Below are 144179 nucleotides of genomic sequence, written 5' to 3'. Positions count from 1 at the left end.
AAGCAAGTCACAAAGTGAATTTTGCAAAAACTAAAGCAGAAAAGACATTCTAATAAATAACACAAAAACACTGGAAATAGTAGAAGAATATATATATATATATATATATATATATATATATATATATATATATATATATATATATATATATATATATATATATATATATATATATATATATATATATATATATATATATATCAGGACAACTAATACACAGCTCGGGATCTTGGATCTTGACTACCAGAAATCAACAAAATAATTAAATTAGCATGGAGTACTTATGGAAGAAACTCAATCATATTCAAATCAAGAATGCCATTATATCTAAAGAAGAAAATAATATTGGAGGAAACCTGGACACTTAAAACGGACATTATAAGGAAACTGGAGGTCGCACAACGCTCAATGGAATAAAATATGCTGGGAATAACCAAGAAAGGCTGGAATAAAAGGATAGAGTGGATACTCCAACTGTCACCACACCAGTTTTAATAATCTGCTGATGATACTAACATGGTTAGGTAAACGCACGTCCAGTGCAAAAGTAGAAGTGTTTTGGTGTATTGCGGTAAATTAGTGTTTTATTTTGCTGTTTTAACCATGTTTTAACCAAAAGTTTAACCAGTTTAACTGTCAAAGTTTTTAACTGTCAAAGTTGATCTAATTTGACAGATATATTGAAGTAACGTCAAGCATATCACAGCCACCTAGATTTTATCAAATAATACAAAGATTTATTGACACTAAATCATATAAGTGAAAATATCTAGAAAAAATCTTTAATCTGAGCGGAAGGGAACCTCGATAGTGAAGATATGAATTTCTCCATTGAATATCGAAGTAATACTATATATAAGATATAAGGATGCTAACTTATATTGCTTTTAAAAGTGACCAATTTTCAATATTAATTTTGTCTCACCCCTGTATAATTTTGATTTGATTTAAAAGTACAATGGTTATTTTAACTAAATGTCAGACTATACACGATAAATTACGATACTAGTTTTGTACCTTTTGTTAACATTTTAATACGTTTTTTTCGTAATTAATTAGTATGATACACCATAGGCGTAGTCAAAACAATTATCAAAAAATATAAATATTGCTTCAAACAGCTAGGTTAAGAAAAATATGTGCCACGGCACTGTTTGGTGACATCGGCACAATTTGCTCTCGGGTGTTATTTGTCCTTGGATTCTTTAGTCATTGCTTCAAATAAATAATTATACAGGGTGGTTAGGTTAGGCGGAGACGCGGAGGAAAAACTAGATATTTATGTAAACGTATAATTATGTGACAACAATTAACAAAATAATATCAAATGCTCAAAATGCTTCTTTTCCCATTCACTGCATGAGTAAAAGACTGTCTTTTCAAAAGACCTTTTCACATTAAGAAGCATATTATGTGGAGTTATACTTCGAAAAGCAGCCACAATACTTTCTCGCGTATTGTCGACAGTAGTTGGTTGAGTTTTGTAAACACTGCCTTTAACATATCCTCATAAAAAAGTCCAGACTAGATAAATCAGGAGCAATTAATCATTCTATTAATTGATGATTGGACACTGCCATTCACCAATTAATAGAATCATAACCAATTTTCTGTGCTGTAGAATAAGTTTTCATTTTCGGCAAATTTCTGAGAATTATTTTTTTGGTTTTAACCATGTTTTAACCAAAAGTTTTAACCAGTTTAACTGTCAAGTTTTTTAACTGTCAAAGTTGATCTAATTTGACAGATATATTGAAGTAACGTCAAGCATATCACAGCCACCTAGATTTTATCAAATAATAAAGATTTATTGACACTAAATCATATAAGTGAAAATATCTAGAAAAATCTTTGTCTGAGCGGAAGGGAACCTCGATAGTGAAGAGAGATGAATTCTCCATTGAATATCGAAGTAATACTATATATAAGATATAAGAGTAACTTATATTGCTTTTAAAAGTGACCAATTTTCAATATTAATTTTGTCTCACCCTGTATAATTTTTGATTTGATTTAAAGTACAATGGTTATTTTAACTAAATGTCAGACTATACACGATAAATTACAATTTAGGTAGCTTTTATTGAAATTCAAAATTTTTTGTGTAACATTTTTGGGGACAGCCCGTAGTTTAACTCCATATATGTTTAAAAAATGCTCTAATTAACCTAGATAATATGATCACAAAATTTCATTTCAATACAAATAAGTTTCATTCTTCTTAGAGCCTCCGCGTCTTATGAGAGGCACCACCCTGTATAAAAATGTTAATGATGATACTTTAACACCGACTTTAGCAACAGCAAAAAATGATATAATAACCAATCTATCAGGGAATGAGAAACTTAAAAATGATATTACCAACCACTTTAGGACTTTAGGAAAATATGACATTACGGTATGGAAATTTGGAAAAGTATAAACGGGATTAAGCATTTTAGAACAAGCAAACATTTCTAAAAAGAATGCATTTTTCTCAAAATTTTATAATAAAATAGATTTTCCTGTTGTAAAAACGATTTGGAGACATACAGTATATAAAATAACGCCAAAATCAATTAACCAGAGAAAAGATTTAACAATAATAAACAATATTAACAGTACTTACCTCTGAAATAAAACTGCTGTAATTTTCAAAGTGACCCCAAAACCAATCCTAATACTACCGGTGACATGTTTTCAATCTAAGATTCTCTGTCGAAGAAAAAACTCAATTTTATGATATAAAACTCCCAAATTTGATTATTTTTTTTTTATCTGAGCTTAAACACGATATTAGAGTCGCGCCTAGAGCTCGAGAGCTCTAATAAACGCACTTTCAACCCAGCATCACTTATTTCAACTCTATCACTATTATTAGCCATGTTTAATAACTGTTTTTGTCGCTTAGTTATTAGGAAATGCTTATAAAAACGTTTTTTTACATCGCTTTCGAATTTAGCGAGCGTGTGGATATGAAAAGGGCTCTGGAAATCGCGCCGAATACAGTCTTAGAGAACAGATCGATATAAAGCGCTCTAATATCTCTATCGTTCAGCCGTTCTCTGTTTCTGGACCACTGTCATGCTTCGCGAAAGCATCTTTTCCGAGTGTGATTTTCGCGCATAGTCGGTGATAGCCAGGAAAATTTAAAAAGGAAATTTAAACCTGATTTCGTCTGGAAATAAGGGCGGTGTTATACAGGGTGGCGCCTCTTAGACAGGGTTGCCAGACGTCCGGGATTTAATTTATCCCGGATCCCGGAAAATAATTATACTATCCTGGAAAGCGTCAATCTAACTGTAACTGCATTTCTCGATTTAGCTTTGTTTATTTATACCGTATGATCAAGATAAAACGGCGTCCAGTTGGCTAGGATATGACGACCAATGACATCTCCCATATAAATTTACGTATAAAATGACAGCGATCTTCATTTCATAGCCATCGCTGACGCCGTTTTTTTTTCGATAGTAGGGTATACCGGGTGAGTCTCAAAAGCGGCTCACCCCTATAACTTTTTTATTTTTTGAGTTAAAAAAACGAAAAAGAACGAGTTTTGGTATGTTCGTATATGACAAAAATTAGGATTGATTGACGTATTCAATTGTTTTCGGTCACTTCCTGTTTCACCGGAAATTACTGCAACTTTTGATTTTTAGATGGCACCCCCGCTATTTATTTACTTTATTCGATAGAAAATAACACTCTGAATAGAATGTCATATCATATGTCAACTTTTGACATTTTCGCATATGGTTTATTTGACATTATAACTTGCGGCTCGTAATGACTGACTCGAAATATCACGTGTGTGGTATCAAATTATTCGTAAAAAAATGCTTTTTCCAAATATGCTAGTGAGCGACCCTCGATCCATTTGACAAAAAATTGAGATATGATTAAGAATACGATTTGAGCATTTTCTAACTGGCCAGAACAAGACACTAAAAACATTAGACGATCAAATCTATTTTTCCAAGGCTCCTTGATTAATTTTAAAATACAATTTTTTATTAAGCGAGAATGTCAAAAGTTGACATATGATATGTCATTCCATTCAGAATGTAATTTTCTATCGAATAAAGTAAAAAAATACTGAGGGTGCCATTTAAAAATCAAAAGTTGCAGTAATTTCCGGTGAAACAGGAAGTGACCAAAAACAATTGAATACGTCAATCAATCCTAATTTATGTCATATACTAACATACCAAATCTCGTTTTTATCTGAAAAATAAAAGTTATAGGGGTGAGCCACTTTTAAAACGCACCCGGTATGTACAGGGTGGCGCCTCTCATACGCCGCGGAAGCTCGAATTTGGTATGTTTTAGATACCAAATCTCGTTTTTTTTATCTGAAAAAATAAAAAAGTTATAGGGGTCAACCACTTTTGATATATCTGGATATATCAAAAATGATTTTGCATATCTGCATATCTTTTATTGCATATCTGAATAAAAATAATTATTACATATTTCTAAATGAAGCATGCATTTTTCTGCTTTTCTCTTGTGCGTTGTTTTAGGATAATTAGGGTACGCACTGACGTATAATTTTTACTCGGCCGACTATTTAGTTGCAAATGTGAAAACAATACATTCTTATGGAACCGATCGACCCAATATTTGATTATAATCGGCCGACTATTTAGTTGCATATTTGTAACCAAAATATATATCCTTATGGAGCTGCGCAATCAAATAGTCGGCCGATCGACCTCATAAGAATGTATTGTTTTCACTGTTGCAACTAAATAGTCGGCCGACTAAAAATTACAAGTAGGCTTATTGTATCGAATTTCCCTTCACAGTATCCATACTACTTAAAATTCAAAGTGTCTTTTGTTTTTCAAATTAATATTTTTTTTTTAAATATACGATAATTGTTCTTATCTTTTGCTCGCTCTTTTGCTTTCCCGGAATTTAACTATAAAAATCTGGCAATCCTAGTTAAGCCGCCTAGCTCTATACTTACACGGTTATTTTGATTATTACACGGTTTTTACTCAACGGACAAAACTGCTGTACAGGGTGGCCTATTTTCGTGTGTTTTACAGCATTTTTCATTTATAAGTGAAGCTACAAAGACGCGGTTTTCACATTACTGTGCTACTTTTTATAAAACCAAAGATGCTACACACAGATTCCTCTTAGTTCTTGAAATACAGGACTTTGAAATTGTTGCATTTTTCGACCCCTTTCGTATCTCAGTTACCCTATAAGTTATCCAAAAGGTGAAAACTAAGTCCCGTAAAGTATTTTACGTAGAAACTATTGGCGTATCTCGTTTTTCGCTGGGAGATTTCATTTTCGAGATATGACTCAAACTTATGTTTTTTTTAGATGGGACACTCTGTATTTTATTATTTTATTTTATTTGCCTTGTCATAAACTTTCTAAAACTATAATATATTCTATATTTATATAGTTTCATAAATAAGGTAAAAAATGCATTATTTAACTTTTTAACATAAATCAATCTAATTTAAAAGAGTATTATTATATAATTTAATTTAAATTAACCAAATAATTTTGCTTTCCATCGTGTTATCTTAATAAAATGCACTGAGAATATACTTGTGCAGATTTTAGATAATACGCACTTTCATCAGAATTATTGATATTTTTCAATAATTAGTAATTTCGAAACTAGCGTGGAATAGGCAGTAACAAAAATTTGAAGACATGGTAAATAATTCGATTAATTTGATTACCGAATTAGGTAAACCCCGAATTAAGTTAAATAATGCATTATAACTCAGTTATTTTGGACTCACCTTGTACCTTGCATAGCACTTCTGCATAGCACTGATAGCGGCCCTTTACTGACGTAAGCAACGTCGTTACCAATGCGATAATTTGACGCTATCGAACAGATCTAAAAAATACACAACCCTTGGTCTGATTCTACGTTCAATACTCTAATAATTCTGTGGTATTATAACCTAACTTGCTTTAAATTAGGGATGGGAGGTTATTGTAAAATAACCGGTTATCGGTTAACCGGTTAATTTACATAATAATTTAACCGGACCCAGTTAATTTATATTAAAATAACCGGTTATCGTAATAACCGGTTATTTTACCTATTTAATTTAGATTCGAATCCCGTGTAAAAAATAAAAGATACAGTTAATTGTAATATTTGTAATGAATTTATTAAAACCAATACAAATTCAAACACACCAAAAAGTGAAGGAAAAACACTACAAAATTATAAATATATAAAACATAAACACTCAATTAAATTGGTTATTATTTTAATAACAAAGTAATAACTTTCTTAAATCTGCCAGTACTTATTATCTAGAGCACCTAAAAAAACCAACTGGTTAGTGTGTTCTGGAGTCAAACGGCTTCGAAGGTCATTACAGACATAGTTTAGCCACGAAACAACTCGTTCTGAAGAGACGGAGGCTCCCAAAGTAGTTAGGTACTTTAAAGCTACTTTAGCAGTTCCAGGATAAGCATTTTTATTAGAGGCCCAAAACCGCAGTGGATCACTATTTCTGGGGATTGTCGGCTGTTCCAAATATAATTTGAGTTCGCTTGGGATCATTCCAGGGTTATCTATATCTGATGCAGACCAGAGACTAGCAGCAGCTTCTTCATGAATACCCCATATATCTTTGCTGGTAGTGGCAGTGCCAACATTATCTGGTTCAGTATCTCTGTCTTCTATCTCTGTACGTCGAGCGTTCTCTCGAACTTCAGTCTTCAACCGATTTATAATATTGGATACCATCAAAGGAGAGTTGAAGTGGATCTTTTTAAATCTTGGATCCAACATTGTTGCAACACCTAGCAAAATATTTTTTTCCTGAGGACGGAGTCTCCGTTCGATCTGTTGACTAAGTTCCTCTTTGAGTTTCTGCGAAAGGTCGTGAGAGACAATAATTCTTTGCAAAGACAAATTTAAACAATTTATAAGTGGGATTACTAAACTGCCAGATAAATATTTTTCTCCAGAAATAGTTTTGGTTGCTGATTCAAAGGGTGCGAGTAACTGAAGACACTCTTCAATTATTGACAGTTCAGTTGCAGTTAGCATAGGTGGTGCTTTTTTATGCGTCGTCATAAGTAAAATTTTTCCAATATGGCCTGATAATAAAATAAACCTTTCCAAGCAGTAATACGTAGAGTTCCATCTGGTAGGCACCTCTTGCTTTAAATATAGGAAAGTGCCATCTTTTTTCCCTTCTCGTCTTTGCTCACCTCTCAAATCATCTTGGGCTGTATTGCTGTGTTTAAAATATGCCACAATACGTTTGACTTTTTCAATTATAGCTACAACATCCTGAACAGCTCCAAGGGCTTTGGTTACAACTAAGTTAATATTATGAGCAAAGCATGAAACATGACCTTTATTCCCTAATAATAAATTAACTGCAGCAACTATGTTAGCTCCATTGTCTGTAGTAACTGAAATTATATTATCTTTTTTTATACCCCATGCATCAATCATTTCAGTGAGATCACTGCATATATTTTCTGCAGTGTGGTGAGGTATTAAATTTTTAACGCCCAAGCAAAATGATTCAAAAGTAGCATTCTCATCATCTAAAATTGAAAACATTTATATTAACAGAACAAAACACTACAGTTAATACAACTTGCCAATATAGTGAGCAGTTAGAACAATGAAGCTTCTAGTGGAATTCATAACTGTAGCTATATCAGTGGTGAGAGCAATTATTCCAATATTATTTAATTTCCTATGGATAATTGCCTGAAGTGAAATATATTTCTGCTCAATCATTAATGTAATCTAAAAAATTACATTATTTTAACCTATGTACCTAAAACATCATTTTTAGCGTAACTAATTTTGATATTTTTCTCTTTCCCTTCACCATTATATCAAGATATGTATGTGCATGCAACACTCTGCAGTGTGCGAATTATTGTATGTTCAGTTGGTGGCCAAACTTACCATTTTTCTGCTTGGAGGTTTGTATAAAGGGACTGTTGTATTTAAAAACTTTTTAAAACCTTCCTTTTCTGTGCAACTTAGGGGCAAATTATCCTTGCATATCATATATATTAAAGAATTTGTTATTATTGCTTCTCTGGTTCCCCCAGCTGAAACATAAATATATCCAAATTATTAAAAACAAAAACGAAATTAATAGTAGAACATAATAACAGCAGAACCATGGCAATTATTATAAAAACATTGTTATAGTTAATTTGTGGATTCACATAAAAATACAATTAAAATATGTCATTTTATAATGTCAATCCACAAGTTAACTATAACAATATAATATAATAATATCTGCCCTAATACCTACATTCATAACTCCGTTGGTCCTTAAATGCATTTTTGATGGTAGGCTGGAAATAACTGCGGCATTTTTTTTGCCTAAATGTATAAAATTGCTGTCCTGGGCAGTTTGAGCATTTAAAGAGTATTGTGCTTGTGCCCTACTCGCTAACTAAAAAGGATATCGTTTTAGTTTAACTAGTTTATAACAGTTTATTAGTAAAAAAAGGTATTTACCAAATCCAATTCCACATCCACACTACTACTCCTACTGTCCTCAACATCAACAAGTGCAACTGACGATATGTCAGACTCTGACTGGGCTGGCGTAAGTGGCCTTGATGTTGATACAGAAGCCGAAGACACTGACCTTTCAAATTCAGGTACATATTCTTCATCTGACAACAAAATATTATCGAAACTTGTTTCTGGTTTTTGTTTTTTATATGGAGCCGAAAAGAGATTTGCTGTAAGAGAAGTTTTTTTATCTGTGTCTTTGAGAGCGGAAGGATGCTTAAGTTTTAAATGATTCTTTAAATTTGTTGTGCCTCCACCAGTCTTATAAGTTTTATTACACAAATTGCACTTGCAAATGCCGTTACCTTTTCTGGAAAAAAAGGTCCAAACTTCACTTTTTTTTGAAGTGGAAGTGCCTGCTAGGTGTTGTTCTGAGCTGTCTGCCATGGTATTTAATTTTAAATAAAAAGCACTATCACTAAATACTGCAAAATAATATAAAGCAAAGCCCATTATACATACGTATGAGAACAAAATGAGAAGAGAACGATTTTTTTTTAATTTTAAGGTTAAGGAAGGATGCCAGTTTGACTTTGACATGACAGTATGATGACATTATTGACCACAGATTATTGATATTTCATATTTGAAGGAGTAGCTGGGAGTAGTAGAGTAGAAGTGTATAATAATAAAGGTATTATGCTCCGACTCTTTGTCTATGGCTCCGACAAATCTCGATAAATAAAGAAAAACTGTTCTGAAATATGTAAGATAAAAATACCGAACTTAGTTAAAATAGAAAATAACCGACCTCCGGTTATTGATCAAAGCTGAAGGTTATTAGGTTAAACTGACGTAGGAAATTAACCGGTTAATAACCGGTTACTAAGTGAAAAAAAACCGGTTATCGAAATAACCGGTTATTTTGGCACATCCCTACTTTAAATTTTAAAGTTAAAAAAGCAAAGGTGTTTTTTTGCATTTCCTAATCGGATCTCTGTAGTATTAATCATTTATTAAATAGAATACATTTATTTAAATAATTACGAGTCAACAATAATAATGTATACTAGTTTGTTGCTATGGTTTTCTCGCATAGAACAAGTTTAAGATTGTGTCAGACAAGAAGTATTTCAAATATATTTAGCGACTTTTTGTACAGTCATTATTTCTATAAAAACATATAGAACTAGTTTAAGGCACAGTTTCAGTACTTCAAAAACAGTATTTACTGACATTTTTCAACATTTCAGCATTTCTATAAACCCTAAAGTGTTCAATCAGTTACAAAACTAAGCAATATGTATAGAACACTAGTCTTATTGCAGTGTGCTGAATCTGCATCTTTTAAGGGTTCACAATTTTTTGGAAGATCCAGAGGAGTTTCAAATATATACAGTAAGTATTATACTATATCATTTTATGAACAATTCTAAGTGATCTGCCCTTTATTTCACGTTGCTTTAGTGTTTAGAGATTGTCAGTTACTGTTAGTTTAAAATTTGATTACTCAACAGATTATCGTTGCACTCACCAACAGGCAACTTTGCTCCAGTTTAAGCTATCTCTATCCGTTTCCGAGTATGTCAAAATGTTAATTGTTTGTTAAAATAGATGTATATATTTTTAGGATGTGCCAATAGCAAAATATCTCCAGAAATAGTGGTCCCTAGACGAAATTTATCAGATGATGGTGGAAAAAAGGTATGTGATGAAGGTCCCTCCATAACATCCCATCCCTCCCCAAATCCTGTAGAACTTAATAATGCTGGCCAGACATTGGAAGCTGTCAAATTGAAAGAGTGCCAACCGATAGAAATTAATCCTTTCAAAGCCAATCTTTATGTTGATAGGGTATGATATATACTATATACTAAAGTAAAGTACCATACGATCGAAAAAAGCCGCGTCAAAGTCGGCTGGGAATGACAATCGACGATAATTTTGGCGAGGTCAAGCCCTAGACATTATTTACTTGGCCTGTACTCTTCTTCATTTTCTAATGGCGCTTACTGCCAGTTGGCTTTAAGAAGGTTGTAATTTATTTTTATATTGAGTAAAAATGATTTTTAAATGGGGTAGTTTAAAATTCGAGTAAAAATAATTTTTTGGAAATAGATTTGTCTATCTGGAAAAGTTCTATCCGTTTTTAATCCACGTATAATAATTATGTTAATTTTTGACAAGGTTTATGTCAGTAATTTTTTTCATTTTTTTAATTAAAGCGATAGCTACAGCCTTACCTATTGGAGATAACCAGAAAGTGAAAATATAATAAACAAATTAATGTTGAAAAGAAATTAAGAAAAATTTATAACTTCGCTTTTTTTAACACCCTGTATATTTTAATTTTTTTAAAATCTTGTTTTTCAGATTTTAAATATACAGGGTGTTTCTTAAAGACGTTCTAATATTTAAGGGGGTGATTCTTGAATAAAAAAAACACTTCATATGAATGTATGTCCTAAACAGCTTAACTTTTGGGATATAGAAAAATGTAATTATGTTTTATTTATTTATATAAAAATAAACAAAAAAATTAAAAAAATAGATTTATAATAATAATAAAATAAAGTAATAAATTAAATTTATGTAATGGCTTATCGGAGGAGTTTCAAAGTGGAGAGATAGCCTGATCTAATCCAGTACTTTAAAAAATTCCATTAATAGTTTCTTATAAGATCAGTAGTGGATCAATAAACGACAAACTTTAAATTTATATGGTATTTCCTATAGATCATATCAAATAAACTTTTAGTCACGTGATTAAGCTTGACTGGCACAGCGTTGCCCACTTTTACATATTTTCTTTGAATCAAAATATTATAGGAAACCAAAATAAATTAATTATAAATATATAAACCGTTATTATTTACATCAACAAAACTCACCTCCTTAACAGCACTTAACGGACATAAAGGGCCATTACTACCACTTTTCCATTGAAAATATTCTATTAAAGTTGCGATTATTTTTTACGGCTATTAAGCTATCTTGTACTCTTCGCACTAAAAGAGGTTTTAAAAAGAAAAATGTTCGACTGCAAGATCTGCTAGTAAAAATGTTTCAGCTTAAAGTATCACAACACAATTCACTTAAACCAAAAAACTCGTAATACAAAACTAAAGTGTCAAAACGAATGACAATGTCAAGAAATGAATAAATAAATGTTGCAACTTGACATTTTTTACAGCAGAGCTACCACCTGAATCCCCAGCGGAAAATTTAAATTCCAGTTAGTCAGCCCGGCGACGAATATGTTGCCACGGTTGGCAATAATGAATTTAAAAATCTCGCCCTCGGTTAAATAATAATACCAAACCAAACCAAACCAAACCAAACTAAAAGTTTAATTGGTATCAAATATACCTGGTGTGTCTCAAAAGTGGCTCACCCCTATAACTCTTCTAATTTTTCAGATAAAAAAACTAGATTTGGTATATGACATAAATTAGGATTGATTCAATAGGTTTCGGTCACTTCCTGTTTTACAGGAAATGACTACAACTTTTGATTTTTAAACGTCACTCTCGATATTTTTTTACTTTATTCGTTAGAAAATGACACCCTGAATAGAATGACATCATATATCAACTTTTTTTTTTTAATTCTAATCTTTGACAAGTAATAAATAAAAGCTAAAATGCAAGAAAAATATATAATTTAGTTAATTTAAGTTTACGGTTAACGGTTTACTTCACGTATGTATATTATATAGTCACATACTAGCGAAAAGTTGTTCCATTATTTCACTCAATTTTTGCCGAGATCTACCGCACGCTATACAACAAACTATTTTAGAGTCTTTTTCGATAAATCGCGATAGTGTCACTGTTAATTTAAGTTCTGCCACAATTTCTATCTAGATTTACTATCTTTATACAACTATCAGTAGTAGAATAAATAATAAATAACATAAAATAAGCTCCGTAAAGACTGACAAATCCACAAAATTCAAATGTGTCAAATGAATCGTCAAACAGAACTGTCAAGAATCCCCACCCTAGAGTGCTTTTTCCGCCCACCATGCATGAATACATGGATAGCATTATGCTCCTTCCTTAGTCTTCTTATTCAAAGGTTTGGTACCACACACCAGGGTTCGGAAAACTACATGTTACTTTTAAAAACTACATAAACTACATTACATGTCGTTAATGTAGTTCTAGAGGGTGTAGTTTATGTAACCTATGTATGTAACTTTCAAAGATCAAAGGTTTGAGGTGAGGTTGTAATAAGTTGAAGCTTTAGAAAACACAATGTATTTAAGAAAACAGAAGAAATATGGCTTTAAATATAATATTCCCACATCATATTATTTAATTATTTAGACCCCTCATACAAAGCAAAATCTATACTAATATATAAAATCCTTAAGTGACTGACATACTGATTAATCACGATCCTGCTCAAACCACTCAACGTAAGGAGCTCAATTTTGGCATACAGGTTGATTCTAGGGTGTAGAGGTTCAATAAGAAGGGATTTTTCGAAGTTCCAGTTCCAAGAGGGTGAAACCACCCCTCAAATATTACAATATTTTTTATTTAAAAAACTGTCAAGTTTTCGAAAAAACGCTTAAACACGTATATTTTATTTTGTTTTTTACATATTTTAAGATTTTTTTAAAAATGTATACAGGGTGTTTCGAAAAATCTGGTCATTGATTAATCACGAGCCTGCTTAAAGCGCTTGACGTAAAATGCTGATTTTTGGAAAACAGATTAACTTTAGGGTGTAGAGGTTCTATAAGAAGGGATTTTTCGAAACTCGAATTCTAAGGGGGTGAAACTATCCCTCAAATATTAAAATATTTTTTATTTAAAAACCGGTGAGTTTTTCGGAAAAACTCTTAAACACGTATATTTTATTTTGTTGTTTTACATATTTTAAGATTTTCTATAAATTTATACAGGGTGTTTCATAAAATATGACCATTGAGTAATCACGATTCTGCTTAAACTGCTTGACGTTTAAAGCTGATTTTTGGTAAACGGATTGACTGTGGGGTGTAGAGGTTCGATAAGGAGGGGTTTCTCGAATGTCAAATTCCAAGAGGGTGAAAACGCCCCTCAAATATTACAATATTTGTTATTTAAAAAACGGTTAGTCTTTAGGGAAAACCCTTGGACAAGCATAATTTATTTGGTTTTTTTACATATTTTGAAATTTTTTAAAAAATCATACAGGGTGTTCCAAAAAGTTGGGTAATTTCTTAACCACGATTCTGCTTAAACTGCTTGACGTAAAAAGTTTATTTTTGGCAAACGGATTTTTTCAAAGTCAAATTCCAACGAGATGAAACTACCCCTCAAAGCCCCCAAATATTACCAAGTTATATAATAATATCGCCATATTGTTTTTTCTCATGCTGACATAAATGTGAGAAAATTTTATCCAGTTTGTATATTAATGGAAATTCTTGCTTTGCTTTATCATCACCATTACAAATGATTAATTCGACGCGAAGTCGTTATGAACCGCATGTTACAATTCCAAATAAACCGTATCCGAAAATGTTAAAAGTTGACATATGATATGTCATTCAATTCATTTTCTATCGGATAAAGTAAAAAATACCGAGGGTCTCATTTAAAAATCAAAAGTTGTAGTCATTTTCGGTGAAACAGGAAATGAGCGAAAACAATTGAATACGTCAATCAATCCAAATTTATGTCATATACTCCACTATACATACCTAATGTCGTTTATTTATTTGAAAAAATAAAAAAGTTATAGGGGTAAGCCACTTTTGAGACGCACCCGGTATATGTATGTCCGCATATATGAGCCTATGCATAACATTATATACTTTTTTAGAAAATGCCGTCTTTAACACAATGCGAACCTCCGAGCGAACTGAGTAAAATGCCACACCCCGAGGGACCATGGGAGGAAAACGAAAATAAATACAGAACCAGAGCAAGGCGGTACTTACTATTTGGTACTTTAGTAGCGATAACCTCGGTTGGTGTTGTAAGTCTTGCTAGATTATCGGAGATTGTGCATTTAAAAACTAGCTTCATTTTAGCTGTATTATGTTGGTTTAGGTAAAGAACCCACAGATGCCTCTACGAAGAAGAAAGTTGGTAAAAAATTAGTAGGTATAGTACACAACGTTGTGTGTATTTATTTGATTTTATCGACTGAAATAAAAATGGTTTTTAGGTAAGGAGAAGTTCAAGGATCCAAAGAGCGCTGAGGATATTCCGAAAGACGTACCTTACTTGCTTATCGGGGGTGGTACTGCGGCATTTTCAGCCTTTCGGGCGATCAAATCTTCGGATCCTACCGCAAAGGTACGTAAACCATTGTAAACTGGCCGCATCTAAAGAAAAAACCGTGCGCCTTAACAATCTCTTAAGGTGCGTCCAGATCTGACGAGACGAGAGCGAGACGAGCGCGAGACATTCCAAATTCGTTAAGTATGGACGAATCTCGTGAGAGCCTCGCGAGACAACCCACGGAGCCTCGTTGCTATCCGTCCTCTGTCGGTTTTGCGACGGCCGATTAAAGAAAGTTCGCGGCACAGTCTCGACGTGTTTTTGGTAGGCTGGCTCTTGAGTTCCGTTCACTATGACCCAACTCAATTGTCTTATGGCAGGCTTTCCTCAAAAAATGGATAGACGATGTGTCGCTCTCGTCACGTCAGATCTGGACGCACCTTTACCAGTGTCCTTACCACCTTTACCAGCTCCTCGGAATTAAGTGCGGTTTAGACTTGAATGCATGGCCACATTGGACCAACAAATCATAAATTGTAAACAGAGATCGATAATTTGCGCTGTTCAAAAGTTTGGAAAGGTTAATAAAGAGGCAAACAGAACTTATGTATGTAAGATACTCATTGCCATCTCTTCTTGTCTAGAAGAACTTTACTGGAGCCTAACCAAAATAGGAACAAAATTGCCATTAGATACAAAATAAAAACAACACATTGTAACATGCAAGGAAAATGTATCTAATCAAAACAGTCAACTTACCAACTTAGAGACTATGGATGTATAGAGTCCTCTACTCCAGTCCTCTATTAATTTTGTCCTCCGAAACACAGTCTGAAAGAATAAATAATACTTGAGATATGTTGATATAGAGAGATCATGGAACAATTATGTTTACATAAAAAAATCGCTAAAAGTATTGGCCGTTGTTTCTTAGCTTCAATCAACCGAGGTGTTCGTTGAGGAGAGAGTGTCCTGTTTTCTTCTTTAGATGCGGCAACTGTATGCAATATATTTAATACGACAATCTTTTATTTGATTTCTAGATATTAATAATTTCAAACGAAGAGCATTTTCCTTACATGAGGCCGCCATTGTCCAAAGAGATATGGTTTAATGACGATGAAACGGCTGTGAAAAACCTAACATTCAAACAATGGAATGGATCTGAAAGAAGGTATGGTTTTATTAATATCTTAATTATTAGATATTAATACCTCTGGTATTATGATATTCTGGTATTTCGTCGATTTTAAAATAAACTAACTGTTTCTATCTTATTTTTTTTTTTGTTAGAATGGGCATAATTAAGAGAGCTTCTGATACCGTGTTGTAAAAATAAGGTAATTAAGGGCTTATTTTTTGGTATTTATTATAATTTTGCTAATATCTTCGGTTTGAAAGAAGATATCAAAATGCGGTTTTCGCTGACTTTTTAAGCTTTTACTACTCTTTACTATCAGCTAAAATTACATATACTATTGCATTTAATTTTTTTGAAAAAACGCACAATGTTTGTTAAATTGTAAGACAACGCCCCCTAGCGTCTACGTTCAAAAGGTTAATATTATTGTTTATATGGTACAATATAGAGTAAGCAACGCTCTTTTAAACTAGCCCTTGCTTGCTGGATTCCGATCATCCAGTCCAGAGTTATGAATATTTAAATAAAAACAAATCTAACCTTCCCCCACTACTTTATTTTGGTAGATAGGGGAAAATGGCTCTAACAAAAAATATTCAAAATTTACTGAGGATTGTGAAGCTATTACTTATAGTACACCTTATCTAGGCAAAATTGTGTAAAAACTCCATTTTTATAATTTTTGTTGCAGTTGCGCCCCCTAGCGGTCGTTCTACAAACTTAAAAATAATTTCCAGCAATTTCTCATAGCCCCTTTAGTTATTAATATTTTTTTTTCGTAAACCCTACGGCTAATACTTTCCGAGATACAGCCGAGAGCTATTCTTAGTGGGACACCCGGTATATCTATGTATATGAATATGATATATTATATGTATCCTTATAGATACAGTAATTTCAACAAATGACATAAAAAACTAGCCTTTTTATATAAAAAAGGTTCTCTTCGTTTATTTCGAAACTGAGATTAATTTATTTTTAATTTCTTTACATTTTATCCTTTCACTAATACTGAAATCGATGCATCGTGACCTTTAAACCCAAATATCTTGAAAATCGGTCACCTAACCTAACCTAACTAAACGAAGAGTACCTTTTTTACTTAAAAAAGTCCTAGCTTTTTATGTCATTTGTTGAAATCACTTTATCTATAAGAATAAAAGAAGTACCATCAGTTGTACTCTCTATCCTAAGGTAGAGTACAGAATTCGGAATTTTACACTATCGCCATTCGCTTTGGCATTAAAATGTTTATAATATGAGTACCAAATTTCTAGAAAAACGGTTTACCAATATTCTTAAAAATAATCAAAATATATTGTTTTTATTTACCATTTCGACGGTATAAGAACTTTTTATTTTAGTTTTATCAGTAAAATCACCCACCGAAGTTAATTAGATACACTATTTTTTTGACACCCTATATATTTTTTAATAAACAAAGAATCGTGGGGACTGTAATAATAAAGAAAATTGAAATTATCGGCCGAAACCTACAGTAAGATTAGCCATGAAAATATGACTACCCGTAGACACTTAGAGAAACACTAAGTGTCAACAATTTACAGCCTGTGTTTTATATTTTTAACACCTTTAAGATAATTTTTAAAATATTTTTTTTCAGTTTATTTTACGAACCGGAAGATTTCTATATTAATTGTAAGCAACTAATGGACAGCGAGAATGGCGGTGTTGCCATAGCTCGAGGCTGGTCGATAGATCATATCGACGTTACCGAAAACGTAGCCTACTTAGAAAACGGCGAAGCAATTAAGTACAACAAATGCCTCATCGCAACGGGTATGTTATAATAGTCGTTTTATACAGGGTTTTTCAAAAAACATGTAGAAATCACCCCACGAGAGATGGCACATGTCTTTGAAACGCCTTGTATATTATCTAGTCGAGAGAGTTTAAGATGCACTCTTTTTTATTGCTCGCATTATGCGCTTAACAATTGATGGCGTCACTGTATTTTTAGGAGCTAAGCCTAGATTGACGCCCGTTTTTAAAGTAGCTGCCTCTGATGAAACCTTGAAGAAGCAAATCAAAGTATATCGAAACGTCGACGACTTTAGAGATATTTTATGCGATTTTAACAAATCTAAATCCGTGGCTATAATCGGAGGTGGGTTCCTAGGTAGTGAGCTGGCCTGTGCATTTGGCAGAAAAGGTAAGTTTTCATTTGTAATTGAAGGGTTTGATGCAAAAACTGATTAATTCCATTTTAATAAAAATTACGGTATCATAAAACTGTTATATACGGTGTCGCAATATTCACTGGACACAATTTACCTCTATACAAAAGTGCTTCGTTTGTCCGCTAGAGGGCGTCAAACTTTAACAAAATAAACACATTTTTTCAGATATATTTTAAGAACCGTTATTCCGATTTGAATGAGATTTTGGGTGTCTATGTTTTGCTAAGTGCTCTAACATTTGACTTCACAAAATTCAAGAAAAAGTACGGGAAGGGTGAAAACTACCTCCACCCCTACATAAATTTTAGTATAAATATTTACCAACTTAACCCACGACCGAATTTTATTTCACAACCATGGTTTTCCATTGCCACATCCCATAGTTTTTGAGAAAAAAAAATTTGGAGAAATTATTTTTCCAAAGTAAACCTATGTACGTAATACACAGTTTAAATAATATAATATTGATAAAAATTAATAATTTAAATAATATAATGATAACGTAAGTTTTGATGATGGAGTAATAAAGCAGACTGCGGAGGATGCATTTATGAAGGGGGTTTGTAAAGTCTTGGGAACAGAGCTTCATGCGAAGAATAAAATAGCTGCGATCAATGTGTGGGCAGCACCTGTAATTCTTAATACATTCGGAGTTCTAAAATGGTCACAAACCGACCTGGAGTCTCTCGATAGGAAAGTCAGAACATCAATGACAAGGCACCGAATGCACCAGCCCCATGCTTCAACCATGCCAAGGGACAAAGGTGGAAGAGGAATTATTAGTCTCATTGCTATGCATGAAAGGCACATCAGAAGTCTGCAGCATTACTTTGACCAATCAAATGACCCTCTCCTTTCAGCTTTTAAGACCGCCGACAGGAATTTCACACCTTTAAACTTAGCAGGTCAAAGCTTACCTGCAGGTACTAGGGGTGCTGAGGAACTAACCGAAGAGTGGAATCCATATCCATCCAACTTAGAATCCATATACATCCAAATAGATTTATTATAGCTATATAAGACCAGCAAATACCAACTAAAAATTTCCTAAAAATAATAGCCAAAAAGGACCTACCTAATGACAGATGCCGACTATGCAATGCCTTTCCGGAAACAATTCAACACATCTGCTCTGGATGTACCTATCTTGCACCGCAGCATTATCTGGACAGGCACAACCAGGTGGCTGGTATTTTACACCAAGAAATCTGCAAAAAAGAAAATATTTTAAATGAAATTACACCGTACTACCGATACTTACCTGAAAAAATAGTAGAAAACGAAAACGTAAAAGTATACTGGGATACTGACATCATCACAGATCGTACTGTGCAGCATAATAGACCTGATTTAGTAAGTCTTCTATAAAAAATAAAAACATGCTTACCTGCTGGACATCACAATACCACTAGACTAAAATATTAAAAATGCAAGAAAAGAGAAAATCACAAAATATGAAGCACTGGCGCAAGAACTAAAAACTATATGCGATTTGAGCAAGACTTTTATATTACCAATAATACCTACCTGTATTCTAGTAGACGCAGTAGACGTAAACCTTGTTCAAAGCCTTAAAAAACTCGAACTTCACAACCCGGAAAGAATCATCTCCACCATGCAGAAGTCCACAATTCTTTCTACCTGTTCTATCGTTCGCACTGTGTTGAACCGCGATTAGGTCGTTGATAAGAATTATCCCGACTTAGTCGCTAAAACCGGCTTTAAGCTGAGGAAAAAAACCAAACCAAACCAAAAACGTAAGTTTTAATATTCCGTGGGGATAGAACAACTACGTATTTTTTGAATCAAGATAAGTTAATTGCACATAAGTCCGTTAGAGGGCATCAATCAAAAATAAACCCGAACGTTTGGCAATTCAAAATTATTAATTTTAGTTTCCTAAAGTTCCCTAAGAAGGTTATTGTCAAATATAATTTGTTATACTAACATAAAATGCCATATTTTCACCAACCTGATTATTAAGAGCATAATAGATTTTATGCATCTCCATAGCTTGATGTGACGGAAACATTTTTTGAAAGTCAGCTTCGGAAAAATTTTTCTTTCCTAAAAAATAAGCACGATATCATTTTTTTACAAGAGACAAAAAGTGTAGTAAATACTAGAAGGGCCATTTTACGAAAAATAAAATCGGTGGTCGGTTGAGTTGGAAAATATTTTGAGAATTTCAAATCGGGCAATAATGGTTTAAAGGTAAGGTTTTTTTAAAGTTTGATGCCCTCTAGCGGACAAACGAAGCACTTTTGCATAGGACATGGAACTACTAGGTATTTTTGGAAACAAAGTAAATTCATATTTTTGGTATAAAATGGAAAAAAAATTGAAAAAGAAAGTTATCAATAAAGAAAAAATCACTAGAAAACATTTTTTATGAAAATATATGAAAGTATGGAACATTTTTTTTAAACGGAGCTGTCTGTTTTTTGACATAAAAGATATGAAACTGTAACAAAACTAATTGTATGACTAAAAATACGATTTATTTCATTACTAATTAAAAAAAAAAGTAAAAACATGGAACTGCCCCATTTTCATTTCAAATAATTTAGCGTCCCAAGCATATTTAAATTATAATTGAAAAAGTAATTTTTGATAGAACTGACCAGTTTTTTGCGCCAAACTCTTCAATTTCCACCGCATGATCGAAAAAATGGAGTCAAAAACAACTGGCTAATGACAGTCGATTATTATTTTGGCGAGGTAAATCTCTAGACCGGTCATTTAATAAAAATTGACATAAAACTTGTCAAAAATTAACACTAATTATAGAGAGATTAAACAAGGATAGCACTTTTCTAGACACACAAATCTATTTCCAAAAATGTATTTTTTCTTGAATAGCGTATTACACCGTTTAAAAATTATTTTTATTCAATATAAAGATAAATAACAGCCATCTTAAAGCCAACTGGTAGTAAGCGCCATTAAAAAATAGAGAAGAGTACGGTCCTCGCCAAAATTATCATCGAATGTCTTTCCCTAGCCGCCTTTGACGCCGTTTTTTTTTCGATCGAATGGTATTGGTAAGGTACAATATTGATTTGCCTGTAGATAAAAGGAAGTCGAAGGAAATATATCAAATATTTAGAGAGACCGGGAGTATGGGGAAAATTCTACCTGAATATCTCAGTTTTTGGACGACTGACAAAGTGAGAGCAGAAGGAGTCAATGTAAGTTTTAACATACTCTGATATATGTATACAGGGTGGTCTGAACTGTATTCTGGAAACTTCGGCAGCATATTCTGCAGATAAAAATAAGTAAAAAAGTTCGTATGTCCTAAAATACTTAGTTTTGGAAATACAGAGTGTAGAAGTTTCACTTTTATTTCGATTATCTTCAAATAATTTATAAAGTAACGTCAATATTTGAATGAAAATTGGTGTCTGGCAGTTTTTTTGACATGAGAAATTTGATTTTGATGTCAATATGACTCCTACTTGTAGAGAGCTACCTACATATTTTTTAATAATAAACCTGCTGAGTGAAAAAAATATACATTCACGACGTTTTTTACGTAAAAAAGGTCTCTTGTTAAAAATCGCTACGAGTAATGGTTCTCGAGATATTTTGAAACGAAATTATCAACAATTATCGCCATTGGCATAAATAAAACATGTTGACTAAATAGCTATGGGACTGAAATCATAAATTTGAAATATTTTTGTGTCAAAATTTCAACAGAAACTATTTTATCATCATTTTTTCGCAGAAAAATTTATGATTCATTTAAAAAACAAAATTTTTCCAAATTTATTATTTCAGTCAAATAACTATCTATACTCAACGTGTTTATTTTTTTCTCAATAATGACATGTATTGACTATTAGTAGCGATTTTTATCAAGAGACATTTTTTATGTAAAAAGACACGGGAATATATATTTTTTTACTCAGTAGTTTTATACAGGTACGGACGAAAAGTTATTACCCTTCAAAACAGTTAAAACACATGTAACTGGCGCATCCTACAAATAGGAGTTAGATTGACATTTTCACAAATTCAAAAAATTGTCCCAACATTTCTCATGTCAAAAAACTCCCAGACACCAATTTTCATCCAAATATTGACGTTACTTCAGAAATTATTTGGAAAAAATCGAAATAAAAGTGAAACTTCTACACCCTGTATCCCCGAAACTAAGCAAATTAAAACATACATTTATACGAACTTTTTTACTTATTTTTATCTGCAGAATATACTACCGAAGTTTCCGGAATACAGTTCGGACCACCCTGTATATTATAAAGGTGAAAGTTTATATGTATAGATGTTTGTTACTTTCAATGTGGTAGACAATGATTTAGTATTAAAACTAAAAGAATTTCGGACTTCTGTTATCTTATTTATTTTTGCTTAAACAACGTTTCGGTCAAAAATATCACAGACCGTTATCAGTGAATTAGTTGGTGCAGTCAAGCATGAGGTTCTCCATTAAGAATACCTGCATTGGAGCGTTTGCATTTTATGAGTGGTTGCCATATGGTTGAAATTTCCATACTTGGATTGCTAAAGATTTTATTATTGTTAGAAATGAATACGGCTTCTTTAAATTTGCACTTTTTCCAATGGGGTTCTTTCTGGACAACCCGGGCTTCCGACCATTTTATGTTGTGGTGCCTGGACCACACATGATCTGCAATGCCCGATTTCATTGTTTTACCTCTTTGCGTATTTTTTTTATGTTCGTCAAGTCGTAAAAAAGATAAAAAAGTTACTTTTTTTTAATACTGAACGCATTTTAGGTGATTCCCAATAGTGAAATTGTCAGTGTAAGATCGAAGGATGGTAAAGTAGAGCTTGGACTCTCCAGCGGAAAGTGCTTACAGGTCGATTTCGTGGTCGTTACTGCTGGAGTGGAGGCCAACACCCAAATTGCGGAGAAATCGGATCTGGAAGTAGACGCGGATCTCGGCGGTTTCCTAGTGAACACGGAATTGCAAGTAATTATTTTTAATAGTAAGATAACAGTAGTTTAACCTATATTTTAAAGTATTTTAATCCTAGATCATATATACTTACGTGGATAAATCAACGCCATAAGTTTAGCATTAAAAAATATGTCTCCAACATCACGACATGCCATTTTCAAACCTTCTTTATTGCACTTATGAAACGTTCAATAGGTTTGTCTTTCTCGAGGACCTTACTTGGCACGTGTAAAACTTTCAATTTAATTTTCTCACCCCATAGTTTGAGTTCGATAACCATTTATTTAACCACATTACTTAAATATGATTATTAAGTTCAACTCATTCATATTATTAAAACATTTAAAATACAAATATCTATTTTTAAAATTAATTGTAAGTTCATCTCATCTCTCTTAAAAATTGCTGCTTCTCAAAATTTTCCATTAAAAATAGACCATATACCATATAAAATTAAATAATTGAAAGATCGGGCTACAGAAAATCACAAAAATTTTCGGAAAAATGTTGACCACCTGCACACGCACACAATCGTCAATTAAAAAAACTACTATTTTAGTATTTTAAATATTTTAACAAACGCAAAAATAGCACAGTATTTATACGGCGAAGTTATAAAAATTTGGAAGAACTAATAATGCACTGACGCACACAAAAATCAAACGGATACTAAATTTTATTTATCAAAAGCATTCGATAGTCGTGGCTCAACGATAACCATTTAGTGGCACGGCGAGGTTGTCACGTATGCTTTAGTATACAAATGAATGAATGATTTTATTCGAATAAAACCATTCGATAGTTGAAATCATTCATTCAGTAACCATTCGATAGTCTAATTCATTCGATAGTTCCCATCGCTAGTCGAAATCTTACCTGAGAAAAAAAACAGAGTATATATATGATCTAGGGTTTTAATGTATTTTTCTGTCATTACTGTTTCAATAATCTGTCTGGGAGTCTGGTGTTGTTCATATACATATGTTGTTCATATACATACATTGGTGTCCCAATATTCCATGGATATAGTATAACCCACGAAATTCTAAAAGTTACTGGTTTGTGGAAGTATGCTTTGGAATTAAATAAGACAATAGAAAATTTCATTAATGACTTATATTTAATTAACAATTATAAACAATCAATGTAATTGGCTGTGACAGTCTCGATTATATGAGATTAGATATGCAACTGGAATACTTAAGTGTTTCTGCTTCGGTTGGTTGGGAGAAAGGCCTCACCCTCTTCGCTGCACTCGTCCGCTGGTGGGTAGCGTGATTGTCCGGCTAACGTTGGAGAGCTTGTGAGACTCCACCAGTCTCAGTGCGTGAGCTACTTATGGGGAGGGTCAATTCTCGTATCTTCCTAGAAGATAACAAACAGCAGTATTCTACTCAACACAATTGATAAGTACCCAGTTTTGTGGTGGTGTTCTTTTAACCACCACAAAACTGGATAATTCAAAGTTACAAGCTAATTAAATAATTAAATCAAATAATTAAATCATATTAGATAGTAAATGTTTAAAAAAATAAAACTAATAAATAATTTCCAAGTCGTACCTCGTGCCGGTGTCTGGAAAAAAAAACTAGGTGTTTAAGCAAAGAAGATCGAGATGAGAGAGAGTGATTTTCGGCAAAACAAGTCCCTTTATAGAATTCATTTAGACATGCGTTAAGTACCAAATGTCAATATAAAAATTTATAATTAATAGTAAAAATAATAAATACGATAAAATTTCCTACATACCTTCAAAAAAATGTGTGTAACAATTGCATCTTAATTATTTAACACTAAACAAAATATTAATAATAAACCTTCGTTTTCATTAAAAATAAACAAATTATTATCGGTAACCCATAGGCAACCAGAAAATATATAAAATATTTAAACAATTTAAACTAACAACCATCGCTAGTGATGTGTACCACTATCGAGGTTCCGCAAAAAATCGATAATATATAAAAAAACGGATAAACGATATAAAAGGAAAAATGTAACGAAAATATTTTCGTTACAATAGAATGTAGAATGTTTAGGAGGGGGGTTAATCACCGCGACCTTACAGACCTATTGTGTGTTCCCCTTTATTGAGTTATAACTCAACATACAATCTCAGAGCTTTGACAAAAGCCAGTATCTGAGACGGCTCCACAGAGGCCAGCTCTCCATCCTCAACATCAGCCGTACCAAAGTGGATGGTATGTCATAGAAGTACTACGTATTTTTGGAATCAAAATAAGTTCATTTACAAAAGTGCTTTGTTTGTCCGTCAGAGGCCATCATACTTTAAAAAAATAAACACATTTTTTTAGATATTTTGAGAACCATAATTCCGATTTGAATTAGTTTTGGATGTCTATGTTTTGTTAAGTGCTTTAACATTTGACTTTCACAAAAATCATGAAAAAGTACGGGAAGAGTGAAAACTACCCCCACCCCTACATACAGTTTAGTATAAATATTTTCCAACTCAACCGACGACCGATTTTTTTCGTAAAATTATCCTTCTAGTATTTACTACATTTTTTGTCTTTTGCAAAAAAACGCCACCACAATAGACTTTTTCTTGGACAATGACACTTTTTCTTGGTTTTTGTGACAGTTATTATAGCACTTATATATAAAGCACATATTTTTAGACAGATGTTAAAGCACTTAGCAAAACATAGACATCCAAAATATCATTCAAATGGGAATAACAGTTTTTAAAACATCTGAAAAAATGTGTTTGTTTTATTAAAGTTTGATGCCCTCTAGCGGACAAACGAAGCACTTTTGTATAGAGGTAAATTGTTCCCAATGAACTTATTTTCATTCCAAAAATACGTAGTAGTTCTATGTCCACGGAATATTGGGACACCTTGTATAACATAAGAACGCAAATCTACCACGATATTTGTAATGTATCATTTTTAGGCTCGTACCGATTTATATGTTGCTGGCGATTGTACGTGTTTCTATGATCCTCGTTTGGGACGTCGGCGTATTGAGCATCACGATCATGCTGTAGTTTCTGGTCGATTAGCAGGTAAGTTTATGCCAATTCGTGCCAAAATTTACGTTTTCCATTGAAAAAACTATTCAAATATCGCTTTTTAATCAGTTTCAATTGATATCCTGTGTATATTTTCCATCTTTAAACAGGGCTTAAAATTTGCGTCAATTTTAAGGTGACTCACCTGACTAAGGGCCCTGATTTCTAACGTGTTCTTTTTTATCGATCGTACGGTACCAACTCGGTATATACTTGATTTTAGGAGAAAACATGGCTGGTGCACGTAAACCTTACTGGCACCAGAGCATGTTTTGGAGCGACTTGGGTCCCGAAGTGGGATACGAAGCCATAGGCGTTATAGATTCCTCGCTACCGACTGTGGGAGTGTTCGCCAAGGCTACCGAAGCCGATACTCCTCAAGCCTTGGTAGAGAGAACGAACGAAAATCTTCGTTCGACGACGGAGGAGGTAAGGTTATAAATTGTTAATTAAAATAAAAGAATAATATATAAGAAATACCACGAAAAATATTTAAAAAAAACGAATTTTCTAAAAGACATTAAAAAATCAAATTTGCCATTAAATAAATTAGCTACATAAGTATTTTTACACCAAAATAAATTTTCTTTTTATGTTTTGTCTCTACAATTTACTCCAATTCATTGGTATATCGGTTTATGTTTGTATCTTGCCTATTCTCTAACTCTCTTGACTATTCTCTCTTTTGATTATTCATTAACTATTTTTCGATAATTCTCTAACTTTCTCGATAATTATTTATCTCTAGACTATTCTCTAACCCTATCCTGTGACTATTCTCTAACACTTGATAATTTTCTAACTCTACACTATACCTTAACTCTCTAGATTATTCTCTAACTCTCTCCCTCTCTCGCCTGTTCTCTAACTGTCTCTTGGTTGTTCTCTAGATTGTAGATTGTCTGGGAGGGGGGAAATTAATCACCGCGACCTAATAGACCTATTGTGTCCCCCTTTCTTGAGTTATAACTTATCATACAGTGTCAAACTTTGACAAAAGCCAGCATCTGAGACAGTTTTACAGAGGTTAATTCTCCATCTCCGATATCAATCGTACCAAAGTTTATGGCACGAATGGTTGTCGTCTCGGCGCACTCAGTGATGAGGTGTTCTGATGTTTTTCCACAGAATCTTCATTCGCCGGTGTTTCTTAGTTTCGATCTACTGAGGTGTTCATTGAGGAGACAGTGTCCTGCTAAAAACCCTGTGTCAATCTAAGATTGTTCTTACTTAAATCAAGGATTTTTTTATTTTCTCGGTCGTAACTCCTGAGAAATTTCTTCGAGTGTCTTAGACCGTTGGAAGATTCCCATTCCAGGTTATGGATGGAGTATTCTAGGTTCTTGAGTTCTGCTTTAAGTTGGTTTCCACTTGGGAAGCAGAACGGTTCGGGTCCAATTAATAGAGTATTCGCTCCTTTTCTAGCTAGATCGTTTGCTTTTTACCTTCTATCCCTTGTTGAGCTGGCACCCAGAGTAGGAAGACTTTATTTTCTTTTCCTAATTTGTTCAGCTTCTCTGACTATTCTCTAACTCTACACTATCCTCTAACTCTCCGGATTATTCTCTAAATCTCTCATTTGGTTATTTTCTAATTCTCTATAATTTTCTAGCCCTCTCTCTAGACTATTCTCTAACTCTCTCTTTTTGTCTTTGGGCTATTCTCTAACTCTTCTGAATATTCTCTAACTCTCTCTCGACTATTCTCCCTTTCGACTAACTCTTTCCCGATATTTATTTAGTTAAAATAATAAATGCCTATTAAATGTTTGTTATTATTGAAATCTAGTGATAACTTATATATTTTTTCATTTATTTTAAGCTTCCTCAAGAATGTGACAAGTACTTATCAGATGAGCAAAAAGTAAAATTGAAAGACTCGAAGAAACTGATGCCCAATAAATTTGCTGGTGAAGATTATGGCAAGGGCGTCATTTTCTATCTGCGCGATGACATAGTTGTTGGTATAGTTCTCTGGAACGTTTTTAACCGTATGTCCATAGCAAGACAAGTACTGAAAGATCAGAAGAAGTACGAGGATCTCAACGAAGTAGCCAAATTGTTTAACATACACGGGGAAGAATGAAGAATTGATTGATTTACTGTTGTCTTAATTACTTAACAAAAATATCTAAGGTGAGAAAGTTTAGTTGTTATAATTAAAGTACGTAATACATAGCTTAAATATTATAAAATTTGTAAATTATGATTTGATTGGTATTTTTTCTTTATATTAGAGAAAAGTAACCAAATATGGAATACCTTTTAGTTTTTGTGTTATATAAAAAAGGAATTAAAACAAAAATGTTCATTTTTAGTTACTGTCAGTCATACAGTTGCACATAACTTAATAACTGTTTTCTGTTACATATATTAATAAAGTATAAAATTTTCTCTCAAAAACAAATTGAACATAAAGGCACCTAAATATGGATAGGTACCCAAATAACACTTCAAACTAATGAAAACGTATATCAGATTTTTTTATTAAACTATTTAATAATTATATAGTGAATAATTATATAAATATAATAAAATAATTAGGACAAGAAAAGACCCATAAAAAAACCATACCATATACCATATTATTTGCAATCATGTATCAAGAAATACTTCTGAATACCTTAAAAACTTTTCTCATACCGTTGATAGAATACTCTCACCGTGACCACAAAGCCCGTTTGAATGACAAGGTAAAACCTGCACGTGAGTATAGTGATGGAAAGAGATTAAAAATCACTCTCTTTTGCTATTAGGCGTATTCGTTTTCGAGAAAGGACGGTATTCTTCAGATTTGGTTACTTTCCTGTAAATTTAACGTATTATTTATAAAATTCCGTTTTTCCAATAATATGAAAAAATAGCCTACCACACATCAGTGGGTGATTCTTCAGATAAAAATAAAATAAAAGTTGCTATGATTTATCTTTCTCCATAGAATCACTTACGGAAATATGGAACACTATATTTTTAACACCTTATATAGTGTTGCGCCTCTTATACGACGGGGAGATTACAAGGAGAACAACTGTTTATATTGAAATGAAATCTTGTGAGCATATTTAGGTTATAATAGTAATAATAATAAATAACGCTTTATTGTACAAAAAAGGTAAAATAGCTTCATCAACAAACCATTTATAAAACAAACAAAAGCACAAAAAATATACAGATAATAAAAAATATCATACACTACAAATCAATTCAAAAAAATTTACGTCATTAAAATTACAAATAAAACATACATGAACATTACAGAACACAAAAAAGGCGTATCAATAAAATTTTACAATAGGAAAATTGTAAATGGATATAATCATGTAAGAGTTATAAAATATTAAATATTAAATACTAGACCTTTAACCTAATTTAGAACTTTTTTTTAATATAAAGAGTTCTATAGGGTATCATCAAAAAAAAATTATGCATCAAAGTTGCAAAAATGAAGAAGGAAGAAGAAGAAGAAGCTTTGTATAAATCTATATAATTTTAAAAATGCTTTTAATTAACCTAAACATGCTCTCAGAATTTCGTTTCAATATAGAGTGTCGTTTTCCTTGGAGCCTCCGCGTCGTATGAGAGGGGCTACCCTTGTAATACCCTGCGTACTATAATATTGTATAATTACAATAATATTTAGCATTTACCAAGTGAAATAGTTTTTAATTTAGTTTAAAAATTTATTATTAAAACGGTACATTTTATTATTAATATCACATTGTAAATAGAACATATAAAAATATATTGTGTTTTCTACAATCGGCAGATTTGTGTTTTTCTGAGATCCTAGGTAGAGTCCATAGTAGAAAGTTCTGAGTAGTTGTTAAGGATTTTGTTTCTGCAAATTTTTATCTCCAGCAAAGAGCAAGAGAGAGAGTGAGAACCTCTCACCTCTGCTCCGGCAAGGAGAGAAAAAGACAGTTGGAATGCTCTCCAACACCGGGCGGCAAGCAGGGACGTATCACCAGCTTTGCCAGAACTCCAATGTAAGGATATCGAGTTGGCGAGCCATCCACTAGTATCGCCTTACGTCACTGAACTTTGGTGTTCTAATGGGAACCGGTGTTTCGACGTAGCTAGGCCGTTGCCTAACAAAGAAATAAAATAGCAACCTAAAATACACGTTAAGAAATATGATTCTGATAAATATATCTCATTTCTGTTCAATCTTAAATTTTTGGTGACAAAAACGCACAGGATTTGGTTGCCCAGTGCGAAATTTTAGTACACCTACAGCAAATTTTTAACACTATAGAGATAGAGAAACGCTGAATTTTGTCGACTCTAACACTTTGACCTCGTTTTCGAAATTAAAAAGCTAATAACTCCCTAATAGAGATATGGGAGTGCCCATAGTGGCAATCGCTAGGGAATTCAACCCTCTATCTGTACACAAAATTTCATCCCCCTCGAAATTTTTCAGACCAAAAATTTTCAAAGTAGGTAACCCCTTTGCTCATTTATGCTCCAAAAAATAAAGTTTGTCCTAGGGGGGTGAAATTTTGTGTACAGATAGAGGGTTGAATTCCCTATCGATTGGCACCAAAGGTGCTTCTGTTTATTAAATACTTTTTCAGTAATTAACGTTTTTGTAAACGCGTCTAACTGTTCGAGCTCGTTGGACAAGTAGTATTTTATTTTTAATGTTCTTGAGAAAAATATTTTTAAAAATGCTCATGTTTGGTGCTAGATGTGGCAGTTTTGAGGTAAAAGAAATCAAATATTTAGTGAATAACTACTAAGAAGTAACCTATATATAATTAAATTAATGTACTAATATCACAGATTAGGTATCCTATACAGATAAAAATCTTGTCTCTAATTCGTGGTACGAAAATTGTTTTTTATGACGATGTACAAACGAGTCAAATTTCCTGTGCGCAAAAATAAACTCGCGTAAAATAACAATAAACAGCGTAATAGAGAGATATCGCTAAACCGAATAGCGTGCATGGACGTTAATAAGGCCAGGTGTTATTTCCTTTACGTGAGGTGGTATAACTCTCATCCCATGCTCTCTTCATTTATAGTTATTGGATCGGAAAGAATTCTAATCGCGTCGCGTCCGCTATTTAAACTTGACCTAACTTTGAAATTGTTTTGTTTACTAGGTATTTTAAAACTAAAGGGCTAAAGTGCTTATTTCCAGTGCTTTATTGTTCAACGTCTGCCAGTGGGTTTAGGGCAACAAGCAACAAATTCTCTTAGAAGGGATAAGTCGTCATCTGCTGTAAACCTAAGACTCTTTATAGGTTCTTTAGTATTGGAAGAGGTGGAATCCATATTTTGGGCCATATTTATTTAATTAAAACTAATCCCAGCTACTTAAATATCAAATTACCTAATAAAACTAAAGCAATAATTCAAAACAATTCAAACATAACCTAAAATAAAAGATCTCGCCGGCCGGCTCCGGTTGTCAAATATCCGCACATGCCCATTTAAGCAATTTTTAAACGTTATCAGAGGTTATTTAGAAAGAGCGCTTGGTGTAATTGATCCGCAAATTACGTCAGGCGGTAACGTTATTAGCGGGTGTTGCGTTAAAAATTGACTCGCGCATATCGTAACCATGATAAGGTACGCGTAAATACTGGATGACGCTATTCGGTTTTCCGATATCTCTCTAATATCTGTGCCGGTCAGGCGCTGTGCACAATTTTAGAGGCCATAAGTGGGCGTGCTATGTGCGTAAACTAGTCACCTAACTAGTGCCCGATTCCGAAAATTGGAACCACGAAAAACAATAAAGAAAAAAGAAAGGTTATAATCTGTATAACCTGTGCTAATATTAAAGGCAACTAGATTAATATTTATTGAATTTACCAATAACGTAACCGTGATTGGTACCACATTGTTTACCAATAACGTAACCGTTAGTTGCATTGCCTTAAATTTAAAGGCTATGCCAAAGGATTCAAAAGAAACTACATTGAAACTTTAATAAAATGTATTAAATAAAGAATAGTTTATAAATACAATTTAACACAATTAACTGTTAAGCATACAGGGTGGCCTAAATTGGGCGCCATTTCTTTAATTTTTTTAATATTTTCTGCTTAGTTTTAAAATATATATAACAATTATAGTTATAATAAATTAGCATTAACTAATAAATTTATTTAGTATATTTCTAATAAAATAAATATATTATAGGTATCTATAGTATCTATAGATCAACTAAGTTTGCTTTTATCACTATAAGTGCAATATGCTAAATGCAACAATATGATCGAAAAAAAACAGCGTCAGCGACGGCTATGAAATAAAGATAGCTTTCATTTTATTTGTAAAATTATATGAGAAACTTCCAAGCCAACTGGACGCCGTTTTTTCGATCATACGGTATATTGGTGATAGTAATAATGTAACATTTAAATATCTTTTGTATACTTTATAACAAGTAACATACATTAATAACATACAGAGCTGCAAGCTCACAGAAAACAATTCTTTTTTGATTGAAATCATTTTAATGTCATTAAAAATGCTTAAACGTTTTAAAACATTTAAGTCTTTAAAAAAAAGACTTTATGGCTATTAAAAAGATTTAAGTCTTTTTATAAAAGGCATATCATATTTTTATATATTTTTGTGATAAATTTTTAACAGCAGTATGTCTTTTTAAACTGTTAGGTGGCAGATTAAAAAAAACCTCAATAACACTAGCAAATAAAAAGTTTTTTTCGGAACCGGCCGAAAAATTTAAGTCTTTTTGAAACTGTCTTGTTGCAGCTCTGCAAGTAACATACATACATTAATAACATAATAAATTTAAGCGAAAAATTCGGTTTTAGATGATATATTATATTCTTTTTCTTCGTTTTGGTACATCTCTATCATTTTCTGAATATCGTGGGCCAACATTTCTAACTGTTTATCGTGTGTTATTTGCAGTTTTTCTTTTTCTCTCGTTTGTTTGATACAGGCCGTCTTGCGTTCTTCCAAAAATTTTTTAGTGTTGTTCTGCTGTTTTTCTTTCAATCTTCTTTCTTTGTCTTTTTTCGTTTTCAACGTTTTATCATTGTTAATCTAGAAAAAAGAATTATTGATTATATAATTGTTTTAAGGGACATTTTATTTAAAACGCAATTAAAACACGAATTTAATACGTTTTTATCCACTAATGCATGTCTATATTTAGTTAAAATTATGAAAATTTGATAAGAAAAATTAGCAGTAAGCATTAAAAATCGAATTAAAGGTAGCGTTTTTTTTGTTATAAGTATGTTGCTTTTAGTATTGATACAAACCTTTGAATAAAAGATTAAGGAAGGAGCATATAAAACATCTTAGATCGAACGCGACGAGGTTTTAGAATGGCCGACTTAAATTCCGGTTTATCAGTGCCGCAAAACGCGTAAAAATATGATATAGGTTAATATAGGGTAGACTCAATAATTTGTTGATTTATTTTACGTGGTCAATAAATGTTGGAGGTTATTACAATTGTTGTAAAAATATATAATTCTAATAAAAATTGATAAGTTTTAATAATTATTTATAAACACAAACATCCGATACGCTACTGAAGCAGGACACTTAAATTCACGTATCTAAATTCTTTGACATCTAATCTTTGACAAGTAGTAAATAAAGGCAAAAATGCAAGAAAAATTATATAAATTAGTTAATTTTAGAAAAAACGAAATTATATTATTACAGAAACAAACGCCGTCTAATTTTCCACAATAATAATTAAAAAGTGAATCTAACCTCTTTCGCTGTCTCAACCGATATCTTAGCCTGTTGACTGTTGATTTCCTTCATCTCCCTATCGTGTTTGACATCTAGCTGTCGCTTTTGTTGCGCCTGCAATAGTTCCATATGTTTACGCAGTAAATCGCGTTGATCGTTCAACTGATTCCGTAGAAATTCCCATTCTTGTTTCCGGTGTTTCTCCATGAGAGCACTCCACTCTGACGTTTGCTCTGTCACTAATTTCCGCACCGCTGGATTGCTAACTAATTCGTTTTTGCTAGGAAAAATTCAAATATACAGGTTATGTTCCGTAATGACACGCTAATAAATGACACGTGTTCAAGGGAGCTTGTGTATAACAATCGATGATAATTTTGCTGGAGTTAATCTATAGACCTGTCATTTACTAAAAATTGACATGAAACTTGTCAAAAATAAATACTAGATAGATAGAGGTAAATATGCCAATGCGACAATGATTAGAATCGTCATTGACGGAACAGTACTGGGAGAATTGTCAGCTCATGAGCTTGGAACACCCTCAAAAGGAAAATTTCACTCCTCCAACTCCCAGTGGATGACATACCTACCAAGAATGTACTACAACTTTGAGAAACACCTCACACTGAAGTATTGAGCAATAAAAAGAATTGGAAGAGAGAAACGTTTGTTTAGCAGTTAAAAGAGCATACCATAACGTGGAATACTGATGCTTCCAAAACTAGAGCAGGAACAGGGATGGAAGTATTTGAGCCCCTAGCATCCTTCAGGCCAGAACAACATAAAATAAAACACTAATTCACCACACACACCAAAACACATTACTTTTGCACAGTTAATTAAAAATCAGTCTTTAGCATATCTGCTGATGATGCTAACATGCTTAGCGAAACGTGCGTCCAGTGCAAAAGTAAAGTGTTTTGGTGTGTGTGGTGAATTAGTGTTTTATTTTGCTGTTTGTGATACCAAAGATTCCAACTCCCAACTGTAATAAAAATAAATTACGGCCTTCTTAAGACCACAACTGGCAGTAAGCGCCATTAAAAACCGAAGAAGAGTATGGGCCAAGTAAATAACGCCTTTCTTAACCTCGCCAAAATTATTATCGATTGTCATTCCCAGGTGTCTTTGACGCCGTTTTTTTTCCGATCCCATCGTTAACCAGAAAAATGACTCACTTTTTTCCTTTAATCAACTTGTCAATGGCGATGCACTGAGACTTTTGAACTGCCGATTTTTCCTTTTGTTGTTTTTTCTTTAGAATATCAAAATCTTTTTGTTGTTTTTTCGTTGTTTTTTGATACGCTTTGTCTTGCTTCACGGATTCGATGGTTATCGGTTCAAATACCATTGGTTCTACAAAAACAGAAAAATATACAACAGTCACATTTAATTCTTAACAAACAAAAAATTCTTACCAACTTTTTTCTCTTCTTTTTTCGTTTGTTTTTCTACATTATTTTGATCGGTTACCTAAAAAATAAGTATATTTTTACTCCGAATAGAACGTGCTATTTTTAAGTGAAACTACTGTACGCGCGCTGGGAGTAAAGATTCAATGCCGTGACACACAAGGGCAGAGCAGTGTGAGCAGTCCACGTGTTTATCAAAAATATCGATATTTTAATACAAATTTTGTGAAAATTATAATCAAATTATTTATTAATTAGATACTATAATTACAATACAATACAGACAGTCATTTTAATACAAATTTTGTGAAAGCGAATCAAATTATTTTTTAATTTAACATTTTTTCAAACATGTCATTCAAATCCCTCAATTTAATAGCTGTTATGAAGTTTCACTTCAAATATGCGCACATAGTACACACACAATTTTCTTTTGGAAGTTACGTAAAAAACCGTGTATTTATTATTTCAGTTTAAATATTCTTAACACGTTCTTTTTATTTTTATTAGTATTAGCGTAATATTAAATATAGTCTGCACGACGATTCAGGGAAGATTTCGACAGACAATTACAGAAAAAAGGCAGATGACGGACATACCAATCCATCTTTTTCAGTAAAAAAAGTTTCTAATTTTATTTGTCACGCGTTGTCTGTCGTAGTTTTTAGGCAGATGCGTATGAATTCGACTTAGGACTTCTGAAACTAGCCACACTTAGAAGAAGAACTTTTTTAGGCTACATTTTTTTTTGGTTAAATTACCTCTATGCCCATGGAGGACATTTGTTCGTTTTGCTTTTGCTGTGAACCCCGGAATCCTCTAGGATCACTTAACGCTGCCATAAAGTCTTCAAAACCATCGGGCACATAGATTTTCAATTCTATGTTACAGAACAGCATTGGCAAAGACATGGGGAAATTAGCCTCAGTTCTTAACGAAATATGTCTGTAACCAGCCTAAAAAAGAAACACAAAACCATAATACCACACAATCGAAAAAAAAAACGCGTCAAAGAGGGTTGGGAACAAAAATCGATGATAATTTTGGCGAGGGTACCCCCTAGACGTCATTTACTTGGCCCTAGTACTCTTATTTATTTTTTTTCGTCATACTATATTGTTATATTATTATAACATAAGCAAAATCAGAATGGAAAAGATGCATATAACGTCCGCCGGACGTTATCATAACGGCCGGCGGCCGTTAAGTTTCTAAGGTAATCGTAACGTCTGTCACCTGCAACAATGACTATTTATTGTCAGTTGGACTTTTCAAAAATTGGGAAAATAGACCATAGCGAGATGTCGCGAGAAATTCCGTTGGAAATACAGGAGGAAGCGGCTGCGGCTACTCAAAATTTACTTCCGACTATAACCAGAGAGAGATATCAGCAGGAATATGACAATTTTTGAAGTGGCGGCAGGATAGAAGTATAAACAGCGTAAATGAAGCGGTATTGCTGGCTTATGCTAAAAGAATGTCTGAAATGTATTCTCCTACATCACTGTGGACAAAGATATCCATGCTGAAGCTTGCGTTGAGAGTATATGAAAACATCGACATATCAAGGTAAAAGCCATTATATTCTTCGATATTTAATCATACTCATCTAAATTATATTTGTTCATAGATTTGGTAAACTGTTCATGTTTCTGAGGCGCAAAAACGAAGGTTATTCACCAAAAAAGCCAAAGTTCTGTCGGAGAATGACATAAATAATTTTCTACTGGATGCCGATGATTACACCTGGTTACTCGAAAAAATTGTATTGGTGCTTGGTATTCTTGGAGCTTGTAGGCGCAGCGAGCTTTGGTCACTCACAGTTGATGATTTCGAAGATTCGGAGAAAAATATTCTTGTCTCATTAAGAAATACTAAAAATAAGAAAGATAGGAAATTTCTTATTCCAAAAACGGGCCTTCCGTTTGATGCCTATGGTTTATACAAAAATACATCAACCTGCGTCCTCGTAACTTTGACAATCCAAAATTTTTCATTGGTTACAAGAAAGGCAAGTGTGTTAAGCAAATCGTCGGTATACATACCATCGGGAGCGTACCGCAGAAAATTGCAAAATTTTTTGAACTTGGAGAATCCAGAACGTTATACAGGGCATTCATTTCGTAGATCATCAGCAACCATGCTCGCCGAAAATGGTGGTGATTTACTATCGCTAAAGGAGCTAGGAGGATGGGAGTCTTCAACAGTGGCAGAAACTTACATAGAAAAATCAGTTTCCAAAAGAATGAAAATAACAAATCAACTTTTTTCATGATAGCTCCAAAAATAATGTGTCTTTAGTGGATACAAATATTTGCCATTCTTCAGTAGCATCATCTTCTTCTATAAAATCTGTAAATCCCTGGGAAGGATTACAGATTTCTAAGAACAACAAGTGCACTTTTAATTTCCATGTTCATTATCATGAAAAATGAATTTTAGTATAAGACATTATGTATTTTTTATCCTTACTTGTGTTATTGTTCAATAAAATTTGTTATTAAATAGTAGTGTTTATTGCTCTAAAAAATCTGCAGTATGACGAAAAATCTAGAACGCAACACGGCCGATAACAAATAACGGCCTTGGCTGCTTATGATCCTCGGCTATCGCCTCGGATCACAAACTTCAGCCCGGCCGTTATTTGTTGTTTATCGGCCTTATTACGTTAATAACTATAACGGCGCTTATTGCCAGTTACAGGCCTTAAGGCCTCTTTCCTTTCTTAATTTTTCGATAATTAGTGTTAATTTTTGACAAGTTATATGTCAATTTTTAGTAAGTGACATCTAGAGACTGACCTCGCCAAAATTATCGTCGATTAACTTTTTAGATACAAGATGGTAAAATTTTCTGAAAAATACCTTTTTCGTAATAACAACAGGGTCATTATTCACATCTGAACGTGTCTCAGTCGTTAGTTGTCTATAATAAGCAAAACTAGCGATAATAATGAAAAATAAAAATTTAAAAAAATATTTTTATTTTATAATTATGGTGCATACTCTGCCAATTGCCAATTATAACTGCTGCTAATAATAACTGTTTGTAAATTTATAATTAATTTATTTTTCTTGCCTAAAATATTTTGATTAAAAGAAAATATGTAAAAGTGGGCAACGCTGTGCCGGTCAAGCTTAATCACGTGACTAAAAGTTTATTTGGTACAGATTATACTTTGTTAGAGATTACATTTTAAGACGTTTATAACATACACTCATATCAAGCTTTTTTCTTAGAATAAGTCCAAGAATCATCTTCTTAAATATTAGCATGACATTAAAAAACAGTAGTCTTGAGTAGTCAATAAAATTTAGGGTTTGATTCCCCTCATAATATATGTGACATATTACAAGATTTTTTTTTTTTAATTTTTAACACCCTGTAGAACAGAAAGGAAGAACTTTTTTTCTTAAAAACGTTTCAAGAATTCAAGACAATACAATTTTGCTTTTAATTCTTACCTGTAAACCGTCCAAAGGTAAAATCCTCTGTCCCAGTAACTTCCCGTTTTCATCGTATACTCCGAATCGAAGTACTGCTAGATCGGGCAGTACTATTTTCCTAAACAAGAACGGTTCTTCGTTATAGACAGGATTAAGGCCGTTAGCGGGAACCATACGCGTTCTAAACTCTCTCCGGATCGTGTCGGTGGGCAAGCCATACATATCTACCTCCACATAGGTTCCAATCTAAAACCAGTTGCATATACAGGGTAGCACACCTCTTTATGCCTGCCAACTAGTCTTATATATTTATCTCTGTCGTTTGCATTAAAATACAGACCACGGAAATAAAGTGGCTAATATGGTAAGTATATAGGTTAATTTCAAGCATTTTCTTTAAATATATAGAATCCTACAGGGTGTCCATAACAAATTACACATTAAAGTTGTGAATTTTGTAATGGAACACCCTATATATTAATTCTAGGGAAAAAATAAAGGTGAGTTTCGTTAGAGAAGTATATGACTAAAATGTAAGGTTTTTGACATATTTGACATTTTCTAAAAAATGCAGAACAAATTTTAAATTAAAAAAAAAATTAGAAAACGACCAAAAACTATAATTTTTTATCGAAAACCACCAACCTTTTTATCGGACAAGAACTGTCCTGCTATCACTTGTACAGAACACTGAGCTGCAATCACGCCATCTACCGGTATCTCAGCGAAAGGATCGAATATCCGATCCGGTCTTCTCATAAAATCCGGTTTCAACAAATAACCACAGTTGCCGTTGTATTCGAATTTTCCTTGGTTCAGCTGCATTGGCAAGTCGGACGTTTGAAAGTTAAGAGACACCATCTGGCAACCTGCGTTCCAAAAGACCTAAAAAGTGAATTACATGCTACCTAAAATCCAAACAAAATTCGCCCTTTATCAGCAAGTAGAAATTTTAAAAAATTAACTATTTCCAATTAAGAAAAAAATGGAATGGCTGAAAAAGAAATGTTTTTTCAAACGTTACAGACGTCATTATAAAAATGTCATTTTAACGCTAAAGCCTCGTTCAGAACCTCTCAATTAGAAAGAAATTGACCTACCTGAGGCATATAATTTGACGAGTTGGCTCTGGCTCCGCTCGGGTATATTCGTGACATCTGTTTCTTGTTGTAATTCACGAACTCAATGGACTGTGTCTTTAAATAGTTGAGGCCAGCCGGTTCGGAAAAGCTCGACATGTTATGGTGGATGTTTTTTTCTAAGAAAAAAAGTGGGTACCATTTAACCTAATGCTATTTATATTTTAGATATATCAAAAAATAACTTACAGAGAGTTAAAGCACGGCACAAACTTTATACGTATCTTTCTATATATCTAAAACGGTTTATTTTGTTACACAAACACCAAAATTCCTGAAATAACTAACCGGGTATTGAAACCAGTTCTCTGCCCCACGTTGGGCACCAAAGTTATAATTGTAGAAAGGCTGTGTTATCAATTTTTATCGCATTTCAGCATACTGGGTTTGTCAAATTTATTTTGCATCGATCGTTTGCGTTTTAGAAGTACGTAAAGATGACATACCACGTATGCGTAAACGCACGAGAAAAATCAAAGATTTTCCTTGATTTAAATAAGAACAATCTTCGGATTGTCACGGGGTTCAACAGGACCCTGTCTCCTTAATGAACATCTCAGTAGACTGAAGCTAAGAAACAACGGAGAATGTAGATTCTGTGGGGAAAATGGGGAAAAGTACACCTCATCACTGAGTGCGTCGAGACGACAAACATTGGTGCCATAAACTTTGGTACGACTGATATTGAAAATAACTAACCTTTGTAAAACCGTCTCAGATACTGGCTTTTGTCAAAGCCCCGAGACGGTATGACGAGTTATAACTCGAGAAAGGGGACCACAATAGATCTATAAGCCCGCGGCGATTAACTTGTAACTATAATGCGTAAGCGCAAGTAAAGTTCTAGCTGTGCAAGCATACCTACAAACGATACGTTTACGTCTTTGGCCGTGCTTTAACTGTCTACCAAATTAATGTAATATGCTTACGTTCAGCAACATCGAACCCCTGGAATTTGACAGGCTGAGCGTAGTTGATCATCGAACTCAACCACGGATGCACGTTGGTGGTCGAGCTTTGATACGCCACCGCGGCCGGTGCTACTTCAGCACCTTCGGCAGGTGGAACGTCTGTTGCCGGAGTCTTCATTAAAAGAAACGAACATGTATAAGTTTAAAAATACGCACTGGCCAAACAATCGCCAAGGTATTTTTAGTGCATACAGAAAAATACTAAACCGTTACGTTGACGTTCTGTTAAAATGACGTCAACGGTTTCTTGTAGAAGTATCTTTTTTAAAAAAGTAAAGTGTTCTCGAATAGTTGACTTTATATATTTTAAATAGTTTTTTTCTTTATTCTTTGTATTTTTTTGCTTCCGACGACGGAAAGAGATAACTTTCCGAAACGTTAAGCATTTTTTTTTGCTTTGTTAGGCAAATTTGTATTACCGTAAACATAACTTCTGACAAGCAGCGTCCGTTTAGGTTTAACGCAGAAGTGTTTACAAAAAATAATTATTTTATTTTGTAGATTTTCTTGCAGTGCAGTGGCGAAATACCCAAACAGGATTTTTTTGGAAAGATTGAACTGCGTTACCGTTTATATTTGATATTTGTAAAAAAAATTAAAAAATATCAATTTTGCAGCTCATTGCTAAGCTTATAAATTATTTTTCTCAAGAAAGAGGCGCTGGTAGAACACTCTTGACCGTGGACCCCGTATATGAAGTAAGTAGAATGCAAAGGTGTAATATTCCTATGTAAAATACAAATAGATAGCGTTTTTAAATAATATAGCGAGTTGCTGATGCTTTAGAAATAGGAATTCCAACAGTCCAAAGGATTGGAATTAGAGGGATCATACCTGATGAAGAGTTGAAGAAAAAGTTAATTAATGCCGAAAAAAACGGAACACGTTCAATCAATAATACAGGAACGTATTTAAAATTTTCTAAACAATATGAACTGATCTTAGACACACCCTATAACTCATATTTGACAAATAATGATGACGTAACGGTGAAAGATGATTGTACAGTCTTTAGTACATTTCTTTACATTAACTTACTTCGGCCGATATATCGGGAGGTATTGGTCGATCGGCGCTGGCATTGGCATCTTCTTTCTCTTCATCTACGATAACGAATTGACCCTGCCTAAAAAGTTCCAATTCCTGTTTCTCTACTTCCGGCTTCAATCGCTTATTTTTGATCAAAATCTTCCTCCTCAAACTTGAGGGTGGAGGCAGTGGACACCCTAAAAAAATTAAGTCTATCAACATATATAATAGATAATATTGAGTGAAAATGAGCACATTGTTATTGAGTTTAAATAAAATAATATTTAGACATGTTGAAAAGATAAACTGTAAACTGTTGTCGTTGAACGAGTAAAGTCAAGATGAACGAATGAAAGTCGAGTTATGTTGGAGCTGTGATAACTATAAAAGCAAATATTTAAGCGATACCAATTAAACTTTTCGTTACGTAATCAAGGGCGCGATTTTTAAATTCCTTGTTGCCAACCGTGGAGTGTCAGCGCGCGAGGCACGCGACGCGCCTAAAATGTGTCTGAATTACAGAGACGCGCGCTGGTCAGGTCACGCGGGTCGCGCTACGCTGCGCTTTGTTGCCAATTTACGCTGTCCCATTTATTTCTGTAGTTTACAAAAACTCGCGTCGCGCCAGGTTATGTCACACACGATACACGCGACTCAATTTGCGCCTAGCCTCAATCTTGAAGCTCTTCTGTAGCCCATTGATAGAGCAGCAAAAAACAAATGTTTTCGATTTCTTTGCCTTTATCTATGATACAGCGAAATATCTTTCAAGAGCACCGGTTTTTTTCAATTGATTCAGATATCTTGTATAAGATAATAATCAAAAGTTTTCGGTTTCATCCATATGTAGGACTTGTAAAACTCTTAAATGAATCTTCGGAGCCCTCGCAGATAATTTTTAAAATGAAGGTACTATTTTCTTGAGTACAGTATAAGGTAAAGCAGATTTTGAACTGAATTGTGGCATTTTTTGCCCCACCCTAAGTAAAAACCTAGCTACCCCCATGTGCAAGACCAAGACCAAGGCATTGGGAGTCTTAGTTTTGGTCTTACATTTGCACACACTGTTTTACATGATACGTTTTGACTAGACGTGGCTTTACCTGGTTCCAGAGGATATTCCTTTAGTGGCTCCTTCAGGAGCAGGTCTCCAAAAATTTCGTCGCAATATTTGGCAAGTTTGTGTTGCTGGCTTATACAACAGTGATTTTCGAACGACAAAATAACGGGATAATCCGATGTTACAAAGGCCGTGTCTCTAATAGCGTATATGACGTCCTTAAATAGAATATCCGTACACATAGCGCGTCCATGGGTTATTATAGGTTCTTCGTCCTCGCCTCTACCTAAAATTATTTTTAATATTAATATATAATATTCTACAAGTACACACACACATATATTTTGTAGGTCTGCTTTGGAAAAATAAATTCTCTAGGTTGGATTTTTTTTAAATTGCAATAATTTTTAGCCACCGAATTTTTTTTTAGTTTTTCGTTATCTAAATTGAATTTACTTCCGATGTTGCCACATTTTCAAAGTATTATATTATTTAAGTTAAAATTTGAAAATTGTCATACAAGTTAAAAATAATTTTTATCAAATTTTGGAAAAAAGAAACGTTTTAAAATAAACAGAGACTTAAGAATTTAGAAAATCTGAGTATTACCGTCCCAACAATCTAATTCAACACATCTACAGCCAGCCAACAAAACCTGTCTGTACATTTCAACCGATGATTTTCCTCCAAACTGCCTTCCTATCAAATAAGTGTTATGACTAGAGTTAATGTAATAAGCACACAAAGGCTGATTCATGTCCATATAGATCTCTAACCGGTCCAAGAACACAGGAGCATTTTCATCTGACATTAAATACCTAGAAAATAACAAACACAAATTCATAATTAGGATTTTTATAGGATTTGTAAGAAGTGACTAGAAAATGAGAAGTCTTTGCTCTATGTGCTCTTCCAAAATAAAAAGAAACGTCGAGTATCTCTGTACAGTCGGTAAAAAAACATTTTAAATTGCTGCGAGTATAATTGTATGTAAAAATATTACTTTTTTATGATTTTCATGCATCCGTTGTTGGATGATACGTTGATACGATATTAATTTTATTGGTAGAATTTAAAGATTTTGGTTAGAAAATAACGCAGTTTTTAAATTTATTGCATTTTCATGCCTCCGTTTATCGGATATACGTTGGTGTCATTTTATATTTTCGTTTCCATGACGATTTTGCTATTTTACTTATATTTTTATTAAGATTAGATTAAATTTGTCAAAAAAGTGTCAAAACGTCTGTTATCGTATGAAAGGGTTCGGTTGACGAGCTGAAGTAAAATATTTAAGGATGAAAAGTGGCGCGAAAACGCTATGACCAATCAGAGCACCGTCGGACCAACGTATCAACGTATAACGGATGCATGAAAATCAAGCTTAACTCATGTAAATTCAGAAAAGTATAGAGAGACAAAAAAACATTTTATTTTCTATTAAATGATGTAATTCAATAGAGGTGTCTACCAGACCACTCTGTAGCGATTAAAGGAGAATGATTCAGTGTAGCGGTTAAGGGGTTAAATTCAGAATATATTTTTACCTGATTAATCCATCTTTGCTCAGCCTTAAATTTTCCTTGGCACTGTCATCTAGTTCGTAGGTATGAATTATCTCAGCTGCTCGTTTTTCGTCATAGAGCGGATACAGAATTTCATTTAGCCTAGGATCTCTTTGTTTTTCATTAAGAAAATTAATCAGTTGCTCTAAATTCATATAATCGGCTTTTCCTTCTGTTCTAAAAGAAATAAGTAATGTGAGAATACTCTGTTTTACGACTCAGGGAATATTTCGACAGACGATGACAGAAAAAAGGTAGATGACGTCCATATATCAATCCATTTATCTCACTAAAAAAGTTTCTAACATGTTTTAAGTTAACTAAGGATGGGTTTATATATAAATCGGTCATGTGTCGTCTGTTGTTGTTTTTATCCAGTCTTATTGGTTTATTTCAAAAAAGACATCACATTTCAATATTATTGGACGACTTAAGATTTTGGAGGCTTGTCAAAGTCTTGCCAAATTATAGATTATAATTCGTATCAAATTATGTCCAATACATATTTGCAAATTGTTTTTGCATTTTGGTTCGTGTTGTTAATTGTGTTTTGTGTTTTTTGAAGTTACGTGACGGAAAAATCGAGAGAAAATTAACTGTAGACCCAGAGCACAGTTTATAATTAATATTCGGTGCCCAGACAGAGAGTTTTATACACCAATAAAGTTACCACCAGTAAAGTTTGTATACCATATCTTATATGGTACTAAAAACCGGAGTAGCTGTAAAATAACGACATCACACGATAAGTAAATAATAGATTTTAGAACTGCAGAAATATATTGTCAAAACGTACTGGTTTAAAATTAAGATTAAAATTAATCAATGTATAAAATTCAGTAAGTGTTATGTTTTATTTATTCCTGTGCAATATTATGTTTTTATTTGTACATAAGTTATACCGTATGATCGAAAAAAAAAATGGCGTCAGCGATGGTTATGAAATGAAGATCGCTGTCATTTTATATGGAAAATGTCATCGATGTTCATTTCATAGCGCCATCGCTGACGCCGTTTTTATTCGATCATACGGTATTAATAAACATAATAATAAATGAAGGAAGTTTCTTAAAGCTTAAAAGTAATATTTTTTTATATATTTTTTTGATATGTGGTGTTTTGTTTAAAATATACCCTTGTTTATTTTATATTAACACATACAGTATTTTTTTAAGTAAAATAAATCGATAAGATTTTTTCAGTTGTATACAGTTTTTTTTTTCACAATATTTTGAAGTAATCACTTGTCCCTCAAATTTTAAATATATTAATTTCCTGCTATGCGTTCCAATTGTACCAACTTATTTCTTTGCAAAATAAAATAAACTAATTTTAAATTAAAATGACAGACACATCTGTCATTGTTAAGGATTTTGTCGTTGCACAGACTATACTTACATCGTCCTAAAGAGTTCCTCTATGTCATTTCTGGGACAAATTTTGTGATACAATGCGTAGAATTTTTCGAAAGTAAAAGCTTCACGTTCAATACTGTCATTCTTTTCATTGGGTAGTCCTAGTTCAGCTAAGAACTGGTAGACTAATTTTTCAGTTCTTCCAGAGGCAAAAGTCCTTGCCACGACTTTGACAGGAATTTTGCCCTTCTGGTCTACCAAGAAACTCAAACGCATCCAACTGCAAAAAAGATTTCCCATTCATCAGGACTTTTTGAGAAAAAAATATTCAAAGATTCTAATCTATGCTATATTATAACGTAGAACACAAAAAAATACATAAACGCAAAGCTAAATGAATAATACCATGTTACAATAAACAAAAAAACTGCAGTAAATCTAACTAAAGAATATTAACTTCTACTTAAAATTAGAGAATTATTATGTCTATTGAAATGTACAGGCTGATATAAAGTAAAAGATTTGAAAAACTGTTTGAGAGCAAAACTATTGGCAGATTTTTTTTTCATTTGTCTCAAGCCCTGTTCTCAGAACGACGTTGTGTGGCTGGCGAAACAGTGTGACATTTCAAACAACCAATGAGAGCAGTACTAAATTTAAAATTGACAGCTGTTTGAATTTTGTACAAATCTCATTGGTTCTTTTGACGTGTCGGACAGTCGGAGTACTGAGAAACGGGGCTTCAAACTTATTATCTGGTGGCACAGCAGTGCCCCCGCCAAGTCGAGCACAGCCGTACGTGTACTATCCTTTTCTAGAAGGATCGTAACTGATGAATAGTTTTAACAAAATGAATAATATAGAATATAGGAACGTACTTAAAATTTTCTAAACAATATGAACTGATTTCAGACACACCCTAAAAGGCATATTTGACAAATAATGATGACGTAATGGCGAACGATGGCTGAAGAGGCTTTAGAAATTATACCTCCTGGTTTATGAATTATCGCTTGTCAAATTTCTTTAATTTCGACAGTGACTCACGGACCATCATCAAAATTCTAATGCTTCATTCAGAACCTCGCAACTAGTGGAATAAATTAGCGGTTTCAATTAGCGTAGAAGTTTGTTTGTTTAATTTCAATGTAAGCATTCAGAACATCTAAATTAGTGGTAGACATTTAGTAGAAAATGTCATTTTGACCTTTGATTATCATCCGTCAAGAGAAATTGTGGTTAGAAATCAAAAGTTTATTGTTTTATAAGCTAAATATTTGGCTTTCTCTATGGATACAACCTTTGAATAAGAAGACTAAGGAAGGAGCATAATGCTATCCATATATTCCTGCATGGTGGGCGGAAAAACACCATAAAAGCACTCTAGGGTGGGGATCCTTGACAGTTCTGTTTGACGATTGATTTGACACATTTGAATTTGATTTGAAATTTTGTGGATTTGTCAGTCTTTACGGAGCTTATTTTATGTTATTTATTATTTATTCTACTACTGATAGTTGTATAAAGGTAGTAAATCTAGATGGAAATTGTGGCAGAACTTAAATTAACAGTGACACTATCGCGATTTATCGAAAAAGACTCCAAAATAGTTGGTTGTGGAGTGTGCGGTAGATCTCGGCAAAAATTGAGTGAAATAATGGAACAACTTTTCGCTAGTAAGTGACTATATAATATACATACGTGTAGTAAACCGATCATTTATGAAATTCACTTAAATTAACTAATTATATATTTTTCTTGCATTTTAGCTTTTATTTATTACTTGTCAAAGATTGGATGTCAAAGAATTTAGATACGTTAATTTGACTTACCTGCTTCAGTAGCGTATCGGAGGTTTGTGTTAATAAATAGTTATTATAACTTATCTATTTTTATTAGAATTATATATTTTTATAACAATTTTAATAACTACCAACATTTATTCACAACGTAAAATAAAACAACAAATTATTGAGTCTACCCCACGTCTACCCTACAACATAGTTTTACATTTTTTAAATAAAATTAGAATGACACTGATAAACCTTAAGTCGGCCATATTTCAGGCCCATCGCAGTGTACCTAAGATTTTTTATATGCTCCTTCCTTAGTTTTCTTATTCAAAGGATACAACTGACTACCGCAAGCTGTTGGATATTCTAGGATATTCTATTAATTTTAATTGTGTTTTTAGACATTGGCCTCAAATGTTGTAAATATGTTTAAGAGATGTTTAAGGCAGCATATGCAGAATGAATTTAATGTACCTATTTAGTAAATATTCTAGTATTTAGTGTCTCAATTCGTTTTTAATGTAAAATAGTTAAAAAGATATGTACAGGGTGAGTCAACAATAGAGTAAAGTCCATTATCTCATTTGTTTCGAGGTTTACAAAAAAAAATTAAATATGAAAGTTATAGGTAAGGTTAAGATGCACATTTTAAAAATATTCTAGAGGATACAAGGTGCTTCAAAAAAGTGTGGCGAATATAACATATGCTTTTTTAAATGCAACACTACCTATTTTTTATTTTATTTTTAGATTCTGCGTAAAATTTCATAACTTTTTTATATATAATGTTATATACCTAAAATTAATACTTTTTGTAATATTTCAATTTGTTTAAACAAATGTTAAATTGCAGTGTGGTAAAAAATTGTCAGCGGTGCCATTGTTTCTGAAGTTGGAGGACCAAAATTTGGCAGGATAGTTTTATAGAGATCAAAAAAAAGATATATGTAAAGATAGTTTAGTTAAATGATACAGGGTGTTCAAAATATATTTATGAATTTCAACTACTTAAAATTAAAAAATCTCTTTAAATGGGACACCCTATATATTATTATTTTTTCTGATAGATTTTACAAAACTCTTCAACTTTTATTAAGTACGCCATATACCTATTTTTAATAGTTCGCGATTTATTCAAATTTTTTCTATTTTTACCCATATTTTTAATACAATTACCCTATAAAATCATAGTTACCATGACAAAACAAACTATTTATTACTTATCTTTAACAAGTACCTTAATAATTAGTTATAATTACTGGTATTTGTTAAAATTAATTAATTTACTCAAATAAATTAAAATCGCAGTCGTGAATTTCTTGGTGTATTTCTTGGTTTGGATTTTCCGTCGGAGCGAATAGCCACAGATTAGGGTAATAATAGACGTAATTGTTGAAGACTATACTGATATATATATATATAGGAATTTTCTTCGACATACAGTAAAGTTTTTTTCTCGCAGTAATGCTGGTTTATAATTCATTTGGTAAAGCCAATATCACTACTGCCGCGAAACCGTCCCATTACACACTGAAGATGTTTTCTAGATAATCTACATCTATTCTTATACTACTTAGCAAACTACTTATAATATATAGTACTGAACCAAAAAATATCTGGGCTTGTTCGTGTGTATCAGTCACATTGACTAATTCATTTCAGGAAAATCTGTAACTATTATCTCTAGCATTTATACTTATTAAAACAAATTAAACTAAAATTTAAATTTTGTCCTTAACTTGCTCAACAGACAAGAAATTTTGATAATTATTACTTTTCGTCATGGTAAGTATGATTTTATAGCGTAATTGTATTAAAAATATGAATAAAAATAGAAAAAATTGGAATAAATCGGAAACTACTAAAAATAGGTATAAGATATACTTAATAAAAGTTGAAGAGTTTTGTAAAATCTATCAGAAAAAATAATAATATATAGGGTGTACCATTTAAAAAAAATGAAATTTCTTAATTTTAAATAGCTGAAATTCATAAATATATTTTGAACACCCTGTAGCATCTAACTAAAATATCTTTACATAGGTCTTTTCCTATATCTCTATAAATTCTCCTACCAAATATTAGTTGTCCAACTTCAGAAACAATGCCATCATTGACAATTTTTTATCACACTGCAATCTAACATTTGTTTAAACAAATTTAAATATTACAAAAACTATTAATTTTAGATATATAACATTATATACAAAAAAGTTATGGAATTTTACGCAGAATCTAAAAATATAATAAAAAATAGGGTGTTGCATTTAAAAAAACATGTTATATTCGCCACACTTTTTTGAAGCACCCTGTATACTCTATAATAATTTTAAAATGTGTATCTTAACCGTCCCTATAACTTTTATATTTAATATTTTTTTGTAAACCTTGAAACAAATGAGATAATGGACTTTACTCTATCGTTGACTCACCCTGTACATATGTGTATACATTGTAAATGTTTTTGTATATTAGGCATACATATCCCTGTACATATGTGTATACATTGTAAATGTTTTTGTATATTAGGCAAGTCCTACAATAAAGATACTTATTATGTTTCTAGTTACTCACTATTGTGGTTTTAGAGTATAGACGGGTTAACACCAAGTCGTATGTCTCTCTATTGCATAAATTTTCTTACTATAGTTGTAGTTTTTAGGATTACAGCTTTCTGCATGTTAGTGTGAATGTATGGGGGTAGATCTATTGATTGTATATGTTGAGAGAATACTTTTGTAGTTATACCTATTACTGATATAACTATAGGTATAATTGTTACTTTATTTTGTTTCCACATTTTCTGAATTTCTATAGCAAGTGGTGTGTATTTTACAATTTTTTCTCTTTCTTTTGATGTTACATTGCTGTCGTTGGGTACAGCGATATCGATAATAAATGTCTGTTTATCTATTTTATTGATCAGTGTTATGTCAGGCCTATTGTTTATTATTGTTTTATCTGTATGGATTGTTCTGTCCCAGTACAGTTTATGTGTTTCATTTTCCATTACGTTTTCGGGAGTGTACTTATAATATTGCAACCTTGTTGTCATTAAGCTGTATTTGAGTGCCAGTTCTTGATGGATTATCTTTGCTACCGTGTTATGTCGATCAGTGTAATCTGTTCCCGCTAGTATTTTGCAACCCCCCGTTATATGCTCGATTGTTTCTGGATACTGCTGACATTTTCGACATTTGTCTGTATCCATTCTCTCTTTCAGTATATATTTCCTATAATTTTTGGTTGCTATGACTCTGTCCTGAATGGCTAACAGAAACCCTTCAGACAACCACTTGTATGATAATCCTACATCTATTTGTGAGTTTTGCATTATGGCATAATGCGTCCCGTGAAGTGCCTTACCTGCCCAGGTATCTTTCTTTTCTTGTTTTGGATTTGTGCATCTATTTTCCTCAGCACCACCACCGGCATCATATTTGTTTAAGTTGAGCGGCTTGTACTGCTTATCTGCTATTAGAATTGCTTGCTATTGTAAATGTAGGATTTGCTTGTTGTTGTATATGTTTGTACTTATTTTGTTCTTCTTCAATCCACGGGGCACTTTCGTTATGAGTTATTGGGTTTGACCATATACTTTCCCAAAATTGTTTGATTTCTTCTGCATTTGGAGGTAATATTGGATTATGTGTTGGTTTGGCCATGCTGGTATAAAATAGTTTTTGACTTGCATTAAATTGTGCGTTTTGTTTCCTTCTTTCGTTAGATTCGGTGTATCTTTTTGGTCTAGTAGAGTATACAGCTAACTTTTGTTTTAATGTATCTAATGCTTCTATTGGTGTTTCATTGTTGTTTTTATTGATAATGTGCTTTAATTGTTTTATGACTTGTTTTGATCAGTTTCCCCTGCAATATTGTGTCAATCTACCTAGATCTTTCCTTATATTCTCTATTCTCTTTTCTATCCTAATAAGCCAAGTAGGTTTCAGTTGCTTTCTATTACAGTTTCTTTTGTTGTCTCTAAGTTGTTTATTTTGTATTATCACCGTTGTAGCGGATGCATATACCAGAAGATGAAGGTCTTCTAATGTGATTGTGTTCTCTATTTCTTCTTTTATTAAGGTATTGACTGTATTAATAATGTTGTTCGTGTGTTTTTTAAATATAAGTTTTGGTAATGGTGCCCGATTGATTGGATCGATTCCTGTCCATTTAATTATATTTTCTTGTAATTCGTTGTATATTCCTTCAGCGCTTAGTGATGTTTTTATTTGTGGTCTTGGCACTGTGATAGTTGATGGAGTTTCTATGATTTCTATTTATTGAGTTGTTGTTTGGGTTGGTTGCATTTCTGTTTGGATAAGTTCTTCTGTTCTTACTTATTATTATTATTTTTTTTTTGGTTTTGCTTTCTCAGCTAATGCTGGTTCAATTTACTATGTGGCAGAGAAAAACTTCATTTTATTCTGCTAAACATTTAGAAATTTTCTCGTTATTGCACAGGTTTGGAGGAGTACACTTTTTTGCATCAGACTGCTGAGTTCTTTACACAATCCGAGCCGGTCTATATTTTTCCTTAAGTTAGTAGTCATAACCCCGCATGCCGATATTACAATTGGTATTATTTCTACTGTGCTCAATTGCCATACATGCTTCAGCTCGACAGCCAAATTCTCATATTTTCGTATTTTTTCTACTTCAGTTTTGTGTAAATTGTGAGTTAAGGGGCATGCTATATCTATTATTAGTGCCTTCTTGTTGTCCTTATCTATTAGTACCAAGTCTGGTCTGTTGTAGTCGATGGTTCTATCTGTTATGATCGGGCGATCCCAGTAAAGCACTAAATGAGCTGATTCCAAGACCGGTTCAGGTGAGTAGCGATAATAAGGAGGTGGATGTTCTATAAGGCGGTATTTTAGAGCCATTTCTTTGTGTATGATTTTAGCGATCTGGTTGTGCCTTGCGAGGTAAGCTGTGTCCGATAAACAGGGACATCCGGCTATGACATGGTCAATTGTTTCATTAGCTGCTCCACATTTTCGACAGGTATCCTGGACATTTTTATTTAATATATGTTTTTCATAGTTTCTAGTGCGTATGACACGGTCTTGTATGGATATTACAAATCCTTCAGTTTCAGGGTGCAGAACTCCTTTTCTCAACCAAGTAAGGGAGTTTTCTTTGTCGATATTTGGATCATCGAGAGAGGCAGGAAACTTGCCATGAAGAATTTTTTGTCGCCAAGAATGTTGGGCATCAACCATTGTCGTTTTCTTTTGTTGGATATCACCATTATCTGTGCTTAAATTTAGTGGGGTATATTTGTTGTCCGCCGTAACAATTAATTTATGAAGGTTGCTATTTGACTTTATAAAATATGCTTTCATACTCTGTTCCTGTGATCTACACAATGACTTAATATTCAGCAGACCTCTACCTCCTTCTTTTCTTTTTAAGTATAATCTTTCCAACGCAGATTGCGGATGGTGGCATCTAAATTTTTTGAGCAGCCGGCGTGTAAGTCGGTCCAGTTCATCCAGGTCTGCATCTGAGTACCTCAATATCCCAAAGGAATACGTGAGTGTTGACACAGCCCAAGAATTAACAGCTGATATAAGATTTCGCGAATTGAGATACGTGTTTAAAAGCTTGGTTAGTCGGCTCCTGTATTTTTCCTTAAATTCTTTCTTAAGCGTAGTGTGATCTATCGACCGGTTTTGCGCCACTCCCAAATATTTGTACGTATCTGTTTGACTGAGTGGTTTGATTTCAGATATTGGTAAGTTTTCGTTTTGCCACTTACCTTTATTAATATATATTGTTGCGCACTTCTCCATTCCAAAATTCATTTGAATATCATTACTAAATGTCTTGGTTGTGTCAATTAGTTGGTGAAGATGGGCCGGTGTTTCTGCATATAATTTAATGTCGTCCATAAACATAAGATGGCTAATTTTGTTGTTTTCCTTAGGGTTTGGTCTGTAGCCATGTGTCGTTGAGTTAAGTAGGAGTGATAGCGGGTTAAGGGATAACACAAACCACAGTGGGCTCAGTGAATCTCCTTGGAATATTCCCTTTTTGATGTCAATTTGGCCTAAGTTTGTGTTGTTAGCAAAAAGCTGTGTATTCCACTTTTTCATTGCAGTATTTAGCAACATTTTAATAGATGGGTGAATTTTATAGATATCTAGAACCTTAATCAGCCAGTCATGCGGTACCGAATCGAATGCTTTGCTATAATCTATGTAACTCATATTGATATTCCGGCGTTTCACCTGTGCATGTTTGATCAATATTGCATCTATAGTAAGCTGTTCTTTACTACCTAATGAGTTTTTGATGCACCCTTTTTGTTCGGATGCAATTATATTATTAAGCGTGCAATGGTCATATATTTTGCAAGTTATTGCAGCTGTAAGTAGTTTATAAACCGATGATAAACACGTGATAGGTCTATAGTTTTCAGGTTTTGACCTATCACCTTTTTTGTAAAAAAGGAAAGTATTTCCACTAGCAAGGAATGTAGGAAGAGCACTAGGGTTCTCGATAATTTTATTGAAGCACCTGGCAATGGCTTCACCATTGCCGCCAAATGTTTTTAACCAGAAATTTTGAATACCGTCTGGTCCTGGTGCGCGCCAATTTCGTAAGGATTTTAGGCATATCGCTATATCGTCTTTAGTGAATTGTATTTGAGGCATCGCATTTATGTCATGTGTCGAGTTTTCTACCACATTCATCCATTCGGTATCAGTCTTGAAATTAGATGGTGTCGCCCACGTATCCCGCCAGAATGAGAAAAACTGTGATGAATCCATTTCAATATCCATCCTCCTATCATCTGTCGGATTTTCTAGCTTCTGATAGAATTTCTTAGGACATTTGGAGTATTGAAAGTTGTCTTCTTTACGCCTTGTTGCTTTGTTGTACCTACGCAATCGTGCACCTTTAGCCTTGCATTTCTGGCTGAGCTCATCTCTAACCACAATTAACTTGCGCGTCTTTTCGTGTTCCTCTGGGTTGATATGAGTATGCTTCAAGATAATTTTCAATTTTCTGGCTATTCGATTACTGGTATTACCATTTAAGTATTCGGTGATTGTACTTATCTGTCTTCGAAGATCGTCTATAGTTTTTGTTAGTCTAACTTTCCATGCCGGCTCTTTCTGCAATTGCTGCTTATGAGATTTATTCTTTTCCATCACTTGTTGGCAATTGAGTTCAATTGTAGTGACAGCAGCAGCATATAGCGCAAGATGGAACTGTTCTATTTCATCTATGTCTTTAATGTGATTTTGGAATATGAACTTTACATCATTCAGGATTTTTGTAGTGTTCTTTTTGAAATTCAGTTGCGGAATGAGAGGTCTACTTAAAGGATCAGTACTATGAAATAAACTATAGTTGAACTGAAACAATTCATATGTCTCGCGCTCAGTAGTGCTCACTGGTTCGGTTACTTCTCTTATTGCAACTGGGGTGTCTCTATGATAGGAATGTGTGAAGTCTATGGATGTATCTTCTCGAATTTCTAAATTAGTTTGAATTTGGGTTAAAATATGTCCAACTTCTCTTCTGATCTGATCTATTTCTTGTTGCGCTAATAGTTTCTTAGAGTATATTGCCCTAAGTCGATCTGATACATTTTGCTGCGTTAATTTCAAATGAGGGAAGGTTTTATTCATCTCAGTGTGTAACTTCTGTCTCCTATTATTATTATTATTATTATTATTATTATTGTGAATGATCGTAAACTAAAAAGTATAAAGTGTAATTGAAACCACTAATTTATTCCACTAATTGCAAGGTTCTTAAGGCATTTCTAGAGGTTTCGCAAATTTAGAACTCTAGGTAGCTTTAAGCTTATAACAGAACTATATATTTACTGTTTTTTTACTGTACTTTTTTTACTGGTATGTAGTCCCGTATTATCATAAAAACCGGTGTCAGAGAACGCAGGGGAATGACGATGATAATATTTGGCGAGGTCAATCTCTAGGCGTCATTTATTAACAATTTACATAAAACTTGTCAAAAATTAACACTAATTATAGAAAGATTAAAAAAATGACAGACGGGCCAAGTAAATGACGTCTAGAGCTTGACCTGACAAAAATTATTGATTGTCATTCCCCAGCCGTCTTTGACGCCGTTTTTTTTTCGATAGTATGGTACTTCAAATATAATGAATTCACATATAAGCGAAACATAAGCAGCAACAAAAGCAAAGAAAGAAATATCAACAAAACCCGCTGTTGTCTATATACCTTCTCAGCTGTTCTAGACTGGAAGTCCACAAACAAACCTGAGCTAATTTTCTCCAAGAAATTTCAAAGACTTCTTTATGTAAAATATATTATTCACGCGAGTTTTTGGCGCAATTTTTAGCGGGTTTTGCTGATACTCTTTTTCCATTTCTTTTCCTATTAAACACTGGCCACATGCTAGAAATGTTTAAATGTATTTTTTAAACTTACTGTTTTTTTAAACAGGTCATTGGGCAAAAATTGTTAGCTTTAACATTGTGAGTAATTTTTCTCAGGCCATCCAACCAATCCTTAAAAATAGTTCAAGTTAGTTAACTACTAGTTTCGTGGTTAGTTAACTAATTGTTATATCAAAAAAAAGGTAGCTGGCAATACATGGTTAAAGAATTTTAGGATTAGTGAGTGGTACCGATGATAAAGTAAATTATGTCAATTCGTTGACGTCTAATTCTTGTATACCGGGTGTTTAAATGGTAAGGGATACGAGGTTGTTTAAATTGGGGCCAAGTTGCCTGTTCATATTATTTAATTTTTATAATATACAAATATATCAATAAATATACGAATTTCTTAAATTTATTGCCAACCAAATGACCATGCTAAAAATTTGAAAAATGAGATTGGAAAATGGCAGTCGACGATAATGTTGGCAAGGTCAATCTCTAGGCGTCATTTACTAAAAATTGACATAAAACTTGTCAAAAATTAACACTAATTATAGAAAGATTAAAAAGGGATAGAACCGTTAGATAGAACGTTTCCAAAAACACAAATCTATTTCCAAAAAATCATTTTTACTCGATATAAAAATAAAATACAATATTCTTAAGGCCAATTGACAGTAGGCGCCATTAAAAAATAAAGAGTGCAGGTTAAGTAAATGACGTCTAGTGCTTGACCTCACCAAAATTATCATCGATTGTCATTTCCCAGCCGTCTTTGACGCCGTTTTTTTTTCGATCATATACACAGTATACAGTATGTCCCTGTATTGTCTTTACAAGAGGAAAAACATTTCGAGAAAAATGCATTCTTCATAAAATTTTTTGCTTGTTCTAAAATGCTTAGAGAAAATTAAAAAAAAATTAAAATATAATAATTATTTTCTAAAAATCAAAACGCGTTTCTATGGTAATATAATTTCATTTTCACTCTTTGATTGATTGTTATTGATAGAATTTTAATTAACGTCATATTTTTTGCTGTTTTAAAATGTTAAAGAACGACAAAATTTATTTTTTGTTCAATGCTACAGAGAGCGTATTAATAAAAAATGATACTTTAACAACAGCAAAAAGTATGATGTTAATCAAAATTAATAATAACCATCTATCAAAGAATGAAATCGAAATTATATTACCATTTATTAGGACTTTGGAGAAAAAAATCCATCATATTTTCATGTTTTTTTTTTAATTTTCTCTAAAACGGTATGGAAATTTGGAAAAGTATAAACGGGGTTAAACTATTTTAGAGCAAGCAAAAAATTTTTATGAAGAATGCATTTTTCTTCAAATGGCAATAATAAAATAGTGTAGTTTACTCTTGTAAAGACAATCCGGGAATATACTTTAGTATAACCTCAGAAAAAATTGTACCTTGGCTGTTTCTGCAGTGGGACAGACCATATGTTGGTAATTAATATTTATATAGTCAGTACCGCTACAAATAGTTAAGGATTTATCTTCCAAATCATTTCCATGTTTTTTGGTTAAGCTGGATAGTAATTTGGTGTCCTTAGGCAACCCTCCTGCCCTTATATCGCTAACTTGACACAGCTCAATAACGTCACCATCCTAAATATACAGAAGGAATTAGTTTTCTCTATGATAGAGTCAATAGATTTATTATTTTATAAATAATAATAATTTTAATATTTGATAAAACCTAGGTGGCTGTGATTATCGCGAATATCTGCAAAACAGCTAAAAATTTTTAAATACTTTAAATACAAAAAATGTTCAATTCATAATTATTCATGTAACAAAAAAATAATACACAATGTGTTCCATTTAAAAAACAAAGAAAAATTAGTTTATATTTTAGAAAGTTTGGCATAGAATTTTGAACACCCCTTATGATTTAAGATTACCATGTTTATAATAAAGTAAAAGAATTCAGACCAATTATAGTAAGTACCTAGCATAGTTTTGACAAGGACACATGTTATATTTTTATTATTTTTTTTAAAGGGCTGAAAATCCTTTTTTTTTCATTTATTATTTATAGCCCTGAAATTATAAAATCAAATTTAGTTATGTCTCAAGACTATATAAAGTGATTAAGAAGAAAGCAAGAAATGCAATAATATATAGAACATTATACCAAAATATATGGTATATATTATAAAAAAATTATACCAATCCACTCACACTTTTTTGGCAAAATTCTTCAAATTTGGCATGTGTATTCAGCATATGCAGACCTTTAAAAAACCTATTTATGGTTTATATGGCTTAACTGTAAAATTAACAGGGGAGCTAATATTTCCAACAGTGCTGCAGTCTATCAGAGATAGTGCCTTGTTGGTAGCGAATATGTAAATGTAAATAAACTGTTTATATAGACTATTCTTACCTTTCCTTCACTTTTCCAATATATGAAAAAACCATATTCATCAACTTTAAACGTACACTTTGATTCCAACTCACTATTATCTCTTTCCTCTGTCCATCTATCCACAACACATCCAGTAAGCAGTGGTTCCGGTACCGGAACATGCCAGTCAAATTCAAACTTCTTCGTCATTCTGCTGTCTGTACCTTAGGTACTGCTTATCTCCCTTATTTTAAGACCATTTTCTGTCTGGCTATGAAGCAACAATATTTATAAGACATGGCCTACGAAATTTAAATGTTAATAGAAATAGTTCGGCAAATAAATACGTATGTATTACAAAAATATACCTTGTCTAGTTCAAGCTACGTGCTAGTAAATACAATAATGAAAGAATAACATAACAGGAAAAAGAATAACACTTTGTGGAACCCGAAACACAAACAACAAATGTTAATTTAAAGATATTGTCAATTTTAAACTACAAAAATTTGTTGATTACTGTCAGCGGTCAGTGTCAAGTGGTGACCTTCGCTTGTCAAAAATGTCAAGATTGTCAAACCAAGCTGCTGGGTAGGGACGGCAAAGATGTATCGATGTTTTAAAATACATCGATATATTAATGCAAATAGGTAGATACTGTAGACTGTAGATACTGTAGACTGTAGATACATATTTTTAATAAAAATACTAAGTTAATTTAATTTAAGCTAATATTCATCACTAGTCAAGTATTTCTTCATTAGCTTTACGTCCTGTTACCAGAACAGCCTTTTTTACGTTGTGGTGTAAAATATACGTAATAAATTAAAAATGGGTCTAAAGTCTAAAATCATGTTGAATAAGAATTAAGATTTAAGGATTATACCAGAGATATGGAAGTGGGAGAATGAGCTTCGACGAGTGCGCATCCAAATTTTTGTCGACGGCAAGATGGCAGACATCTTCCAGGTCTCGCTGTCACTTCCCCTCTTTAATTGACATCTGTTTGTTTTGTTTTTTTTTTCGTTTGTGTTGTTATCTAGTTAAAATTTATTATTATCTCATTTCACTGACAAATGTGATGAGATTGTTATTGTAATTTATAGATCCAAAATCCAAACGTTTTTTGAATAAATAATTTATTTTAAAGTTATTTCCTAGAGGTTTGGTTTGGCCTTCTATATTCTGGTATTTGTCTACTAATAAATAATATCTTATTTTGTATTTCGATGTATGGAAATCCGCAAGTTTTGTATCTGAAGCCGCAAAGAAATTTCGCTCTATAGTGAGAAAAATGTTATATCTTTTTAGACGCATAGAATAACAAAATTTCTTATTTCAGATGTTCTAAATGTGAGTGCTTAATGTCAAAAATTAAAATATATACTTGAAATATTGGTTGAAATATTTCAAGTTATACCCTTTGCCCTTTGGAAGTAAACAAATATTGAAGAAAGTGTTGTGCCTTCACAGAATTTAAATTGGCATTAGGAATAGATTTCCTTGATTTAGTAATGATATTGCTCATAGAAATTGATAATATACTATTTTATATTCACTCGTTCAAGTGCTGATCTATTTTTTAAATTGAATATTTATGTAAGTATTATGTATAACACGATATAAATAATTTAAGGACATAAGAAATTAAAATTTCAAGTGCCAATATTGATTATTTTTCCAGTTTTATTCAAATATATTGAAATTAATATGGAAACAAAAGTTCATAAATATTATTCTTAATAACAAGAATTGAGATTTGGGGATAAGTTTGAAAAGCCATGTCAGAAGAGTAGGATTAAAGACAAAGTATTAAGGTAACATATATTTGCATAAAGTTTTAATAACACTGACAATTTTATTTGTTTATGTTTATTAATTAAAATTTAGTTGCAATTTATTTCATATTCTAATATTTTTGAGAAAATATTACTTATATACATACCTGAATATTATGCTGCTTTTTTATTTTAAAGTGTGCCGACTGTGCTGTTATTTTTATACTAGTAATATTGTATACTGTAGGTATCGTATTCATATATAGTTATATATATCAGTAGTATAGATACTTTCTTTCTATGCATACTTATATCCTTTATAGTCTTTCTAAGTGCATATAATACTACTTTTTTAAGAGAAGGCAGTTTTTAATAATCTATTGTTAATTCCCCTAATTCTGTGTCCCCTGGTTCTGCTATACAACAATTATATATTTTTTTATCATTACTGATTTTAAAAGTTTCTTTTCAAAGAATTTGACCATATATTTTTTTTCAGAGTAATTGGGCTGTTCCTGAACAATATTGCATATAAATATTCAAAAATATGATTGATAACTGCATATCCTACTAAGTAGATCAATACCAAAATCCCATTAGAGAAATAAGTTAAAATTATGTTTTACTTGTATAATTTTCTTGCTATTTGTCCACCATTATTTGTGACTTAGAAATTAAATAGTCAAAAAGAATTTAGTACCAGTTTTTATTTCCCAAAAAAATTAATTGTTAAATAATTACATATTGCTTAAGATACAGTATATTATATTGTGTTTATAGTTGATAATTCTAGTTCTTAGTTGTTTATAGTTGATAATTAACAATATTTCTGATGTTAGATATTATATTGGATAAAAAATTTAATTACCAATAGCTACCTACCTATGTAGCTGCAGATTATATATTGTGTATACTGTAGGTACTGTATAATTCTTTAGTTCAAGAAACAAATATCAGTACAAGTATATAACCAAAAAAATGTTGATGCAAATTCTTTGTATAATATACGTACCCCTATGGTATTCAACTTTTCATTGTTCTTTTAATTAGATACACTAATATACAATACCCACATCTTCTTTTACGAGAATAGTGCGTTAGGAGGCAGAAATATTGCCTGCATTGTACATTGTACAAATTGGCTAGAATTTATTAATATCCATTGCAAACGAGATATTATTTATTAGTAGACAAATACCAGAATATAGAAGGCCAAACCAAACTCTAGGAAATAACTTTAAAATACATTATTTTTGCAAAAAACGTTTGGATCTATAAATTACAATAATAATCTCATCACATCTGTCAGTGAAATAAGTCAAAAAACATAGGTTACCGTCAATTTATATGTTTTCAATATCAAATACTCGACGCTCATTGGTCGTGACGAAATCGTCTTCCTCGACAAAATACGGCATATTTTCCAACATAGCCCGCTATAGGGAGTTGAATATCCTTCTTCTATATATCCTTGACTCAGAATTACCGTATGATCGCAAAAAAAAAGGAGGGAAAGACGGCTGGGGAATGACAACGGGTGATAATTTTGGCGAGGTCAATCTCTAGACGTCATTTATTAAAAATAACATAAAACTTGTCAAAAACGAACTCTAATTAAATAAAAATAAATTACAACCTTCTTAAGGCCAACTGGTAGTAAGCGCGATTAAAAATAAAGAGTACGGACCAAGTAATAAAGTCTAGGGCTTGACCTCGCCAAAATTATCATCGATTATCATTCCCAGCCGTCTTTGATGCCGTTTTTTTATTCGATCCAATGGTATTTGACAGAAATGTGGCAAATTGACTATATTATAATTTGTTCACAGATCGCACTTTATTGTGAACTTTTACTGACTATCTTGATTATAACAATTATTTTAGTAATACAATATTAATATTACCTTTATTTAGTAGCACAACATTGTCTCAGTAGGGTCTGGTAGGGTACTATATGGTATAATATTTGTTTATATCTATAAATAATAATGTTATACCTACTTGAACAACTAAAACATTTTTTTGTAAGATATGTTTGGTTTGGTAATAAGAAAATATGTGCATGGTATATGTTTGCTTTTAAACAATTTAATACCTACAAATTAAATTAGTACACCTTTAAATGGATTTTATTAATTTAATTAAAATTTGAAATTGTTAGGCCAGGGTTGGAAATATGCAGGCGTTTTAAAGCGCGTACACACTTAAGAAAAATTGGCAAATAAGTTTCACCAAACGTTTGTAAATGTTTATAAACTCACTGTCTAAAAAAACAAATTTCAAGAGGGCCCGGGAAAAACAACGGTATTTCCGTCGATTATTTTGTCTTAAAGCTTAAAAATGAGTATACTCTATATTACCTGTGATATTACTGCTTATTGCTTATATTATTATTATTAAGAGTATATATACGCATCGAGAAATCAGAGACTCATACATTTGATCGAAACGTGGTGTAAGTAAAAATAAATAAATAAGAAAATGGAATATACAGGGTGTCCCAATATTCCGTGGACATAGGACTACTATGTGTTTATGGAATCAAAATAAATTCATTGGACACAATTTACCTCTATACAAAAGTGCTTCGTTTGTCCGGTGGAGGGCCTCAAAATTTAAAAAATAAACACATTTTTTCAGATAATTTAAGAACCGTTTATTCCGATTTGAATGGAATTTTGGGCGTCTATGTTTTGCTAAGCGATCTAACATTTGACTTTCACAATAATTAAGAAAAAATATGAGAAGGGTGGAAACTACTCCCACACCTACATCAATTTTAGTATAAATAGTTTCCAACTCAACCGACGACCGATTTTTTGTTCGTGAAATAGTCCTTCTAGTATTTACTACATTATTTGTCACTTATAAAAAAACGCCACCCTACATACTTTTTGAGAAAAAAAAATTCTGTAGCTGATTTTCAAAAAATGTTTTTTGACACATCAAGGCCTCCATAGGCGCATAAAATTAATTATAGTCTAATCATTTAGTTGGAATAAATTTTATTTGACAATAAGCTTCATAAAAAGCGTTAAAAAAATTAATAAATTTTAAATTAATTAACGTTCGAATTTATGTTTTAATGGTGCCCTCTAACGGACAAACGAAGCACTTTTGTATAAAGATAAATTGTGTGGGATTAACATATTTTGATTAAAAAAATACGTAGTTCTTCTATGTCCACGGAATATTGGAACTCCCTGTATATTTCATATAGATCTGCTTTGGAAAAATAAATTATCCAAAACATTTTTTATCAAAAACTATGCGATGTGGCGTTTTTTACAAAAGACAAAAAATGTAGTAAAGGTAAATACTAGAAGGACCATTTTACGAAAATCTGTCGTCGGTGGAGTTGGAAAATATTTACACTAAAATTTATGTAAGCAAATGTTAAAGCTCTTAGAAAAACATAGTCACCCAAAATCTCATTCAAATAGGAATAACGGTTCTTAAAATGTCTTAAAAAATGTGTTTATTTTTTTAAAATTTGATGCCCCCTAGCGAACCAACAAAGCACTTTTGTACAGAGGTAAATTGTGTTCAATGAACTCATTTCGATTCCAAAAATACATAGTAGTTCTATGTCCACGGAATATTGTGACACCCTGTATATATTATTAATTTTAATGAAGAATTTGCGTGGAAATCTTGTATTGATCTGTATAGAAGAGAGACAGTACGTTGTCGCAGCAGTACTGAAAGAACTCGCCCGGTTAGAAACACGGCTTGCTTCGATATAGAAGTACCTACTCGTCTGATCCACCCACGTGGATTTGACGAATCCACGCAATATTTTCGAATCATAAGCGCCGAGCAAGAATATTTAACACACTTTCAATCATAATTTATTTACATTAAAATAATAAGTTTTTACATTATTTCTGTTAAAATTAAACAAAATTATTATAAATATTCATTATGATTCTAATTAATCTAAATAACTTAGACAGTGTCGTGTTAGTTCCACTTCTACAGAGAGGGAGACGAGAATCCAATAGGTTGCCCCCTGGTGCCCCAAGATTGAGACCAGTAGAGGCTTGTCTTCTATCTAGTTACGCATCCCCTTGGCCTGGTCCCGCCATCGTAGCATTTAGATTTTTGGTGAGGTTGTCTCCTCTTGGTCCAGGCGGTTAAGCGAAGACCCCTCCACACCCTTTGCCGGTGATACATGACCACAGACAGTAGAGGGTGTCTGGGACCACGCACAGGGTAGTCCCATCCAGCATAGTTTATACGTCTTGGTGCAATTCCCTGGCCACGACACTACAACGAGGGACAAGACCAGTGAGACTCTCCGTAAACCCAGGCAAACTGCTAGAGGAGATTCCCCCTAGCACCTCACTAGGAGCTTCCGCACTAACGACAGGACCTCGTATCTCCTAGTTGGCCTTCTGAAGGCTGTATTTTTTATATTGAATAAAAATTGGAATTTTAAATGGTGTAGTTTAAAATTCCTTTTGGAAATAGATTTGTGTGTCTGGAACCGTTCTATCCTTTTTTAATCTGTCTATAATTAATGTTAAGTTTTATGTCAATTTTTAGTAAATGCCGTCTAAGAGATTGATCGCGCCAAAATTATCATCGATTGTCATTCCCCAGCCGTGTTTGGCGCCGTTTTTTTTATCATACGGTATTAAAATACAAAAAACTTTTAATTCTATTAAATCTGATATTAATGATTATTTGAAAGTTCTTGTAAAATTAAAATGTCTACAGCTATGAATTTTCCTCAACAAAGAATACTATATCAAGATATTAAGACCAAAGTCAATTAGACAAACTCTATAAGAAATATTTAAATTATTCTTGCTTGATATCTATATTGTTTTAAAAGAATTTTTTGTTGTACCAACATTATTTGCTGGAACCATATTTGCACCACATTGACTAGGAAGGATATCTATTTCTTCATCAAACCACATGATGAAAGCGCGCAACGAACACTTTTAAAGTGTGATGGCAGATATGCCACTTTTCATTTAATTTACCTGTAATTTTTTTTGATAATTTCAGTATATGTGTATTCATCAGGATCTTCTATATTTAATTTTTTAACAACATACTGAAAGACAGCCAAGTTTTTCGCTTTGACGTTCTTTTCGTGACACCAGACTTGAAAAGATTTCTTTCATAAAGACATGGCACCTGAAAAGTCCCTGTATATTAGCTACCGGCAGTTGAATTCTAATGGAAAATAATGCAGAGTGACTGTTTAATAAGAAAAAAATTAAGTCAACCCGAATCCGGTCGAATATCAGTTTTTAGCTACTACAGTTTTGAAAAGGAAATTAAAAATCGCCCAATCAGAATGTCAATATAGTACAAGTTATATTTAACAGGAAAAAAGGTCAAAACTACAAATAAGTTTATGCTAAAATACATCTTTACAAAGACGTCCAAGTACTTCAAATATACAGGGTGGTCCGAACTGTATTCCGGAAACTTCGGCAGCATATTCTGCAGATTAAAATAAATGTAAAAGTTCGTATAAATGTATGTCCTAAAATGCTTAGTTTCTGAGATACAGAGTGTAGAAGTTTCATTTTTATTTCAATTTGTTCCAAATAATTTATGAACTAACGTCAATATTTGGATGAAAATTGGTGTCATGTCAATATCACTCCTTCTTGTAGAGGGCGCCACCTACATATGTTTTAACTGGTTTGAAGAGTAATAACTTTTCGTCCATACCTGTATAAAACTACTGAGTAAAAAATATACATTTACAACTTTTTTTACATAAAAAAGGCATCTTGGTAAAAATCGCTACGAGTAATGATTCTCGAGATATTTGGAACTGAAATTATCAATACCTGTCATCATTGACATAAACTGAAGATGTTAACTAAATAGTTATTAGAATGAAACATAAATTTGAAATATTTTTGTGCCAAAAGTTCAACAGAAACAGTTTAATCATCATTTTTTCGCAGAAAAATTTATGATTAATTAAAAAAAAACGTATTTATTTCAGTTAAATAAAGTAATAAATAAAGTAAGTTAAATAACTATACTCTCAACGTGCTTATTTTTTGTCAATAATGACATGTATTGACTATTTCCATTCTAAATATCTTGAGAACGGTTGCTCGTAGCAATTTTTACCAAGAGACATTTTTTACGTAAAAAGTCATGGAAATGTATATTTTTTTATTCAATAGTTTTATACAGGTACGGACAAAAAGTTATTACTCTTCAAAACAGTTAAAACACATGTAGGTGGCGCCCCCTACAAATAGGAGTCATTTTGACATCAAAATCAAATTTCCCGTGTCACAAAACTCCCAGAAACCAATTTTCATCCAAATATTGACGTTACTTCAGAAACTATTTAGAAAAAATCGAAATAAAAATAAAACTTCTACACCCTGTACATCTCCAAAACTAAGTACTTTAGGACATACATATATACGAATTTTTTTACTTATTTTTATCTGCAGAATATGCTACCGAAGTTTCCGGAATACAAATCGGACCACCCTGTATATCATATTAATATTACTACGGCACTTTTGATAACAAATTCTATAAACAGATTGTTGGTATGATTCTGTGACTTGTATTGACATATTTGGGCGCTGACTACGAATTAAAAATAAATAAGAAATAAGATAGATAAGATTTTACTGTCATAACCATACCAACAAAGATTCAGTTAAATTAAAGTAATCTATAAGGGTTGATTTCCTAATTATTATTTCGTAGATATGAAAAATACTCCACTGTGCGGCGAGTGTAGTTATTTCAGAGATTCGCATCTCTGAGAAAAACGCGCGACATGCAAATACATATTTGAACGTCCAGACCGATTTACTCTCGTCCTTCTATAGCCCGCCCTGAATGAAAACCTACACATTTTCAATCTATTTATGTCATTAATACAGTAAATTGAAGCATGCCTTTCGTATATTCTTGTTTTTACAGTCGCAAACCAAAAAAGAATCTAACAAAATAATTTTCGAACTAGATCAATAAGTATTTTTTGTAAACTTATTATTCAAACTCGTTATTTTATCATATAAAGAGCATTTTTGTTATTTTTTGCAAAGATTAATTTTATAATTAATTTAAGAATTTTAAGTATTATTTTTCTAATCTGTTTAAAGTGTAATACGGGAGTAAAAATGGTGTAATACTGGTGACAAACGTATGGTTAATAGTTATTATTGTGATGATAGTGAATTTGTTTTTGTGCTTACAGGAATGACTTGACAGACATCAAATTAATTTTACCATGGATTACGAAAACAGTTTTTTAAAGTAAGTACCATATAGGTAATCATAATTTTTATAATACTAATACTGGTTGATACTTGCCTTTTTTTGCGCATAAAACATTTGGAAGGATATATTTCTCTATACCTTTGCAATGTTGGTATACAGGGTGTCCCTTAATCGCTTTAACTATACGGTCGCTTCACATCAAGCGAGCGTATAATTTTGGAGATATCGTGATTTATTTAGTTATTCAAATTTATGTTTGTAAGAGAACGCCCTATATATATTAGTTCTTTATTTTAATTGCCTTATTATGACCTTTGTAAGAATATAATACACTCTAAAGGGTGCGTCTCAAAAGTGGCTCACCCCTATAACTTTTTTATTTTTTTTTCAGATAAAAAAACGAGATTAAGTGTGTCATAATGTATTTGATATATGACATAAATTAGGATTGATTTACGAATTCAATTCTTTTTGGTCACTTCCTGTTTCTCTGGAAATGACTACAACAATGATTTTTAAATGGCACCCTCGGTATTTTTTACTTCATTCGATAGAAAATTATATTCTGAATAGAATGACATATCATATGTCAACTTTTCACATTTTTGCTTAAAACAAAATTGAATTTTCAATTTCAATCTAGAGGCTATGTTAAAAACACTAATTTTTAATCAATGAGCCTTGGAAAAATAGATTTGATCGTCTAATTTTATTTGTGTCTTGTCCTGGCGGGTTAAAAGATGCCAAAATAGTATTTTTAATCATATCTCATTTTTTTTCAAACGGAACGAGGGTGGCTCCTTAGCATATCTGGCAAAAGCACTTTTTTACGAATAATTTGGTACCACACACTTGGTATTTCGAGTCAAATTGTCATTATGAATCGCATTTTGCAATTTGAAATAAACCATTTTCGAAAATGTCAAAAGTTGACATATGATATGTCGTTCTATTCAGAGTGTCATTTTCTATCCAATAAAGTAACAAAATACAGAGGGTACCATTTAAAAATCAAAAGTTGTAGTTATTTCCGGTAAAACAGGAAGTGGCCGAAAACAACTGAATAAGTCAGTCAATCCTAATTTATGCCATATACTAACATACCAAAACTTTTGAGATGCCCCCGGTATACTTATTTTCACAAATAAAGGTAACAAATGCATTATTTTATTTTTTAACATAGGCGACTAGATTAAATTGGGTAATCAAAATCAAAATAATCGAGTAATATAATTGACGTCAAATTTTGGTTATTGGCCATTCCACGCTAGTTTCGACATGTAGAATTATTGCACTAGTGCATCAAAAATATCAATTAACTCACTCAATAAACTCACTCGCACAAATTCATTTTTAGTGCGGTTTATTAAGATAACACGATGGAAAACAAAATTATCTGGTTAAATGAAATGAAATAAAATAATAATAATACTCGTTTAAACTACGTTGATGTAGGTATGTTAAAAAGTTATACAGGGCGAGTCTTAAATACCTGCAAATATTTTCAGGGCTGGTAGATTTCGATAAAAGAAACATATTTTCTCTTTGCCGTTTTTCAAGCAAGTCCAAAATAACTGAGTTATTTTACTTTGAAAATTAAAAAAAAAATAATTTTTTGAATAAATTTTGAGAATCACTGAATCTTTTTTGGGTTTTCTTTCATGCAAATTTAATCTACTACGTATACTGCCATATTATCAAGAAATTTATTATTTTTAACTAAAAACTAAAAAAACCCGAAAATTTTTCATTTTGCAAAAAAAACTTCATATACGTGTTTCTGGGGTTGAAATATAGTACCCCTAAAAATATTTGCACTTATTTAAGACTCACCCTGTATATAATGCAGTTTTTTATCTTTAATTTCTGTAAAACTCTTCAAACTTTTAGAAAAAAATTTGCTCTTATATAATTTACATAACTTTATATAACTTGAGACTAAAGATAAAAAAAATAAAAAAATTAGAGGATAAAAATTAAAAAAAAATTGTATGACATGTGTATAACATTTGTGATATTAGTTTATGTATATTATCTTAGCATTAGTAGGAATTTTCGATGCAACATAACAATCAGGAAATCAGCGAATACTAAAAATATATAAGTCCGTTGCAAAACACCGAACTGGCAACTCAAGATGGCCAGCTCGGTTTAATAATAATTGTAAACCGATCGCCTCTAAGCCCAAATACGGTTCAATCTCGGGTTACACGACGGCCAAATTAAGAATAAATCGCGGGACGCCGGGAGAGGCAGAGCGTCCCGACGCCAAAAATAACGCCGTCCGCGACACCAATAACGGCCTTCTATGGCCAGTAGCAGCGGGATTTTCGGGTTATAGCGAGTTTTTGGACGATTTTTCTTAGCATAGAACGGTTCTTTAGTTCCTTAAGTAGGAAAAACTTACTTAAAACGCGGGGTTTTCGAGTTATAGTGAGTTTTTTGGGCATTTTATAACGTAGAAGAATTCTTTAGTTCCTTAACTAAGGAAACTTCCGTAAACTTCCTATTTGAGATGATTGGTCTGTGCTGTGATATCTCTGTAATAGTTAGAACGAGTTAAATATGCTTGATAGTAAGTTACCTAACTGAATTCCATTTAATATACAGGGTGGCGCCTCTCAAACGACGCGGAGGCTCCAAGAAGAAAGGGAGTTTATATCGAAATGAAATTTTGGAAGCATATGTAGGTTAATTGAAAGCAATTTATAAAAATATATAGAGTTCTATAGGGTGTCCTCCAAAAAAGTTACGCATCAAAGTTTGTTTTTTTATAATGGAACACCCTATATATTAATTGATTTTCGGATTATAGGAAAAAAATAAAGGTGAGTTTTATTAACGAAGCATATGCCTAAAATGTAAGGATTTTGACATACTTATTTCACATTTTGTGAAAATGTAGAATAAATTTTAAATTTCAATAACAGCTACTTAAATTGTAATTTACCCTGTATAGTCTGATATTTAATTACAATAACCATTGTATCTTAAACCAAATTAAAATTTGTCCCAAAAAGTTATACAGGGTGAGACGAAATTAATACTGAACATTGGCCACTGTTAAAAGCAAGTTACTCTTTTATTTTAAATGGAACACCCAGTATATTATACCGGTATCCAATGGAGAATTCATATATCTTTAAAATACTATTAATGTTGCTTACCCTTCAGACAAAGATTTTCCTAGATATTTTTTTTATGATTTTGCCTCAGTAGATCTTATTATTTAATAAAATCTAGGTGGCTGTGATATACCTTTTGATAATTTAACAAAAATTAAAGGATGTAGAGTAAAATACTGAAGGGTACTAAAAAGATACATATTTAAAACATTTTAATTATTACATAATTAAAAATAGATATAAGCGTATAATTACAAAAATACCTAGATGAAATAAAATGCCCAATATGTTTCCTTTCCTATTCGCTGCATAAAATATCAAAAACTTTACATTTTAGCCATATTATGCTTCTCTAATGAAACTCGCCTATATTTTTCTATTAGAATCAGGAAATCAATTAATATATAGGGTGTTCCATTACAAAAAACACAACTTCTATAACTTTTTTGAACACTTTTTCAAACGAAAATTTCTTTTCAATCCAAAGTGTCGTTCTTCTTGGAGTCTCCGCTTCTATGAGAGGCACCACCCTGTATAATTATTTTCAGTGTATTTTTCTTAGACCTCGGTGTATTATAATATATATTTTCTGGAATTTTTTTTGATCGAGTTTATGGGGATTTTCACTAATATTAATGTTCATTAATAAATAAATTTATTTTCAATTTTAGATTAATAATTTATTGATCATTTTTGCAGTATTAATTACAATGCAATCGGACGAACTTGACAAACCCATTTTTTGTCCAACGTTGCCTTTGCCGGAGAAAATGACGTATTCCGAACCAAGTTCCATGACAATCCCCGAGAAATTACTGAAAAATTCAACACCAAAAGCAGAGTAAGTATCGCATTTTATGATCTTATGAAAATAGATTTTCTTTTAGTTTAATAGCTCGCATATAACATAAATACTATGTTATCTGTATTAATTAATTCTAAATACACTTTAAAGTCAATCATATAGTGTCCCATATAAAGGTGCGTTCACACCGGCTGCGCCGCGCCGCTCCGCGCAAGACATTTTTTTAACGTGTACTTTTGAAGCATATTTTTTTAGCGCGCACAAAAGTATATATTAAAAAAAAATTATTTGCACGGCGCGGAGCGGCTCAGCCTGTTTTTCAGATGATCGGTGTTTTCAATGTATTTCAAGAAGAAACACAAAAATATATACCGGGTATTTCTCAAAAATGGCAAAACCCTATAACTTTTTTATTTCTTCAGATAAAATAACGAGATTTGGTATGTTAGTATACGACATAAATGAAGATTGCTTGACGTATTCAATTCTTTTCGGTCACTTCCTGTTTCACCGGAAATTACTACCACTTTTTATTTTTAAATGACACATTCGGTATTTTTTCATAGAATGACATGTCATGTTTTGACATTTTCTCTTAAAAAAATTGTATTTTAAATGTCAATCTAGACTGCCAGAGTCATAAATATAACGATAATTTGACCTATTCGTTAAAAAATGCCTTTTCCAAATAAGCCACACTCGTTCCATTTGAAAAAATCGAGTTAAGATGACAAATATGATTTGGTCATCTTTTTACCAGCCAGGAAAAGACACGAAAAACATTAGACGATCAAATCTATGTTTCCAAGGCTCCTTGATTAAAAATTAGTCTCCCTAGATTGAAATTGAAAGAATATGTCATCGTTTGTTTTTTTATCTGAAAAAAATAAGAAAGTTATAGGGGTCCCAACACCCTTGTATTGGGACACCCTGTATATTTTTAAAGTCTCTACTCGAAGTGCTTAATTAATTTTACATCATTTTAGGCCACCTAGTTCACCGATGATCAGTAACATCAATCTAGAAGATGATATTGAAAAAGTTGAGGTTGAATCCAAGAATTCTTCGAAAACTTCCAAAGAAGAAAACCCAGTGACGTCATGCAAACTCCCTCCGACGACGGCCCGAGAGTTCCCGGGAATACCCGAAGAAAGCCCGAACGAATCGGTGAAAAACTGGCTTCAAAAAATCAACGAAATACACACAACCAAAAAAACAACTAGTAGTACTGTTCAACAACAAATTAATAGTACCAGAATAGTGAAGTATCAAGACTTGCCTTATATGGGGGAAATAACTTTGGATAATTCCAAACCACGGAGAGGCAGAAAACCAAAAAAAGCTGACATTTGTCATCTGATTTACAAAAATTACGGAACAATTTTCCCTGGAACACCCAATGCCAATATCTACTTAGAAAAAGACAGTAACCAAAATTTTAAAAAACAAAATGTCACTATGGAAAGTGATTTTGACCTGGTTAACCGAAATGACGTGCAGAGTAAAATTATAAGTAGCTTACTGGAAAAAAGACTGACTCAAGAGAGTAAAAACTACACGGTATGTTACTAAAAGAGGTGGGCAACGATTGAATGAGTCGTTCACTTAAACGAGTATTAAAAATCATTCGCGAGATTCGACTCAACGCAACGCCTAGAATACGATTCGTTCAACTGAATCGTGGCCAGTACGGATCCATAAAATTTGAACGAAATTGAATCGGATCAGAATGCGACTCGTTTGTTTCTACGGCTCGTTCGTTCAAAGAATCGTGAGAATTGATTCATTGCTTAAAATACGGTTCGTTTAAAAAATTAATATTTGAATTATACAGGGTCCGCCAATAATGCGTCGGGCATCTGTAGCTCATAGAATAAAAAAACTGTAGAGAATGTATGAGGATGTAATTCAGGAAAATATTTAAATTCTATAGGGTGACTCAAAAAAGTGTGAGTGGATCGGGATGATTTTTTAATACGGAAACACCCTGTATATTATTGCATTTTTGGCTTCCTTTCAGATCACTTTACATAATCCATATGAGTAAATACATTTCGATAATTTCAGAGATATTAATATATAAATAAAAAGTATACCAGGTGCGTCTCAAAAGTGGCTATAACTTTTTTATTTTACACCTATAACTTTCATATAAAAAACGAGATTTGGTATATGACCTAAATAACGATTAAATTACGATGTATTCAAATGTTTTCGGTCACTTCCTATTTCACCGAAAATGACTACAACTTTTGATTTTTAAATAGCACCCTCAGTATTTTTTTTTTACTTTGTTTAATAGAAAATAACACTCCGAATAGAATCACATATCATAGTCAACTTTTGTCATTCTCTTCGCTTAAAAAATTGTATTTTAAATTTCAATCTAGAGTGCCATAGCTGTGTTAAAAACAATAATTTTTAATCAAGGCGCCACTAAAAAGAATCGTAATGCCCATCACTTATAGGTACAATTATTAAATTTTATCCAGATTCCAATTTTATTTTAGAGTGAACCCAAAGAAGATCAAAATGAACCATTAAATTTATGTATTCGTGATTTAAACCATCTTAAAATAGGATTAATGGATAGTAACGAAAAACCTGGTACGGAACTGAAATTAGAAGCCCAGTCCGATAGTGATATTGAAATAATTAATGAAACTCCATCACCAAAGCTCAGAAATGATTTGAAGTTTCCACCAACCACGCCACATAGTACTTCCACTTCAAGTCCCGATATACCGCTAACCCCAGAAGGAACAAGTGAACCTGGTGGGTAAGTACTATCATAATTTTATTCTAAGGTAACTATAAAGGTACACGCACACTAACCCGCACGGGTCTCACCTAGCATGTTTCCGCCGGCGGTATAGACAATTCGACGAAAGAAATACCGCCGTTCGGCGGTATATATTTAAAGAAAAACAGAAATACCGCTAAAAACGAAATAATTTTTTCAACTACGGCGGTTGTTGCTAAATATATAAAGTATACCGCTACCCAACGGTATACTTTTTTAAGAAACAAAAATGCCGCTCTTTTTGCCAAATTTTATGCGTTATTGTTTTTCCTAACGTAAGTGAGAAACACCCGGTATAAGTATTTGATATTTTCAGCTATATGTATTGGCCCAACGCTGGTGTCTTCATCCATCCACTAGCGCTTCAGCAGCAACTGATGATGTACCAGCGTCTAGCGAAGAACATGAACTGTCCTATTCCGAGTACTAGCCCCAGACCTGGTCCTAATCCTAACGAGATTGAGATAGAAGAACCATCGGACCAACTAAGAAAGATAGTTCCCAAACTGCCAAAACAAATCAATAAGGTAGCTGACAGTAGTAGTCTACATAAACCTAAAAGAAACGCTAGCCTAAATTTTACGGACAAAACCTCTCCGGCCAAAAGAAAACGTTCTGCCATTTTTATACCGCCGATTCCGATGGAGAATTCGACCAATCCCGCAACAGAAGTCAGTATATGCAAGTTTAAGTTTACTGGAGGCGCTAAACCCAGCTTGCAAGAGAAGAAGATGCTGTCTGTTGATTCGGGAGGCAATTTCAGGTGAGCGAATTTTAGTTTATTTTCGTATCTTGACTATTCTCTAACTCTTTTTTCACCATTCTCTAACTCTCTCTAAGGCTATCTCTCTTCTATTGACTATACTTCTAACTCTCTTTTAACTATTCTCTAAATCTCTCTTGTGTTCTCTAACTCTCTCATAACCATTATCTAACTCTTTCGATGCGCAGACTCCAAGGAGAACAACAGTTTGTACTGGAATGATTTTTTTGAGCATATATAGATTAGTATAGGGCATTTTTAAAAATATATAGAGTTCTACAGGGTATCCCCAAAAATAATATGCCACTATTCTCTAACTCTCTTTTCCTCTTAAATATTCGCTAAGCCTCTCTAACGCTCTCTCCCTCTCTTCTATTGACTATTATCTAGCTCTCTCGTATTCTCTAACTCTCCCTTGACTATTCTCTAACGCTATCTCCCCTTTTTTGACTATTCTCTTACTGCCTCTTGACCATTGCCTTTTTCTCTCGACTATTCTCAAACTCTCTCATGACTATTCTCTAACTGTCTTTCTTCACTATTCTCAAACTCTCTCATGATTATTCTCTAACTGTCTTTCTTCACTATTCTCTAACTCACTCTCTTGACTATTTTCTAACTCTCTCTTAATTATTATCTAGATATCTCGTAGTAGTTAGTAGAAATTAATCACCGCGTCCTTATAGATCTATTGTACCCTCCTTTCTTGAGTTATAACTCATTACACAGTCTCAGTGCTTTGACAAAAGCCTGTATCTGAGACGGTTTTACAGAGGTTAGTTCTCCATCCCCGATTTCGGTCGTACCAAAGTTTTTTAAAATACAAAATCAATTAATATATAGGGCGTTCCGTTGCAAAAAACACAACTTTGATGTGTAACTTTTTTGAGGGACACCCTGTAGAACTCTATATATTTTTAAAAAATGCTCTAAATTAACCTACTTAATTAAATACAAACCATCGTCCTCCTTGGAGCCTCCGCGTCGTATGAAAGGCGCCACCCTGTATATTTATTTTTTTGTTTTAGGTACTACAGTGGTACTGGCGATAAAAGTATGAGAGGCTACGAATTCTTTCCCAGGGAAACACTTCAACAGCAGATCAGCAGTACTCAAGGTTCCAGTACGGGTGCCTTCCTCCAAGCCAGCGGCGAAAAAATGTATCCACTGTCCCCCTTGGATAGTACTTCTGGATCTGGAGCCTGCTCAAACACCGATTTTTTGCTCACTACCGAACTGCCCAGTACTGCTTTGACGGCTATTCAACAGGAAACATCTGGCAACAGTGCCTCGGCTTTAAGGAATAAAAAAAGGAAATCTAAAAAATCTCTACAGAGGGAAAAACTAGAACAAACTTTTAAGGAAAAGGGTTTTTTGATTCAAACTCAACAGTTAGAATCAGCTGAGGGTGCGACATATTGTAAATTTAGACAGTTAAGAAAATTTACGAGATACTTATTCAGATCATGGAAGGACTATTTACCTGATAATGTTCGGGATATACAGGAAAATGAATACAAAGAGTTATACCCACCTGAGTCAGTCGATATGGCTTCAGATAGCTTAGATAGTATTTCGGTAAAATCGTGTGACTTAACTGCAGGCCCTTCTTGAGCTCACTCTGTATATAATGCATTTTCTACTTACTTTATATAGAGTTATACAGGGTGGTACGAATTTTATTCGGAAAAAAATAAGTAAAAATGTTCCTATAAATGTATGTCCTAAAATTCTTGGTTTCGGAGATACAGAGTGTAGAAGTTTCATTGTTATTTCGATTTTTTTTTCCAAATAATTTCTGAACTAATGTTAATGTAAAATGAAAATGGGTGTCTGGGTGTGTTTTTAAAATGATAAATTTGATTTAGATGTCAGTATGACTCCTAGTTGTAGGGGGCGCTACATGCATATTTTTTAACTGGTTTGAAGAGTAATAACTTTTCGTCCGTACCTGTATAAAACTACCGAGTGAAAAAATATGTTTCCACGGTATTTTATGTAAAAAAAGGTTTTTAGGTAAACATCGCTATGAGTAATGGTTCTCGAGATATTTGGAATCGAAATAATCAATACATGTCATTATTGACAAAAATTGAACATGTTGATCTGATGTTACTAGACTGAAATCATAAATTTGGTATGTTTATGTGCCAAAGATTCAACACAAGTTTCATCATAATTTCTTCCAGAATAAATTAAAACTACAGAATAAATTATAACTAATTAAAAGAAATAATAAGTTCCTAAATTTATCATTTCAGTCAAATAACTATCTAGCCAACATATTTATTTTTTGTCAATAATGACATGTATTGATAATTTACATTCCAAATAGGTATCTCGAGAACAGTTATTCGTAGACAGTGATGGGCGGTTGGTATATACCTATTGAGGGTATATTTCGTCGGGGAACCCCTTTGAACTGTCTGCGTTGTGCTGTATTTTCGAAACAAATAAGGCTATTGTGTTATTGTGCAGTCTTTGTGTCAATTGTTGTTAAAATTTGTTATAGTACGTTAAATTAACAAAATAAATATACTACTGGGTACATACCGGGTATATTAGAATTAGAATGAGTGGGGGGGGGGGGTTAATCACTGCGACCTTACAGATCTATGCTATACCGGGTATATAATATTTACCCAAATTCAATGTACCCTGTATTTACCTATCGGGTATATATCTCAATATTCAATTCAAATTTCAATATACTGGGTGTTTCCCCATCTCTGCTCGTAGCGATTTTTAACAAGAGACATTTTTTACGTATTGAACGGCGAAAATGTATATTCTGCCACTCAGTAGTTTTATACAGATGCTCATAAAAAGTTATTACACTTCAAACCAGTTAAAAATATGTAGGTGGCTCCCCCTACAAGTAAGAGTCATTAGAATTAGAATAAGTGGGACGGGGGTTAATCTCTGCGACCTTAGAGATCTATTGTGTCCCCCTTTCTTGAGTTATAACTCATCATACAGTCCCAGGACTTCCTACGGAGACCCGTGTCCCTCACAGTCGAGGAGCTACGACCCAGGACGGGTAGACGAAACGGTAGCTTGTGTCGCCTGTTGGGTTTAGAGGTAGGAGGTAGGCTCCCGAACCTTGGAGGAGGTGGTAGCTTGTATGCCACTTGCGGAGGATGGTCTCACGCAAGTGTCAGCCGCCTCTCCTGTAGTTCTCTTTGGGTTTGGCCCCTTGGAACTTCCATTGTTACTGTTCCCAGTGTCGCTAGGGGGTTTCCCCACAGCTTCACCGGTGATGTTTTTATTACTACTATTACCAGATCTCATAGTGTTTCTATGAGTCGCTAAGGACAGTCGGTCCACTTCTACAGAGCCCCGCATGTAGAAGTAAGGGGTAAAATACAATGGGGTGCCCCCCGGTGCCCCAAGATTGAGGCTGTCCGTAGCCCCGCCCGGTATCGTTATATGTCTTGGTGCAATTCCCTGGCCACGACACTACAGTCAGGGACAAGACGATGAGTGAGATGCTTCTTAGACCAAGCCAAGTGTTAGAGGGGATTCCCCCCAGCACCTGACCAGGAGCTTCCCCACCAACGACAAGGTCTTGCATCTCCTAGGGGAAGAAGTAAGAGTCATATTGACATCGAATTTTTCATGTCAAAAAACACCCAGACACAGAAAGCCAGTGAGTTCAGAAATTAATGGGAAAAAATCGGAATAAAAATAGAACTTCTTCATCTTGTATCGAATATACGAACTCTTCTACTTATTTATTATCTGCAGAATATTCTACAGAAATTTCCAGAATACAAGGGGGACCATCCTGTATGTTATTTAATCGACTAATTTACAATATCAACGACAATGGAAGTCACAAAAATTAATTTATTAGTTAATTTAAACTGAATGTTCAAGATATTGGCACAAATAGAGAAAATAAATAAACATCCATATAAAAGCCTAGAAAATTGCTAAAGTCTGTCCAAAGAGAGCATACAGAACAGTGACAACTGTTGTATGTCATTTTCATTCAAAGGTAAATAGTATCACAGATTAGGTATCCTATAAGTATACAGATAAAAATCTTGTCCCTAATTCGTGATACGAAAATTGTTTTTTATGACGATGTGCAAACGAGTCAAATTTTCTATGCGCAAAAATAAACTCGCGTAAAATAACAATAAACAGCGTAATAGAGAGATATCGCTAAACCGAATAGCGTGCAAGGACGTTAATAAGGCCAGGTGTTATTTCCTTTACGTGAGGTGGTATTAACTCTCTTCATTTATAGTTATCGGATCGGAAAGAATTCTGATCGCGTCGCGTCCGCTATTTAAACTTAACCTAACTTTGAATTTAAAACTTTGAAATTGTTTTCTTTACTAGGTATTTTAAAACTAAAGGGCTAAAGTGCTTATTTCCAGTGCTTTCTTGTTCAACGTCTGCCAATGGGTTTAGGACAACAAGCAACAAATTCTCTTAGAAGGGCTAAAGCTTGATTTTCATGCATCCGTTTTCCGACGATACGATATTAATTTTATTGGTTGAATTTAAAGACTTCGATTGGATAACCGTTTCTAACCAATTGAAGTCTTTAAAGTCAACCAATAAAATTAATATCGGACCATCGTATCAACGGATAACGGACGCATAAAAATCAAGCTTAAGTCGTCATCTGCTGTAAACCTAAGACTCTTTATAGGTTCTTTAGTATTGGAAGAGGTGGAATCCATATTTTGGGCCATATTTATTTAATTAAAACTAATTCTTAAATATAATATATAACTTAAATATCAAATTACCTAATAAAACTAAAGAAATAATTCAAAACAATTCAACCTAAAATAAAAGATCTCGCCGGCCGGCTCCGGTTGTCAAATACCCGCACATGCCCATTTAAGCAATTTTTAAACGTTATCAGAGGTTATTTAGAAAGAGCGCTTGGTGTAATTGACCCGCAAATTACGTCAGGCGGTAACGTTATTAGCGGGTGTTGCGTTGACTCGCGCATATCGTAACCATGATAAGGTACGCGTAAATACTGGATGACGCTATTCGGTTTTCCGATATCTCTCTAATAACTGTGCCGGTCAGGCGCTGTGCACAATTTTAGAGGCCATAAGTGGGCGTGCTACGTGCGCAAACTAGTCACCTAACTAGTGCCCGATTCCGAAAATTGGAACCACGAAAAACAATAAAGAAAGAACAAAGATTATAATCTGTATAATCTGTGATAGTATTTTCTGTCATTTTTTGGATGTCGTCTGTAGAAATAAATCTTAACTGATTTGTGTGGAACAGGCTTCAGTCAAAATTCAATGTATTACTTTGGAATGTACCGGATTTTAAATAAAAATAACTAAAATTCAGACATTTGCCAAGAATGAAAATATCGGAAATTATATTATATTAAAATTTTTCCCACATATTGTGTTTAATTATACCTATGTTAAACACGCTAAGTGACTAAGTTTTTGAGTCTATATAACTTTTAATAACTGTTAATAATTTTTTAAATTAAAATTTACCCTAATCTAGTCTATATATTTAGTGATTGTATTATAATTGGTATATATGTATTGTAAATAAAATAATAAACTTTTTTTATATACATATACATTTTTCTTCTAACTTCTAAGATGTAGATGTAGACTGTATGGGAGATGGAAGTTACATCACCGCGACCTTATAGATCTATTTATAACCCCCCCTTCTTGAGTTAGGACTCATCTTACAGCCTCAGGGCTTTGACCCCCGTATCTGAAACGGTTTTGCAGAGGTTAGTTCTCCATCTTCGATATCGAATGGTTGTCGTCTCGGTGCTCTCAGTGATGAGGTGTTTTGATGTTTCCCTGTTTTTCCCACAGAATCTGCATGCGCCATTGTTTCATAGCTTCAATCTACTGATGTGTTCATTGAGGAGAGAGTGCCCTGTTCAAAACATCGTGACAATCCGAAGATTGTTCTTACTTAAATCAAGGAAAATCTCTTTGATTTTTATCGGTCGTAAGTTCTGAGTTTTTCTTCTAAAAAATATATAGCTATAGAGGAGGTTTTGACCTAATGTTACCCATCCTTATCATCATTCTATAGAGAAGTACCGAATGATCGAAAAAAAAACGGCGTCAAAGATGGCTGGCGAATGACAATCAATGATAATTTTGGCGAGGTCAATTTCTAGTCTTTTACTAAAAATTAACACAAAATTTTAAAAATTAACATTAATTATAGAAAAATCAAAAAAGGATAGAACGTTTCCTCACATACCCACACTATTTCTAAAAAAAATTCTCGAATTTTAAACTACACAATTTAAAAATCATTTTTACTCAATATAAAAACAAATTACAACGTTCTTAAGAGCAACTGGCAGTAAGCGCCATTAAAAAATAAAGAAGAGCACGGAAATTCCCCAGCCATCTTTGACGCCGTTTTTTTTTGCGATATTTATAGACCTTGAATGAAATAGATTGTTAAAATATCAGACACATTAGTTTTTATTGATATTAACATATATTTCTATCAGTATTACACTTTTATTATTACATAAATGTATTAAAAATGATTTTTACACAAGTTTTAGTATAAGAAAAAAACAATACAAGCTAAATATTAAGTATCCCAAGAGTGTATATTTGTGTTATAAATTCTTAATTTTCTAGTAAGGAAGGTTTGCAATCTGAAATATCCGTAACGTTACTAGTAATGTTACTGGTAGTAATACTACTAATAATCATACTAGTAGTTTCAGAACTAGTGTTCGAATTGGATATATCTGCACTAATATTACTAGTCAAACTGTCAGGTTTAAGCTCTCTAGCTATGCCGTGAGAAACCAATTCATTACATAACCTTTCTATACTTGAAGTGTTTGCTGAATTATTTGTTGGTTTTGAGGTTAAAGTATGGTTGGCATCTAAAGCAAATAAACTTAATTTATTGAATAGGTTATCGATATGTCCGCTTCCTGCAAACAAAAAAAAATGATATAATTTTATATTATTTTAATATAATGTTACACTTACTAACGAAATAAAGCAAATATTGACCATAGATTAAAAAACCGGACAACTGGGGGTTCCGTATAAATTTCTAGGTGCATACGCCAGTTTTTTTTTTTCATTCCACATCATAAATCGAAAACTATACATCATCAAAAATAATTAAAAATCTGTTTAAATCTGTATTATCTGTCCCTTGCATAAAGACCGTTTTTTTTGGGTTTAATTAAAATTATACTGCTTTTAGATTTTTATCTTCTGTACAAATTAGTAAAAATTTAAAAAAATCTACAAAAAGATATGATTACCCGCACAATTATGACCTTAAGATGATTGATTACGTAGTTTAAATAAAGACTGTATTTTTTATGCTGGGTCCAGACCAAGGCGACAAAAAGTAAACAAGATTTTGAGACAAAAACAAGACAAACTTGCGACAAAAAATGGGGTATTCTGACAAGACAAACTTGAGACAAATTGTCCACACCGCAAGGACAAAAGTACAACAAAGTCAAAAGTTTATTTGTTGCGAATGAGTTTTATTAACCATGTGTGATTTCACTGGTCTCCTACTGTTGGCAGCACACGCCATGCGCCATCCACACTGCGCCGACAACTTGTCCTACAATATACGAACAAAACATAGATACTTTGATCTTTACCGACTCGAGACGGGACATTGAAAAGTATCCAAATTTTGAAACAAAACAAAAATGTCGCAGAAATGTATTGGATTTGTCGCAATTTTGTCGTAAAACATGAATGTTTCTGTCTTGTCGTTGTTTTGTCTGCTTTGTCTGGACCCGGCATTATGATTTGATCACAAATGTATAATTTTCACATTTTCGCCTATACTTGTAGTATAAGACGGTATTACTTGCCAAATTTCATAGTTCTAGGTCAACAAAAAATACCCTATAAATTCTGATTCTTCTGAGAGTGTCAAAATGTTCGTTTTTTGCGGCATAAACGGCTGTATCTTTCTACACCCTCTATCTCCAAAACGAAGCATTTTAAGACATACATACGAACTTTTCTACCCATTTTTATCGGCTGCCGAAGTTTCCCTAATACAATTCGGACCACCCTGTATATTAAACAAACAATGCTTACCTTTGGCCAGTAGTTCATTTGACGCTATTTTTTCACTATCCATATTTAAGTCAGTATTTTTAATTTTTCTAGCTCCAGAATCTTTTGCGTCGACTTTACAATATTTAGGATCATTTTCTTCTCCAATCCGATACATTTTACTATCATAATCACTATCATTTAAGTTATTTTTGACATCAGAAATCTTGTTTGAAAATTTTATAGCTTCTTGGTCAAAATTCAATAAATTCAGATCATCTACTTCTGAGTTATTAATGTCACGCTCAAATTGATCCATTAAAACGTCATTTAAGTCATCTGAATCTTCCTGAACTACTTCAGATAATCTAGAAATAATAATTATACCACCAATATACCTATAAACGATACCAATTAAACTTTTAGTTACGTAATCGAGGGCGCGATTTTTAAATTCACTGTTGCCAACCATGGACATATTCGGTACCAGGCTGAATATCTGGAATTTAAATTTCCCGCTGTGGATTCAGGTGGTAGCTCTGCTGTAGAAAATGTCAAATTGCTACATTTATTTGTTTATTTATTTCCTGACACTGTCATTCGTTTTGACACTTTAGTTTTGTATTACGAGTTTTTGGTTTGAAATGAATTGTGTTGTGCTACTTTAAGCTTAATTTTTTTTACTAGCAGACCTTGCAATCGAACATTTTTCTTTTTAGAACCTCTTTTAGTGTGAAGTGTACAGGGTGGGTCAAATTCGACGCTTTTAAATGGAAACACCCTTTTCTATAGGAGATAGACGAAAACTAATATCGGTGTCTGGAGCTCAATTTTCATCAAAAACATGATGGTGAAAACCGCACATCAATATCTGTTACCGTTTCGGAGTTACGGGGTGTTTTTCAAAAATGTGCATTTTTAACAAATCGCTGTAACTTTTTTGCTATGGAAAATTTTGTATTTCTATGAAAACATTTCCAAAGCATCTTTTTACGTAGAATTTAATGGTTTAAGTATATATTTTTTTAAATTAATAATTTAAGAGTTATCAACAGTAAATTTGATTTTTTATTTGGGACACCCTCTATATTTTTAATTAACTGAAAAGAATTTAAAATTACCTTTCCAAAAATATAGCACACTTTATATTTTGTCATAATCCCCTTCGAAATATAGAATATTTAAAAGTTCGCCACTTTTAACTAGTAGGCTTTGGACCCCTTATTGATGATATGCCCTTAATGGAACTCGAAAACATATTTTTCCAGCAAAACGATGCACCGCCTCTGATGCTGAAGTTTTCAGATTTTTGCAGCCAATTTTAAGAATAATTGAATACCTAACCAAGATCCCAGCCGTTGGCCGTCGAGACCGCCTGACTTAGTGCCCATGGATCTAATCCTATGGATATATTTCTGGAACAATAAAGGTTCCTTATTCTTCCGTATAATCTAGACAAGAATTAGAAATACTTAGCAGTTATGAGGGGGATCTTTCACCCCAACTGAGTTAATGAATTCCGCGAAAAATGTTCAAAAACGGCCCCGTCGCGTCGGTCCATAACAGCAGACGGTCGATATGTCGAACACAAATATAGCAAAATCTCATGTCTTGGTTTACTATTTATTTTTATTGTTATTAGATATAGTTTAAATGTGTTGATGTTGTTTAAATATAATTTAAATTGTTATAAAATTCTGCATCTCTCATAGCAAATATTATTTTCGTTTTAATTGATTCTCACAGCTAGATTTTTTTTCCATTACAGCCGGTGCCGTTCAAAGCCTACTTATTTAAAGCGGGCGAATTTTTATATACTCTATATCTCGAAGAGGAATCGAGCAAAATATCAAGTTGTTATTACCTTTTGGAAAGGTAATTTTAATTTCTTTTCAATAAATTAAAAATATATAGAGAAATCAAATATTATGTTGATAATTCTTAAATTATTAATTTTAAAAAAATTATACTTAAACCATTAAATTCTACGTAAAAAGGTGCTTTGGAAATGTTTTCATAAAAATACAAAATTTTCCATAGCAAAAAATTTACAGCGATTTGTTAAAAATGCATATTTTAGAAAAACACCCCGTAACTCGGTAACAGATACCGATATGCGGTTTTCACCATCATGTTTTTGACAAAAATTAAGCTCCAGACACCGATATTAGTTTTTGTCTATTTCCTATAGAAAAGGGTGTTTCCATTTAAAAGCGTCGAATTTGACCCACCCTGTACAAGCTAGAGCTTAATAACCAATGCAAAAAACTCATTGCAACCTTATTAGAATATTTTAGCCCTTATTGTCCCTTAAGTGATGTTAAGGAGGTGAGTTTTGTTGACGTAAATAATAACTGTTTATATATTTATAATTAATCTATTTTCGTTTCCTAAAATATTTTGACTAAAAGGAAATATGTAAAATTGGCAACGCTGTAACGGTCAAGCTTAATCACATGACTAAAAGTTTAATTGGTATGAAGTATATATTCTTATGGTAGCTCTTTTTAAAACAGTGTAACATCGAGCATACATTACCTGGCTCTTAATCGCTCAGTGATTTCATCCAATTCTGAAAACTTTCTTTTAAGCGTTTTACTAAAAAGTTCGCTACTATTTTCCGTCATATTTGAAGAAGTTGTTGACAGAGGTGTTGAATTAACAGTGGTTCTTCCAGTGACCGTAGAATTTTTGTACAGACAGTAGTATTTATATTTTTGCACGTTTTCTAACGGACTTATAGAAAGCTGATAAAAAAAATTAATTTCCATAATTTTATATTTTTAGCTCTATTAAAGTAGCCACAAACATTCAGGGTTTCCTCAAGGCTTTGAATGTGAAGGTGTATGATAAAGACCTAAGTGTCATCTATGATATTCATAGGCCCAGAACCCTTTTGCGGCGTTGTCACGAGAATGGGCACGGAACGATGGGTTGCCAACAAATCTCTAGAATTTATTTAACAGTATTCGATTTTTAGTCAAAAAACTCAAAAATGTAAAAAAAAGATTCCGATTACTTTTTTAAATGTACCTATGTTTGTTTCACGGTCATCAGAGTCATCACTCATTTTCAACAGGATTAACGCAATTTCGTACAACTATATAATTACAAGAACTCAACTAAATTAAAAATAACGCGGATACAACAGCGGTTGCCGAGTTGCGGTATAGGTTAGGGTTAGGTATAAAACTGTGATGTATATTCGAGTAAATCGTAAATCCCCCAAATCCCGGCGGAGGATCCCCGCGGCGGAACACAATAAAACAAAACGAAAAAAGGAAACGGAACTGTTTTTAACTTGTGTATAATAAAAATTAATAGAACTACCTCTCAATTTCACTAGATGGCGCCTTGTATTGCTATTTAATTACAATAATGATTGGAGAGTTCGATTTTGGACCTGTTTTCGACTTGGTGATGATGTTGTGATTGTCTGGTTGTTGATATGAATGATATGCTAAGAAAACCGGCTTTTTTTCGATGCTAACCGGCACCCAGCCTTGTTAATGGAAAACCGGCCAGTTGGCAACCCTAGTGAGCCACTTTCGAGACACATCTGGTATAGGGTGGATGCCATAATTCTGATACTGTGTACACGCCAAACAGATACAAATTTAGATATAAGGATTAAAGAACATATAAAATCTATTATAATCTCCAGCTAAGTTCCGGTCTGCAGCCCACTGTATATTAAATATAGTCACACAATTAATATAAATTCATTTAAATTACTACATAGAGAAACAAAAAGCAGACGCTTAAATTACATTGAATAGTTAGAAATATTAAAATCAGCTAAAAACGACAATAATGTAAACAAACAAGGATTTCTAAACACATTTTTTATTACCACTTTACTTTTATTTTATTTACCTTTGTAAACTCCTTAAACCCACCACCATAGCAAAAAAAAACTTTAAATGTAGTTAGACAGTTAGTTTTAAAAAACTCTTGGAAAAAGGCCTAACAAGCCGAAACATATGTAGAGATAAAGTATCTCTCATTAAATTTGATACATCTAAAAGCATGTTTTAATAAAATACTAATATTTGTATTACGCGGTTTTGCATTGAGAAAAACCTGTCTGTATGTGGGTACCTTTATACATGTTACTTACATTAATTTGACCGTTAGGTTTGCCGCAAAAATCGACAATATTAAACCAGCCCTGTACATTTGGAGACCCATCGATCAATACACTGACATCTACAGCACAGAATCCTAATATAAGATCAGTTTGTATGTTGGGTTGTAGTACAGTGTTTGTACATTTGTTCCAAACTTTAAAAATCAACTGTTTGTTATCCTAAAATATATGTATCAAAATCAAGCAGTTATATTGTCAATGGTTTGATTTAATAATTAAGGATTTGGAAACTGGATTTAGAGATTAGGATTTAGGAATTAGAGATTAAGGCTTAAGGAGCAAGTATTAATGTTGTTACAAGTTTACAGAGCATCTAGAAACAGATTTTTTTAGAATCCCCTTTCATTGGAATATAAATACCCTAAATACCCAATAAAAGGTATTGTCATTACTTATAAAATAATATAATACTTACACGAGTAAATAAATCTAAAGGCAAATCAACTACACATCTATAATTCCATTGGGGAGATGAACTTTTAGGACAAACGCTGGTCATACATAATGCCTCTCCAGCCATACTTTCAAATATTACATACGTGCTAGGCATTACATTATCTTCACGTTTACTAGAGTGTTTATTTTTCATTTTCTGGTATTTACTCTTCTTCTTTCTTCTGCATGGCAGTTCCTTAGCTCCGTTTATACTAATTTCGACTTTAACACTAGGTACTTCATCTAGTTTAGTTGGTATTTCACGATTAATACTTAATTCTTTTCGCAAAGTTTCCAGCAAATCTGATGTTTTTTTCAAGGCGGAGCTACCTTCTACGCTATAATAAAAATAAAAAATTGTAGGTATACCAGGTGTTTTTCAAAAGTGGCTCGCCCCTATAACTATTGATTTGGTACGTTAATATTTGACATAAATCAGGATTGATTGACATATTCAATTGTTTCCAGTCACTTCCTGTTTCACCAGAAATTACTACAACTTTCGATTTTTAAATGACACCTTGCGGAGTTTTTACTTTATTTGATAGACCATGGCACTCTGAATATTTTAAAAAGTTCTAGTTTTAAAAAATTAAGTTTTCTAAGGTTTCTAGTTAAAAAATTCTTTTTTATAGGACCTACAACTTTAAAGATGTTGCAAGATCCTATATAAATAAAAAAAAACATTTAATGTTTTAGAACTTATAAGTTACACTAGTAAAAGGACTTGAGACCCACTGAAAACTGACTTGAAAATCACAGCTAAGGAAATACGTTTACCTCAATGAAACATATACAAAGTTTTAGGATATTAATGGTTAAAGTTATATCAAAAATCGTAGGGGATTTTAAAATGTACTGGAACACACAGAAGGGTTAACAATTCAATACAAACCTGTTTGGCAAATTCATCCCAAAAACCATCAGCTACTATGTCTGAGAATGATTTTTTTTCTGAAGGAACAAGCCACCAACACGTTTAAAAGATTTTCAGCTGGTTTAGTATTAATACAACTTTCGCTCTGAATTACGGTTTAGTTTAGAATTAGTGTGCCACAAGCTCTAAATATTCTTCACAGAGAACATTTTCATCTATAATAGCAAATAGCACCTAAAAAATAACAAAGAGATATAAAAAATATGCAACATTTAAATGCCTAATAAGTAAACAAATTTTTATCATGTAAGTATGCGCAAGTATTAAGATTTTATAATTGGTAATTATTATTGGCACTTACCTATTATACCTCGAATATCAAAGAAATTTATCTCTGCATTTTTAAAACAGTATTTTATTCAAATTAATAACTCTTTTTCATTTTTTACCTTTTGAAACTCTGACAGATATAACACCACAGAATAAATAACCGAAAGAATGTCAAAAGTTGTTGCTATAGAATACAAATAAGTTATGGCTCACGGCTTATACCCAGAGATATAGTGATTTGCTCGCATAGGTTACAGAGGGAAGTCAAAAAGTTAAATAAAAAAGTAATTAAAATTCGAATAATTTTAAAAAAATTTATTATAAAGTAAAATATAGGTATGCTTACAACTTTTATTATTCTATTTTTATATATCAATCACTGATTACGGACACCGCATATAGACAATATAGTATTCTTATTTTTTAATTCTATCACTGGTATAAAGTTGTACACTAAAACATTAGTACCGTCTATAAAATCGTGCATAATTTCCAAGAGATCTTCTGGATTGTTTAACTTAAAAACGGAGTAGAATATTTTCAAATTGTACACTGTATTAGGGTCGTGATCAGTTCCTTGTTTCAACTTATCAATTGAATATGATACAGCTTCCAAAAATATTTTGGAGTCAAATGACTGTGATTCTTCTATGTTTTCTACGCGACAGACTATAGCTGCTACGTTATTATCATAGTTTATTCTTCTGTAGAGAGAAATTGAGTAATTATCTATACATTTGCCTCTTTCCTCATCTAAAAAAGATAAAAATCACAATTATCATCTTTTTGATATATGACTATACCAAATTTTTTATTCAAAATACCAAATAAACTTTTAGTCGCGTGATTAAGCTTGACCGGCACAGAGTTGCCCACTTTTACATATTTTCTTTCAATCAAAATATTTTAGGAAACAAAACTAAATTTATTATAAATATATAAACAATTATTTACATCATTAAAACTCACCACCTTAACAGCACTTAAGGGGCATAAAGGGCCTTTACTACCCGTTCAAAATATTCTAATAAGGTTGCAATGAGTTTTTTGCAACGGCTATTAAGCTTCTTGTACACTTCGCACTAAAAGAGGCTCTATAAAAGAACAATGTTGAGAACAAGGTCTGCTAGTAAAAATTTTTAAGCTTAAAGTATCACAACACAATTCATTTAAACCAAAAACTAGAGTTTAATACAAAACTAAATAGATCTAATACAAAACTAAAGTGTCAAAACGAATAACAATCTCAGGAAATAAATAAATACATGTGTCAACTTGACAGTTTTAACAGCAGAGCTACCACCTAAATTCCAGCGGGAAATTTAAATTCCAGTTAGTCAGCCCGGCGCCGAGTATTTCCATGGTTGGCAACAATGAATTTAAAAATCGCGCCCTCGATTACATAACTAAAAGTTTAATTGGTATCGCTTATTACATAGTGCTTATATGTATACTTGAATAAATTTACATAGTGTCTTTTCTAGTGCCCCCTCTGTACATTTTTTTGAGATTTTTTTTGCATCTAGGTCTTCTCTTTTAATGTAAAAATCGTAAAAAAAATTGCTACATAGGCAGTTTACAGTACTCTCTATGGTTTTATGTTAAATTAATGTAAATTTTGAACATAGTATGGATGTATTGATTGAGAAAAGAACAGGAAAATTTGCCTTATATATTTTTTTTATATTGTCAATCAACACACACATTATATGCATATTGAGTAGAATTCCTTGATAGATATACAGATTTATAGAAAATATTTTGAATAGTACTTATTCTTTCAAGATGGTAAGAGGTTCTAGCTCCATAAGTGCAAAACTCAAAACCTGATAAACCTTAATACCATGCCATTGAAAAAAAAGGCGTCACAGTTGACTGGGAAATGAAAATCGCTGTAATTTTATGTGTAAAATATACTTACACTCGAATTGATTGTTGTGTTTGTGAGCCCAGACCTGCCATTCAATGGCAGCTGACCTTGGCAAGCCTGTAACCACCACATATTCCACTATAGCATTGTTAGTTTTAGACTCCCAGTATCTTCTTGCCAGGTCAATATAATTGTGGTGAGTTAAATAACAAATACCCTATAAATAATATTTTTCAATATAGGTATTTAAAATAATACAGAATGTTTAAAAAAAAACTGCCTAATTTCAGGGATTGTAGATTGTATGAAAGGAAACATATTCTTCCTTCCCGAATTTATCCCCGCTAGTTGAATTTGACATTTTATGTCAATTTAATAATATATTTTCGTACTTTTGTGCTTAGACGTAAAAGTGCTTTACTTTTATGTGTAGGCGTTAAAATGACTTTTTTATATTGTCACGTCGCAAAAATTAATATTTTTGTGACGTTTGAAAAAAAATATTTTTATCTTTACCTGTACAACGTCTCTTAAATTGACAGTGTTATCCACAGCTGTCAGTAGTCGTCCTATATGTCTAACAACTACCTTACACTGAGATATAATGCCTTGACTAACTAACTGCATGTTGCCTGGGACCAAAGCAATTTGACCGGCAAGGTGAATAAAATCGCCAATTTTGACAGCTTGGCTATAAGGCCCTATGTTACATGGTGCCCAGTGAGAAATACTTTGCACGTGCATTGTTTGTCTGGAAATACAAAATCAATTGCATAATTTTCAACAATAATTCAAATTTATATTAAAAAAACCAGGACAAGTACAAGTCTGACTATAAAGGTTCCCTAAAAAGACTACATTTTTTGATTTAATTAAAAATGTATAGTTTTCAGATTTTTCCCTACACTTGTAGTATAAGTATAAGAGGGTACGAAAAATTTTGATTCGCGTCTTGTGAGTGTCAAAATATACGTTTTTTTTCGGCATAAACGGCCGTATCTTTTTTTTACATTAATTTTACTTGAGCATATGGTTTCAATTTCAACTAGAAAACAATGAAGAAGGGTACAGACTAAGTAAACGACGTCTAGGGCTTGACCTCGTCAAAATTACCATCCATTGTCACTCAGACGTCTTTGACGCCATAGATACCATTACCTACCTGTCAATTTCTCCATCTCCAGCTAGTTCTCCAGTTAATTTTTTCCATGATATAACTTCTAATTGTACAGGATGTCCTATAGGCACTTGAACACAAGCTCTTGTTGGTGGATTGGTATGATTAAAAGCTTTAATATATGTGGCGTTTAACTGCGAATATTCAGACATATCTCTGATGTACATTATAACTGAACATACATCTTTTACATCGTGGGCATTTGAATGAAGGATGCCTAAATTTTAAATAACAAATAGAACATGACACAATATTAAAAAAACAATATTAAACATGCGACATTAAAAGTAAATTTTAATAAAAAAATATATACTTGTTTTTCAAACGTCAGAGAAGTATTAATTTTTGCGACTTGATTGACAATATAAAAAGTCATTGGAACGCCTAGACATCAAAGTAAAGCACTTTTGCATCTAAGCACACAAGTACGAAAATATATGATTAAACTGACATAGGTTTCAAAAGTTTCAAATTCAACGAGTGTAACCATAATTTCTCGATATATAATTACTTACAAGGTATTACTCTTAAATCTTTTTTATATTATATGCAGCATTTGAAATTGTTTAAAAAATTATTTGTGAACGTTTGAAAAAAAAGCATGTTCTTTTGTGCCTTGCTTATGTCGTTATATTTATAGCCTCTCCACAAAAAGTATCATATTTACTTCTAATAAAACAATATACTATTTGGATCAAAAGGCAAGATAATTAAAATGTTTATAAAGAACTAATAAAACTTCAAATGGGTACAATTAAATTCAATGCATACCTACACTTAATTTTATCTATTGCTTCCTCTAATGCTTCTTCAGGATTTGAAGCTAATCCTTGGATTCCGCCAATCCACAACCACCCGTCTTTGCTTTTTCCATAATGAGGTTGTTGAATTAAACATGGCTTAATATTAATTTGAGGTATTTCACTAGCCAGTAAAAAGGAGTTCTCGGTTTCTAAAAATGACGAGTAGCTTTTGCTAAACGTAAATAGTGTTAAGAGAGACTGGTCTTGATCTTGCAATTCCGTCTTGCATATTTTTCACGTTCATATGATTTAAGAAATTACTTATTTGTTCAAAATAATTGTTTTGATTCATTGCAAATAGTGTATTTCCACTATTGCCATATAATTTTAAAGAAAGAAATACTGATTTGATATAATATAATCACTAAAAATACTATTTATTTAAAGATTTATGTAGAAAGTGCATCTACGGTAATCGCAAAACAATTTTCGATGCACGTGATCAATTTATCTTTTATCTATTTATTATCTCATTTTTTAAAGATTTTTACGTTTTATTTTTAATTTAATAAATAATACTTTAGTAATTAATTGATTTATTTGTTTTATAGCTTATTTTACTTATTATATATTGGCAAAAACTAGTCCATTAGAAGATTATTCTAAGCGTTATTACGGTTCTTTTTATTTATTTGTTTATTGATGTACATCTCAAAACACCACAAGTAATAACAAGTAAGAGCATTAATGCACAAACTAATAATCACAGAATTTACTAAAAACTAACGTAGAAATAACTTTGAAAGTGGTATAATGTGCTTACCTGTCAGAGCCATGTTAAAAACATTGTTTAATTAATTTACATTTTATTATTACCTTCTGTTACCTTTGTATTTTGTATACTTTATGTACAACAATTAAATTATTTTAGTTTAGGTTAGGTTAGATAATAGTGTCATTGAGCATGTCATTGAGACAGTCTGTTTTTGAGAGCTGTAAGAAAACGATCGTTCCGTACTTTTATTAGTTAATACTGTATTAAATTCGGCTCTTTTCACTTAACTAGTTCTTTTTTGATAAGTAAAAGTTAGTGTTTTATCAAATCGCGACTTTTATTTACTACGAACCGTGTACTCGGTATAAAACGGGTAGTTTTATATCGTTACATCAGAACATTACCAATCAACTTACTTCTCTGACTGCAGTCAAGGATAAAGGACCTTTATTGTTATGTTCTCGTTCAAAATAGTTTCAGGGAAGTTACAAACTCTTTGCATCGACTGTTTAAATGGTTCAGCATATTTTCAACAAACAATTTCAAGAAATGCAATACAAAACTCGAAAATTTAGTTCTTAAAAGAATTGTTTGTGCTTAAAAGTACAATTTAAAAAAAAACTATGAAAATAGGCAAAAACGAGAATTACTCACAAAGACTCAATAACAACATGATATTATATAAAATAATGACTGACATTACGATAGTTGTCAAATAATAAAGGACAATGTTGCTGAACACGGCGCAATGTGACCAACATAGCGATAATAAAATTTGGTTTAAACTAATTTTTGGTATCTTTAATCTAATAAAATATCTGTCACAATCATTTGCTCTATAAAGTAAAGTGAGGAGCTGCTCGGTATCTTAAATTATACAACAAATTTAAACATTTAGTCAAGTTTATAGACTTTAGTATCAATTTCGATAAGATTAATGAAGTGCATCGGAAAATGTTTTGCGATTACAGTAGTAAAAATCTATTAAGGAAATGCAATACTTGCAAGGGTCTTGCAGCTAGACCAAGACTAAGATTGAACCCTGCAAGACCAAGTCCAAGGGAGTCTTGCTCTTGGTCTTGCATTTGCTCATCTCTAAACATAAACAATCCCGTCCGAACTTACCATCTTCTTCATTACTTAACTCTAATATTTCTTCGCCATCTTCCAAAATATACCCGTAACTGTCTTTCAATGGTAAGCCTTGTAGTCTACTTTGTAAGTCTAGAGCGGGAAGCTTAAATTCCAATGAAATTTTGTTGAATTTTAAGTACCCCACTGGAGCTATAGGGTCATCTTGGTGCATCACTATTTCCGAGTCTTCCCTAACAAGAACCTATTTATTTAATTATTTACAAATATGGGAGTATAAACAGATTACAATCTACTACAATACTCATAATATATTCATCAGTAGATGAAATTGCATTCGCAGGTTTAGGATCAGGAGATAGACAATCTTTTATTTAAAAAATTACCGACGTTTCGATGTGTATTTTCGTTTCTATCAAGGCTATTTTCGGTTGTGTCAGAAGTGAACCAAACCAAATACCCTGTATATTGTTTTTTCAATAGATGAAGAACTACAAAAATGGACATTTTTGTATTTTTAATATATTTTTTTTAAAAAGATGAAAAATATATTTTTTATTTATTTATTAATATCTCTGAAATTATCGAAATATTATTAACTGATATCTTAGGATTATGTGAAGTGATCTGAAAGGAAGCCAAAAATCCAATAATATACAGGGTGCTCAATTTAAAAAATCATCCAATCTACTCACACTTTTTTGAAGTTAAAATATTAATATAATATTAATCTACTCACACTATAGAAGTTAAAATATTTTCCTTAAATACATCCTAGTAAATACTTTAGGTTTGCACTTAAACGAAAATTCTCAAGTTTTTTATTCTAGGAGCTACAGGCTACAGATGCCCGACGCACTATTGTCGAACCCTGTAGAGTTCCCAACTGGCAAAGGAGTACGACTGGGAGATGCGATATCCCCAAAGCCGTTTACAGCAACACTAGAAAAAATCTTCCATTGACTGGACTGTACCAACAAAGGATTAAAATTAGATGGAGTATATCTTAACCATCAAAAATTCGCTGATGAATCTAGAATGCCACTTTACCTTAAGAAGAAAACATTCAACCAATGTGTACTACCAGTCATGACCTATGCAGGCGGAACCTGCAAAAACGGACGTTATACGGCGACATTAACTGCAGGTCGCACAACGTTGAATGGAACGAAATATGCCGGGAATAACCAAAAAAGACCGTAAAAGGATAGAGTGGAATTCGCTCAAGCGACAAGCGACAATGGGCAGGACACCTGGCAAGAAGGACGGACAAACAAATGGACCAAAAAAATTACAGCATGGTACCTACGAGGAATTCAGAGACATAGAAGAAGACCAAACCTAAGATCAGGTATATTAGGAAATTACCAGGAATAACTTGGGCTCGCATAGCCAACAATGGGCCCAACTATAAAGAGAGAGAGAGATCTAAATATGTGAAGAAGGGTATGGGCTCTTTCACAAAAAATAAAATACCCAATTCAAGGACAAAATCTGAAATAGAATACTATTTTCAGTATATTTATCCAAGAAAAACAGTTCCATGACATTGAATAATTTTTTTATAGGTCCTCAAAATTGCTTTAATTTGAAATAAATTTAAAGCGCCAATTGATGACGTATGAAAAATACGCCCAATCACATTGCAGAACCGTGCTCGTGCGCCAGCCAACAACTGGCAACATTGCGATTTGATTTGACCAGCACCACCTCAACTCAATCAACATGATATGGGCAAGGCAAATATGGCGGCGAAGGCAGCGCATTATTAAATTGTTTACCTTTAACCTGAAAAGCCGGTAGTGGTTTCTCGTTCCGATTGCATACCAGAAATAATTAATTATCTCTAGTTTGTTGTGATTCTGCAACACGTTTGTTTAGTTCTTAGTGTTCAGTGCATGGTGTGATCAGAAAATTGTGATAAAATAACAGTGTAATAAAAATCCAAACCAGACATTCCACATAGGGAACTTCAAACTTTTGTGCTTGTCGTAATCCTCTATTATTAATTATTTTAAGGTAAGAACTAGAAGTATTTATCAAGATATTACACCTAAATGAGTAAAAAGCCTTCACCGCCAGTCTGCATAGTACTTTATAATGGTTACTTATAATAATCAAAAGATAGGTATTAACATTTTATTGTAGCATACCTTTTACATGCTCTGTTCCAAATTGTCACGAGAATTATAGAGGGGGTCACAAGGTTTCTGCTTTTATATTTCCCAAAAATGACGAGCTTCGTAAAAAATGGTTGACAGCTATTAAAAGAGATAATTTCACTCCTACTAGTAGTTCTCGGTTAAGAAGTGCATTAAATATGCCTCAAAAAGGCCAAAGGCCAAAGCCCCTGTTACCCTAGTGAGGATGTAGTTATGGCTACTGCTTACACTTACCTCACTATAAGTAAAATATTGGAAGAATAATCAAGCTTTTTACATCAAAAAGATCACAGAAAGATATTGACAACATTCACATTTGAAAATATAAATGGCCTGCCTGGATGTAAGTCTTTTTTTAAGTCACAATTGCCCCTCACATACGTCGGAATTTATTATTAAATCCATCTTGTTCAGAATATCCAATATTTTATTGAAGAACTATGCAAAAAAAAGGAATGACGTTATAAAAAGGTATTTAGTTTTTTTTCTATATAAAATATTGAAACACATATTATATTTTTTAGTTATCCTCACCTATTATAGTTTAAATATATTCCCATTTGTATAATAGTGCTAAACATAGAAAAATATTCCATATTTTTTGACCCAAGCCAGTGTACTTTATAATTCCAAGAGCATTTACCAAGGCTTTTACTAAGACAAGTAACTTCCTATACTGTCCATAATAGTATATATTTATCAAACGTGCAGTAAATTCTAAACTATGGTAGATAAGTGCAATTGAATATTTAGTTTATATTGCTATTTTCTGTCATATATTTCTGGTTATTTCTTTTTCCGATGATTTTGAACACCCTATATATGCTACCTCAAATTTGAGTATTTACACATTAGTACAGTACCTACCTATTTTCTGAGAAAACAGACCTTTTTATAAAAAGTAACTAACTGATGTTTTCATAAAAGTAATAATACAAAAAAATGCCATACCTATGTGGAGAGCTTTAGACTCTCTTTTATACTTAGTAAAATATTACGTAATCTAACACATTTGTGTGAAAAATGTCTATTTGGAAATAAAACAGGTTTTAAAATACGCGCCAAATAAAGCACTTCTATCTCCGTCATATTGGAAAAGGTTGAATGGCCTTGTGTGGAGGTGGTGGTGGGTCAGCAAGATGGCCCGGCCGTGTTGCCGCTTTTCAACATGCCAGGTGTGACGTATTAAAAATAAAGTGCGGATTTTTATTCTGAGCTTTTTTGTTTTTATTTATTTTCTTAAGAACGACTTCAAATTTTTCGAAAGTGAGATAGCAGAAAATTCTAGAATTAATTGCTTTATTCAATTATGCTAATTCCAAAATATAGTGAAAGAGCCCATTGGAAATGGTTGAATAAGCTAAAAATGATGATGATGATAATGATTACTTACACTACAAGGCGGCTCATAAACAATGGACAGTCTAACGTCAGACTTTCATATTCTCCCCCCTCTCCGCAAACGTTAATACCATATTTTTCGTGCATCGATAGTAAATATGGTTGTAATTGGCTTAAACTATGGCCTAAGTGTTTTTTCGGTTCTAGTCCTAAGGCTGCCACTTTGATCACTATAGCATCAACTTCACACTTGATTATATCATCTAATAAGTCCTCTTGATTGCGTTGCCATAAATACGCCAAGGGAGTTAAATTTAGTCTAATGCACCTGTAAAAAAATGCTCAAGTAAATTAAACTTAATAATAATATAGCTTTAACTGCTAGGACAAATCTGTTTGTAGCAGCTTTAGTTTCATAAAAAAGTAGCATATTAATGTGAAAACCGCATCTTTGTATTTGTACCTCTACTCATAAACGAAAAACCGTGTAAACACACAAAAATGGACCCAGCCTGTATATTAGAAACAAATTCTGAGTCCAAAAACTGATACTTTAACACGTGAATAAATCAACGCCACAAGTTTAGCATTAAAAAATATGTCTCCAACATCACGACATGCCATTTTCAAACCTTCTTTATTGCACTTATGAAACGTTCAATAGGTTTGACTTTCTCGAGGACCTTACTTTGCGCATGCGCATTAAAAGTTTTTCACTATATTTACACGCACGTATTTCCAAAATAATCACAATTTTATACGATTTAGAAAGTACATACAATGGGCGCGTTCAGAGACGGTCAGCGGCTGAGTGGCTGAGTAAGCGGTTCCCCTAAACGGTCACTTTTTACACGCAAAAACAGTCAGCCGCTGAGCAAAATACTCAGCGGTCCGTCAGCCGCTGTGGTCCCTGAACGCGCACATTGTTATGGAAACCAAGTTTTCATTGACATCATATTCATATCATATTGTCATAATCCTGGTCATAATCATATATCATAATCTTATTTCCATTGTGTAACAACGCTTGTTTCTTGCGTTTTTATTTTAAAAATTGTATTAATTACTCTATTATCGACCGCTTTTATATTCAAAGATGCAAGTGTGTTCAGTGAGAAGGTAATTTTAAGTGTGTGCAACTATATTTCAATTTTTTTTTATCGTTGGATTTTCTAAATACTCGTAAAAATGACTAGAAAGTGTTTAATGTGTGAAAGTTCTAATATAAAGGTCCCCGAATTATCTTTTCACTTTTCATAGGCAAGTAAAGTATTCAGTTGTTCTTTTATTTATATTAAGCTACATGCACACTTTCTATAGTATTTTTTATATAATTTAATTTTTGTGACAGTAAACATTCAATTTATTGTTCAAATATAAGCAATTTACAAATTAAATTTCTAAAATTAATGTTCCAATTTGGCGCGCGGACGATAGGTCCTCGACAAGGATAGATAGAGTAGAAGCACCGCGTGTGCAATAAAAAAAAGAAGATAAATGGAAGTCGTTGATATGTTTGCGACAGTTTCCATAGTGATTTACTTATCCACGTAAGTACCGCATGATCGAGAAAAACGGCGCCCAGTTGGCTGGGAAAGAACGATCGATGACATCTCCCATATGAATTTAGATATAAAATGACAGCGATCTTCATTTCATAGCCATCGCTGACGCCGTTTTTTTTTCGATCACACGGTATATATGATCTAGGACTTCAACAAAATTTTCCCGTTTTACTATGCATAGTAAACACGAAAATGGGACACCCCGTACATACTTTTTAGCCCCTATTCGTTTATTATACAGGGTGAGTCTTAAATAAGTGCAAATATTTTCTGAAAAATAGCAGAGTTTTATATTACTTTAATTTTTTTTTTAATTTTTAATTTATTTAAAACTCAACCTATATAAAATGAAACTTTCTCAAATATATGTATGTAATAACATTATACTCTACTTACACATTTTCAACCCGAATTCTTTGGTAATTGCTTAAAATAGCCCCAACGGAAACACCGTCAAATTCAATCTCATTTTGAATTTCTTTGAGTAAATTATACAAATCTTCTACCTCATCAGAGGGATCACATGGATCATAGTTCTTGCCTTTTTTCTTTGACACCCCGTATGTGCATTTTTTGTAAATTGGCAAATCAATTGCTTGCGCAATCAAATCAACTGCTTCGTGACCTAGACAACAAGAAAATAATACCACCCCACCGAAAAAAATGTCGTCAAAGATGTCTGGGAAATGACAATTGATGATAACTTTGGCGAGGTCAAGCTCTAGACGTCATTTAGTTAGCCAGTACTCTGATTTATTTTTTAATGACGCTTACTGCCAGCTGGCCTTAAGAAAGTTGTAACTTATTTTTGTATTGAGTAAAAATGATTTTTAAATGTTGTATGTAGGTAGTTTAATATTCGAGTATTTTTTTGGAAATAGATTTGTGTGTTAGAAACGTTCAATCCTTTTTTAATCTTTCTAGAATTATTAGTACTAATTTTTGACAAGTTTTATATCAATTTTGAGTAAATGGCGCCTAGAGATTGACCCCACCAAAATTATTATCGATTGTCATTCCCCAGCCGTCTTTGACACCGTTTTTTTTCAATCATACCGTACAATACACTATATTATAAAAATACTAACTCAAAACACTTACCCACACTCTGATACATAAAACTATCTATCTCAGATTGATTATAAGGAAACAAATTTGCTAAGGCAACTATTTTATGGCCTGCAGCGACACATTGCATCATATTAAAGGTACTATCTTTACCTCCACTGACTAGAGCTACAACCCTCATGTTTATGTTGGTTACTTAAATGTTCCCTGTATTATAATTCGGAATTTTAGGTGGAAATATGAGATAGAACGCTAAAAAATACCACAGAGAATTTATTAAACCACAAAGTCAGTTTTTTTGCTGTTACATGTCATTACTTGTGAATATTACCAAAAATTATTTATTTTAAACAACCCTGTATATTTTTCAATAGAGTGGAAATTATTTTTTGTACCACTTTCTTAAGGCAGAGAGTACGGTCGAGAAAAATCAAATATTTCCTTGATTTAAGTAAGAACAATCTTCGGATTATCACGGTTTTTTTTAACGGGACGTCTCCTCAATGAACACCTTAGGGTGCATCCATTATCCTAGAAAAAGCGGATCGGCGTAACGACCTTGAAACGATTTCCAGAAATTCTATTGGCTGAAAAATTCATCTGTCAAAAATTTCAGCCAATAGAATTACTGCAAATTGGAAATCGTTTCAAGGTCGTTACGACGAGACGCCGATCCCGATCCGCTTTTTCTAGGATAATGTGGATGCACCAATGATGCACCCTCAGTAGATTGTAGCTAATAATATGTCCGGCACGTATCGTATCATACACATAACGTTTCCGTTCAGTATACTCGGAAACAATATTTTGTCGGAACTTGTATTAATTCGTTTAACATTGGATATATTGCAAATCTTCTTACTGGAACCGTCAACCGTCCGTTTACTGAAACGGAAACGGTACGTGCCGGAGACGATATGTGAATGAAAATATAAACAGACCTCTATATGGCCTCCAGTCTATGACGTCAACAGATTTTTAGGTCAGAGCCCTTCGGCCTTGAATTAACCTTTAAGGAGACCCCTTAAATGCTCTTATTTTATAGATATTTATATTTGATATGTGTAAAAAGAAAAAAAAGTAACCTTCTTTCTTGTACGTTTTACTCGGGTTTAAATGTTTTAAAATTATCTCTATAATTGAAATGGTTTGGGGCTCTTAATAGACAAACAAATTAAAGTTCCAAACCAATCCAAATGACTTTAAAAATATTCTACGTACACTATTTGATCTCATGCAATACAAATACCAAGCTACGTACAAGAATAAAACAAGATGAAAAACTTACCAAAAATATTTCTTTTCCATCTAAACCAACTGAAAAACAAAATTTTAATAACACGAACTTTAATAAATTTAGATACGATAGGGATAAAAAATAAATAAAAAGTAAGGTTAGATTTTTTCAGGGTTGTGTACATTCCAAAAGAGATTGTCCGATCGCGTCAAATCATCGTCTTAGCGCCTACGTCACTGAGAGACCTCTTTTTAAATTATTACTTTGGTATTATTTCTTTGAAAAGTTTTTAATCTATTATTTCTTATTTTTAAAAAGAAACTAAGACATGAATTGCCTGAAGTCCATAGCTCTTGACTTAAGCCGGAGTCTCATGCATCCGAAATCCGATGGTACGACATCCGAAATTTGAAGTTATCGTGTGTAATAAAAAAAGCCTGTCACATACATCCGAAAGTTCGTTCCGAAATTTGACAGTTTTAACATTTTTCTGCTGCGCTGAATAGAGATTCATGTCATGTTTTATTGGAGAAACACTTATAAAAATAACTTCCTCGCCAAATATCCCGAAATTGCCCACTTCCCACTAAACTTGTTTTTAAAAACAAATGTTTTCAAAAAAAGTGAGGTTAAAAACACACGATATCGTACAAAAGTTAAACAAAATTTAACTTTATACGACGTCGGATGATTAGTTAAAATTATCGGATAAAAATTGTTGTCAAAATATTTCGACCAATAGGAGCACCGTCGGATCGTCGTGTCATCGGATTTCGGATGCATGAGACTCCGGCTTTAGCCGAGCCCCCGAGCTTTAACCATAGAAAATAACCTAACGGGCTTTAACATCTGTCAACCACAAGGATAAGGTGATTATAAATTTCCTGTTCACATTATTTCAATAAGAAATACAGCTTGACAAGCTTTGCAATTATATCGATCTGTCAGGGTATTCTTTTTTAATGTACGGTAAGTATTTTATCTTTTAATTTATTTTATGGAATCTGCGAAGTAAAGCTACTGGCGATCATCCACTTTTGAGATGTGGAATTTTGCAAGTAGTTTTTTAGTCTTTCTAGTGGATATGGCAACAACGGGCGACAAACCCGGCGGCTCTCAAAATGTTGTAATTTTTTATTTTAAACTTTCAAAGTTAAATTACTCGGTTAATTTATTCTAAAAATGGTAAAGAGAAAATATTATGTTTCTTGTTTCTTTTGGCCAGATCTACCACCTCTTAAAATATCTGCACTTATTTCTACCCTGTATAGTTACTTACCAGTGAAGTTATTCCCTTATTTATCCCGATTTTTGGACGAGATCTACCCCACGCTGCACATCTAACTATTTTACAGTCTTTTCCTGAAATTCGTAATAACGTCACTGTTTGTTTAACTTCTGACGCAATATTCTTCTAGATTTAACACCTCTGAACAAATCCATTTGTAGAATAATTAAAAAATAACAAAATAAACTCAGAAAAGTTTAACAAATTCGCAAAATTTTAAATTCAAATGTGTCTCAATATAAACGTTAATTATTTTAAAAAATTATTTTAATCTGTTCTGTGATTAGAACTGTCACCTGCTGTCACAAAAATGGGGGACTGGTGACGTCCATATAGGAAAATAAAATCGAAAAAAAAACGTCTTCAGCGATTGCTATTGAAATAAAAAATATGATCGCTGTCATTTTATATACCGATTTGGTCATCGAAACTGTCCGGTCTGGATTTTAACGTGTAATACAGTGATGTAGACACCAAAGCTTAATGGAAATTGAAAAATCATTTTTTCTACACAAATTTTCCTACAAATGCAAAAACCGACAACACTGTATGCCGCTTTTGATTTTGTCTCTCTGTCTGTCAACCGGTCATTTATATTATTCTCTGTCACACGCATTAAATTCCAGACCACATAAATTGGATGACCAGCAGAGTATAATGGTGCGTTCATACAGCCAAATAAAATAAAATAAGAATAAAATAAAATAAGGAATTCTTATTTGTGTGCGTTCATACAGTCAAATAAAATAAAATAAGAAATATATATTTGCTCATGCGCAGTACGATGAGGCTGGATAAAAGTTAACTTTTACGATTGTTTATAGTAATTTTACTATTTATAGTATATTTATTTATTCGTTGCCTACTATATTATACATTTTACTTATGTGAAATTATAAAATAAATTAAATCCAAACTGAAAATATTTGTAGGTTAGAATTAAGCGTGCGCAAAGCCGTTTTCACATAAAATAAAACAAGAAGTTAAAAGATAAAGACTTCTTATTTTATTTGGCTGTATGAACGCATGTACGGTATCCCATATAACCAACTTTCTTATTTTATTTTATTTTATTCTTATTTTATTTTATTTGGCTGTATGAACGCACCATAAAATTGTATGGGGAATATCAGGGAATACCATAGAACGTCAGAACGTCATTTCTAAGCAAAATGGTCGCCTTTTTTCGGTCATATTGTATTTTGGAATTGTGTGTATAACTTGACAAATACCTAACATATTTTATACTTTTTATTTTTGGTATAATACCATAATAAGCACAATAATTTATTATTTTATTAAACAATATTCTTTAAGTATAATAAAATTACCAAGTACATACAGATATATTTTGTATAATTAATAAATTCAACAAAAAAAAACACCATATCAACAAATCCAATAAAAAATTATCGTAAAAAAACTATTATAGTTATGTAATATTAATATTATCAGTCAGACAATTTTTTTTTAAATTTTAGTTGCTTACCAAAAATGCATCTTTTTATAAAAATATAACTTGGCCACAGGTATATCCAAATAAATGAGTAAAATATTTTACATAACAAAAATATAAATAATTAAAAAAATAAGTTGAAACTATATTACAATGTAATGTATAATTTTCTATTGAATTTCGAACACATTAAAACAGACATAAAATACAGTAAAATTCAGAAAAATAAATCAAACTCAAACTGTAGAATATTAAAATTTGTATTATCTTAAAAAAAATCCAGAAAAAATCAATATTTACTAGAAGTGACCATTATAAGTTATAATTAATAATAATTTATTAGAAGAAAATATATACAAAACGTACCACCGTATCACCCAAGAATTTTAATAAATAATGAATTTTTAAATTTGAAAAATAAATACTTGCATTTTTTGACTTCTTCTTGAGTTTTTTTTTATTAATCTTATACTGGATGGTTCAAAACAAATGCAAAAAAATTTAAGGGTCGATTGGTTGGTAATAAATAAAGGGTAAAGGATGCTTTGTTATATAATCGTTAACCATTTTAGTACAAATATGGCGGAAAAATATGGTTGTCATCCACAATCATAAAATAATGGGAGTTGATCAGCTTATATAGTAGGATTACATAATATTCCAGTAGTGGAATAGTGAAATGACGTTTTTCGCATTTGTTTTTAAACACCCCGTATATGTTTTAGTTTAACAAATATTCTGGAAAACCACACCTACGTTCTAAAATAAAATATAGGATAAATTGTGAAATAATTTCCATCCCAAAAATATTTTATAGTAACTCAAGTCAACTATACTTATTAATAAAAAACTAACCAATTTACAACTAACCCTTTCATCCAAAATATGTACTAAAAATAGAGAAAAAAAATTAGAAACCTTTTTTTTACCTTCTGTGGTTAAAAACAAAACACTTATGTGTCTATACAGATAGAAATTTTAATAAAACTAATAAGGAAAAAGAGAAAATAATACGCGCTGACGATTAGAAGTATTATACTTATTACTATTACATATTTTTTTAAGTAGAAAAAAACAATTTGAAGGTATTAAATTTTAGAATATCCCCATCAAATATAAAGGGTGTTTGTTAAGTAGTCTAAAAAATAGGGTGCGATTCCTCATGTTTTTGGAATATAAATGGTACACCATTGCGTTTTTTCGAGAAAACAATTTCTTTTTCTTGGTGATCAGTATCTTTTTAACAAAATTCATCTCTTGAGTTTTACTTGTATATTGAACGGTTTCCGAGAAAAAAAAGAAAAAAAATAAAGCCCACCTCGATATCCATGTATAGTCTGTCCAATGGCAGGATCCCTGACAGTACTAACAGTTCTTGTCTATCATTTTAATTCACTAACAAATTGTATTTTCTGTCATGTTTTGAATGTCATCTGTCGAAATCTTCCCTGATTCATTGGACAGACTATTGCTCGTTTTCTAACGATTATAATTTTTTTTTCTCGAAAACCGTTCGGCGTACAAAAAAGACTCAAAAGATCGATCTTGTTGAAAAAGTATTGAAAATAAAGAAAAAATAATATTCTCGAAAAAAGCAGTAATGTTCCATTTATTTTCATCAAATAATACAGGGGTGTCGTACAGACAGCCACTGGATCAAGTAGAAAAACAACAGTTAATAAAAGTGAACCCCCTTTGTGCCTGGAAACAATATACCAAAATTAAAGAAAATCCCTAAAGTAGTTTCCGACATATTGCGAGAAATTTGATTTTTTTAACACCCTGTAGATCAGAAACGAAGTATCTACATTAGAGCCCATGTTTATATGAATTTTTATTTTTTTAAAACACACGAGAAATCACACCCTGAAATTTTTTAGACTACTTAGGGAACACCCTATATAATAAACATTTTGAAACTGCACAACAAAGTACTGAAATATACACTCATTATTTATTTATTATTATAGATTTTTTTGTTATTCCTTTTTCCTAAACAGTTAGTATTAATACAAGACAATCACAAACAAATTCTGTAAGGTGTTCAGTACTTAGTTTGCACACATAACCTCTCAGTAAAATCAGCCTTTATGTTTTTGGAATTAAACAAGAAAAAAACAATCTATTCATCCTTTGATTTTTCGGTGTTAGTTTCATCTTCTTCGTCAGAGTAATTTGTTGGTTGCTCACCGGGCTTAAGAAGCCTTCCCACAATATCGTACTTTTCTGTAAAAAAGGAGAATAAACAAGATAACACCATTCTATCGGAAAAAAAACGGCATCAAAGGCTGCTGGGGAACGACAATCGATGGTAATTTTGGCGAGGTCAAGCCCTAGACGTCATTTACTTGGCCCGTACTCTTCTTTACTTTTTATTGGCGCTTACTGCCAACTGGCCTTAAGAAGCCTGTAATTTATTTTTATATTGAATAAAGATTACTTTTAAATGATGTAGTTTAAAATTCGATAAATTTTTTTTGGAAATAGATTTGTGTATCTGGAAACGTTAATCTTTCTATAATTATTAGTGTTAATTTTTTACAAGTTTTACGTTAGTTTTTAGTATATGACGCCTAGAGATTGACCTCACCAAAATTATCATCGATTCTCATTCTCCAGCTGTCTTTGACGCCGTTTTTTATTATCGCACGGTATAATAGACATATAATATTCGGCGACAAAGATCGGGCTGTAATTTTTCCCGGTGCTGTCACGTTGTCTCTTGCTAAACGTCTATATAATATGGTGCATTATAAATACTACAGAGAAAATACAATTTCTAAAAAAGCATATTACCTATGCTATTTAGATTTTTAGATTCAAAGAAATGAAAAGGAGCAATATTAATTATGCATGATCTATTTATTTACAATTTTTTTAGACACAAATTTTTATTCAATATTTCCGTTTATATTTATTATATTATCTTGTTGAAAAAGAATGTATACGTATATAGACTTACCATTGAATTGTGACTGCCATTCCTTAACAGATTCCATTTCAATAGAACTTAAATCGCTCAAATCATCATATTGGTCACCGCCAGCTGTAACATTAAATGTTGCCAATCCTCTGGAGGCATCTCGTCCGGCAAACGCAGAATACGGCCCACCTATAAGAGAACAGACAGGGTTGCTACATGAAATTTTGCAAGTTCCCTAGATAATTGCTACAAAACAGAGGAAATAGTGAATGTTCCCGAGTTCTAGGAAAATTTTCCTAGACCTGGTAACTATGAGAGAACAGAATTACCAGATGAAATTTTGTAAATTCACTAGAGCATTGCTTCAAAAAAGCTAGGGGGGAGTTTTTTTTCTAGATCTAGAGAAAATTTAATAGATCTGGCAACTATGAGAGGACAGCGTTGTCAGAAGAAAATTTCCTTGCAAATCATCAAATAGAGGAAATAGGTAATTTTTACCAGATTTAGGGAAAATGTCATAAACCTGGCAACTATGAGAACACAGGGTTAACAGATAGATCTAGGGAAAAGTCTCTAGACCTGTCAATTCTGCGAGATTTAAGGTTAAAGGTTGACACACGAAATTTTACAAATTCCCTAAAGGCTACAAAATAGAGGAAATAAGGAATTTTCTCTAGGTCTAGGGAAACTTTCCTAGACCTGGCAACTATGACCAGACAGGGTTGCCAGATAATTTTTTTGCAAATTCCTCAGATCACTACTTCATAATACATAGAGGAAATAGGAAAATTTCCAAAACCTGACAACAATGACTGATAATGCAGGGTTTCCAGACAAAATTCCGCAAATTCCTGAGATCTAGGGAAAACTGACTAGATCTGGCAACTATTAAAACACACATTTTGCAACAATTAATGATCAAATATGAATCATATGAAGGGTAAGGGGAAAACCAACTTATGGAGAAAACGATGATTTAATAATGCAAAATATCATGTTAAAGATACAAAAATTATTACTGTATGCATTGTTATTTGGACGTCGTTATAGATATTCAGTTACAATTTAGAATGTGTTTGGGACAACTTAATTTGTTGGGAATTGCTATTCCCAACAAATTAAGTTGATTACTTAAAAATGCCATAAAATAGTCATTGTCGGTTTTTTCCCCTTAGCAGAGTTATGTGAAAACCGCATCTTTGTATCTCTACTCATAAGCGAGAAACCCTGTTGTAAAACACATGAAAATGGGACACCTTGTACATCGTACCCAACCCTGCTATTAAAAACATGACTCACAAATACCGAGAATTTATTCTATTTAATCTTATAATAAATTTGTATAGATTTAAATTACTTACCTGGTCCATAGAAGGCTTTGCCTTTGGTAACATCGTACACCACCCCATTCACTGCAATTAGAACTCTACCTTCTTCATCAGTACCATCGAACTTTTTGAGTTCTTGGATAGTGAAGTCCCTTTTTTTAAGTTTGGGCAAAGGTTTTTCAACAGGCTCACTGCGTTGTTCCTCTTGCCTGCTTTTGATGATTCTATACACTAAAAACACGATCAAACCAAGCAGAGCAAGATTGATAGGGCTTGAAATAGTTTCGGTTAAAATTGCCCCAAAAATACCACCAGAAGAATCATCGGGGGTTTTGTTTACGGTATCTGAAGATTCCATTTTTCTTTTCTAATATGTTTGAAACACTATAATATGAATATTACGCTTTAATTTTAATCAAAGTAAAATGACTGAACACTTTATTATTCAAGACAGGTCAGAGTGTATTTATGACTTGACAGAAAATTATGCCGCTGTCAAGTGTGACTTGACAACATGTTGACAACATTTAAATTGTAGGAATGCGCGATGTAATATCGATGTTTTTCGGAATATCGATATAGGTGCTTTTTAAAAACAAAAAAATGATAGCAGAGATATAGAGTCGTAGTATCGATGATCAAATGCAACAAATACGGGCTTCTAGGGCTGGTATTTATAGTTGCATCTCGAGACGCCAAGACGGTCTTGGGCTCTCGAGAGCGGAATCCACAGAATACACGAGCAAACGTCATTTTGGAGATTGCGATTTTCATTTTGGATAGTTTATGTATCTGTGGATAGTTTCTTAACCTAACTTTTTTAGTAAACAAAATAAATCCCTTGTAAATCCGTTTTGTCTGATTAAACAGTTTTGAATATGTTAGAAGAGTTTGAGGATATTTTGGACCATGTGGAAGAAGAAAATCGTCTTCGAGTTCCAAAAAGATATGTACGGGATGCAGGAAATCCAATAGAAATGTTTAGCGAGGGGGGATTTATGCCGATATAGGTTTAACAAGGCTACAATTACAGAAACTATTTTACCTCTTATAAATTGAAGACTTGCAAAAACCTACCAATCGTGGTTTACCCATTCTCCCCGTTATTCAATTACTAATTTGTTTATGGTTTTATACGACTTGTAGTTTTCAGATATTAAATGGAGACATGCTTGGTATTAGCCAACCTACAATAAGCCAGGATTATCAAGAGGGTTCCATTTTAATAGCAGAACATTTGGGTGAATTTGTATGATGCAACCATAAATGGTTGAACAGCATTATTATTCCAATGATACTGCCTTCAGCTTGTGCAGATGATAACAACAAATGGGATACATATATTAAGAATATAGAAAGAGCTATAAATACATCTGTGAATAAATCCACTGGCGAAAAAAACTCCTGAATTATTATATGGATATATTCCGAAGATTGAAGATGGATAAGTGAGATTATTGACGGTAGAGAATGAAAAGTATTCAATTACCTGAAAAATTGAGAAAAGAGGTCAAAGAACATATAGAAATGGAACAAAGGAAGTATAAAAAAATTATGATAAACATATAGATTTAAAGGTATCACAAAGATAGGAGACATGGTCTATATGAAAAGTGCTACTAAATATAAGGGACTATTTACAGTGACACAAGTTCTACCCCATGACACAGAAAAACACATAAACAGAAGTATTTAGAAGAATATGTTTAATGTTTAATGAATACTACTTTTGGTTTATTTAGTTTTGAATAGTTTCATAAATTTTTAAAATCTTTAAATATCATAAATTTAGAATGAATATTTTTTTTATTGTTGTAGGTAATTTTTAAGTTAGTTTTGTTAATTAAGTCTTGGAGACTAAGACATAGTCAGGTTGGACGAGTGTCAGAGAATAAATTAAATTTATAAGTAAAGGCAAAAATTGTCAGTCACTGATTTACGTAGCAGACTAGAAAAAAAAGAATAGAGAAGAATGTCATCTAGACGAGAAGAAATAAGGAAGCAGTAAAAACGCAATAATCATAGAATGTGTATTGTGAAATATTATTCTAAATAAAACTATAAAACATGGAGTATCAACTTTATATAGAGTGGTCAACTCAATAAGAATACAGAATTTACACCAAGGAATAAAATCTTGAAAATTATAGGTATACGGTATACATCCAATATTGTATATTATGTGATATGATATTTATATAAATATTCATGATGAAGAAAATAAAAAGACAATTTTTTTAGTTTTAATGTATTAGTGGGAAAATTCTGTGTGACCAGTTAAAACAAGCACTTAACTGTCTGGTCATAGTGAGCGTAAAACTACTAAGAAATCATATGTTATTTAAGTATAGAAAAACAGTATTTTTATGATAACTAATAATAGACTATAAGAAATTACTTAAAATATGTTACATGTAAATATATAAACACTAACTTAACACTAATAGAAAAGTAAATAAAATTATTATATAGGTACTAGTTACCTGGAACATTACTTAACATATTACATAATTACTAGATATACATATATTAATACAATAAATACATAACATTTCTTCAAAAATCTAACTCTCTTCCTTTTTATTTATAATTGGAATGTGTAAATTAGCATCTTCAAAATTATCTAAATTTTCCCTTAAACCAATATTATGAAGAACAGCTGTTGCACAAATAATAGCAACAGTTGTTTTGTAAACCTCAGAGAAATGGAAGACGTTTTTACCAAGTCCCCTTCATCATTTTGCTTTCTTCTATGGGCAAAGTTATACCTGGTTTCTTGTTGATTACCTAGCTGTAGAACAGAAGTCAATAGAATTGGCCTACATCTATATGCATTGTCTCCAAGAAGTAAATCACGAATATCACGCCTTTCCATTAGAATTCTTAAATTACTTCGATTGAATATAACACTATCATGACTTGACCCTGGATATCCAACTATAATATCCATAATTTCCCTTTTGGGACCTGAACATTTAGACTAAAAGAAATTTTTGCGATTTTGAAATACTTCCACATTATTGCATTATTCTTGATTATCTGGCTTATTGTAGGTTGGTTAACACCACGCAAGTCTCCATTTACCATCTGAAAATTACAAGTCATATAAAACTGTAAACAAATTAGTAATTGAACAACGGGGAGAATGGGTAAACCACGATTGGTAGGTTTTTGCAAGTCTTCAATTTATAAGAGGTAAAATAGTTTCTGTAATTGTAGCCTTGTTAAACCTATATTGGCATAAATCCCCTCGCTAAACATTTCTATTGGATTTCTGCATCCTGTATATACCTTTTGGAACTCGAAGACGATTTTCTTCTTCCACATGGTTCAAATATCCTCAAACTCTTCTAACATATTCAAAATTCAAAACTGTTTAATCAGACAAAACAGATTTACAAGGGATTTATTTTGTTTACTAAAAAAGTTAGGTTAAGAAACTATCCACAGATCACATAAACTATCCAAAATGACAATCTCCAAAATGAAAATCGCAATCTCCAAAATGACGTTTGCTCGTGTATTCTGTGGATTCCGCTCTCGAGAGCCCAAGACCGTCTTGGCGTCTCGAGATGCAACTATAAATACCAGTCTAGGTCAGCCACCGGATTCACATCTTTACCAAAACATCTCCTGTGTTTTTTACCTTAAAATGTACAATTTTTCTACGTTTTTTTATATCTTACGATTCTTGTTGGTTTTTGGCCTTGTCTAAGGTTTTTGGCAAAGTCTATACGTTTTTTACACATTTTTACATGTGCAAATAATATTTTTGACAGAAATGGCACTTTTGATTTTTTGACACGATATACGGCCCTCGTGATATTTTATCTTCATGTCTTATCTACTTTTTGTCTTTATATCAGACAAAAACCCAGCAAAAACCAAACAATATCGTTATTTATGCCAAAAACACATATGCCACAAAGTTGAAGTGAAATAGAACTACTATCGCTTTGGAAGAAACACCTATTCATTTGTCTTTATCTCTAGTACGTTCGGGTCTCTCGTATTATGCCCGGAATCATCCGAATTGCATTAGAGAGTGCCAAACGGCCAAGCGACCGTATTCTCGATCGCTATTTGGTTTATAGAGTTCCACTCCAGAAATCGTTGTCTCAGCTCAGCAGGGCTTCCATACCACAGCCATGAAACACAGCCAACCACAGCTCCGTACGTAGGTCACTGTTTATTCTAACATGTCAATGTCACTGATGTCAGTGATGTCAGCTGATTTAATGTCAGTACATGTTACAGGTGGCAGTAGTAGTAGTGGTTTGTTTTTTATGCACTGAGAGGACAAGGTCATTAAAGAAATACAATTAACTACTGCTGTGTTCCGTATCGCTTTGCGTCACGTATTATCGTCAATTCAAAAATAACAAAATTAAAAAATAGTTTAGCGGTGTCAGTGTTATTCTCGTGTGCAATTAAAGGTCATCCCATCGACTTTCAACTTAGCACTGCATAAAACTATAAAAAGAATTTACAATTAAGTAAAATGGTGAGTTTATATCCTTTTTTCGGTTTATTTATTTAATATGCTGTTAGTTCTTAATATTATATACTTAATACTATCTTAATATTAATGTGTAACAAATTGTTTAAAATAGACATATTTAGGAATGTCAAAATCGAATTACAGAAAATAGAATAACTTAAAAATCGAATTCATAGTTGAGGGTGGCTGCAATAACCATACAACTCCATTTTAAAAAATGTTGCTTGTTGAAAACAGCTCCAGGAGCTGTCCTGGTTCATGTTTTCCAATGATAAGGGGCCGTCCTATCTAAGGCCTATTATTGTTTTGTCCTCTTTCTATGTTTGCACCCACTCTCTCCTATATCTTTACCCTGTACAAGCTTTTACAGCTCTCTGATATTATGATACGGGAACATAGTTCCTTCGGTTCTAGCATTGATTTCGAAAATAGAAAATGCCGCTTACAATCCAGAGCCTCACAGTGACATATGTGCTCCACTGTTTCAGGATCATTTAGCCTCTACCCTGGTTCTTCTTATAAACTGAAAGCAAGGCAGCTCCAAATAACATCGCCATTTATGTACTGTTGCTATTTATGCTACACGTGTACTGTTAAATGGAGATACACAAATGGATTGTTGTAAGGAACCATTGGACTATTTTTAAAGAACAGTAAAAATATTATTTTTGTAAAAAAGTGGAGCTGCCTGGTTATAGCAGCCACCCCTTCCGTTGTATTACACAAACATATTGTAGATGATGGGTAGACAAAATTTTGTGCAAAAATGATAAATGTGTATAACTTTGGGTTATATACAGGCAGGGGCGGATACAGGAATTTATTTTAGGGGGGGCCCAAATCAAAAATAATGTAAAATATGCCTTTTAGGGCGTCATTTTTAACCCAAAAGGCTAATATTTAACCAAACTTACAGATTTTAGGGGGGGGCCGGGCCCCACGGGCCCCCCCTCTGTATCCGCCACTGTATACAGGGTATTAAAAAAGTGTACTGCCAAATTTCAGGACGTGATTTCTCATAAAAAATACGAAATAAAATTCCTACAAACATGGGTCCTGAAATGCATAGTTTTAGAGGATGTTAAAATTTTTAAAAAATGTTTTTTTTTTGTAATTATCTTAAATACCATTATTTTTTTTGAATTTGCTGTAAGTAGTACCGAACGTTAATGTTGTAAACTATGTTATCAACTATTTTAATACTTTAGTTACAAAATGAAATTTAATTTTTTAAAGTCTTTTAACTTGGTCCAGAGACTTGCAATGACTAGATTTTTTTTTTTTTCGGAATCAGTTCTAGATAGGCACATGGTACAAGAGAAAAACAAGTTGTATTTTTAGTTGCATTTTCAAAAAAAAATATAAAAATTCCAAGAAAAGTCAGTGGCGTACATTTTTCTCAATTATTTTCGATAAGGTATCCTCTGGGACGCCACTAAAGTAATTAATTTTAATTTAATTAGACCTAAATTATCCCATTATTACTAGAAATAACACTGGCAAATTTCTAGAAAGTCGGCTACAGGGTGTTTAAGATAATGACAAAAGAAACTATTTTTTTACTAGAAGTTTGAACATCCTGTATCTTTAAAACTACTCATTTCCGGACCCATATTTATAGGAACTTTTTTCTACATTTTCTGATAAGGAATTACCTCCTGGCGTTTGGCTGCGCACTTTTAAACAGCCTGTATAACAAATTGTTTAAAAAGGCATTGTTAAAATAAGAAAATTGAAAAATCAAATTCGTAAGTCTATTACCCCAAAATAGATGGTTTGGTTTGGTATACAAATTTTTTGTACAGAAATAATAAATGTGCATAATTTTGGGACCTAGTATACTGTAACGTTCACTGAAAAACACTTTATTTAATGTAAATAAAAATAAAGTTCAAGTTAAAAATACTACATAGATAAGAGCGAGAAAAATATTTACAAATATTTGAGTATTTTTCGAAAATTTATTTTTATCTTTGCCAACGTAGGTAGTTGTTTTGTTCAAATTAAATTTATTTTAGATCAAAAATATATTTTTTCTTAACTTCTATTCTAATACCTAAATATTTTTTACAAGAATTATAAATGTTTAATATAAATTATTATTACCGAATTTTTGTTTGTTTAATAATATCATTATTTATTTACTGATAACTGCAGTCAATTTCACCAGAGGTTAAGATTCAAGGTGATTAATATTTACATTTACATGATTATTTTTAGTTAAATCTAAACGTAACATCTTATAGTAGGGGGTCCCAAGCGGGGACTTTGCGATTTACTCGAACGCAGCAGAATAATATAAGGGGAGAAATCTTGTACCAACTTGTACCTTGTTAAGTACCCCCAAACCCCTACAGTACATGAACCTTTTATACAGGGACGTGCGTGTAGGGCAGCCGATCAGAGTAGTGAACAAAAATAATCGTTAGAAAAGATTAAGGCAAGGTGAGGTAATTACCTAAGGTAATTACTTGAAAAGTGTGCATTCAAATAATCTGACGATTTAAGCGTGGTATATGGAAATGGAAGAGTCACAAAGTTAAAAAACATCACCTAGAATTCTCGAACGTGGTTATTTTTTTATTTTGAACTTTTTTTTTAACAGCACTTAAGGGACATAAAAGGCCATTACTACCGCTTTCCCGTTCAAAATGTTCTAATAAGGTTGCGGTAAGCCAACTAAAAATCGTGCCCTCGATTACGTAACTAAAAATTTAATTGATATGAAATATAATTAGTTAATTTTAAGTAAAATTCATAAATGATCGGGGTCTACTACACGTAAATATACACGTATAATATACATATTATATAGTCACTTACTAGCGAAAAGTTATGGCCATTATTCCCTCGATTTTTTTAGATCTACCGCATGCTACACAATCAACCTTTAAACAGCTGTCAGTAGTAGAATAAATAATAAATAACATAAAATAAGCCCAGTAAAGACTGACAAAAGTGACAAATCCACAAGATTTCAAATCAAATTGAAATGTGTCAAATGAATCGTCAAACAGAGCTGTCAAAGATCCCCACCCTAGGGCCCTTTGTCCGTCTACCTTTCATGAATACATGGATAGCATTATACTAATTCCTTAATCATTTTATTCAAATATTTTGAAGGAAATCATTCAAGAATCACGGGAATAACATACTCTGACGATTTCCACAAGCCGAAATAGTTAAAATCATCAATAAAGTGTGGGTGGTGCTGAGACTACTGAGTACTATCTGTGGTACTATGTATTTCTAAAAATCAGTCATGAGATTTGGTCGCTTTCAAATTGTCAGCCTTTTGAACAGGAGCTTCTTCAGGGTTCACTTACATCGTTTTTGAATATCCCCACCATGCAAACCAGCAGATGAATATGCCTGCGTTATTTTTTTTTTGGCAAAAATTAATAAGGCCATATCTATCTTCAAGCCTGTTATTTTTTATTCTTTTTTCTTTTCCTTCAATAATTGTAGGTGTAACTAAATTTAGAAAATTCGATTAAAAATTTTTTGTGGAACCAGTATACTCCCCTTTGGAACACCACTGGAGTCTTATGAGCGATACCAATTAAACTTTTAGTTACGTAATCGAGGGTGCGATTTTTAAATTCATTGTTGCCAACCATGGACATATTCGGCGCCGGGCTGACTGACTGGAACTTAAATTTCCCGCTGGGATTCAGGTGGTAGCTCTGCTGTAAAAAATGTCAAGTTGCCACATTTATTTATTTCCTGACATTGTCATTCGTTTTGTATTACGAGTTTTTGGGTCAAATGAATTGTGTTGTGATACTTTAAGCTTAAATTTTTTTATTAGGAAACCTTGCAGTCGAACATTGTTCTTTTTAGAGACTCTTTTAGTGCAAAATGTACAAGAAGCTTAATGGCCGTTGCAAAAAACTCATTGCAACCTTATTAGAATATTTTGAACGGGAAAGCGGTGGTAATAGCCCGTTATGTCCCTTAAGTGCTGTTAAGAAGGTGAATTTTGTTGTTGTAAATAATAACTCTTTATATATTTATAATTAATTTATTTTTGTTTTCTAAAATACTTTGATTAAAAGAAAATATGTAAAAATGGGCAACGTTGTGCCGGTCAACCTTAATCACGTGACTGAAAGTTTATTTGGTTTGATCTATACATACATGTCGACTGCCAAAGTATTGACTGCGACCTGTCAAATATGGATCAAGCAATGAGATATGAGATTAAATTGCTACTAAACCTATTGCATCCTATCTTCTGCAAGACTATAGAATGGTCAATAATCCTGTCAAAAGGTTTGGAAAAGTCGGTATAAATCAATGACATCAACCTGTAATCCCTTGTCAACAGTTTCCCCAAAATCATGTGTAAAAAGAAATAATTGTATAAAGGTAAATTAAGATGGTTTCCTCAGTGTAATCTCAGTAGTGCCGTCAGTTATGAAGATATTTTTAATAAAATATTTTAAGATCAATCTGAGATTTTACAATTTGCTTAATATATTATATGATCATCTAATAATCTATTATTTTATAAATAACCTTTATAAGCTTTATCCATTATTATCAGTTTTATTGGGCTTCGCATATTGATATTGCTTTCTTTAATTTTTAATATGTAATTTTAAATCTATATCAAAGCAAAAACTTACACCTTTGTGAAGGACAAAAAAATTATATCGTGAATGTCATCGACCATTATTTTGAAACTTACTTGACTCCGTTTTTTTTATATAAGTTAATTAAATTATTATCGTTAATTTAAGTCAGTCTTAAGACCGAAGCCTTTTCTTCAACATATTTATCAAACTATCTGCTATTTTCATAATATATTTTGATGTTCATAAATACAATTTTTTATTACTTTATCTTTTATTGTGATAAAAAACAATTTGATATTTTTTATTTGTACGCCTACTATAGATATTTATAATGATTTAATAGGTGTATCATGTATCATATACAGGGCATACCACAAGATTTTTTTTTTCGTTTTGTATCCCGTTTCGTTGTGTTTCCCCATTTTCCCCACAAAATCTGCATTCGTCGTTGTTTCTTAGCTTCAATGTGCTGAGGTATTCCTGAGGAGACTAGTATCCTGTTAAAAAGGTTGTTCTTATAAATCAAAGAAAATCTTTCATTTTTCTCGGTCGTAAGTTCTAAATGACCTTAAGTCGACTAGCTGTCTAATGTATAGGTTGTGATTTTTACAAAATATAAATAAAAAAAATCATACCCGAATTTTAATCTACAATATGTTATTTTCTTTACAGGCCGAACCACTACGTGTAGTTATCACCGGAGCAGCCGGTCAGATAGCTTATTCTTTACTGTACATGGTGGCTAAAGGAGATGTTTTTGGACCCAATCAACCAATCATTCTTCATTTGCTCGACATCCCATTTATGATGGGTGTGCTCGAAGGTGTCGTTATGGAACTGTCTGATTGTGCTTTGCCTCTTTTACACGGGGTGATACCAACAGACGATCCCAACGTTGCATTTAAAGATGTATCTGCTGCATTTTTGGTTGGTGCTATGCCTCGCAAACAAGGTACATACTTAATTCTACCATGTTAACGGAAAATTTTCAGAATTATAAGCTTTGTTCCAACGCAGAAATTAGGTCCGTTCTAGAACAGATATTGGTATCGCCGGGATCGAATTTGTGCGCATTTATCGACTTGGACAGTTCTGTTACGATACCAAAATTAAATGCAGTTGGAACGGTTTGGGAATCGATTTTAGACTTCGCCCTGACCGCAATTCATAACCTTATTTTTTGTTATTGTTATTGGTTAGTTCTAAGAGTTAGGTATATTTTTTATACGATTTTTATTATCTAAGGGATTCAAAATGAGTAATATACCGTATAATTGAAAAAAAAACGGCGTAAGCCATTGCTCTGTCATTTTTTATATGTAAAATTATATGGAGAATGGCATTGATCATCATTTCCAAGTTCCAAGCCAACTGGACGCCGTTTTTTCTCGATCTTATGGTACTTACGTGCTTGAACTATAAGACAATTATTAATAAATTGGGGGGAGATTTATTTATATTTGTACGTTTGAATCATTCGTTCAAATCATTTTCGCTGGTATCCAACAAAGATCTTCGATATCACTGTCCCCTTCGTCACTCATCATAGTTCAAAAATAGAGAAATATTTAAAATAAATACACGATAAACACCAAATAAAACTTTAAGCTTCAAAACGTCGTCAAAACAACATATAAATAAACTGTTAAAATTAAAAAGAGAAATGGCTAAAGGAACTTAAAGTCCAGAAAAAATCAATAATCTGTTGACACACTCTTAATGCGCAGGTCAGTCCCTATGATTCTTGCTTTCAGGCTTGTATCGAAATTACGGTCCCGGAATCGATTCACTAACAGTGACAACCCTTGTTGGAACGCAAAAGTTATCGTTCACTAAACGATTCTCTCGTGGTTGGAACGCTTTTTCTCCACTGCGCAGAAGCGTTACCGTATCGAGTACGGTTTTCTCCGTCGTTGGAACAAAGCTATTATAAATATACCATACGTTCGAAAAAAAACGGCGTCAAAGACGGCTAGGAAATGGCAATGGATGATACTTTTGGCGAGGTCAAGCCCTAGATATCATTTACTTGGTCCGTACTCTTGTAATTTATTTTTATATTGAGTAAAAATTGTGTCTGGAAACGTTCTATCCTTTTTTAATCTTTCTATAATCAGTAGTGTTAGTCATTTTTATTAAATGACGTGTCTAGAGATTGCCCTCGCCAAAATTATCACCGATTGTCATTCCCCAGCCGTCTTTGACGCCGTTTTTTTTTCGATCGTACGGTATTTAACAGTTACAATTACAATAATACTTTAGGTATGGAACGCAAGGATTTGCTTGGAGCCAACGTGAAAATTTTCAAAGTCCAAGGTGAGGCGTTGGACAAGTACGCGAAAAAAGACGTAAAAGTATTAGTAGTAGGCAACCCGGCCAACACCAACGCTCTAATTTGTTCTCGCTATGCTCCATCTATACCCAAGGAGAATTTTACTGCGATGACCAGACTAGATCAAAACAGGTAAACTATTATAATATCTTATGTCATCATTATCATTTCCAACTCATTCAACCATTTCCAATTATGGTGTAGCCTCCCTCACATATCTAGATACTCTCTTTGTAGTTGGCTATGCGGACCAAAGTTATCCCTGCTAATTTCCTAATATGGTCCCACCTCAGCTTTAGTCTTCTTCTAGGTCTCTTAATTCCTCGTGTGTACCATGCCGTAATTTGTGTGGTCCATCTGTTGTCTGTTCTTTTGCCAGGTGTCCTGCCGATTGCCACTTGAGGGATATGTTTCCGTAGATAACATTTATTACCTGGCCTATACAAGCTATGTATCATATTTATTACCTGGGTCTTTTGACGCGTCCACTCTATTCTTTTACTGTCTCTCTTGGTTATTCCCAATATATTTCGTTCCATTCAGCGTTGTGCGACCTGCAGTTTCCTTATAATGTCCGTTTTAAGAAGGGTCCAGATTTCACATGCACATGTAATGACTGGTATTACACATTGGTCGAATATTTTCTTCTTTAGATAAAGTGGCATTCTAGATTTGAAAATAATTGAGTTTCTTCCATACATACTCCATCATACTGTTGATTTCTGGTAGTAGGGATCCCAAAACGATATAAACTTATATTAATTTAGTGAGAAATAAATAATGTAACAGTATTTATTTTTAAACTACACAGGGCTCAGGCGCAAATAGCATCAAGAGTTGGTGTTCCTGTTCAGCAAGTGAGCAACGTTATTATTTGGGGTAATCATTCCTCCACTCAGTTTCCTGATGCGGCTCACGCGACTGTTTCCATCGATGGAAAATCGATCCCTGTACCAGAAGCCGTCAAAGGTAGTCTTTTCAGGATTATAGTTTATTATAGAGGGTGTAAAATAAATAGTGTATCAAACTTCAATGAGTGATACTTCAGGTAATAATATATTTTGTTGGTTTTTAAGAATTATATTGGTAAACCATTTTTCTTGAAATTTGATATTCTTACACACATTTTAATGCCAAAGCTAGTGGCTATAGTGTAAAAACCCCTAACAATTCAAAGGGTACTTTCCGTTAGGGTAGAGGGTAGTTTCTGACAAAACTTTTTTACGTACCTAAGAAAGGTGCTCTTTGTTTAGTTCGAAACGATGAACGGTTTTTGAAGATATTTGCGTTTAAAGGTTACAATACGTCGATTTTAATATTAGCGAAATGATGAGATGTAAAGAAATTTTTGATGGCAAGGAAGAATTTGAATACAGTGTATTAAAACAATTTACGATGTATAGTCTGTCCAACGACAAGATCCTTGACATTGATGTGTCTGTCATTTGATTTTCAAATTAGTTTATTTTATTTTACAAAGAAATAAGTTGGTACAATTGGAACGCATAGCAGAAAATTAATATATTTAAAATTTGAGTGACAAGTGATTACTTCAAAATATTGTGAATAAAACTATAAAATTGAGAAAATATAATCGAGTTATTTTATTAAAAACAATAATTACAGTATGTGTTAATACAAAACAAGCAAGGGTGTATTTAAAAAAAACACATACCAAAAAAGATTTCTGGCTTTCAAGCCGTGTTTCAAGCTCAAGCAACTTCCTGCATTTATTGTTACATTTATCAATATAATTATTCAATATGATTATTATTTACCTATCGTGTGCTGCTATTTTACAGGCACTCCAGTTTTTGGTATCATATACAAGATAGTATACAAACTTTATTTGTGGCTAATTCATCTCTCTGGCCATAATCTCTGGCAAACTGCCTCTGGCGGTCTCTAGGCACCGAATATTAACTGTAAGCTATGGTCTGGCTCAACACTTAATTTTCCCGCGAGCTTTCCTCCACTTAATTTTAAAAAACACGAAACACGTAATATCACAGTCCAAAATGCAAAATGCAAAATATTTATCATTTCTATTTGACACAAAATTATAACCTATAAATTGGCAAGACTTTGACAACTCTCAAAAATCTTAAGACGAGTTCACACGCATCGGCGTTCGTTTGTCGTTCATCTTTCCGTCAAACCAATAATATTGAAATATGATCTGCCATTTTTTGAAATAAACCAATTAAACTGGTTAAAAACAACAAAAGATGACGCATGACGGATTTATATATAAACCCATCCATAGTTAACTTAAAAAATATTAGAAACTTTTTTTAGTTAAATAAATGGATTGGTATGGACGTCATCTGCATTTTTTCTGTCATCGTCTGTCGAAATCTTACCTGAGGAAAAAAAAACAGAGTATAGATACATACCTTTGCTAGATATGCTCTAAAAATGTACAAGCTATGTATCAAGTGAAGGTTCTACAGGCTGTAAAAATTTTGACGGATTGTAACTTCCTCAGGAAGCATCTTAGGGCTTACACGGAAAATAAATTGTAGAAAACACTGCTGCATTTTGCGCCTAAAATGGTACTAGGCATCACGTTGGACCTATTATTTTTATCAATTTGTAAATCTCCAAATTAACCAAATATGCTTTATTTTATACGAAAATCGCGAACAAGCGTGTGGTGATATTAGAGAATATTTAGATTGTACTCACTGAAATTGAAATAAAAATCATTATTACAAAAATTGAAACACTATTATATTTTTTTGATACAATTTGCTGTTATTATATAGGCACTATTGTAAACTGAGTTGGGGGAGAATAATAACTTAGCTAGTACAACAATAATTGTGTGTCATCTATACTAATACCTATATAAAATCCTTAAGTGACTGACATAGACTAATGTCACGTACTAGAGATAGATTGGACACTGATATAAAACAAATGGGTCCGTCATTTAGAGCCACCTGGTGATCCGGAAGAAACTAATGGAGAGTTTTGGCATAACATAATTTTAGCGTTCCGTTACTTATTAACGCTAATTAAAACGGTAACGTTATTCAAGCGCAAAATTATTCCTTGTAAAATATAAAATAATAAATATAGACTTTTTTACTGCCATTTTATGTTTTATTAGATCATTAGAAGTGTAACATAATTACAACAAAATTAAAATTTTAAATACATACATTTTAAACACCAACAATAGATCACATAGCGCCTATTTTTTTGATTTAACAACTAAATTATAATATAGTAAAAATATTATAAACTACTAATTAACTGTTACTAAAAATACTATATATTACCAACTATGTACTTACTTATTTATGATTAAACTATTTTTTTATTTGGTTTATAAATTATTATTTCTAAAATGACTTTAATAAAAAAGTTTAGTATCTAACACGAAAATGATGATCGACTGTAAGTATCAGAATGCACAAACTAATAAAAACACAAACTATAAACACAATTCACTGAACTTTCCGACAAATCAGGAATATCTGGGAATATCTGAATTAATAATTATTTAAATAATGATTTAAAAATAACTTGACGGATCACCAACATTTTGTCAACTAGACAAAAACTAGACCATAGACAGTAGTTAACATAGAGACTGTCATGTCATCTTCATAATATAAATTAGAAACCTGTACTTTAATGTCTTTTGCGCCGTCTGGCGATGCGGAAGAAACTAAATTTGTAGTTCTATAAAATTACCATTGAGTGTCTAGGGTATGCATACTGATCCTGCTCAAATCACTCAATGTAAGAAGCTCAATTTTGGCATACAGGTTGATTCTAGGGTGTAGAGGTTCGATAAGAAGGAATTTTTCGAAATTCCAGTTCCAAAAGAGTGAAACCACCCCTCAAATATTACAATATTTTTTATTTAAAAAACGGTCAAGTTTCCGAAAAAAACGCTTAAAAACGTATATTTTATTTTGTTTTTTTTTACATATTTTAAGATTTTTTAAAAATGTACACAGGGTATTTCGAAAAATCTGGTCATTGATTAATCACTTTATCACGATCCTGCTTAAAGCGCTTGACGTAAAAAGCTGATTTTTGGAAAACAGATTGACTTTAGGGTGTATAGGCTCGATAAGAAGGGATTTTTCGAAACTCGAATTCTAAGGGGGTGAAACTATCCCTCAAATATTAAAATATTTTTTATTTAAAAACCGGTAAGTTTTTCGGATATATTTTATTTTGTTGTTTTACATATTTTAAGATTTTTTATAAATTTATACAGGGTGTTTCATAAAATATGACCATTGAGTAATCACGATTATGCTTAAACTGCTTGACGTTTAAAGCTGATTTTTGGCAAACGGATTGACTATGGGGTGTCGATAAGGAGGGGTTTCTCGAATCTCAAATTCCAAGAGGGTGAAAACGCTCCTCAAATATTACAATATTTGTTTTTTAAAAAACGGTCAGTCTTTCGGGAAAACGCTTGGACAAGCATAATTTATTTGGTTTTTTTACATATTTTGAAATTTTTTAAAAAATCATACAGGGTGTTCCAAAAAGTTGGGTGATTTCTTAACCACGATTCTGCTTAAACTGCTTGACGTAAAAAGCTTATTTTTGGCGAACGGATTGACTTTAGGGTGTAGAGGTTCGGTAAGAAGGGATTTTTCGAAACTCGAATTCTAAGGGGGTGAAACCACCCCTCAAATATTAGAATATTATTAGAATATATTTAAAAACCGGTCAGTTTTTCGGAAAAACTTAAACACGTATATTTTATTTTGTTGTTTTACATATTTTAAGATTTTTTAAAAATTTATACAGGGTGTTTCATAAAATATGACCATTGAGTAATCACGATTCTGCTTAAACTGCTTTTTTCAGCTAACGGATTTCGAAAGTCAAATTCCAATGAGATGAAACTACCCCTCAAATATTACCAAGTTATATAATAATATCGCCATATTGTTTTTTCGCATGCTGCAATAAATGTGAGAAAATATTATCCAGTGTGTATGTTAATGGGAATTCTTGCTTTGCTTTATCATCACCATTACAAATGATTAATTCGACGGGAACGAAGTCGCTGGTACACGCTAGTCTACATATGTATATAAAATGCTAATGTTTATCTGTGTCATCTCTACTGAAGTAACGACTTGCTCTAGAAAGTTGCTTTTTTTACTAAAAGATAGCTAATTTGCTCTTCTAAAAACTGTCGTCGCCGGATTTTTTGTTTTTCATTTAATTAAAAAAAATAAATAAAAAGTTTTTTTTTTGATGTCGTGGCGGATGCGCCAGGCTTCAACTAGTATGTTTATAAAAATCTAAGTACAATGTTGTAGTTATTTATTTTTATATGTTTTTTTTTGAGTGATTATGTTCATAAAAGCTTTCTGATTTAATTTTATCAGAACCACTCACTGAAGTTTGATATACTATAAGCGATACCCAATTAAGCTTTTAATTACGTAACCGAAGACGCGATTTTTAAATTCATTGTTACCAACCATGGACATATTCGGCGCCGGGCTGACTACTGAAATTTAAATTTTAGCCTGGGATTTCAGGTGGTAGCTCTGCTGTAAATATTATCAGCTACCACATTTATTTATTTATTTCCTGACAATGTCATTCCTTTTGACACTTTAGTTTTGTATTACTAGTTTTTGGTTTAAATTAATTGTGTTGTGATACTTTAAGCTTAAAAAAATTTAACTAGCAGACCTTGCAGTCAAACATTGTTCTTATTAGAACCTCTTTTAGTGCGAAATTTACAAGATACCTTAATAGCCATTGCAAAAAACTCATCGCAACCTTATTAGAGTATTTTGAACGGGAAAGCGGTAGTAGTGGCACTTTATGTGTTAAGAGTTTTGTTGATGTAAATAATAACTGTAATTTATTTTTGATTCCTAAAATATTTTGATTAAAACAAAATATGTAAAAGTGGGCAACGCTGTGCCGGTCAAGCTTAATCACGTGACTAAAAGTTTATTTGGTATGATCTCTATGTTTTAACACCTTGTACAGTTAGTAGGTATCTTAGAATTACCCCTTTTGTCAAATATGTCATGTGTTATGTTTTTTTTTGTTCAATTTCCTACTGTATGAAGAATAAATTAAACTGTAGCAGATGTACATTTATTTATTTAGATTGTGATTGGTTGGGATCGGTGTTTGTGGAAACTGTCCAAAAACGAGGAGCTGCCGTCATTGCCGCCAGGAAAATGTCTTCGGCAATGTCAGCTGCCAAAGCCGCCTCTGATCATATGAGAGACTGGTTCTTGGGTACAGCACCAGGTAATCACATGTTTTATTTATAGAAATAGAAATAGAAATAGAAATAGAAATAGATTTATTGATTCAATGGATCACTCGAAGTGATATAAAACAAGTCAAAAGTTACAAATATAATTAATTGATAGGAAACATGTTAAAATCTTATATATACTAAAACAATAAATAGACATAATACTTAACACACTAAAATAATTTAAACAATTTACATTACAGTGAAACATTTAAAAATTCATCCAACGAATAAAACACATTTGTGGTTAATATATATTTCACGTATGCAAGAAAGTTGGTCAAATTAAGACTTCTTACAGATAAGGGTATTTTGTTATACAAAACAGCACCAATATAATTCGGGTTATGCTTATATAATTCTAATTTGTGCCTTTCAAATTGCAAATTTTGGCCATAACGAGTACTGTACGTGTGAGTTATATTTAGTGTTTTAAATTTCATTTTATTCATTTTCACATATTTGAGTATTTCCAAAATAAATAAACTGGGTAAAGTCAATATTGACTCCGACATGAAAATCTCTCTACAACTGTCTCGATAACCCATTCCAAACATACATCGAATAGCCCTTTTTTGAAGTTTAAATATTCTATTGGCTGCAGAAGATCCACCCCACAAAATGATTCCGTAGCGAATGTATGACTCAATATTCGAACTATAAAAAGTCTTTACAGCATCTTTACCAGCTATTTGCCTTAGTCTATGCAAAGCGTAGCAGTTTGGGGCAATTTTTTTACACATATAGTCGATATGTTCGGTCCACTTCAAAGTCATATCGATGTGCAAGCCCAATAACTTCGTAGATGTTACTTGTTGTAGGGATCTCCCTTTTAATCTAATTAAATTACTTTGGTTGTACATACATTTTTGTGGATAAAACTGCATTATTGTTGTCTTGGTAGAGTTTAACGACAAACTGTTGTTTTCTAGATAGTCCGAAAGTTTATCCAAACTATTACTTAAGTTATTTACAGCGGCATCAGCTGACACATCACAGGCAATGAGTGTTACATCATCAGCAAATTCACAGTGATAAGTAAGCAGAGCACTGGATATATCATTTATGTACAAGATAAACAGCAACGGGCCGAGTACACTTCCCTGTGGAACACCAGTCTCAAAATTTAAGTTGCTTGATTTTTTACCGTTGAATTCCACAAACTGCCTACGATTATTTAAATAGGATCGTAACAAATTATTACTCAAACCGCGAATTCCATAGGTTTCAAGTTTTGATAGTAAACACTCATGATTCACACAATCAAATGCCTTTGTGAGATCAACCATTGCAGCAATTACCTTATTTCCTGAATCAAGTTGCCCGTATACATTATCTAAAATTGAACATAGCGCCGAAATTGTGGAATGTTTTGCTCGAAAACCATGTTGAGTACCTGAGATGAGTTTGTGGGATTCTAAGAAAAAGTAAATGCGTTTATATAAAAGCCTTTCATATATTTTTGAGAATACAGATAGCAAAGAAATAGGTCGGTAATTTTTTATATCTTTTGCATTTCCTTTCTTGTGTAAAGTTATAACTTTGGAAATTTTTAACGCATCAGGAAAAATTCCGCTAGAAAAACTAATGTTTATGAGATGTGTCAGCGGGCCGCAGAGTTGACGACAATTAGATTTAATGATATTGGTAGAAAAGCCATCGTAACCACAAGAAGTAGTGTTTTTCAATTCATTTATTGCATTTAAAACTTCGTTATTATGGACAGGATACAAATATAAAGTATTGGTAGTTTTGTGTATTTGCACAGAGTCAGAAAATTGAATATTACTATTTGCATTTTCGATTTTTTTGGGTATATTGACAAAATAATTATTAAATAGGTTGGCTATTTCCGAGAAATCCGTGTATTCTCTAGATTCGTGCAAAAAAGATACAGATTTATTTACAGGTTTTTTTATTGTGGCGTTTATTAAATTCCAAACAGTTCTTGACTTATTTTTAGAATTGATGATTTTATTGTCTGAGAATTTCCTTTTTGCGGATCTGAGTAAACGTCTATATATTTGTTTATATTTTTTATAATATTCGGCAGTAACTAGACCTTGTTTCGCTTGTATATGTAACTGTTTTATATTTTTTGATGATGTTTTTAGACCAATTGTTAACCACGGTTTACTTTTGTTTTTGTTTGACTTTCTGCAATATTCATTCCTATTTATAAACGATATATTATAGTAATATTCCATAGACTCTGAAAAGATTTTGAATGCTTGATCAGCATTATTCTGTTCTGAATATAAGGCAAACCAATTTTCCTGATTGAGATAATTTGTAAACTGTTTCTGATTCTTGAATGAGAACGAGTACGATTTGCAGTAAGTCTGGGAAATGTTTTCACTCACTGGGAGTTCAATAAGTTGATAGCGATGATCCGATAGACCGTTTTCATCAACACATCTTCCAACTATCAAATTATCGAAATTGGTGCAAATATAATCAATTGCAGTCGATGTTGTTGACGTTACTCGCGTGGGTAGGCTGAAGGCTGGTGTAAGGCAATACGAGCATAACAAATCAGACAGTAATGTTTGAGAATGTGAACACACAAGAGAATCAATATTGAGATCGCCCATTACAATTATATTACAATTTTGTAAAGTTAAGATAAAAGTTAAACACTGTTCAAATTGGTGAAGAAATGCATGCGCAGATGCAGACGGAGACCGATAAATACACATAATACAAACCTCAAAATTTGCAAGACACAACTTGATGCAAGTTACCTCGAATACCTTTTCTATGGAACATTTGTCAACCTCGTGCATACGCTCATAATTTAGACTATTTTTTACTAAGATTGCTACGCCGCCATGTTTGTTTAAAGTTCGGCAATAAAAATTAGCTAAAGTGTAACCGGGTATGTTAAAACATTGGATCCACTCAGTCCCGCACCATGTTTCCGATATACACATAACATCAATATCTTTTAAAGTTAAGAATATTTCCAAATCATCGAGTTTATTTCCCACTGACTGCATATTTTGATGAACTAATTTTATGATGTTTTCAGATGTTGAATTTTCACTTCGCTGTGTTAATCCTGTGAACCTATTCGGTTTGTTTTCTCTAAAAAAGATTCACTCTGCTCATTACTTTTATTTCTTCTGAAATTGTACCTTCTGTAAGCAACCCCTTTTGGCCAGAAATTATTTTCATATACTGCTTCTTTTTGATCATAGGGTACTCCCACCATAAAGCTGTTTTGTTCATTACTATTGTTTGTTAATTTTACTGTAATATTCCTTAATTCACCCTTGATTTTATTATGTATATATTTTTGAATAACATCGTCTGTCACACCTTTAGCCACCCTTGAGACATGAAGCCATATCTTTCTTGGAACACCCACAAAAACAGAAGAATTTTCTTCACTGTTTCCAATGTTCTTTTTCTGATGCTTCATCTCTTCCTTTTGATGATTTTTTTTTAGTTTAGTTGCATCCTTCCTTGATTCATTGTTCTCCTTAGATACACTGGGTGGTCGCTTACGTAAGTCATGATGTTTTGACCTTGGAATTTCCAGAAAATCGACTTTCGTTTGATTATTTGCATTATCTGCATTATTTGACGAACTGGACGCCATCTGTGATACACTAGATAAGTTATTTGCCTGTCCGACTACAGTGTTCGTTACAGCCAAGCTATAGTTCATCGTTTTCTCGGGAGACTTCGCAGTACTATTATTTATTCTATGATTGTTTACAATGTTTTTTTCGCTCTTGTTTTCCAAATTCTTAAGTTTTTCTTCTAAATATGATATTTTTTCCTTTAGTAAAACTCCATTTTCTTCTAATATTCTGTTCTTACTTTGTAACTCCTTTACTAGGGTCTTCAACAGTTCATTTTCATTCCCAGATATTTCGTTGGTTACTTGTTCGATTTCAGCTTCATGAATGCAAACAGCGGTTTTTTGGCCGGCAGCTTGCTTTAAGCATGCTGGATGGAAGACGCCGTTGCACTTTATACACTTTATATCACTTTCAACCTTTTTATTGCAATGATTGCACACTTTTTTCAACTTTTTTGCGGCACTGATGCAATCCGACGTATCGCTCGCCATTGCAACAGTAATGCATATTACTGTTGCTAAAAATATTTTTATAAAGAACATCTACTGTTTAGGAAGATTCTATTAAATTCAAAAATTTGGAGGAAATGTTTGAAAAAGTGTAGTTTGAAATGTTGAAAATGTAATAAATTATAGGAATATTTTCTTACGCGTAAAAAATAGTTTTTTATGCGCAAAGTGTTTTTTTTCTGCGTAAACGATTCCCGACGTTGTCTGTTATTGATCTATAATAGGTCAATTGTTGTCAAAAATGTTTGACGGTTGACGGTTCAACGGTTTCGTAGGCGTAACCTCACTTTGCGTATCAGTGATTTGTGGATTTGTGCAATTATATTTTAGTTTTGTTTTCTCCTTAAAAATGGGCAGCCACTTTTTTAAGATAGTATACATATACACAAAATTTAAAAGAGTTGGAACCAGTACCTCACATGTGGGAGGAGGATGGGGCCTGCTGGTTTCCTAAGCTAAAAAAAGAAATTAAGATGCACCATTGTAATGCAGCATCTCTTCCGGATAAAAAGCATTCGTGGGTGGAGGCAAGACATCACTACTACTATTATTATTTTGCAAAAGCCTCGGCCCCTTTCTGTAAAATGTAGGTGAATGTCTAAATGCCTTTTTAGTGTTTTTAGGCACAATAAAAAAAATTAAGTTTGTTATTGAATTTTATATAATGATCTCTTAATTTTAATTAGATAGTTAATTTTTAATTGGATAGTGAAATGTCATTTTTCGTATATTCATCATTACGTTTAGAACGAATTATATCTGTGGAATAATTAAAACAATTTTAGATAAAGGTTCACAAAGACAAAATATATTTACATTTTTAAAAAAAGATATAGGCGTTTTGCGCATTGATCTACGAATTGAAATCATGTTGTCATTTAATTACAGTTGGGGGTTGTAGACATTTAAGCTATTATAATATATAGAATCAAATAATAACCTACTATTTTCACATTACCTAATTTCTTAAAATTAGTTTGTTGGTGATTAATTATAATTGTTTTAGTAATTAAACGCCCAATTAAAATAATAATCCAATTTCTAATTTTTGTTCTCAAATATAAATCGCCCGTTTTCGTTCTAAATTAAACTTTATTTTATTTGACGTCTAATTTCATACGTGAAATTTTGTTCCGAAAGTTATACAGTCCGAATTTAGTTCCCAATTTTAAATAATGAATGAGGACAAATAACTTTTGATCGCTTCCTGGTTTTGCTAATTTTTAATAGGATAGAGAAATGGCATTTTTCGCATTTCCGCCATGCTAAGTATGTAAGCTCTACTAAAACTGTAAAATGAAAAGTTATCGATGCTTTTTTTAAAGGAGGTACACTAAGTAATGACGTCTTAAAACGTAAACAAATTGAAATATTCTACGTGATTATACAGGGTGCTGCAACTTCGAGGTACGAGCATTAGTATCTCGGAAACCGTAGTAGATACGGAGATGGTTAAATTGGGACAAAGTTGCGCCTTGGGATGTTTGTCAACATGGTATCAAAAATTTCAAGGATTGCTGAGTTTTTTTGAGAAAAACGATTTTTTTTGGAAAATAAATTTTATTTTTTCCTGTCGATACTTTTTAGAAAACCAAAAAACTAATCCCAAGTAGCATTTGGACGTTATCTAAAGTCGGGTATACGTCGCGTTCTGACGACCCTTATTTGCACCTAAATGGGGAATACAGATTCGGGTCGCCTCGACGTCGGTATCTGACCTAATAGGGAATGTACTTCCCACCCCCAATTACCAACGTCATATTACGTTGGATTTCAGTCACTTAAAATTCCTCGCTGAGCACTTACGTTACATTTTGTTTCAAATTCGCTACCAAGAATACATAAAAATTTCCCAATGAAAACCACCTAATTACAATGGATTCATAATCACTCCTCGAATATAACTATGTGCCTGCCTAATTTCATATTATATCAATTCTGAATCATTAATCCAGACATCAGTTTTGTCAACGGAAATCACTTTTTTATATATCTGATTAAAATACACCGGAAAACAACGAGCGCCTTCAAAATTAGGTAGATTTATAAAATAAAAATATCTATAAAAAAGTAACTCGCAAAATATGTTTTTTATTTTCTAGCTGGTTTAATCATAAAACTGTACTGTGGTTCCCCCCAAACTCATCCTTATCAATATTATTCTACTAGAAATCGGAATGTGAATATAAATTTTAAAAACAAAAAACGATTTGAAAATGGCTGACAATCGGATACTTGTAAAGAATGGCGGATTTCTGTGTCCGACTTAATATTAACTACCAATATACCAATTCCGACCGGATCTCCAACATTAGTCGTCTCGACCGAAGTGATCAAACCGGACGACCAGCAATCGTATTATCACGTATATTCCAACGTACGCCACGTAAAATTTGCGATCGGCCGACATACGTAGGAGCATCCGTCGTCGGCCACAGAGCATATAATTTTTCGTATTCCTGGTAAACGATTCCCGACGTTGTCTGTTATTGATCTATAATAGGTCAATTGTTGTCAAAAAATGTTTGACGGTTGACGGTTCAACGGTTTCGTAGGCGTAACCTCACTTTGCGTATCAGTGATTTGTGGATTTGTGCAATTATATTTTAGTTTTTGTTTTCTCCTTAAAAAATGGGCAGCCACTTTTTTAAGATAGTATACATATACACAAAATTTAAAAGAGTTGGAACCAGTACCTCACATGTGGGAGGAGGATGGGGCCTGCTGGTTTCCTAAGCTAAAAAAAGAAATTAAGATGCACCATTGTAATGCAGCATCTCTTCCGGATAAAAAGCATTCGTGGGTGGAGGCAAGACATCACATATATTATTATTTTGCAAAAGCCTCGGCCTCTTTCTGTAAAATGTAGGTGAATGTCTTAATGCCTGTTTAGTGTTTTTAGGCACAATAAAAAAAATTAAGTTTGTTATTGAACTTTATATAATGATCTCTTAATAATAAGATATAAGATAATGCTCTCTTCCTGGTTTTGTTAATTTTTAATTGGATAGTGAAATGTAATTTTTCGTATATTCATCATTACGTTTAGAACGAATTATATTTGTGGAATAATTAAAACAATTTTAGATAAAGGTTCACAAAAACAAAATATATTTACATTTTTAAAAAAAGATATAGGGGTTTTGCGCATTGATCTACGAATTGAAATCATGTTGTCATTTAATTACAGTTGGGGGTTGTAGACATTTAAGCTATTATAATATATAGAATCAAATAATAACCTACTATTCTCACATTACCTAATTTCTTAAAATTAGTTTGTTGGTGATTAATTATAATTGTTTTAGTAATTAAACGCCCAATTAAAATAATAATCCAATTTCTAATTTTTGTTCTCAAATATAAATCGCCCGTTTTCGTTCCAAATTAAACTTTATTTTATTTGACGTTTGATTTCATACGTGAAATTTTGTTCGAAAAGTTCTACAGTCCGAATTTAGTTCCCAATTTTAAATAATGAATGAGGACAAATAACTTTTGATCGCTTCCTGGTTTTGCTAATTTTTAATAGGATAGAGAAATGACCTACTATATCAAGAGTTATTAATAATTTTGAAACACATGGGTGCGTGTCCCCACAAAAACACAAAAAGCCTGATGTGTTGATTAATGAAGAACAGGAGTTGTGTTTCAAAGCAAGTGTTCGTTTGTGCTACCGCGGATCAAAATCCCACGTTTTCAAGTAATGAAATTGCTGAGGTGGTTACCCTGCACAATGCCCGTATTGTTCAAGGATATTTGAACAATTCTTTTCCCAACCGTTTAATTAGTCGATATGGAACTATTTTGTGGCCCGCTAGATCACCAGATCTTTCTCCCAATGATTTCTTTTTGTGGGGTTATGTAAAATCCAAAGTGTATGGTCATAATAGGGCTAATAATCTGGATGAGCTTCAAGTAAAAATACGAGAGGGTTTCCAAACTATTAGCCCTAATATGTTAGCCAATGCCAGACGGGGATTTTAGCCGCCTAGGCTTCTGTCTAGCACAAGAAGGTGGTCTTTTTGAACACTTGTTATAACTTTTTTTTATTTAGAGTAATATTATATTTTTTTGGGGTTTAGAGAATTTATTTATTTTTAGTTTTGGCTTGTAAACACACTCAAATAATAAATATTTAAGTATTTTTATATTAAATGTTACCTTAAGTGATGGTAAACACTTAAAATGAAAATAATAAAAACACGGCAGTCCTCGCGTCATATTCCTAGTCTGTCACGACCGACCCGTCCAAGCACAACTGCAACTGCGTACTGCCTGACCAGCCGACTAGCCGGCAGTGAGTATGAACGCAAAAGTAGGCAATTTGCTATGTTACTACAGTCTGACAAACGGATCTGAAACAACGGGGCAACGGCAAGGGGATCGCAATTTTCTAAAATCATGACCGATTTCATTCATAAAATATCCACGAGCGTGCGGGGTTTCATAAAAATATATCAGGAATTTTTATAATATTTTCCAGTAAAGTTTATAATATTATTTTACTTTAAATGTACCTACATTTTGTTTAATCATTTGCCAAATATAGTAATATTTGTTAAACACTTGTACTAATTACAATAAACACAAATCAAGTTAAAGATATAAAACACAATACAATAACATCGCCACTGGATTTTTCAATAGTAGTGACTGTTTCTACTATTACTAGAGAGGGGCATAAAGTTGGGGGTTATGGCGGCAAGACTTGCGAGAATCTCGACCAATCAGACTGGTTGAATCCGGGATGCCATGATGAATTTTGTCAGCGTTGCCAGCTTACCCTAAGCGGACGTTATCTTAAGGAGAAATACTTTACCTTTTATAATAGGCAGAATGAACGAAATCAGTTAATTAGATAAATATACATTATTACAATAAGAACTACGTCAACATTTTATATTAAATGTTACCTTAAGTGATGGTAAACACTTAAAATGAAAATAATAAAAACACGGCAGTCCTCGCGTCATATTCCTAGTCTGTCACGACCGACCCGTCCAAGCACAACTGCAACTGCGTACTGCCTGACCAGCCGACTAGCCGGCAGTGAGTACGAACGCAAAACGGGTAAACGTAAATTCGTCCGGCAACTTGCTATGTTACTAGTAGCCTGGTCTTCTCTGTATAATCTGCAAAGAAAGAGAATTACATTTTACTAACACACGGGAATATAGTAAGACTGATTTTTTTTGGATTATCTGACATGGAAATTTTAATTCTAACTTTTCCACCAATAAGGATTATACGTAGATAAAAAAAATAGCATATGGCGCTGGTATCTCGAATAATGATTAAAATATGTTACTTTTCATTGTTTAAGCTAAACTGTTTCTAAAGTAAACAAATTTTAAGAAAAATATAATTATTATATGTATTTTAATTTAAATTAATCTGTTATGACGTGTATTACGAGTAGAAGAATATAAATCTAAATATTATTGGCAAAAATATAAAACTTATAAAAAGATATTCTTCATTCCGAAGAAAAGATAGCGAATAAAAAGTATTGAATACTATAAATTATATTATTTTAATAAATTATATTATTTTATATTTTTTATTTAATAGTTTTATTTTCAAAATTAAAAGCTAACATAACTAAATTCTTCTACCCATCTGCATGCTGTTTATTGTTTACAAATTTGGGGGGTTTATTAATTGTTATTGTTTATAAATTTGCACGGACAAAGAGATAACGGAAGGGATAGGAGTAGGTAGGTACAGCGACCAGAAATAGCGCATAGGCGGGAACAGCGACGCTTTGGAAGCCGGAGCATCGGTTACAAAAACGCGATATTTTGTCGCGCTATTTTTCTGGAACGGTCGCTATTGTAACGCGAGTAATAGGGAACCGGTATTCCCATCACTATGGCGTATGAGTAGTTAAGGCGCTCATATATTTGAACCATTCAAATAAACGAATATGATATACAAAGTTACTTAATTGTTCAAAATTAATGGTTTAATTTATTGCAAAAAGTGTTTTAAATTAGTTCTGGTTCCCCGACTTTCGTGTGAAATTTTAAAGGAAGCTGTGCTACAATAATGGTCAAAAAATTTCATTATATTGATATTTCATTATATGCTGTCAGACTCTAAAATACTTCTTAATTTAGATTTTTTCGAGAAGTAGATAAATACAATATGATCGAGAAAAATCGGCTTCAGCGTGGGTTATAAAATGGAGATCGCTGTCATTTTATATGTAAAATTGCATCATACGATAGTTAAATTTTAATTGAATTATGGGCAATCACAAATGTAGACATGTCCTATAGTAAAAATCCCAGCTACTTAAATATCAAATTACCTAATAAAACTAAAGTAATAATTCAAAACAATTCAAAAATAACCTAAAATAAAAGATCTCGCCGGCCGGCCCCGGTTGTCAAATACCCGCACATGCCCATTTAAGCAATTTTTAAACGTTATTTAGAAATAGCGCTTGGTGTAATTGATCCGCAAATTACGTCAGGCGGTCACGTTATTAGCGGGTGTTGCGTTAAAACTTGACCCGCGCATATCGTAACCATGATAAGGTACGCGTAAATAATGCATGACGCTATTCGGTTTTCCGATATCTCTCTAATAACTGTGCCGGTCAGTCGCTGTGCACAATTTTAGAGGCCATAAGTGGGCGTGCTATGTGCGCAAACTAGTAACCTAACTAGTACCCGATTTCAATAATTGGAACCACGAAAAACAATAAAGAAAAAACAAAGTTTATAATCTGTATAATCTGTGGTATTGGTCTTCCACTTTCTCATTATTAAAGGTGATACAAGCAACCGTTAATTGATTTTAAACCAACGTTTATTTAAAATTGTTTGAATATTTTATCAAACAAATTAAATATTATCTTGAACATTAATTAAAAATAAAAAGGTTAGTATCATCCAATAGGCTTATGTAGACAGATTCATGTATTCCTATAAGTAAAATATGATAACAAATTAAATATCAGTTACATTAAAACCCACATTTCTATTTTCTGCTCAAGCAAATAAGTAGAGAAAAATATGGAAGCTATTGTTTTAGAAATTTTCATTCATAAAACGGAGTAATTCTAAAATTATCTTCATTCATATTGTAGAAATACGTAATTGCAGAACAATGATAATGTCACCAAAGTTGACGAGCTTATAAGAGTCTATTACTCATTATTCCTTTCACTGCTGTCTCTGGCAAATTTGTACCAGATACGAATCTGCGTACGTTTTCGTTTTTATCCCTTTTAAGAATAAATGGCCAACTTTTGTGAGGAGTTACGTTATATTCACGTTGCGGCCTGACATTAATCCCACATAAAATTTGATTAGCAAAAGTTTTCAGTCGTTTCATATTTATATGCCGTGCCGCTTTATATTAGGACATATTAAGGTTATGAAATATGATACAGAAACTTCTGTCGAGGAGATATTTTTGCAAAAAAATAAATTAAGGTAAAATATACACTCAGATGCAAAAAAACGCAACAGAAAAATTTTTTGGTCTGCTTTAAAATGTTATATACTTTTTTATTTACTTTAAACACTTAACACTTTAAACACTTTAAACTTGACGAAAATCTCCTTTGCGTTTTTTTACAAACTTAAATTATTACGATCTTCTAGAAAAAATGTAAATAACTAGAGCTAAAAAAGTCCTTATGTGTGTAAATGACGTATTTAATTTTGAACCAATTTTAATTTTTACTTCCCACCCCGGGGCCAGGGGTTCAAACGAAACCACCGTAATAACAAGGCCTGATAGCTGTGACGTAAAAATCTCGTGACGTCACCAACTGGAGGTCACCAACGTCACCAACAGCGTTGATAATTACCCGATAAAAGTTCAAATTGTGGATCTTTTTTCACTCAGCAGATATATTTCGAAGTTTTAAAATGTCTTTTTCCGAGTTTTTAAAAATATTATAGTATATAAAAATAGTTTTAATAGAATACGGAAAAAATCATATCAGTCAATAAATAAGGACTATTACACGGAACTCCATCTACGGTAACGTAGGTGAAGCAAGCATGGATTACTAATAATGTTAAATTAAATGATCCATAATTGTAGATTGTAATTTTTACTTTTCTATCATTACTATTAATTTGTTGGTCTTTTAGATGTGGAAATCCATTGAAAACCGAACCTTTTAAACCCCTTGAATAAAGACTTGAAAACTTCTGTGAAAGATCTTCTTCTGGCTAGAGGATAATTTGTCTAGTTCACTTAAAATGTAATATAAAAATAAAAATAAAATAAAACCGCAAGATGTGCTCAAACCTAACATGCACTAAGGACAAATATTGTAAATAGGATAAATAAATAGTATAAATAAAAAAATAGGATAAAACAATATTACTCAAAGCAATATGTTGGTAATTCTAAATACTGTGTTTTAAACGTAACCAACTTTGATTTGCATATTTATGCATTTGTTTTAAACAATATAATTTATGTTATTTTAGCACAATATTAATATGTCCTGAATTAGCATAAAATAATAAAATAACACACTCATATATGAATTAGTAAACGTTACCCTTTAGAGATACAAAAATCATAGTGTTTGTGGTATAATATAAATTTAGTTCTGTTTATTTCAGCATAAATTTGAATTGGTATATATATATACAATTAATATACTATTAATTTAAACTTGTAAATAACATAGTTTAAATAGAATTAAATCACTGATGAACAGAGTTGTTTAAATGAAAATGTTGTTGAAATTTTAAAAAAATGATGTTGAAATAATTAATCTATATCTAAAAGCTCCCCCCTCTTCACCATTCTTTTTGACTCTCATTCGAAGTTCAGTTTTTTTATTTTTTTTATAAATATTGTAAATCCGTATACCAGCAATTTCAAATTAGAGTTATTTTTTTTTCAACTACGAATATATTTAACAGATTTTGGATTCTTTTTATAGAAAAGTATATTAATTTGCTGTTGATGGCAAAAATATACCACTCGACAATATATCAAGATACAACCTTTGATCGGCATTAAACGGCCTACAAAATTTTGTTTACAAGAGAAAAAAGTCAGTGGTGCATGTTTCTTTAGAAACATATTCCATTGATAACTTATATGCACGTCCCTGGTAAATCCGTCGACATTTTTTTAGCGTTAAAATATGTAGTACTTTTGAATAATAGTAAGTTTTACCCCCCCAAATTTCTTTAGACTCTCTAAAAACACTGGTAAGGAAATTATAATAAATCGAAAAAAAAATAAAATTTAATCCCCTATAGCTATGGAACTGTAACAGTCTTTTTTTCTAGATTGCTATTACTAACGCCTAACAGTCGGTTTTTTTTTCTCTCGGGCGCAACCCCCAAAATTTATAGTGTTTGAGAGATCACTTCGACAAGTACGGGTAGCTTTTCTACAGTGGAGAATCCAGGGAAATGGGGTAAAAGCCAGTTAAAGTCGAATATATTTCATAACGAGGTTTATTTAAATAAATTAAATATGAATCCAATATCTTCAACCAAATCAAATATGAAGGAGTATCAAGCAGAGTCTGACCTATGTTGATATAAAAATAAATCTGATTTTTACATGAGGAATCTCCCCCACGAGAGAAACTACATGTTTTCTGAAAAAACCCTGTATACCTTTGAATGAAATATCTTGCAATATTTTTTTAAATATTAAATATAAATATCTTTTCTTTGAAAGATATATGTTACAATTGTATCCAAAAACATGCAATGTAACTAAATAGGCTCGTTATATAAAAAATGTCGGTAAAGCAATATTACAAATTTGGAGAATACTGTACAAAATTTTCTCGCATCTAAAAATGCCTAATTTACTAAAATACTAATCGATGTTTCCGACTGTATTCTCGAAACAACAAATCGTCCCATTGCTGCCAAAAGTCACTAACTTACTTTTTATTACTTCCGAGAAAAATGCGTCTAAAGATGAATTGCATTGCATAAAGATGTTATAGTTAGTAACTATTCGGTATTAAAATAAAACATAAATAGGCAGAAATCGTAGTTAATGACATTTGCAATCGATTCTCCGCTTCAAAACATAGTTGGTTATTGAATTTGGTTGTTGTTCGGAAAAATGTTAGTTAGTGACTTTTGGCAGCAATAGGACGAAATACTTCTGGTTGACTGAATATATTCCAACATAGGGTATTACCCTGTATTTTTATTTAATATAGCATACATTTAAATAAATAAGAGAGGAAATTGTTGTTTTGTAGTATATAATCATTTTATAACATCTAACACAAAAATAAACTAAAACAGAATGAAATTTACGTGAGAACAAAAGTTTATGGAATTCTTAATTATATTTATATATCATTATACGCTATTTACCTTTGTTGGCAGTAATGTTGTACGCTACGTGAAAATGTTTAACTATGAACAAAAAAATATTAATGGAAGAGCTTTACGAATATATTTAATAGCAAAATATATTGATTAACCTATAGGACTAAAAGCGATTACAGACAATTTATCGATTCAAAATCATATTTCGTAATGGTTATCTCATGTTAATCATTTCTACAGTGAATTTAAATCCATTTTTTTAAATCTTTTGAAATGTTTGTGAATTACAGCTTCTGTCACGTGTTAATAGTATTCGTAAAAATAGCATATTGTTTTATTTGGAGTAAAAATGATACTTCATGTAGCCAGGCTGTAAGTTTGACGCACAAACAAAAAAAAACATACAGACGAGGCACAAAAATTAATTTTTACTCCGAATAGATCATGCTATTTTTTTCAAACGCCACAATAATTTTTGAAACAATTTCAAACGTTCGAAATAATATAAAATATTTGAAAGTAATGCTTTGAGTAAATACCTTGTATGTAATTATAATTACATCGAGAAACTATGGTTACGGAGGCTCGTTAAATTTGACAGTTTATATCAGTATAATAATATATTTTTGTGAAAGCGTTTCGAAATTGACAGTTTTTCATATTTTTTTGAGATTCGAAATGACACTCTTTTAGGCACTTGTATCTAAAAGTGACACTTGTTTAGGCACTAGTGCCTAAAAGTAAAAAATGACACGTTAGAAGCAATGAAAATATTTATTTATGATAAATCTTAAAGGTACAATTATTGAAATTATTAAAGTGAATATTTCAAGTGGCATCCAACTTTCTATTTCCAGTTTTGTACTTTTGATTTCTTTGCTTGATATCCGGAACTTTTTCTTTTTAAAAATGGAATAAGGTTTGTAAATTTGCTAATACATACGTTTCTGTTCAGGTAAATAATGGTGCGGAGCATCAAATATTTACTCCACAGAGTTGACGGCTTTAAGGTAGTGGGTACTTGAGGAAATAGGCTAGCAATACCTTTTCTGTGAAATTCTCAACGTGTTTTTCTTTGACTCAGGTTTCAAAGTTGTTGTAGGTGGTCTCGTATAAGTTTTTCGGGCACTAACGTGGATAGTGCAGTTTCAGCAGCTTGTTGAATATCCAAAGACTCGTCATTATCACTCATTTTTTCACAAAACTTTGTAGGAAATACGGCGAAGTTTGAACCTGACAGAACGTTGTCATTAAACAATGCATAAACAATGCCTTAGAAACCGATTACCAGAACATTTAAAAAAATGTTTAAAAATAAATAATAGTAAATTCGTTGCGAAAAGAGTGTTTTAAGCACTCGACGCATTGTCCAATTTTGACAATTTTGCGTCCCGTGCTTAAAACACATTAATTTCGCAACTTGTTACATAAATAGCTATTTCGTACTTTTGTGCTTAGGCGTAAAAGTGCTCTACTTTTATGCCTGGGCGTCAAAATCACTTTTGACAATATAAATGTCAATCACGTCGCAAAAATTAATACTTTTGTGACGTTTGAAAAAAAAATTATGTTATGGTTTATTTGTGAATAATATTTTTTACTAACAGGCAAATAACGACGAATGACTAGAATTGAGCCCATTCATTCTTTTATTTAGTATTATCCCCAACGCAATGTTACAAATTACAACCGAAATATTTTCAAAAAGATATTGTAAACAAAAATATTGAATAGGGTTATTCGCTCTAAATCTTGTTTTGTTTTATACATTTTCAGTGAAAAATTAAACAATTAATAAGTGAAATTCAAATGTGGTACTTTTTTATAATAATATGTTTAATATATGTAAATTATAAAAGTCAAATTTTTAAACTATGTGTATTTTAGTTTTTTTTGTGATTACTTATAAAAAAATAAATCTTTAACTAACAGATAACTATTATAAAATCATATAGTAAGGTGCGGTCTCTTCAGTTATAAATAAATAACTTTTATCTAACAAATAACCATCTAAAAGATAAACAATCTAGAGCCTGATATCTATAGGATATAACATTTGGGTATTTTCATACAAAATAATCCAATAGATAACAATTTGGAGGACGGCCGCCTACGGACCGATAGACACTCCGTAGAGAAAGTGTTGCCAATATAAGATATCTGAAATTAAGATGGTTATATATGAAAAGTCGATACAACAGACAGTGACAGAAACTCGGAATTTCAAATCGTTAGATTAAAAAGTGAGGTTATTGTTCAGTTGTCAAAAGATCGTCAAAATGAAAATAAAAACAATAAAATTCAACTAAAATATATTTTGTGTTCAACTCCAGCTAGTCCTATTATGGTATAGGCTATTTAAATTTACCTTTATGGAAAAATGGAAAGATAATTCAATTTCAGCAGTGGTGGTGGTGCAATAGATCTATTGATGGAATGCGATTTATAAGAAATTAAAACAAGAAAAAATAATCTGTAAGTAATTTATAGTTTAATTACATGATATTACTGTTATATTTATTATATTAACATTTTAGTAAAATTGCTAATAGAAAATATGGAAGAGCAGGTAAAGTGCAAGCAGAGATTTATAAACCAATCCTAAAACCGCCATCTGGTAAGTTATTAATATTGAAAATTAAAAATAGCATAAGACTGTTAGTAATAACAAATATGTTGTTCTAGGGCTTCTCATAGTAAAGAAATAGGTAGGATAGCATCAATGATAGTAATTAAGTTGAGTTTTTATTTTATAAAATAGATAAATGCACTTATACTTTTGTCTTAATAATAATAAATGAATAGTACCTATAATAATTGCTACATTTACACATTATATGTACAAATTATTTAATAAAAAAAATTAAATAAAACAATTTTGTCATATTACTTTTATTTTTAAGAACTCAAAGTGATGGAACTTCAGAAAAAAAAGAAAAAATAAAGGAAAAATCTTGTCTAAACAAAGTTGAATTAACTGGAATTCAAAGGACCACAATACAGATGTTTTAGCAAGGTTTAGCTAGAGAGTTACTTAAAAAACAGCATGGAGAAGAGATGTACCGTATGATCGAAAAAAATTCGGCGTCAGCAATGGCTATGAAATAAAGATTGCTGTCATTTCATATGTAAATTTATATGGGAAATATCATCGAACATCATTTCCCAGCCAACTGGATGCCGTTTTTTTTTCGATCATTCGGTATAAGGTACATAGTGCAAGAAATTAAACTAAAATTGTAACACAAAAGAAATAAAAGCAAATGTGAATTGAATAACAGGTTTTATAAGGTTCCTAAAGTAAGTCCTGTTATAATATTAATGAATTAAGATATGCGCATGCGCGTAAAAATAGGAAAATAAAATACCCTAATAAAAGAATAAACAGGTTTGATTTATTTTTGACCTACTTTAACAGCTTTAAAACAGAAATAAACAGGTATGAACCACAAAAATGAACAGGTCTGT

At 32.4% G+C, this 144179-nt stretch overlaps 8 protein-coding genes and 1 long non-coding RNA gene across 21 annotated transcripts; 4 read left to right on the top strand and 5 right to left on the bottom strand.

Moving 5' to 3' along the window:
• Positions 1-6171: 6171 nt before the first annotated feature.
• On the bottom strand, positions 6172-9053 carry LOC115891760 (zinc finger BED domain-containing protein 1-like). Of its 2 annotated transcripts, XM_030912321.1 has the most exons (6): positions 8848-9053; positions 8483-8712; positions 8274-8417; positions 7913-8061; positions 7597-7747; positions 6172-7539 (listed from the first exon to the last, which is right to left on the bottom strand). In XM_030912321.1, the coding sequence occupies exons 4-6, from the start codon at positions 8015-8017 to the stop codon at positions 6263-6265; spliced, it is 1533 nt and encodes a 510-aa protein (XP_030768181.1). In that variant the 5' UTR covers positions 8018-8061; positions 8274-8417; positions 8483-8712; positions 8848-9053; the 3' UTR covers positions 6172-6262. The 2 variants fall into 2 exon arrangements, with proteins under 2 accessions (XP_030768181.1, XP_030768182.1); XM_030912322.1 differs by lacking the exons at positions 8274-8417; positions 8483-8712; positions 8848-9053 and having other exon boundaries at positions 7597-7778; positions 7913-8001.
• A 368-nt stretch (positions 9054-9421) lies between these two features.
• On the top strand, positions 9422-29267 carry LOC115891759 (apoptosis-inducing factor 1, mitochondrial). 2 transcript variants are annotated; one of them, XM_030912318.1, is made up of 13 exons: positions 9422-9880; positions 10113-10336; positions 14303-14458; positions 14514-14586; positions 14651-14781; positions 15750-15880; positions 17472-17647; positions 17829-18020; positions 21121-21239; positions 22815-23012; positions 25920-26031; positions 26261-26466; positions 27859-29267. In XM_030912318.1, the coding sequence occupies exons 1-13, from the start codon at positions 9784-9786 to the stop codon at positions 28120-28122; spliced, it is 2079 nt and encodes a 692-aa protein (XP_030768178.1). In that variant the 5' UTR covers positions 9422-9783; the 3' UTR covers positions 28123-29267. The 2 variants fall into 2 exon arrangements, with proteins under 2 accessions (XP_030768178.1, XP_030768179.1); XM_030912319.1 differs by having other exon boundaries at positions 10113-10186; positions 27859-29266.
• A 2753-nt stretch (positions 29268-32020) lies between these two features.
• Positions 32021-62070, bottom strand: LOC115891757 (1-phosphatidylinositol 4,5-bisphosphate phosphodiesterase). 5 transcript variants are annotated; one of them, XM_030912316.1, is made up of 18 exons: positions 62053-62070; positions 58313-58575; positions 57334-57531; positions 55946-56025; positions 45758-45994; positions 44342-44536; positions 43404-43612; positions 42838-43080; positions 41744-41931; positions 40664-40817; positions 39696-39853; positions 39241-39480; positions 38614-38841; positions 35911-36105; positions 35156-35210; positions 34916-35093; positions 33753-34014; positions 32021-33068 (listed from the first exon to the last, which is right to left on the bottom strand). In XM_030912316.1, the coding sequence occupies exons 2-18, from the start codon at positions 58481-58483 to the stop codon at positions 32811-32813; spliced, it is 3249 nt and encodes a 1082-aa protein (XP_030768176.1). In that variant the 5' UTR covers positions 58484-58575; positions 62053-62070; the 3' UTR covers positions 32021-32810. The 5 variants fall into 5 exon arrangements, with proteins under 5 accessions (XP_030768176.1, XP_030768174.1, XP_030768175.1 ...); XM_030912314.1 differs by having other exon boundaries at positions 61956-62069; XM_030912315.1 differs by lacking the exon at positions 62053-62070 and adding an exon at positions 58632-58865.
• Positions 62071-66567: 4497 nt separating this feature from the next.
• On the top strand, positions 66568-76715 carry LOC115891754. Of its 2 annotated transcripts, none has more exons than XM_030912308.1 (6): positions 66568-67317; positions 71106-71247; positions 72198-72771; positions 73722-73990; positions 74331-74777; positions 75806-76715. In XM_030912308.1, the coding sequence occupies exons 2-6, from the start codon at positions 71117-71119 to the stop codon at positions 76389-76391; spliced, it is 2007 nt and encodes a 668-aa protein (XP_030768168.1). In that variant the 5' UTR covers positions 66568-67317; positions 71106-71116; the 3' UTR covers positions 76392-76715. The 2 variants fall into 2 exon arrangements, with proteins under 2 accessions (XP_030768168.1, XP_030768166.1); XM_030912306.1 differs by lacking the exon at positions 66568-67317 and adding an exon at positions 69288-69856.
• An 888-nt stretch (positions 76716-77603) lies between these two features.
• Positions 77604-78904, top strand: LOC115891756. The gene is made up of 3 exons (XR_004051897.1): positions 77604-77655; positions 77859-77865; positions 78374-78904. It is a non-coding gene; the product is annotated as an uncharacterized LOC115891756 (long non-coding RNA).
• A 2331-nt stretch (positions 78905-81235) lies between these two features.
• Positions 81236-88741, bottom strand: LOC115891755 (C2 domain-containing protein 3-like). Of its 4 annotated transcripts, none has more exons than XM_030912309.1 (7): positions 88637-88741; positions 88294-88509; positions 87379-87736; positions 86934-87122; positions 85352-85560; positions 82856-83181; positions 81236-81708 (listed from the first exon to the last, which is right to left on the bottom strand). In XM_030912309.1, exons 2-7 carry the CDS (start codon positions 88320-88322, stop codon positions 81392-81394), a joined length of 1428 nt encoding a protein of 475 aa, XP_030768169.1. In that variant the 5' UTR covers positions 88323-88509; positions 88637-88741; the 3' UTR covers positions 81236-81391. The 4 variants fall into 4 exon arrangements, with proteins under 4 accessions (XP_030768169.1, XP_030768170.1, XP_030768172.1 ...); XM_030912310.1 differs by having other exon boundaries at positions 81236-81657; XM_030912312.1 differs by lacking the exon at positions 81236-81708 and adding an exon at positions 81860-81884.
• Positions 88742-88905: 164 nt separating this feature from the next.
• Positions 88906-103215, bottom strand: LOC115891753 (diphthine--ammonia ligase). 3 transcript variants are annotated; one of them, XM_030912305.1, is made up of 11 exons: positions 102915-103215; positions 101687-101715; positions 100432-100650; positions 99727-99955; positions 97818-98093; positions 94296-94495; positions 92428-92604; positions 91638-91869; positions 90992-91226; positions 90527-90692; positions 88906-89358 (listed from the first exon to the last, which is right to left on the bottom strand). In XM_030912305.1, the coding sequence occupies exons 3-11, from the start codon at positions 100577-100579 to the stop codon at positions 88982-88984; spliced, it is 2040 nt and encodes a 679-aa protein (XP_030768165.1). In that variant the 5' UTR covers positions 100580-100650; positions 101687-101715; positions 102915-103215; the 3' UTR covers positions 88906-88981. The 3 variants fall into 3 exon arrangements, with proteins under 3 accessions (XP_030768165.1, XP_030768164.1, XP_030768163.1); XM_030912304.1 differs by lacking the exon at positions 101687-101715; XM_030912303.1 differs by lacking the exon at positions 102915-103215 and having other exon boundaries at positions 101687-101794.
• Positions 103216-104623: 1408 nt separating this feature from the next.
• On the bottom strand, positions 104624-109144 carry LOC115891751 (membrane-associated progesterone receptor component 1-like). Its single transcript, XM_030912301.1, has 3 exons — positions 108664-109144; positions 107342-107491; positions 104624-106605 (listed from the first exon to the last, which is right to left on the bottom strand). Exons 1-3 carry the CDS (start codon positions 108986-108988, stop codon positions 106502-106504), a joined length of 579 nt encoding a protein of 192 aa, XP_030768161.1. The 5' UTR covers positions 108989-109144; the 3' UTR covers positions 104624-106501.
• A 3659-nt stretch (positions 109145-112803) lies between these two features.
• On the top strand, positions 112804-126330 carry LOC115891764 (malate dehydrogenase, cytoplasmic). Its single transcript, XM_030912327.1, has 5 exons — positions 112804-113134; positions 118384-118663; positions 119974-120175; positions 120855-121012; positions 126161-126330. Exons 1-5 carry the CDS (start codon positions 113132-113134, stop codon positions 126328-126330), a joined length of 813 nt encoding a protein of 270 aa, XP_030768187.1. The 5' UTR covers positions 112804-113131.
• Positions 126331-144179: the final 17849 nt, after the last annotated feature.

This window comes from Sitophilus oryzae, unplaced genomic scaffold (genome assembly GCF_002938485.1).
Source record: "Sitophilus oryzae breed Bouriz unplaced genomic scaffold, Soryzae_2.0 scaffold_1197_pilon_pilon, whole genome shotgun sequence".
NCBI lineage: Eukaryota > Metazoa > Arthropoda > Insecta > Coleoptera > Curculionidae > Sitophilus > Sitophilus oryzae.
This window is presented reverse-complemented; position numbering and strand designations above follow the sequence as displayed.

Excerpts from the sequence above, each read along its gene's own strand:
- LOC115891755 (XM_030912309.1), bottom strand. The coding sequence starts at position 88,322 with ATGGTTTTTGGGATGAATTTGCCAAACAG. Across the intron at positions 85,561-86,933 it reads AACCTAACGGTCAAATTAAT|CTTTCTATAAGTCCGTTAGA; the intron begins GTAAGTAACATG and ends TTTTTTTATCAG. Across the intron at positions 83,182-85,351 it reads ACTGAGCGATTAAGAGCCAG|ATTATCTGAAGTAGTTCAGG; the intron begins GTAATGTATGCT and ends TATTATTTCTAG.
- LOC115891759 (XM_030912318.1), top strand. The coding sequence starts at position 9,784 with ATGTATAGAACACTAGTCTTATTGCAGTGTGCTGAATCTGCATCTTTT. Across the intron at positions 14,782-15,749 it reads CTTCGGATCCTACCGCAAAG|ATATTAATAATTTCAAACGA; the intron begins GTACGTAAACCA and ends TTTGATTTCTAG. Across the intron at positions 15,881-17,471 it reads TGGAATGGATCTGAAAGAAG|TTTATTTTACGAACCGGAAG; the intron begins GTATGGTTTTAT and ends ATTTTTTTTCAG.
- LOC115891757 (XM_030912316.1), bottom strand. The coding sequence starts at position 58,483 with ATGACGAAGAAGTTTGAATTTGACTGGCATGTTCCGGTACCGGAACCA. Across the intron at positions 44,537-45,757 it reads GAGGAACTCTTTAGGACGAT|AACAGAAGGAAAAGCCGATT; the intron begins GTAAGTATAGTC and ends TATTTCTTTTAG. Across the intron at positions 39,854-40,663 it reads GGGGTTCGATGTTGCTGAAC|AAAAAAACATCCACCATAAC; the intron begins GTAAGCATATTA and ends TTTTTTTCTTAG.
- LOC115891753 (XM_030912305.1), bottom strand. The coding sequence starts at position 100,579 with ATGAGGGTTGTAGCTCTAGTCAGTGGAGGTAAAGATAGTACCTTTAAT. Across the intron at positions 98,094-99,726 it reads AGAATTCGGGTTGAAAATGT|GTGCATTAGACTAAATTTAA; the intron begins GTAAGTAGAGTA and ends ATTTTTTTACAG. Across the intron at positions 91,870-92,427 it reads AGCAATAGATAAAATTAAGT|GCATCCTTCATTCAAATGCC; the intron begins GTAGGTATGCAT and ends TTTAAAATTTAG.
- LOC115891754 (XM_030912306.1), top strand. Across the intron at positions 72,772-73,721 it reads AAGAGAGTAAAAACTACACG|AGTGAACCCAAAGAAGATCA; the intron begins GTATGTTACTAA and ends ATTTTATTTTAG. Across the intron at positions 74,778-75,805 it reads GATTCGGGAGGCAATTTCAG|GTACTACAGTGGTACTGGCG; the intron begins GTGAGCGAATTT and ends TTTTTGTTTTAG.
- LOC115891764 (XM_030912327.1), top strand. Across the intron at positions 118,664-119,973 it reads TGCTATGCCTCGCAAACAAG|GTATGGAACGCAAGGATTTG; the intron begins GTACATACTTAA and ends ATAATACTTTAG. Across the intron at positions 121,013-126,160 it reads TGTACCAGAAGCCGTCAAAG|ATTGTGATTGGTTGGGATCG; the intron begins GTAGTCTTTTCA and ends TTATTTATTTAG.
- LOC115891751 (XM_030912301.1), bottom strand. The coding sequence starts at position 108,988 with ATGGAATCTTCAGATACCGTAAACAAAACCCCCGATGATTCTTCTGGT. Across the intron at positions 107,492-108,663 it reads CAAAGCCTTCTATGGACCAG|GTGGGCCGTATTCTGCGTTT; the intron begins GTAAGTAATTTA and ends GTTCTCTTATAG. Across the intron at positions 106,606-107,341 it reads ATGGCAGTCACAATTCAATG|AAAAGTACGATATTGTGGGA; the intron begins GTAAGTCTATAT and ends CCTTTTTTACAG.
- LOC115891760 (XM_030912321.1), bottom strand. The coding sequence starts at position 8,017 with ATGATATGCAAGGATAATTTGCCCCTAAGTTGCACAGAAAAGGAAGGT. Across the intron at positions 7,748-7,912 it reads AACCTCCAAGCAGAAAAATG|ATTACATTAATGATTGAGCA; the intron begins GTAAGTTTGGCC and ends GTAATTTTTTAG. Across the intron at positions 7,540-7,596 it reads TCTAACTGCTCACTATATTG|ATGATGAGAATGCTACTTTT; the intron begins GCAAGTTGTATT and ends TTTCAATTTTAG.